Below are 144,179 nucleotides of genomic sequence, written 5' to 3'. Positions count from 1 at the left end.
TTAAAAACCTTGCAAGTGGTGTGTACGCACATGTGTCGGCCTATGTGGGTACTGTTCTTTCTACTCAGTATTTCATGGATTCCCGGTGTCGAAAATTATTTTTTTAATATACAATTATTTACATGTATCAAACCTAAAACTACTTGTAGATTTATAGCTCTTATGCATCTATATTTACAAAATAAAAATTGAACATTACAAAACCAATATAATTAAAATAAAGTTTAACAGACAAAAGATATCATGTTGCTGAAACTAAATCACTACTCATTGAGAACCAGCTACTGACTATAGAAGCCTGATTCTTTGAAGCTAGGCTCACTTGTTCTGTGGGCCAGGTGATGGCTTGTTTGTTGTCTACCACTTGTCTCCAATCAAACTACTAGCAGGCTTCATTCCTGCTGTACATCTACCCATCGTGGCTTCATTTATTTGGCTTTCTCTTGAGCATACCCATTATGTGTTGTTTCTCATAGGCTAAAATAATTAAAGTTCTGGTACTTGGTTCCAGTATGATTTTAAGTACTATGTAAATGTTTTGTGCAAAGGGCAAGATAGTAAATATTTTAGGTTTTGAGGGTCATACTGTCTCTGTCGCAACTATTCCACACTGCAGTTCTAGCATGAAAGCAGCCATCAACAACAGTAAACATTTAGGCATGGCTGAGTCTCAAAAAGTGTTATTTACAAAACAGGTGGTGGACTGGATTGGGCCTGAGTGCTGTGTAGTTTGCAGAATGCTCATAAATATGAGTGCAGAAATGCTGAAATCCTCTGGCAGTCCTGAAATATGAGCTGGTCATTCAGGTTTTTTGCTTTTCTGTTTGTTTTTTAAAAGCTTAGGAATATGAACGTACATATAAACTTCTTGTAGACACTTGAGAATATAACAACAAACCCTCAGGGGGCCACAGATCCTGGATTTGGGAAACACTGTTTTAGGGATTTTCCAAATAGGCCATCTTCAAAAATAAAAATGCCTCATCCAAACGGGGAATTAGAGTTTGCTAGTGTCAGCAGGCACAACAGGACTCAGAGATGGAAAGATGCCCATGGGAGGAAATGCTTTTCTTCAGGGGTTAGATTATTTGTGTGCAAGGCAGAACAGAGTTATAAATGTACCAGAGAATCCAGCACTCAGGGGAGAGTAGAGACTAGCCAGGCAGAACTTGGGTTCTTCTCCTGCTGGATTTGCTACTGACTTATTGGGAGTGTTGGATGAGTCTCCCACCTCTTTGAGTTTTTCAGTTTTTCCATCACTAAAATGAAGGTCCTACCATACATCCCGCTTACTACTGAGGATGGAGGTAAGCATTGGATGAGATGCTGTGAAATGCTGCAGAAATGGTCAAGTGCCCAAGGATGAGCATTATTGTTACTAAGAGGTGAAAGGAGCTGGGTATGAAGGCTGATGGATTTTTCAGGGAGTGTCGCTGGCAGTCTGCAAGGCAATTGGAAATCCAGTGCTCCTCAAACACAAGTTTCAAACCAGCACTTTTGGGGAATGATGAAGCAGCTCTCTAGCTCCTAGCAGTGCAAGGGCTTTTTGGACAGTATTTATGCGGGTAGCCTTGCCTGTCTTCCTCCCAGAGACCAGCTTGACATTGCCTGAACCTCGCAGGAAGTTAAAGCCTCCAGTGTTGGGCAAGAAGTTGCTGGTGTGACAAAGCTCATCCTGCAATAAGAGAAGAACAAGTGGGCTGCTCAACAGGGGTCTCAACAGTGTCATCACAATCAGAACTGGCACTCAGTTCCAAAAGTTCAGAAAGTCAGGCATATTGTTTACTCAGAGTTCAATCTATTCTAAGGGATTCATCCACATGAGCCAAGCCCAGGGACCTGATTTATAAAATGCATCTCCAGGAACTGGAACTCTTGTATCTAATTTCAGGAGGACTTCCTCGCACAGCATAAACAATTTCAGCAAGAAAAAAATTATTACTCAGAAGGTTGCTTGGTAAATTGGCGTACTAAGAATCAATTGTTCTGTGTAGTATCTGAAATTCAAAATTTCCTGTGCATTCTACATTTTTGCTTCATCTGGCAACTCTAGTTCCTTCTCTTAAAGAACATGTGGTCTGTACAGATATTAATCACAAAAATAAGTATATGATTACAACTTATAAGTGGCATGAAGGAAAAAAAGCCAACATAATGAACAAGAATACCAAGGAAGACCTAATTTAGATTAGTGGGGTCAGGGAAAGCCACTCTGATTCAGGTTAAGGGGACCGGAGTATTGTAGGAAGGAGGAACAGAATGGATGTAGTGTCTAAAGGAGAAACTGAAAGAAGGAAAGCATGTCTGGAATCCAGTATCCTTTGGAGATGTGCAAGACAAGGTTGGAGATGCAGGCACGGGCACCACTACACAGGCTTTTGTTGTCCAGATAGGTGTTTGGCCTTTTTTCCCCTACCCTCAATGCAACAGAAAACCACGGTAGGGCAGAGAAATGAGAATATACAGTCTCCATTTTGAAAGTTAATCTGAATGGATAATGGGTTGGAGGGGGCAAGAATGAGAAACAGAGTGACAGATAGGAAGCTATTATGGTGTTCCAGGCAGGAGATGAAGGTGGCTTGGATTAGAGTGGTGGAAGCGCAGATGAAAAGAGTGAATAGTTTTGGTATGTATTTCAAAGGTAAAAACTTTGGCCTTGAATGTAGATTGGATGTGGGGTTTGAGGCAGAGAGAAGGATGAAGAATGACTTCCAAGTTTCTGGCTTCAACACTTGGGCGGATGGTGGTGCAATTTACTGAAGCAGAGAACACTGAGAAGGATCAGTGCTTTGGATGGGAGGCATAAAGTGAAGAAAGTACTGGCAAGATTTCACTTTTGAATATTTTAAGTTTATGAGATGACATCCTATTGGAGATGACAAGAAGGCAGCTGAAAGTCAGAGATGAGAGGTCTGCACTGGAGATACATAATTTGGGAGTCATTGACATATATAGAGGCAAGAAAGATTTAAAAGGATTCACTATATGATTTTCCGACATGGTAACCTTCCAGATGTCTGTTAATTGGCTTCCTTTGTAAACATTATTCTATAAACAGCTTTCTCCAATTGTTACAAGAACCAAATATATACATATGAAAGAGTGATAGGTCTCTGATTTCATATTGTTTATTAGGTTTATTTTTTTCAGATTTAATTTTGTATATTCTTATTGTAAAGAATAAGAATGTCATTGTCTTTCCATCAGCAAAAAATTTGAAAATAGGGGCCAGGCACAGTGGCTCATGCCTGTAATCCCAGCACTTTGGGAGGCTGAGGTGGGCGGATCGCAAGGTCAGGAGTTCGAGACCAGCCTGGCCAATATGGTGAAACTCCGTCTCTACTAGAAATACAAAAATTAGCCAGCCGTGGTGGCGGGCACCTGCAATCTCAGCTACTTGGGAGGCTGAGGCAGGAGAATTGCTTGAACCTGGGAGGTGGAGGTTGTAGTGAGCTGAGATTGCACCACTGCACTCTAGCCTGAGCAAGAGTGAGACTCTGTCTGAAAAAAAAAATTTTTTTAAATAGGATGGACATTTATAAAATAAAAGTCATAATTATGACATTTGATGCCATCATCCTCTGATTCTATTCAAAGATCAGTCACTTTTTTTTTGTTGCCTTTCTTTTAGCAACACAGTCTGTTACCTTCCTCCTACCTCTAAAATGCCCAACAAGGTACTTTCAAATGTTTAGTAAGATTACATAAATATCCTCTTGAGTAATATGGACAAACGCCCAATGATACATGTCATAGGGAAACATAATATATTTTTTCCTTTTTAATCTTTGGGGCTTTGTTTTAATATTTCATGAAGACATTAACCTTTCCGGTAGGCTTAAGAATCCTTTTGATTTAATACAATTTTGTTTGTGTCCTGAAAACCAAGGACATTGAAGTATTTATTCCCCGCTGAATAGGGCATTGTGTACACGTAGCTTTGTTTTCCCTGAAAATACCTCTTAGCCTTCATTTGCCTTCTCAGGGCTCTGGAATGTGGACTTGCTCTACATTGCTTCCTCTGTAAGAGAACATGTATTATGCTCCCAACATGTGTGCTGTTGGAACATCTCAGTTTTCTTAACTCCGTTTCCACTCACACCACCATTTCCATGATTCTCTTTTGGCTGCGTCTATGCAGAAAATAAGAAGTATTAATTATTGTAATAGGAAACAGGACCTGAAAAGGCAAAGTTTTCACCTGAGAAATTATAAAGTAAATTCGTGGCAGGCCTGGAGCTCTAGCCCATATCTACTGGTCATGGTAGAAAGTTAAAGCAGTGGCTCTCAACTGGGAAGATTTTGTCTCCTCTCTCCAGGGGACATTTGAAAATATATGGAGACATTTTTTGTTGTCACAAATGGTAGGGGATGGGGTTGGCTACTGGTTTCTAGATGCTAGGGGCCAGAGATGCTACTAAACTTCCTACAATGCACAGGACAGCTGCTGAAACAAAGAATTAATCAGCCCAAAATGTGTATGGTGCAAGTGTTGAGAAACCTTGCTGTCAGATAATGGAAATTAGACTTCAGCCCTGCTCTGCATCTTACTTTGTGACCTTGAGAAAGTGTCTTCATTTCTGAGTCTGCCTTTTCATTTGCAAGAACAAAACAACCACCATCATAAGGCAAACAAAGACAAAACAAAAACAAAAACAAAAGCCACCTTTCAGAGTGGTTTTGAGAGATCAACTCAAAAGCACAGAACAGAGTTCTGAGCATATCATGGACCCAACAAACAATGAATCAGGCCCATCCCACGGAGTTCAGTGATAAGATGGAAGCAGTCAGTGCCAGAAAGAAAATGTCACTGAAATGAAAAAGAAGGCTCTTCAGATTCTTATTAGCTTTTACTGAGAAAAGAGCAAGAGATGCGAAGAAGTTTAAGAGAATTAAATAGCATCATGGATGTACTAGAAGGGGAGGGGAGGAGATGATGAGACTGGAAATAGAACCTAATGAGAGTTGTAGGAGTGACAGAGATTTCAGCAGTGACCTGGAGATGGATTTGAGATGCATTTAGGAGGAATCTGAAGAACTTTGTGGGCAATTAAAAAAGGGTCATGAGAGAGGAGTCTAGGATGAATATGAAATTTCTGACGGGCGCTTGGGTGTTGGTGATGCCATTCAATAAGAATGAAATTGAAGGGCAAGGAAAAGAATAAATTCAGTTGTAGATGTATCAAGTTCAGAATTCTTGTGGGACATTTAGATGATCATCATGAGGCACGGAACTATGTAGATTTAGGGAGAGTCAGGAAGGTGAAAGCAGAAGTCGAATCCATGGGGATGAGATTTTCTAGGGAGAGCATAAAGAGTAAGAAAAGAGCAAAGGACAGAATTCTTAAGAGGTGGACAACAAAAACGAAGATGAAAGAATCAGGAGGAGTGAAACAAGAAGAGAGGGTAGAGTGGTATAGAACTTAAGTCTGAAGAAGTTTCAGGAATGCAAGCACAGGCAACAGTGTCAAATGTCACAGGAAAATTACATAAAATCCAAGTGTCCAGAAGATTTGGCAGTTGCATGACAGTGCTAAATTTAGCATAAACGTTAAGTACAATGATGAGCAGAAAAACTAGACTCAATGAGTTGAGGAGTAAATAACAGTTGAGGAAGTAGAAATGAGGAATAAAGGAAGAAAGACTGTCAGCAAGATAAGCTATGAAGATTCTCCCTCTCCCCCACTAAAAATGGACAACACTTAAGCATATTTGTATACTGAGAGAAAGGAGACAGGGGAGATTGAAGACCACAGAATACAAAACACGGAAAACTGATAGATCAAGAATGGGATGTTGAGTGTGAATGATTATTTTGGGGCAAGAAGAGGGAGACTCTCCTTCCAAACTGGATAAAGAAGGTAAATTGGGTATGAATATGTCAGTCTGGAGGGTGAGGGGAGCAGAGTTTAAGGAAGTTTGTATTGGAGAGCTTCACTTTTCATTATCAAATTGGTGGCAAGCTGAGCTGCTGATATGGGATATGGGAACCAAGAAGAAGTAGGGGCAGGTAATAAACCTTAAGGATTGGGAGGGTCATTAACGAATTTGAGAAAGTGAGCAGAGACTATAGCGTCAACAATCTGGCATGTGAAGGACATCTCAAGATACCAGGATCACCTTGATATTCATATCTAATTCTCTTCATATCAGTAACATGACCCATCCATCTTTAGAGGGAAGCAATAAACTGGAAAGATTTTGCCAAACACAGAATTGTTTGAAAATGGGGTAGTGGGCGGCAGGGTAGATGACCAACCAAATCTCAAATTAAAGTGGACATGGGATTAATTATGTCCATGGACCAGTTGTATCATCTCCTTATATGTAAGACAGCATATCCTTCGGGATTCTTAGAGAGCCCTAAACCACCAGAGTTGTTATAATGCAGAAATTGTAATTTATCTTACATAATCCCTCAAATAGTAGAAATGATCTGCAGAATATAAATAAATGAATCCAGATGAAATTGTCTTATTTTGCAGAGTCTTGCCTTCTTTTGAGCCTAAGTCCTGAGTTGGATATTCCTCAGAGATCTCCTGAGTGGAGTAAATAAATACTCCACTGGGATTAGATGGATTTGGCTGGCTGTCGTGTTTGTCTTCTGTTTGCTGGTCTACATGGTGGCAGCAGAGCACGTGTGGAAAGATGAGCAGAAAGAGTTTGAGTGCAACAGTAGACAGCCCGGTTGTGAAAATGTGTGTTTTGATGACTTCTTCCCCATTTCCCAAGTCAGATTTTGGGCCTTACAACTGATCATGGTCTCCACACCTTTGCTTCTGGTGGTTTTACATGTAGCCTATCGTGAGGGTAGAGAGAAAAGGCACAGAAAGAAACTCTATGTCAGCTCAGGTACAACGGATGGGGGCCTATGGTATACTTATCAGCCTCATTGTTAAAACTGGTTTTGAAATTGGCTTCCTTACTTTATTTTATGAGCTATATGATGGCTTTAGTGTTCCCTACCTTATAAAGTGTGATTTGAAAAGTGTGATTAAAGCCTTGTCCCAACACTGTGGACTGCTTCGTCTCCAAACCCACTGAGAAGACAATCTTCATCCTCTTCTTGGTCATCACCTCATGCTTGTGTATTGTGTTGAATTTCATTGAACTGAGTTTTTTGGTTCTCAAGTGCTTTATTAAGTGCTTTCTCCAAAAATATTAAAAAAAACTTCAAGTCCTCAGTGTGTGAGTGCCACAGCCTCAGATATGTTGAATGCGGTAGGAGAGGGACCCCTCCCCTACTCCAGAATCATCATTCACACTTGGCCATAAACACACTCCTGCTACCTGAAGCAAAGCTATTTTGTGACACACAAGAGGGTTAAACAAAGAAAACCTGCATCCCTCCTCAGCAAGGCCTAAGCTGAGTTGGAAGACAAAGCATGTCAGCCTTAGTATCATTTGGGAGGAATTTTTTTACATTGTCAATATGCTTTCAGTTATGAGCTCTAGACAGAGGTCTCATTGTTTTGTTGTAGGGTTCTCCAGTATGTGGATAACATTAGTTGTTTTAGAATAGGTAATTGCAAATTAGTCTGAAGAAATCTAACAGGATTCTTTTAAGAGCTTAGATTTTTCAGGAAAAAAAAAAAGAAACCCTGTGTCAGTTTTCTGTTTTTTCGATCTCATTACAATTGGTGCACAATGAACTGGAAAATATAAAAAGTGACACTTTAGGCAAATGTGATGGCCTCCGAGCTGAAATGAAGGAACTGGCAATCTTTCCAAAGTCGCAGCCAAGGCCCCACTCCCTGTCCTACTCAATCTCTGCAGGGAAAAACTGTGGGATAGGATAGCAGCCAGCTGGGGACACACAGAGGGACATTCAACAGGAAGATCCCGCCTAGGGAAAAGGCCACAGAGCCCAGGCCTCTTGCCGATTCAGGGATCCTTGGATATAAGTGGAATAGTCAGGAGAGGGAGGAAAGCTATCATTTCAGTGGTCTCCAAATTAAGTACAAATATTACTGGGAGGTATCCCACTTAAGCCTGAACCAGCAGACATCCGAAAGGGTCACTCTAGAGTCAGAAAGGAAGGCAGGTCCCCCAGAAGGCAACACATTGATAGGAAGTGGAGGCCACAGAAAAAGAATGTACCCACTTGATAATTACTTAAGACTTCTATTTAACCAAAAGAACATTGAAATACTTTGTAAATATTCATATTGTTGAACCTTTCATAATCAGGAATTCACTATGTACTATACTGTAAGTCATAGTTTGCCTATAATTTACTAGTATATCTCCCTCTAGGACAGATAGTAAAATGTGTACTATGTTGTTACAGTGGTGCAAAAATGTTTTAAAAGTTTATTACTTGTTTTGAAGACTAGAACTTTCTTTACTTAAATTTTTCTAGAAATTCACAGATATGTTTTCTTTGGATTTAATACTCTAACACATGTACATTTCTTCAGAATAAAAATAAGGGTATTTCACATTGCTCTTTGGCTGTCATTGGTATCTTTGCTAGACTGCAGTGGGTATGATTACTATGTGAAATAAAACATGTTCTGACAACTTTAGAACAGGATTTGCAACACTGCTTGGTAAAGATAGCTAAGAAATTATTATTCTCCCTCGAGAATTTAACAGAAAGTCAGGGCATAAAAATGTAATTTTAACTAAAAACCAATTATGTCTTCCATGCCTTGCCCTCTTTAGAATATAATCTCATTACAAGTCATGCGCAATGAAGGTTATTTGGGTCATTATGTGGTCTACAGACTCTGTCAGCAGCAGTGGTCATTATCTCTATCTTAAAGACTGTGTTCTAGACAACAGAGAGAAAGGTGAAATTTGTGGTTTACCCCTTTCTTCAATTTATACCACAGATCACTGCTGGACTTGAGCTTACAAACATGTATTTTATCATTGAACACGAAAACATCTAGCCTGCATGAATGCAGGTAATCATGAATTTCGTGTGTGTATGTGCGAAAATAATAGGTGGTTAAAAGAAATTTAAGGTTTTTGAGACCCTGATCACGGCACAGAATCTAGAAAACAGGGTTTCAGAATGCAGGACTGGAATGGAAACAAGGGACTTTGTCAGTCTGAGGATGAGTTTGATGCCAAAAATGTTTTGGGAGAGCTCATCCTCTTCACATCAGTTATGGCAAATTCTGCCTAACCAAAAAGTCCAACTGCTTGGCTATATATTCTTTGCATTTCCACTTTGTATAGAAAAGAAACTGAAAGGTAATGTGAGCAAGGGCAATGGCATTGAAGATGTTTAAATAGGAAGGTGAGTGATTTTCGTTCCTTGAGTCTTGCTGGTAGTACCTTAATTTACAAAGTGAGTTTCCTATGAGAACATTCTGATGGCTTTCTTGGGGTCAGTGAGGACCCAAAGTACTTGACTGAGAGAAATTGGCAGTTTATTTGTACAATATTGTTTCTCTTGTTGGTAAATTAATATTTATTGAGTACCTGGGAGCAAGACACTGTGCTATGTACATCCCAAGATTTAATGCATAATTCCTGCTCAAGAAAATGTCCATTTCTGTTAAGGCTCACGGAGGGTGAAGTATCTTACACCTGTGTCCTGGTCTCACTGGCCCACCTCAACTGTTCTACTCCGAAATCTTCTGGTGTCCATAGAGCAGACAGTAACCTTGGAGATGAGGAAAAAGCAGTCACTTTTCTTCAGGGACATGCAACTAGTACAGGCAGACTGAAAAATCAACCATAGGTCTTCCCAGATCACTAAACAGAGGTCTCCCTAATTTCATTTAAGCCACTCCCAGCTTGCAGTGATTATTCGGACTGCTCTGCACTTGTCCCATACTCTTTCTAGTTACAGACCTTGTTCCTGGCAACAGGAGTTCTCATTACAGCTGGGAGGAAATGTTTTCAAGCACTTGTACAAAAGAATGCCCAGAGCTCTAAGTGGCTGTGGTTCCAGTCTTCCCAATGGAATGAAGCCAATCTAGAAAAAAGACCGTGAAGATGAGAGAGGAGGGAGAAAACGGCAAAGACTTGAGGATGTTTGAACTCCTCAATCCCATTGTCCCCGAGCCTGGCTCTACCCCTAATCTTTCTGTGGTTAGTTACATGAAAGATAAATTCCTTTTTGCTTAAGCTGGTTCAGGTTGGATTTCTGTGTCTTGTAACTGAGAGTCCCAATAAAGCCACCTTCTTCATAACTTTCTTTCCTGTATAATACAAAATTTTAATAATTTAAAAGCCTATAGTGCCCTGCCTCTCCTTATTCTAGCTCATATCCCATCACATACATGTAACACTTTTCTTAAATACTGATGTCAATTTATTCCTAGTTTATTTTGTTTTTATATTTAACACTGCACAGAGCACAGAAGTGAGGAACACTTCATAGCTCTTTAAAAGACTGATTAGAGGGCAAGTGCAGTGGCTTATGCCTGTATTTCCAGAACTTTGGGAGGCCAAGGCAGGAGGATCCCTTGAGCTTAGGAATCCAAACTTGAGGTGGGCTATGACTGCGCCACTGCATCCAGCCTGGGTGACAGAGCAAGACCCCATCTTTTTTTTTTTTTGAAACATAGTCTTGCTCTGTCCCCCAGAGTGAAGTGCAGTGGCATGATCTTGGCTCACTGCAACCTCCATCTCTCAGGTTCAAGCAATTCTCCTGCCTCAGCCTCCCGAGTAGCTAGGATTATAGGTGCCCACCAACATACCCGGCTAACTTTTGTATTTTTAGGTTTGCCATGTTGGCCAGGCTGGTCTCGAACTCCTGACCTCAGGTGATCCACCCACCTCAGCTTCCCAAAGTGCTGGCATTACAGGCCTGAGCCACCATGCCTGGACAAGACCCTGTATTAAACGAAACAAAAAAACTAATGAGGAAAGAAAGAAGCAGTGGTGGAGCACGTAGAGGCAAAACATGTCAGAATTCAACTGAATTTTTATGACAAAAGTCCAAGGAAGGTATTCTAGGAAAGACCTGCCAGAAGCACTTTCTCTAATATAAATTGGACCTTTTTTCACAAAGCAAATCTTCCTTTGGCTGTAAAAGATATTGGTGACTGTGACGAGCTCTGTGAATTTTCTGCAGACCCATCTTGTTTCCACAGTGTTAGACAGTCTAATAAACAACTTTCTGAGATGCTTATCTTTTAAAAATACTATACTGTTCCCAAATATTGTTTGAAAGCAAAGTAAAATGAGTTCTGGATGTTACTGACATAGGTCAATATTCCCATTTAAAGGTGAAGTATCAAATCCTGCTCCAGCTACAAAGAATTTTTAATTTTTTTCTATTAAAAAGGAAAAATGTTCAGAGGAAATATGTAATTTCTGTTAATACTTTATCTTAAAAAACCTTCATATATTAATGCCTCCTATCAGAGTAGAGAGAGAGAATGGTTGTGGTGTAGAATTGGGGATGAATCAATCATAGGACATTGAAAAAGTGGACTTGATTCCTCTTCTTTTGTAAAAGGTCACTATTAAACTCTGTGCTGTGGATTGGGGCCAGAGCAGACAAATATTAAGCAATACAACTACCACATTCTTGGTATAAAAATGTTAACTAAATAGATGATCAGTAATCCCCTGTGATTGAAAGAGGTATTAATCACTAGGTTAGCCAAGAGTTTTCATTCATATTTATCTCAAAGAAAAGTGCAGTAACTTGAGATTTGACTTTCTGTGGAAGATAAACAAACCCGATAAGCCAATCCTCTTAGAGAAGATTGTTCCTAATTACATTAATTTGATATTAAAAATTAATGACGGTGATTATGGTCAAGGACTTTGTCTTATTCATCTCTTTATATCCCTATATCCCCACAGGTTAGGTCCCTGCACTTAGGAGCTCAACGTTTCTTGGAAGAAAAAGTTGTGTTCCTCTTCCCTCTCCACTTAATCCAGATTTTGTTGGGGATGTCAACATGCCCAGCTAAAAAGGTATATTTTAAAGTCTCTGCATGTAGAGGTAGCTGTGTGACTATCTTCTTGTCAAAGCAACAAGGTGCTTTGGGGAAAGTTGCTTAAAAATTGTACTGACCTAGTTTGCATGCATCTTTCTCCCACCCCCACCCCCACCCCTTCTTGCCTGAAACATCATAGGTTCATGTTGCCGGGAACATCTTTCTGCCATGAGGTGACTCTGAAAATGGATGTGAGACCTTCTGAAGAAGATAGGCAGGCTTCTGGGACACTGATGCCATTACGAAATTGCCTTATCAGCCTCGAACTGCCTATTCTCCTACTGTCTGTTTGTTGTTGTTATGTGAGAGACAACTTAACTCCTACCTGATATAAATCACTGACTCGTTAATTTCTTTTACTTACTGCTCCAAACAGTTCCAGAGTACATTCACATTAGTGACTAGGAGGAAGAAACAGAAGGCATGCCTATATCAACTGAAGACAAAAGAAATGCCTAGTATTTGAAACATTTAAAAATTGAAACATTTAAAAAATTGAATTGAAACATTTAAAATTGAAACGTAAAAAATCTCAGCAGGGGATAATTTTGTTCAGAATTTAAGTCAGGTGAAATGGAACAAGCAATCATTCTGCACCAAGACTTAAGATTTTAGTATGAGACCAAGATGATATTAGTTCACGACATAAATTCCTTGGAATTTTAGCTGTCCACCACCTTAACATGAGCAAAGTGTAGTATGAGACTTTTTTGAGTTCATTTATAGCTGTATTAACAAAGGTTTGTGTCCAGACTATAGTGAATTATTTTCCCAATGCTTCAAAGACAACTCATTTTGTGTTTCAAGGTTGCAGAACCAGGACCAATGGCTGAAAATAAAAGTTTTTTTTTTTTTTTTACCTAATAATTGGAAAGTTTTATTAATTTGAACTGCCTCAATGAAATGGTTGCCCAATAAAGTGGTGAGATTCCCTAACATTGAATAAGATGTTCAATAATATTTCTGGATTATATAGAAGGTATAGCTAGATGACCTCCAAATTTCTTTTTTTTTGAGATGGAGTCTCGCTCTGTTGCCCAGGCTGGAGTGCAGTGGCGCAATCTCGGCTCATTGCAAGCTCCGCCTCCCGGGTTCACGCCATTCTCCTGCCTCAGCCTCTCCAAGTAGCTGGGACTACAGGTGCCCGTCACCACGCCCGGCTAATTTTTTTGTATTTTTAGTAGAGACGGGGTTTCACCGTGGTCTCCATCTCCTGACCTCGTGATCCGCCCGCCTCGGCCTCCCAAAGTGCTGGGATTCCAAATTTCTTTTAAACTCTTCAAGATCCTATGGTTCTAGTAACTAAATATTGGACAATGGCAAAATAAGACTTTGTATTGGCTGTATCTAAACCTGAGTCCACAGAAAGATCTCTGATGAACAGAATCATCTTTAAAAAACAAATTCACATATGACAGGACAGCTCATTACAATAGACAATTTAGGTAGTCCCAAAGAACTGGTTATAATATGATTTATCTTCTTTAAAATCATGGCATTATAGTTAGTACCTGTGAGGTACTTAATATTTTGTGTGATTTAATTCTTTTCTCCACCTTGAGAAACTGTAAGGCTTGGAACAAATATTTCTGTCAGAGAGCAAAATGTAAAGTAAAATGGGGATAAGTGATAATACGTAACTCACAGGGCCACTGCACAGATTATATGACTCATGCAAAGTACGGCATGTAGAGATTATTTGAAAATGTTAGGTATTATAATTAACAATACATGGCTTTATCATATCACTTATCTCTATGTTATTTGCTTACACATTTGTATCCCCCTCTAAATGGTGAGCATTTTGAATGCAGGCAAGAACTATGTCCTTCATTTTACCTTCAGGCGTTAACCCACAGTAATTGCTCAAAAACAATGAACAAATTTCTGAATTTTTCACCATAACTGTGTTGTATGAAGTAAAAAAATCACAATATTCTGGAATTGGAAGAAATCTTTAAAATACTTACAAATCAGACTATAACCTAGAATGATACAGTGACTTGCCCAGTTACCTGAAGTGACTGAGCAAGAATTCAGTTTTTTTAAAACTCCAAATTCAGTCTTCCAGAAATTTCCTGTAAAACATTTTTTCAAAGATCTTTGGAATACTGGCATATCCAAGTAATGACCAACTGTTACTTTTCTTTAAAGCTTATTAGATAATTAAATATGTATAATCAAAGCATGATGGCTTTAGCATTTTTCCATTATGAAGGCTGGTCTATTAATCCTAAAATGGACCAATAGCTAATGTGTCATAGTCATCTCCCAATAAAAAAAAAACTGTACTTTAATAACTGTTTAACTTGTAAGTACCCCAAAATATAAATGACTACCATATATTAGCCCATGTCCCCTTTAAAGTATAAATAAAAAATAATGGGAAGGTAATTTCTGGTTCAATTTTCAGACCTTAACTGTACATACTCCTTTCCAGTGTTAGTTTTCCGTCTTGTGGCCTCTTAATCCTGTGCAATTCAGTAACTGAGCAACACATACATTAAGTTAGCCTATGAAACTGATGAGCTTTATGGACTCATCACACACCTCCACTTTTAAACTTACTTCATATGCAGCCATGTAAGTTACTGTACTTCCAATTTCACTCCAGACCAACTCCAGCTACAAGTGAAGCAAATCACCTAATTAAAATATATTCTGAGAAAAGTGCTCAAAGAACATCTGAATATTTATTATGCATACACGTTTACTGAAAAGGAGTGTATGTAACTTTTTTGATGAAGCCAATATGAACATGGCCTCTGATAAAGAAGAGAAAGCAAGGTAGTAACAGGATTTGAATGTAAATTTTGCCAAATGGTGACATGGTCTTTCTCACTACCCTGACAGGATTATAAAATCTACCACAATGTTTGCTTTGTTGAAGGTGTGTGTATATAGTGTGTACATACACATACACACTATTGACTACTATATAAATTTTCCTTCAGGCAGTATCTAGGATTGTTAACCTGACTCAGCAAGAACACACTGGTCCCTTGGAATAGTCAGGTGGTGATAACACAAATAAGACTGAGTTACCTTGAGTGGTAGCTAATTCCTTTCTTAGTTATGAGAAATGAATTGCCATACAAAGCTCAGAACAGTTGCTGACACGATTGTTTATTAAATATTACCTATTGTTCTATCTAGAGCCAGTCCTCAGCCTTGGGCTTCCCAAGCTTCTCTTCCAGGATCTTTGAGCTCGTCACTTTGTAACTGAGGGCCCAATTCTGTGTATGAGACTTGAAAACTCTAAGAGAGCATGTCTGCCCTTTGCTTCAATGTTGTATTTCTGAGGGAAGCTGCCTAGAGGTTATAGCTTGGTCAGTAAAAAGAAAAAAAAAAATGTAGCTAGGCCACAGGAATGCTGGGTTCCGGATTACAGTTTTAAAATCAAAATTCAGTTTTTCTCTCATTGTCAGGGATATCAGCTTAGAGAAAGGCAGTCCGAACAACATACACCTAAAGCTCAAGGATTACACAGAACCAACCAGCCTCTATTTTGTGCAGCTAAGGGCACATCATTATCACACAGAACATTCTAGGTTTCTGGTCTTTTCACTTCTAGCAGAGCAGATGTAGCCTTTCATACGGGTCTCAAGATTTTGTTGAAATACACTAGAATTACTTCAGTTTCTCATTTTATAGTGATAGACTTTTTAAACTGAAGACATCAATATATGACATAACTTCTAATTTTGCCTTATTTACTGAAATGGGAAGTGTATTGCACTACTTCCTATATTTACAATGAAAACCTAAAAACTTTCCCTATATATTTCTGACAATCTCAAGCTTCATTCTTCTGCCTTGAAATAAATGGCAATACAGTCATCAACCAGGACAATGTAGAACATTCTGAACTAGGGGCCAGAGACCTATTTTATAGGTTTGCTGTTAAGTCTTCAAATTTTCCCATGTCACTGTCTTTATAAAATGGGGTTGCTAATTTTCCTCTTCTTATGGGGCAGGGGTGGTTGTGAGGATCAAATTTTAAACTGCATAAATGAACACCCAACTGCCATCCTTGATTAGAAATTCTCCTTTGAGAGTATACATGCTTGAGAGAAAATTTTGTAATGCTGCAGCTGAGGTTTTAAAATCTTCAAATAAGTAAATCTAATGAGCTGATCAGTTTTAATAGGGTTGGAAGTAGCAAACAAGGATTGCCAAGAATGACTTAAGTATTTGGATAATGTAAAAGTGTACTGAAAAAAACATAAACAAGATTCTCTGTATATCCTTCTAAGTGTCAAGGAGTTGGTTAACATCTTAAAGCCGGCCGGGTGCAGTGGCTCATGCCTGTAATCCCAACACTTCGGGAGGCCGAGGTGGGCAGATCACGAGGTCAGATCGAGACCATCCTGGCTAACACAGTGAAACCCCGTCTCTACTAAAAATACAAAAAATTAGCCAGGCGTGGTGGCGGGCACCTGTAGTCCCAGCTACTCAGGAGGCTGAGGCAGAATGGTGTGAACCCAGGAGGTGGAGTTTGCAATGAGCCGAGATAGCGCCACTGCACTCCAGCCTGGGTGACAGAGCGAGACTCCATCTCAAAACAAAAAAAACAAAAAAAAGAAAACATCTTAAAGCCTCCATATAAAAGAAGCAAATCTGACTTGGCAAGAAGGGGGCCTTTCTCTTGAGAGAATAACTCACAGACATCTGTTTCCAGTGAAGAATCGCCTGGTGTGATCTGCTCCTGAATAGTTTGAAACACACTTGTGTCCTCAAAAGCTCAGTGGCTTCCTGAACACCTCATTGCTACAGAGGGACCTAGGGACATGAGGGCCATTATCATCATGTCCACTTCTTTTCTCCAACTTACCCAGGGGAACAGGAGGATCCAGAAGACCTATGGGTGGTAGCACTAAAGACAGTAAGTGCAGCTTGCACAGTGAACATTCTTTTGCCGTGTTCATAGCTATTTTGGGGAACAAAAAGAACCTGGTAGCAAACAAAACCTCTGACTACAAGTTTCTATTATAACTCTCCCAATACACACTGACTAGAGAATTCTACTCCACAATTGCTTCTCATTTCCATTTCTCTCTTGGCTTCTCTGGTTTAAGAGTACACACTGCAGTGCAGATCTCTGGTAGACAGCCCCTTTGTTCTGTGCTCCCTACCTTCATCAACATAGCCGCCACCTTCATGGCTCCAGAAGTGTATTCTTTTTTTTCCTTTGGAACCAATATTAATTAAACCATAAGCAAAGGTGAATAGGTATACATATATATATATACATGCACACATATACATTAGTAAATACATTGTTATTAAGGATGGTTTTGAAATTTTCAAATAAGGAAATTTTTCTCTATTATATATTATATATCTCATATATAATATATATACAGTACCTATGAACATATATATAATATATATGATATAATATATATGTTATATGTCATATATATTATATACAATATATATTATATATCACATATTATGATATAATATACATGATATATATTATGATATATCATATGATATATCATATATATGATATACAATATATTATATCATATATATTATATATATACACACTGTGGGTCTTAAAAAATGAAAATCACTTATTAATCAGCTCCTAACACTGCTTCGTAATCACCTAGAGAAAATTCTTTTCTGATACTAAGATAATTTTTATGGAACCTTCCAGCTAAAAATACTAAGCAAACTATTATCTCATTTGGCTAAGCTCTGGACTGTTTGCCTGGTTTCAACTCTCAGCTCTGCCACATACTATCTGTGTAGTCCTTAGGTAAGACCTGTAGCCTTTCCTCATATTACTCAATTTCCTCATCTTAAAATAGGGATAACAGCACTTAACTCTTAGTTAGTGTAAGAATAAGCAGAAATACAAGAAAAGTTCTTAGTGCAGTGCCTAGCAAATAGCAGCAGTCAACAAATGTTAACTATCACTAGCAGATCCGATGCACAGGGCCTAGGCAAGCCAGACAGACCAGATTCCTTGGACTTGAAGAATTATAAAGTTTATCTTTTCTTTTGGCCACTAAAACCCAAAATCTTCCTATTACCTATCCTCCCATTCCTACTATTCCAATTCTTCTTCTCTGACTTCTTCCAAATATGCCTGCCAATATTGTTAATTATGTTCCCTAGGGTTCCCTCTATTCTCTCCAGAACTCGTTCTTTACTGCTTCAGACTTATATACGGCAATTTCATCTTAACTGAACCTGGATCTCCCAAGACAATACTCTCAAGAAGCTGCTTTCCCAAACTCCTTACGTGTACCACACAGCCTGTAGGTACACGCCTTATCAATTATTTTTTATTTATTTTTGAGACCGGGTCTCATTCTGCCACCTACCCTGGGAGTGCAGTGGTGTGATCATAATCCACTGCAGCCTTGAACCCCTGGGCTCAAGCGATTCTCCCACCTCAGCCTCCCAAGTCATTGTAATTACAGGGATGATCCATCAGGCCTGGCCCTGCTGAAGCAAATTTAGGTCTTCAGCACTTCTCACACTGGTTTCTACTAAGGGCATCTTCTGTGTACAGTCCATCCAATAAAATGGACCAAAGTTAATCTACATCGAATTCAGGAATCTAATTGTATGGCCATTTCCAGACACTGTGAGCTGTATTACTCCTAAAATCATAAATTTCAATGTCCCAGTCTTCCATACCTAATTTTTAGCCTTATTCCCACTATACCCTCTTTGTCACCATTAAGACCTCCAGTTCCCTGACCACTCCCTTTTCATGTGTCCTCTTGGCTGTTTCCTTCCCTATCCAGACTCAACTCATCAACATATTACTTCTACCAGGACTACGCAACCACCTCCTTCTTCCATCCAACTGAGGAACACTATCGGGTATACCATGTAATCATGCAGAGGGTGCTCCTAAAATATTATGGTTTCCTAAATCAGCTGGGCGTTGAATGTGAGAAACAGCATATATTAGCTGACTGGTAATCCTTTCATATCCCCTACTCAGCTCTTCCTCCTATCTTTTGTTTCAAATTTTCACCATTTAAAACTTCATTTTCTACTTTCCTAAGGCTTGCTGTTGAGTGGTAATGTTGTTTCTTTCCTTCCTGACAAGGAGCTCAACATTTCTACTTAACAGACTTAGTCTAAGAGGTATCCTTCCTACTCTGTAATGCTAATACTCCCAACCTGTGTTCTTGAGACCAGGTTCCATCCACGACTTACCTACCTACCTAAGTAACAACTACCTGCTTTTGCTTCCTTAGCTCAATTAAACTAGAAAATAAACAGTATTTGGCATTCTTTAAAACTTCTCTAATGATCAATGACCACCAACAGTTAATTCTAGTAGAGTCTTTATCTTACTCTTAATTGATCTCTCAATGGCATTTGGCATGACCATTGACACTTCATCATTCTCCCTCTTCTGGCTTCCATAATGCTCTGTACACTCACTCCCTGTCCTAGTTCTCACCTGACTCTTCCTTCCTAAGTTATCTTTGCTGGTCTCTTCTGCCTACTAAATGTTGGTGTTCCTCAAGATTTTTGCCTTGGATATCTTTTTCCATGGGCTTTCTGGGCATGCTGTCCTTTCTTTCCTCAAACTAAGGTTAAAAATGGCTAACTCTCAGACTTGTACATTAGATCTAAAGACTGATTTTGCTTCTTCCTTCAGTTCCAATAAAATGTAATAAATGCTAACTATACCCCAGATCCTGAGCTAAATGCTTTGGAGATAAGACAGACCACTTGCTCTCAATAAATTTAAAATCCAGAACTGTAGTTTCAGAGTCTCACATAGAGTACTGATCACTAATTAGGTTTAGCCCTGGGATGCAAGGTCGGTTCAACATATGAAAACCAAAAATGTGACTGATCACATAAACACGACTAAAGACAAAAGGCACATGATTATCTCAACAGATGCAGAAAATGCTTTTGATAAAATTCAACACTGCTTTCACGTTAAAAACTCTCAATAAACTAGGCACTGGAGGAACATACCTCAAAATAATAAGAGCCATCTATGATAAACCCAAAGCCAACATCATACTCAATGGTCAAAAGCTGGAAGCATTCCACTTGAAAACTGGCACAAGAGAAGGATCTCCTCTTTCACCACTCCTGTTCAACACCGTATTAGAAGTCCTAGCCAGAGCAATCAGGCAAGAGAAAGAAATAAAGGACATCCAAACAGGAAGAGAGGAAGACAAACTATTCCTGTTTGCAGACATGATCCTGTATCTAGAAAACTCCATAGTCCGGGCCCAAAAGCTCCTTAAGCTGATAAACAACTTCGGCAAACTCTCAGTATACAAAACAACGTAGAAGAGTCACTAGCATTACTATACATCAACAACAGTCATGCCGAAAGCCAAATCAGGACACAATCCCATTCACAGCTGCCACAAAAATACAGTACCTATGAATACAGCTAACCAGGGAGGTGAAAGATTGCTACAAAGAGAACTACAAAACACTGCCCAAATAAATGATTGCCCAAAGAGATGACTGGGCTGGGCGTGGTGGCTCACACCTGTAATCCCAGCACTTTGGGAGGCCAAGGTGGGCAGATCACCTGAGGTTGGGAGTTCGAGACCAGTCTGACCAACATGGAGAAACCCCATCTCTACTAAAAATACAAAATTAGCCAGGCGTGGTGGTGCATGCCTGTAATCCCAGGTACTCGGGAGCCTGAGGCAGAAGAATCCCTTGAACCTGGGAGGCGGAGGTTGCTGTGAGCTGAGATTGTGCCATTGCACTCCAGCCTGGGCAACAAGAGTGAAACTCCGCCTCAAAAAAAATAAATAAATAAATAAAAGAAAAAAAAGAAAGAAATCAGAGATGACACAAATGGAAAAATAGTCCATGCTCATGGATAAGAAGAATCAACATCGTTGAAAGGGCCATACTGCCCAAAGCAATTTATAGATTGAATATCATCCCTATTAAACTACCAATGACTTTCTTTGCAGTACTTGAAAAAACTATTTTAAAATTCATATGGAAACAAAAAAGAGCCCAAATAGCCATGGCAATCCTAAGCAAAAAGAACAAAGTTGGAGGCATCATGCTACCCAACTTCAAACTAGACAATAGGGATACAGTAACAAAAACAGCATTGTACTGGCGCAAAAACAGGCACATAGACCAATGGAATAGAATAGAGAGCCCAGAAATAAGGGCACACACCTAAAACTGTCTGATCTTTGACAAAGCTGACAAAAACAAGCAATGGGGGAAGGACACCATTCAATAAATGGCGCTGGGATAAGTGGATGGTCACATGCAGAAGGTTAAAATGGGACCCCTTCCTTAACTCGAGATGGATTAAAGACTGAAATGTCAAACCCAAAACTATAAAAACTCTGGGAAGGCATCTTAGTATCATTCAGGACATAGGCATGGGCAAAGATTTCATAACAAAGACTCCAAAAGCAATTGCAACAAAAGCAAAAATTGACAAATGGGATCTAATTAAACTAAAGAGCTTCTGCACTGCAAAAGAAACTATCAACAGGGTAAACAGACAACCTACAAAAGGGGAGAAAATCTTTGCAAACTTCGCATCTGACAAAGGTCTAATGTCCAGCATCTATAAGGAACTTAAGCAAATTTACAAGAAAAAAAAAACCCTCAAAAAAAGTGAGCAAAGGATACCAACAGTTTTCAAGACATACATGCAGCCAACAAACATATGAAAAAAATTCAGTATCACTGACCACTAGAGAAATGAAAATCAAAACCACAATGCAATACCATCTCACACCAGTCAGAATGGCTATAAAAAGTCAAAAAAATTTATGTTCACTGCAGCACTATTCATAATAGCGAAGACATGGAATCAACCTAAATGCCCATCAATGGCAGACTGGATAAAGAATATGTGGTACATATACACCATGGAATATTATGCAGCCATAAAAAGAATGAGATCATATCCTTTGCAGGAACACAGATGGAGATGGAGGCCATTAGCCTTAGCAAATTAATACAGGAACAGAAAACCAAACATGCATGTTCTCACTTATAAGCAGGAGCTAAGTTATGAAAACACATAGACACGGAGGGGGAACAACAGACACTGTGGCCTATTGAAGGGGAAGGTAGGAGGAGAGAGGAGATCAATAATAATAACTAATGGGTACTAGGTTTAATATTTGGGTGATTATTAAATAATCTGTACAACAAACCCCCATGACACAAGTTTACCTATGTAACGAACCTGCACACGTACCTCTGAACTTCAATTTAAAAAACAACTGATCACTATACATCTCTGCATGGATGACCTACAGGAATCTCACACTCAACATTATCCTTTGCTCCAATCCAATTCCTTCTATGTTATCTTGGTAAACAGCATCAACATTCACAAATACTAAAGACAGAAACTTATGAATTTTATAAGAAATGCTATTTCTCACATCGTAACCTCTACCAAATCCTTTCACTGGCACTTCAATATATTCTATTTTGTCCATCATTTTAAGAACTTTGATTAAATTCCATGACATTTTTCAGCCACCAGTCCATCTTTCCCTCCCCTTCACAAACTTTCCAAAAATAGGCATTTAAACTTGCTTTCTATAATCCTCAACCTTCTTCTGGCTTCCACTAAAACTAAGTAATTGCAAAGGCCACTGATCATTTTCTTACCACTAAATCCAAAGGACACTTTAAATTCTTATGTTGGCAGAATGTAACAGAGCTGTACATGCCTCCTTTAAATACTTCCATCCTACTGTTGCCATGATTCTCCTATTTTGCTGAGTTCTTCTGGATTCAGCCCTTTTCTGTATTCTCTTTCCCTAAGCAACCATCCATTCATAAAACTGCTCCTCTTCATGTTACCTACATGAAGAAATGGTGTGTCTTCAACCATTTATTTAAACCAAAAACCTCATTATTTCTTTCCTCTCCCTCCTTTCCCATAATCCTTAATGGTCAAGTCTTGTCCAATATTTTAGATCTCTCAAGTCCATCAACTTTTCTCCCTCTCTGCCAGCACCAACCTACTCCAAGCTGGTATCTTCTTTCCTGGATGACTTGGACAGGCTTCCTAACCAGTCTTCTTGAATTCCCCATTGGAATGCTTCCCCTCCAGAGTAAACTTTTAAAACTCCAAGTGTAAGAAATCTCATTCCTCTGCTTAAAAACCAAATGTGAACTCATTACTTAGGATAAAGTCGAATACAATTAGGTCCTCCTAAGACACTAAGTGATCTGGCTCTTGCTTACCGTCCTTCACTTTAAATTTATCCTTAGCAACTTTCTATCATTTCCCCAAAAGCTATTCTTATCAGAGCTTTTTACACATGCTTTTCCCTTAGCCTGAGTTTCCACTGCCTTCCCTCCCCTAATTTTTACTTTTTTTTTTTTGAGATGAAGTCTCACTCTGTTGCCCAGGCTGGAGTGCAGTGGCGTGATCTCAGCTCACTGCAACCTCTGTCTCCTGAATTCAAGCAATTCTCCTACCTCAGCCTCCCAAGTAGCTGGGATTACAGGTGCCTGCCACCACGTCCAGCTAATTTTTGCATTTTTAGTAGAGACGGGGTTTCACCACATCGGCCAGACTGGTCTTGAACTCCTGACCTCAGGCGATCTGCCTGCCTTGGCCTTCCAAAGTGCTGAGATTACAGGCATGAGCCACCGTGCCCGGCTAATTTTTACTTTTATAGGTAAGTCTTTATTGTTTTCCCTCACCAGAGTATAGAGTATCATATTCTCACCCTATTATATATCCTGAGAATACCCTGTATTATTCCTTTATAGAACTTAGTAAAAAATAAACATTTTATTCAAAGTGCAGTGGGAAAATCATGAGTTTTCCTCCCTTTGAAATTACTTGAAAAAAAAAAAAATACCAATCTGCTTGGTGGGGAATATTCTGGAAGCAAGCCAGTAGAGAGGCTGTTTTAATTTAGGCAAAGTATGATGGTGATTTGGATTAGAGTTATGATGACAAAAAAGGTTCCTTCCTACTTACAAGGTAGAAATGACGGCTGGGTGCGGTGGCTCATGCCTGTAATCCCAGCATTTTGGGAGGCCAAGGCGGGCGGATCACGAGGTCAGGAGATCAAGACCATCCTGACCAAAATAGTGAAACCCCACCTCCACTAAAAAGTACAAAAATTAGCTGGGTGTGGTGGTGTGCGCCTGTAGTCCCAGCTACACAGGAGGCTGAGACAGGAGAATCGCTTGAACCCGGGAGGCGGAGATTGCAGTGGGTCAAGATCACACCACTGCACTCCAGCCTGGTGACCGTGCAAGACTCCGTCTCAAAAAAAAAAAAAAAAAAAAATCAGAACGTAAAAATGACAATTGTGACTAAACAAAGGGAAAAAACGAATTGGTATGATATCTAAAAAGCCTAGCTTCAGAAAACCAGGTAGTGACTTCACTTATCAAGATAAGAGATTTCGGGAGAGGAGCAGATCGAAAGTAGGGCAAAGGACATAAAGGTTTGGACATGATATACTTAACTATGAAGTAGGCAGCTGAATATACAAGCAGAGAACTATGAAAACTCTGGTCTTCAGAGGTATAAATACGGGTAGGATAGATACATTGATCAGATACTAAACTCCACAGAATCATGCAAATAGAGTGTAGAGAGAAATAGTGACCCAGAGGTCAGGTACTCAAAACGGAGCTAGGGATGGAATCAGAAATGGAGCAGCCAGAATAGGTAAGGAGAAAACCAAGAGAGTATTTCAAGGAGACATCAACCTTTCTGCATGCTCCTGAGGCAGTGAGTGGGGGCAGAAAAATAAACAATACATAACGGCAGCATGGAAGACAGTGGTGATCCTAACAAGAAAAACTTTTAGGAGTTGTGGGAACACAGAAAGTGGCAGTTGAGTGAGAAGTGAGGAAATGGAGCATATATGAGCAGAGAAGTCACACTGGCTGTAACTGGGACCAAACAAATAGGGTTATAGTTGGATGAAATAGTGTCTCACCCCTATTTTTTCTACTAGAGTCTATTCATAAACTGTTGGAAAGGATCAAGTAAAAGAAATATTGATGAAACAAGAGAGCAACAGCAAGTTCTTAAGGAGATGGGGGGGGGAGGGATGGAATCCAGGAGATGAATTGGTTTTTACTAAGTAGAATAGAGTGCAAATACAAGCTGGTTTATTGATTTGGTGGTGAAAAGTTGAAAAGGTTCATGTCGTTTTTCTTTTTCCTCAGCAAAATGTGGTTAAAAGATCATGAAATGAGGGATGTATGTCATTTAAGCTTGTGGAAGCAAGTTACCAGAAAACTATAGAAAAACTGCCAGGTAGTGTTGAGTCTACTTAAGTTTTGGGATTACCAACCTATCTCCTGGAATAATTTTCTTCCATTCCACTGCTCAAGAGTAGACAGACGGTTTGAGGATTTTTCCGGATTGTGACAGAGGGAGAGGTGTCTGGTCTGATGATATTTGCAAAGGAGTGCGTGTAGCAATGGGATCTAGTTTCTAAGCTGAACAAGCTGAGGACAGGAGTAAGCTGATGAAGAGTCAGCAAGTGGTAGTAATAAGGTAGAAGTATTTTTTTAGCAGAGATATCTTGAGCAGGTGAGCTACAAGTTTGTGGCTAGAAAAACAAATTGAATTCAAGATTTGGAAGTGATATGGGGTTTGATTGTGGCAAAGTCACTGAAGAACACAGGTATTATTTTCTTCATTGACTGGTAGTGTTGGAAGATACAGATTAAAATAAATATTTTTTAAAAAACTGTTGTAAAGAATGGACATGTGAAACTTTATGATCTGGGTGTCTTTCCGATGAGGTGACATTTAAGCTGTGAACTGACGGATATGGAGTCAGCCATAGAAATAAGAGAAATAAGCATTCCAGATAGGCTTTGAAGTGGGGAAGGAAGGTTATTATGCATTCAATGAAATGAGAAGAGTGGGAAATGGGAAGTAGGATAAGAATGTTTAAAAGCAGGGGCTTCTGGCAAGTATGACTGGATTTTAATCAATGCTTAATCACAATTACTTGAAATTCAATGAGTATTATTTGAATACCGGGTAATATTCAAAACATTAACCACCAATACAGCAAAGGAATCAACCCATTGGGATATATAAATTGATCAGAATCATCACCATTTGCAAACAGCTGATACAACTGAATTGGTGTACACATATTGATTATCAGTCCTGGTTGAATAAATGCCATTTGAGATCAGCATTTCCCAAAGTGTGTTCTTTAGAATGCTAGTTCAGTGGGATATAAAACTAAATATTAACATTAAAGGAAGACACATGTTCTCAGGGTCAATTAAGCCTGGAGAATTCCCTTTCAACTTTTTACATATTTACAGTAGAACTTTTGTCTTTAATATGCAAACATGCATTAAATTCTTTGAGAGGCTGGGTGTGGTGGCTCATGCTTGTAACAGCCGCACTTTGGGAGGTGGAGGCGGGTGGATCACCTGAGGTCAGGAGTTCAAGACCAGCTTGGCCAACATGGTGAAACCGTCTCTACTAAAAATATAAAATCAGCCAGGTGTGGTGGTGTGCACCTACTTGGGTGGCTGAGGTAGGAGAATCACTTGAACCTGGGAGGTGGAAGTTGCACTGAGCTGAGACTGTGCCAAAACTACAAAATTGGCTGGGTGTGGTGGCATGCATCTGTAGTCCCAGCTACTGGGGAGGCTGAGGCAGGAGAATCACCTGAACTTGGGAGGCAGAAGTTGCACTGAGCCGAGGTCACGCCACACTGCACTCCAGCCTGGGCAACAGAGCGAGACTGTCTCCAAAAAAAGAGAGAAAAAGAGAGAGAGAGAACTACAGCACACAATTTAGAAAACTTATTTCATCACAGCAATCACCTTCCACCTGCCTAGTATCTCACTACAATAAACATGCTGAAACAGGCTGCCTTAGACATTACTTTTTAGTATCTCTCTTATCCATTAGTCTCTTTCCCAACTTCATTAGCCTTTCTTCTGGCTCCCATCATTTTTTGCCTGGACTATTTTAGGTCACCCTAACTAATCTCCAACTTACTCAATTTATCCACTGTACCATGACAATTATCTTTCTAAAACTGATACTGATTAAATTGTTCAATGTACATGCATCCAGTAACAATTTTCAAAAACCAAAATAAAGACTTAATACAGCATACAAGAACATTCCTGATCCCACCACCCATCTGCTTCCTCAGCTTCACCTTCTTCAACTTCCTATCTTTCCAAGTGGCCCACTGGCAATCCTGCAATTACGCTCTACCTCCAAGCCTGGAATTCCCATGTCCCCCTGAACCAGTGAGCATCCATCTTTCAAAACTTGTATTTTCTACAAAGACTTTCAGAACTACCTACCTCCTTTTCCAGAAAAATAGGGCATTCTTTCTGATGTCCCTAGGTATAGTATTATTGTACTTTCATCTTATTATCTATAGCAACTGTGACTGCTCACTTGATAAAAATTTGCCTTAAAAATCTGTCTAGCCCTTTAAAATAATAATGTACCTATGTTAAATTTAAAACTGTTGAAAATTTCAAAACTGTTACATTTCACTTAAGATGATGTATTTTGAATAACACAGTTCTGATCTGTAATATGCAAACTTTGCGGGTTCGGAAGAGGGAAAACTCCTACTTTTTAAATGAAACTTTAGCAAATTTAGGCTGTAGAAGATATCTCAAGACAATAGGCTGGGGAAAAGTATACCATGAAAAAAATATATTTTATGATTCTTTAATACTTAGACATTACATTCCATATCAAAATTTACCAACATGCTGTTCTATAAATTCATATCTTTTTACCATAGTTTGATTTTTTTTTGTTTCATGCTAAAAAGCCCACTCTCTCATAATTACCTTTAGCATACATTACCTGGAATATAAAAATTTCATTAAATGTTGGCAAACTCTTCCCCATGACATGTAGAACAATTAGAAATGTCTAGTTATAAATTTTCTTAAGCTAATGAGCAAAAGAAAAGCCCCAATACATTGGCATTTTCACTTAACAGTGGCTCACAGTTACAATGATCAGAAATAAACCTACTTGCTACTGTGCTATATAGGGCAGTTTTGCCAAATGCCCACCTTTAAGAGCTAGGTCAATTTCTAAGAAAACTGTATGGAAACATTCAGTTGTTAACAAAAATTTAATATTAAAACTACTCAGTTATTTAAATTATGGTTAATTTAGGAAAAAGAAAACCCATGTATTAATCACCCATAAAATAACTTTTATTTTAATAAATAACAGTGGGCTCACCAAAAGGCAGGGATTTTAACGTGTCAGGTTTTATGCTTATTGGTAGTAAGTCTTAAAGAGGTGAAATGAACTATTCAATAAAACCCAAAAGGCCCTAAAAATAAAATGATACTTTAATAATGAAAATTAAAAAGAAATTTCCAAAAGAAAATAGTTCACTCCTTGACCATGCTTATTTATTCAGAGTACCAGCGATTTCAGTAAGTGCTTCATTTTTCCTGCAAATCTGATGTTGCACAGGGAATGTACACATTTTCATACCATCACAATATCATCAATATCTCAGGCCAATAATATTGTGAATGCAACTGTTTTATAACAAACACAAAATAAAAAAACCAATGTTACTATTTATGGCAAACAGAAACAAAAGTAAATATTGCAAGGATGTTTTCTTATGTTTCTACTACTGATTTTAGTTGGACTTTAAATGAAGGTCATCAACTCTCCTGGAATAACCTCTACCTCTGGCTGTGAATCCACAGTATAAATATGGTGAATAAAGCTAAACTGTAAGAGCTAACTATATACTGAATAACCAAAATAATTATAACTAATACTGTTCTTGAAGACCAATCTAATGAAAAAAGTATCATTAGATATGGTGAGAAATACAGACAAATCTGTACAATCTAACATCTATAAACAGTAAAATCAAAACATCCAACTTCCTTATAGAAAGTGTTTTATCTATGTAATTATAAATGTTAAGGACTCTTGTATTTTATAAACACAAGATGGGCTCACTTTGATGATATCAATTTTAAGATTTATAAAAATGTTTAAAAAAATCTTTCCACAAAACTTTATACAGTTTAAAGCTATACACCAATCTATAAATCTCAGAAAATGGAAAACAAAACAAAACAAAAAATCTTTATAAGATCACATGTATAAAACAAGAAATGAAATGTGATTTTATTTAAGGCAATACTGGGCTACTTCACAAATCACCACCTCAAATATTTACACTGCTCCACACTACTAGTTTTCTATCACATTCACAAAGGATTTTTTTTAATACCAAATGTTTAAAATCTTCAATGTAGTAAATTCTTTATTCACATTTCCATTGTATTTCATGGACTCATAGTAACTATATCCAATTAGAAGCAATAAAAAAAAAACAAAACTGTAACTATAGGAAACTGCTAGAGAGTCTGCTTTAATTTCACATGAATACCACCTCAAAATCCTGGATGGCAAATTTACAAAGCAGAGCAAAGTGTTGATATAATGTGCCTATTTTGTGAAAAGTAATCTTGATATCACCTTGTAAATAAATGTTTCATGTAAAAATCAATGAACTATGGCAGAGTTTCTGGTTTTAGTTCAAAAAGTTCTTAATTTAAAACAATAAAAGAACAATTTAAAAAACTTGATCGCTTAGTTAAAAATTAAAATTCCAAATATAAATGTGTCATTTAATAGTTTAGACTTACAGACTGCTGGTGGCAGCACATGATTTACAATAATAAATATATACAAAAAAGGTATCTACAAATAAAGAGTACTGTTATACATGAGCAGTGACCTGGTGAAACATACCAATCACACAGATAATTGTTTAGTTCATGAAAAGGGCAACTGGGTGATAGAAATGTGAGGTTTAGCTCACTATTTACAATAACTGAAGTACTGATTCTGTTCCTCAAGTCCCATAGGGATAAAAAAAAGTTTTACATGACAAATGTCATGTTTTTTTTTTCTTTTTTGTTTTTGGCCAGGTTAATTCATGTCAACAACAAAAAAATATAATGAAAGTTGCACAATTCTAGCATGCTTGATGGCTTCCTATTTAAAATAAAATGGTAAATGATGTATTTATACTACATTAATTATCAGTACTGACCTCTGCCTGTGGCTTTACCTATACTGATATCTTTCATAACAGACATATCTGGATCATTTGAATGTACTTCAAGTTTTTTCAGACTGACGGTAGGTTTCATTTCCTGAAGTTGCTTTAAGACAAGCTCAGTGCAATCTTTAAGATTCTTGTCTAAAACAATTTTTACATTATCACTGCACTGAAGCTGTGATGGATTGGCAAACTGTACAAACGTTTCACTTTCTTTACAAGGACATACATGATTTCCACTAGTCACAGCAGTCTTATCAATATTTTTTCTTGAATTTGAATGGGATCCTTTTTTGTTTCCAGTATTTAGATGGTCTTTGTCAGTATTTTTCTTCTGCTTCACGGCAGACTCCTCAAGAAACTTCAGAAATGATACTTCAAATCCCATTGGCTTAAAAGAGCTCCAGTCAAAAGATGCAGGATGCTCCTCAGTGGTCTGAATGCCAACAGCAGTTTCTTCTTCTTTACGCACGCTACTTAACTCAGCTGCTGATGCTGGTTCAGCTTTTTCAACTTTCCTTTTTTTATTTTGTGAGACATTTTTTTCTTTATTAACTCTCTTCAAATTACTTGCTTTTTGTCTTTCTGACTGGCAGAGGTTATCTTCCTGAAAATCATTACTTACATTTGAAGAAGTATTAGCTTGGGTCTCTACACTTGTGCTATCTTCATTTATTAATTTTGTAATAAACAATTCTGTTAGTTCATCCATTTCATCTTTTTCATTTTTTTCAACTTCCTTTTGTGAAACTGTAGCTGTTGTTCTTGAATTATCATTGCTCTCTGATACACACGTGTCAGAATCTTTCACATCATTCTTAGCACCTTCTTGCTCAGATGTTTCCTTTACTTGTGAGTTGCAACACCGTTTGAATACAATAAGAAGATTTCGATGTTGTGATGTAAATGCCTTAGATAATTTATGGCACTTATAATGTCTAATTATATTGCTTTCACTTGTAACAACCGAAGTACATCCCTTTATCATACATGGATACTGGGTTACAAATCTGCTTGTACACTCAGACAGGGCATCATTTCTAGCCTTTATAGAATATACATGCTTCCCACGTTTCAGAGAATAAGGCTTATTTTCTTCAATCTGCACAATCTTTGCATTCTTGTTTTCTAAATTATTTTTTTTCTTTCGTTTGGTCTTGGGCATTTTTATTCCTTCCTTTCCACATCTGCTGTGTTTCGTCCCCCGATGTTTAGACTTTGATTTTTCTTGGTTTGCCTTGCTTGACATATTTTCCTGGCCTGGTGTTAATCTTCTTGGACGAATCAAATGAGCCTTATGTTTGTCATTATGCTTATTGAAAATGTGTCGGAGGAGATTCGACCGGGTTGCATATATACGGTCACAGCCTTCACAATCACATTTGTATACACCATCTTCTTCTGTTTTACTTGCCCTTAGTCCAATTCCATGGTCTGCCTCTAGATGAACAACATAGTTCAAATATGTAGTAAATGAAGATTTACACTCTAACTGGTCACATGGAAATTTCCCAACATCCACTGAAGCAGTCATACTTTCAATTTCTTCAGGAGTCATTTCATGAAGTTTCATGTAGTGTTGTATTAGGCCAGTAATTGCTTGGAAAATTCGAGAACAGTCACTTACCTGACATCGAAATTCTTTCAAAGTTTGTTTAGTTTCAGTTTCTTCAGTTTCTTTACCAGCTTCACTTTCCTCTTCGACCTCTGCTGAAAATGCAGGTAGATCTGATTTGTGTACAGCCTGGTAATGGAGAATCAAGTTTTGCTGTATCGTAAAGGCAGCAAAGCATCCCTGGTGAACACATCGATAAGGTCTGTAAGGACTGTATCTTGTTGGAAACTCAAGGGATTGGGAAACTGGCTTCTTTCGTTTTTTCTCCTCCTTTTCTTTTTTATGCCTCCTAATTTTCCGTCCTTTGGTTTGTGTGTTTGTGACTGCATTTGTGTTACACTGTTCTGAAGTAACTGTAATCAATTGTAAAGAACTTTCTGTTTTGTCAGGACTTTTTTTTTCTACAAGTTGTTGTTCTGGGATCACTGCTACATTACTGTGGGTATTTTGGGTCTCTGCTCTCAATTCTAAAGCAAGCTGAGATTCCTTTTTATTTTCCTCTGTCATAGCTAGCTGTTTTTTCACTTGTGTACTTCGTGAGGCCGGCACATTTTCATTCTGAGATTTTCTTCCATAAGGCCTTTTAATTTTTAACTTTACCATTTCTTCAGTTGTAAAATGATGCACCAACTGACAGTGTGCCCGGAGGTTAGAATTTCTTGTAAACGTTTTTGTACATGTAGGTACTACACATTTAAAGGGAGCAAATTTCAATTGATTCTTCTTAATTTCAAGAATCATTTCTGGAGTGTATTGATGAATTTTACCATAGTGCTTAAACAGTGCATCCTTTGTCATAGCACTGTAGTTACAGCCTTGGTTTTGACACACAAAGGGTTTATTAACTTTGTCATTAAATTGAATGTTTATCATTTCAGAAACTGGCTGAACAACTGTGATATCTGCAGTTGATTTAACAGGCGTGGGAGTCAGTGTCACTGATGTATTTATCAGTACACACTGGGATGCTGGAGTGGATAGGTCATTTTCTAATTTTAATTTCTGTAAGCCTTCTAAAATTTCCTGTATTTGATCCTCCTTATGTGATATTTCAGACTGAGGAATGTTACTTTTTGTTGGCATGACACTTATAAAGGAGGAAAACTGAGAAGAATCGGGTAATTTGTTATTTTGCACAGTGTTTACTGAAGGAAGCTGAATGTTATAATTTATTTGAGCATTTTGTGATGTTTCACCAGCACCCTGAGATCCACTTTTTACCTCAAGTATTTGAGAATTCATAGCAGTTTTAATAATTTCAAGAGTCTTTTCAAAGTTTTGTATAACATTGTCTTCAGAAATCTGCAAATCAGAATTTATTGAAGTTGTGCATGAATTCAAAGCCATCATTTGGGAATCACCATTTTCAGTTTTTAATGTTAAAGGGGCTAACACTGCATGGGACTCAAGACTGGTTTTGAAATTCTCTTTTACATCAGTCATAAATAACTGATTGTTAACATTATTTAATTTCTGTGTTAGATTTTCCACCAAACTCTGAGGTTCACAACTTGGAATTACATTTGAATGAAGGTTAGTAGTTGGGATTTCAACACTCTTTGCTATGAGTCCCATTGTTAAGTCACTTGTTACCAAGTTTTGGGAAGCGTTAGGTGCAATTAGTGGAGGAGAAACTTTCTTTCTTCTCTTAGAAGCACTGTTTCCCTTTTTATTTAAATGACTGGATCTTGTGTTCTGAGGACCACTTATAACAGAAACACGAGAACTGTTACTGGTAAAATTTTGTGATGGCCCACCAGAATTAGGAAATGAACTAGAGCACAAACCATTTTCAACAGTCTTCAGTAGTAAGTCATTCGTTGGAAAAACAGGCAAGCTGCTACATTCCTCAATGGAGGAAGTTTTGGAGTTTGATGTCCTATTCTGGTTGGTCAGCAAGGTGTTTGGATGGCATACAGTCTGCAACAGGGGTGGCACAGTTGGATTTGGCATCACTGTTGCATTTACTTGTGATGCATCGGAGACACAACCTGTTGAAACATGAGAAAGCATTTCGGCACCCTCAAATGTACTGGGAATGCCAGCAGTTTCCAAAGCCTGTTTAATAATTTCACTACCTTCTTGACTGACACTGGTATTAAAGTTAGTCACACCAGGCCGAGGAAATGTATTTGGTAAAAATGTTGGCGAGCGATTTTCAGCAGCAAGAAGCTGTAGAAATGATGGATCTTTAAAACATGCTTCTGGATTGAAGGTAGATTGTTGTGGCTGTTGCAAATTTACTGCATTTGTGGAGAGAATCATGCTGGCAAGAAGAGAAGGCTGTCCATTACTCTGTAGAAGTTCTTGAGCAATTTCGGCTCCATCCAGTGGTTTACAGTAAGATCGCTTGGATAAGTGCCCACCCAGTGATCTGGGATTAGTAAAAGCCCTGTAACACCTGCTACAGATAAACTTCCCATCTCTGATAATTGCAGGCCATTTAGCCCTTTTGTTGTGCTTAGGTTTTCTTTCCTTCCCATTTGGGCCCCGCCCACGGTCTTTTTTAACTTTTTCAGGTGCAGACTGTTGGGCACTGGTGCTACTGAAGTTATCTGCAACATTAACTTGTGAAGGAAAAACTGCATTTTCACCATTACCCCCCTTTAGAAAGGAGGAATTAGTGTTTCCTTCAATGTGTGAGGAATAATGATTTGTATTATTTTCCAGTTGGGAAAAAACAGAATTAGTCCCACTATCTGCTGGTGAAGGGAAGAGAGACATTGAACTACTTTCTGCAGGTAAAGGAAGGAAAGGATCTGAGCCACTGTCAATATTCAAAGGCAGAACTGTTTTGGTTAGATCTTCCATTTGTGCTGGCAAGGCAGTACTAGGTAAATTTTCCATTTGGGAACATAACATACCACCTTGTTCATTTTTATCCTGAGAAGTTATATTTGGATTTATGACACTTTCCATTGAGGACAACAATGGAGTTGGTACAGTTGCTAAATGAGCTGGAAAAATGGGAGGTGAGACATGCTGCAACTGGGCCGAACAAGCAGGATTCCCACTGGCTTTGGTCTGTGATGTAAAAAATGGATTTGAGCTGTTCACCGGTGATGGCAAAAAATAAACAAACTTTCCATTATTTGGTGTATTTAAGTTGTTAGCTTTCTGACCTTTTTTACTTTTGCGCTGCATTTTAAATGCAGCATATTGGTCAGGGTGTGCTGTCTTCATGTGTTTCCCAATACTCTGTGAAGAATTATAGGTTCGAGTACATCCCTCGACCTGGCAGCTGAATTTCTGAACTGGAGCTTTTGGAGGCACTGATGGAGTTCCTAATGAATTACTTAGGTCGGACTGCGGCGGAACAAATGCAATACTTTCTAATGTCTTAAGAGGTAAATTATAAAGACTGGATGATGTTTTAACATTATCTCCACATTCAAATTTGGAAGTTGGTAAATTGTTTTGAAATCCTGCCTGATTTTGCACAGAAAAGGTCATCAAGTTGTTCACTTGTCTTTCTAAGTTTTGTGGGGTAAGGTCACCTATTTTGAGAGTTTCTGAATTTACTAAAGAATTCTGAGTAACATGGGCATCATTAAAGCAATCTTGTTCTTTTCTCTCCCGGAAACCTGGATGACACAAATCATTACAAGTATCTTCAACTGGCGTATGTAAGTCTGTGACCAGTGCTTCACCACTGCCTTCCACAGTTGAGTTTTCTTGCTTTCCAAAGGTATCCTCAATCCCCTGATTGAGAGACACCTTAAGGGACACAGCTACTTCACTGGATTGAAGCAGAGGAGTAGTAGCAGGGTTTTCCAAACCATTTGACAATGGTCCATTAGCTTGCCTGAGCTCAGAGGCAGACGTCTGGTCTTGTTTGGTCACAGCTGATTCTGATTTGCTTTTATCCCAAGCATCACTTCTATCTGCTAGTAAGCTGTTTTCAATGTTATTTTCTGAAGGAAGCATAGATTTTTCTTTTTCAATATTCTCTGCTGTGTTCTGATTCACTTCAGAAGGCTGAATGGAATCTCCAGATGAATTAAGTTGGGCTTCAGGAGGCAGCACTTTTTCAGGAGTACTGTGATCATCCAGATGCTTTTCCAGCTCACCCTGAGAACGATAAACTTTACCACAACCTGTGAACTTGCAAGTGTATGTATTATAATGTTGTGCTTCATGATCATATAGTAAATAAGCTTCCGAAAAAATTCTTCCACATTTAGGAAACATACATTTTGCTCTAAAGACTTGATGCTCCTTTCGGTGGGTTAAAAGCTCGGCGTAACTATTAAAACCAGCTTTACATTTCATCTGTATACAGATATATGGTTTACTGCCACAGTGCATCTGTAAGTGATCATTGAGATGAGTAACACTCACAAAATGCCGCCTACAGTACTGGCAAATAACTTTTTTGCTCTGCATTTCAAGAAAGCGCTTGGCATCTTCATTATCTTTATGCCCCTTCACATGAGCAATTAAATTTTTAAAGTACTTAAAGCCCTTTTTACAAAAAGTTACAGGGCAATTAAATTCATTAACAGGTACTGGTTTCTGGACTGGAATCACTTCTGGTTCATAGGATTTATCTTTGTCATCATTCTCATCATCTGAACCATCATTGTCATTAAACACTATAAAATCTGTTGAATAGAGACTATTCTTTTTTATAGGTCGCTGCTCCTGTTTAGCCACAGTATTAGTCTTCTGATTTTCATTGGTAGTTGTGATCTTTGGAGGCCTTCCCAATCTTCTTAATGGTTTCATAGCTGCTAGTCTCTCTTTACTAGACTGTTTAACATGCAGTGTGACATGAGGGACAAACGTTTCTTTAGAATTAAAGTTCTTTGCACATATGGGGCAACTATAAATTCCATCTTTGTAATGTTTCTGAGCATGTCGTACTATTCTGTGACCAAGGAACTCTTTATCACACAACACACAATACTGCATGTAGGCTTGCCAATTCCTAAACCTAGCAGATATAAATCCCCTCTCTCTTAACTGTTTTATCTCTCTCTTCTTCTGCTTTTCATCACCAATGTCTTTAAGAAGGCCAGAATTAGCACCAACTCCACCAGAAAGCCCATTCATAGAAGTTTCTTTACTCTCTTCTTGGTAGTCTACCACTTTTTCATATACTTCACTGTCATTTAGTTCATCTATTGAAGACACAATGGATGCTTCTTCTCCCATTAATGCAAGACATTGTCGTTTCAAGGTTTTCCAATCCCAGAATTCTGGATCAAAGGGCCATTGAGTTTTCAATACAAGTAACAGCTCACAGCGTAAAGAATTTGGTATTGGAAGATTCTCTTCATCATATTTCTGGTCTGGCTGATTATACAACATTTCCACAGCATAATACGCATCTACTGTAGGCTCAATAAGAAATTCACTCAGTTGACAAGCACGTTTAACTTCCAGATCATCAGGCAATAAACATGAAATGGTCTTGCAAATAGATATTTTCACTTCAGTATTTTCAGTAGACTCCAAGCGAAGAGCTTTTACACACAGTTCTATACAGGTAGCAAGTCCAGCCCCTTCAGTCTGTGAAAAAGCAAATAGGAAAAGTTAATTTAATCTACACTAATCAACACTAATTTATTTCAGAATTTAGTTAAGATTGAGATTTGTTTTTCTCAAATCTTGTAATAGCAACTTATGAAAGGATTCCCCTTCTAAAGCACTGCAGCTTAGTCTGGTATGTGTGTATGTAAAATGAACTGCATAGAATGGCAGAAAATGCATAAGTATTAGAAGCTAAGACCTTGGTATGAAATTATTTAATGGCTAGGCAAACTTGGAAGTTATTTAACTTTTTTAACCTTTCATATCCCACTTATAAAATAGAGGCCAAAATAGCACTTAAACTTCATTAAATTGCTGTATTAAAGGAGATTAAGTATGTGTTATAGTTTAGTATAATGTCTGGCACATAGTAAATGATCAATAAATGTCATCCTTATTTTAACTCTTACTTCCTGTTTCCATAAGCAATCTAACTGAAACAAAAACAACTGAGAACATCCCCATATTTCCAAACTTATCCGTACTGAAAGAAATAATTTGCTTCTATAAAATAAGGTACTTATCCCTAATAGTGGAGATTCTAGTGCTATCATAAAACCAAATGTCAAATTACCTACCTCATGGCTGGACCAGCTTAAGAATTAGGAGTACGGGTAGACATAGCTCAACAAACTTTTTCTTTTGAATTAGCATCTTGAACTATTATTATTAGATAGCAATAACAAAGGTAAGAGTCATTGGAAAGACACATGGAGTAAAGAGAGAAAAATGGGTTTTAAAGACCAGAAGGGAACAATGATAAATGAGAAATAAGATAGCCACAGGATGTGGCCACATTCATTGGAATAAAATATGTACGATACAGGATCAAAAGGCAACAAAGAAAATAAGTAGAGAGAACTGATAGGGCCTCTATTTTCATTAAGTTAAGAAGAAAATATTTTACTAAAACAAGCTTAAACTTGTAGGGCAAAAATATTTTAGTATTTTTACTAAAAAGGAAAAGGAGCCTGGGATACTGAATTGGTCTTGATTTTAGAAACAGCAAGAGCACAATGACCAAAAAGAAAACGAATAGAAAGAGTAGCATGAAGAGACCTATTTTTAAAATGATAGGTTAGGCTGGGTGCGGTGGCTCATGCTTATAATCCAAGCACTTTGGAAGGCCGAGGCAGGATGATCGTTTGATCTCAGGAGTTCGAGACCAGCCTGGGCAACATAGGGAAACCCCTATCTCTACAAAAAGTACAAAAATTAGCCAGGTGTGGTGGTATGCAGCTGTAGTCCCAGCTACCTGTGGGGCTGAGGAAGGAGGATCGCTTGAACCTGGAAGGCTGAGGCTGCAGTGAGCAGAGAGTGCACCACTGCAATCCAGTCTGGATGACAAAGTGAGACCCTGTCTCCAAAAAAAAAAAAAAAAAAAAAAAAAAAAGGCTGGGCATGGTGGCTCATGGTTTATGCGTGTAATCCCAGTGCTTCGGGAAGGCAAGGTGGGAGGGACTGATTGAGGCCAAGAGTTTGACACCAGCCTAGGCAATACAGAAAGACCTCATCTCTATCAAAAAAAAAAAAAAAAATCAGCTGGGCATGGTGGCATGTGCCTGTAATCCTAGCTACAAAGAAAGCTGAGGCAGGAGGATTGCTTGAAATTGGGAATTCGAGGCTGTAGTAAGCTAGGATTGCACACTGCACTCCAGCCTGGGCAACAGAGCAAGACCCTGTCTCTTAAAAAGAATAATAAAAAAAATAAAAAATGACAGGGAAGATGAAAACTGGGAAGGAAGTGGGACCATATGGGTGTCTCTGGATTTCATATAAACTTGTATATGTTATACTATTCTTAGATAGATCTGTGCCTTAAAACTTGTACAGTAAAACATCTGCATCTCTGTTACATGCCTTAAGGGGCTGCTAATGGTGAACAATTAGGCCACTCCTCTATTACGATATGCAAGAAAGAAAAAAATCACCTGTGGTCTGTGAAGCTGCATACTACACAAAGAAAGACACAAAGAAGTCTGGGAGGAATTAACGGTCAAGTAAACCATAAAGATGATTAAAAGTAATACTGAAGGCACATATAATAATGTCAGAAGAACTGGTATAAGTTCTTACTGGTGAAAGTTCTGAGAAGGGGTGTGATTATTCAGAAATTCAGGAAATGATGGAGAAATAAATGAATTTAAAAAAGGATTCAGAAAGGCCCAGCGTGGTGGCTCACGCCTGTTAATCCCTGAACTTTGGGAGGCTGAGGCAGGTGGATCATCTGAGGTCAGAAGTTTGATACCAGCCTGGCCAACATGATGAAACCCAGTCTCTACTAAAAATACAAAAAATTAGCCAGGCGTGGTGGCAGGTGCCTGTAGTCCCAGCTACTGAGGAGGCTAAGGCAGGAGAATCACTTGAACATAGGAGGCGGAGGTTGCAGTGAGCCGAGACTGCACCACTGCACTCCAGCCTGGGCAACAAGAGCAAAACTATGTCTCAAAACAAACAAAAAGGATTCAGAGAATGAAGGATTTCTAGATGAAGGGTATCTGTCTTGCAGAACATAACTATTTTATATCATATGAATGTTGAGCCTTTTCTCCAGGAATGGCAAAAGCTGATTAAAGAATTCTACTTATTGCTCACAAGACACATCTAAAATTATTTAAAAGGGGAATTCCACTGACATTCTATTCTAATTCAGTCTGCAACTAAATTCAAAGGTTCATTTTGATTCATTAAGGGTGAGGAGCCTCAATAAATTTGCTTTAAAAACATTTTCATGTTATAATTAAACCTGAAACCTTTACATTAATGCCAACGAAACAAAAAAAACTATATTTACAATTTTTTTCTTCTGATCTTTCATGTGTGCACTTGAAAATAAGTGAACAGGCAATATTCAAATCCTAAACTGGCTATACAGCAGGTAAGTTTTAAAAGTTGAATTTGAATTCACAACAATTTTCTATGAAGACAATGTAATTAAGTGATTTGCCCATAAAAATCTATTTAATTCATAACAGTTAATCATAAATACTAATAGCACCAGCTTAAATTGATGAGTCACAGGAACAGAAAGCTAAGTGACATTAATTCAGAGGAGGAAAAGAAACTCAATCCCTTTCCAGGAAAAGAACAGCACCAAGCAAGTTGTGGGAAACAGAAAGGTTTGTCTTTTATACCCTCTTCCATTGCCTTTTCTGTTCTTTTCCTCTGGCTGCCTAGTGTTCTTGACCTAAAGCCACCCAAGGCTTGCATGTTGCTTTTAGTTTCCTATGTAACATCCCATTCAGTCCTTCCCTACCCACTCATAACATCATGCTTTACCCTGTTTTAAAACTCTTTAAATAATTACCATGTATTTCAGAATAAAATATAAACCTTAGTGTGGAATACAAAAAGGACTTCACAGTCTGACCACTGCCTCATCTGTTCTAGTTTCCTCTTTTATCTTTCCCTTTACTCAAACTGAGCTACCTGTAGTTCCCCAAATATTCCATTCTCTCATTTGTCTTGATACTACTTTATGTGTTTTTTTTCTGTGACTAGGAACACTCTCTCCTCCCTCCTTAGCTATTACTAATTGAGTAACGAAAATAGACAAGTGGGTTATTATGGCCCACTTCTTTTATTCATTCAGCACCTACTTTATACCAGGCACTGCACTAAGCAATGTACCCTCACCGGATATTCAAGATTCCACTCTAGTAGAAAGACCCATATAATATTGCTACTGGTTTTAAGTTTCCATCAACAGACTACAAAATCCTTAAAGGCAGGGATGTATTTTTCAACTCTTAAACCTCAAGGAGTCTAGGGAAGAGTATACTATATAAATAAAAAGATCCCAAGCTATCTGCTCCAATTCCTTTGCAGATCTCAATTAGGATTTAAGACATTAATTACAGTTGTCCTTCAGAATCTGGGGGCACTGGTCCCAGGATTCCTGTGGATACCAAAATCCACAATGCTCAAGTCCCTTATATAAAATGGCATAGTATTTGCATACAAACTATGGACATCCTCTCACATAATTTAAATCATCTCTGTATTACTTATAATACCTAATACAATGGCTACATATTACTTCATTTGCATAGATTCAATATAGTACGCTGGTGGCAAATTCAAGTTTTGCTTTTTGGAACTCTATAGAATTTTTTTTCCTTTTCTTTTTTGAGACAGGGTCTCTTTGTCACCCAGGCTGAAGTGCAGTGGAGTGAACCTGGCTCAGTGGCATGATCTTGGCTCACTGCAATTTCTGCCTCCCAGGCTCAAGTGATCCTCCCATCTCAGCCTCCTGAGTAGCTAGGATTACAGGCACACACCACTATGTTTGGCTATTTTTTTTTTTTTTTTTTTTGGTAGAGATCAGGTTTCACTGTTTTACTCAGGCTGGCCTCAAACTCCCAGGTTTAAGCCTTCCAAAGTGCTGGGATTACAGGTGAGCCATCACACCTGGCCTCTGAACATTTTCAATCAGTAGGGGTTGAATCCACTGATGTGGAACCTATGAATATGGAGGGCTAACTGTATTTTAAATTAACATATGAGTAGCTGGTTGATAGTCTTCAATTCCTGGAGTTTTTTTTTTTTTTTTTTTTTTTTTTTTTTTTTTTTTTTTTTTTTAAGGGTTACCAGTTGGCTGGGTGCAGTGGCTGACGCCTATAATCCTAGCACTTTGGGAATCTGAGGCGGGCAGATCACCTGAGGTCAGGAGTTCGAGATCAGCCTGGCAAACATGGTAAAACCCTGTCTCTACTAAAAATACAAAAATTAGCTGGGCATGGTGGCGTCCGCCTGTAATCCTGGCTACTCAAGAGGCTGAGGCACGAGAATCATACCTCCTTGTACCTAGGAGATGGAGGTTGTAGTGGGCCGAGATTGCACCATTGCACTGCAGCCTGGGCAACAGAAGGAGACTCCATATCAAAAAGAAAAAAAAAGGTTACCAGTTAATTCAAATCACTACATCGAGGTTAACCTCTATATGGAAAATGAAAAGAGTTATTACACCAGAATCTAATCACTATAGCTTAACTTTAAGGTCTCTTCAGCCCTAAAATAATAATAATCTATGAATCTAGTTTTAAGATAAAACCTCTGCTTGATCAGATTTCAGAAAGTAGAAAAAAAAGGGAAAAAAATTTCATGCAATAAGGTTTTTGGACAAAGAGCAATTACCATGGTGCATACTATTCCTGTCAAGAAGGCTGCTGCAAAGGTCATGTGTGGTAGCTCATACCTGAATCCCACCATTTTGGAAGGCCAAGGCACGGAGAATTGCTTGAGCCCAGGAGTTGGAGATAAATCTGGGCAATATAGTGAGACCCCACCTCTACAAAAAATAAAAAAATTAGCCAAGTGTGATGGTACACACCTGTAGTCCCAGCTACTTAGGGGGCTGAGGTAAGAGCACTGCTCAAGCCTGGGAAGTTGAGGCTGCAGCGAGCTGTGACAGCAGCACTGCACTCCAGTCTGGATGACAGAGGAAGACTCTCTCAAAAACCAACGAACCAACAAAAGCAACAACAACATAAAAGAAGGCTGCTGCCATTGCCAACTTCCAAAGCTATTCATACTTTTAACTGCTTTTTTATATACTCTAATTCTGAACCCAAACTCTCTAAAATACTGTTACCCAACAGAACTATTAGTGATAACGGGAATGTTCTATATCTGTGCTGTCCAATAGGATTGCCACTAGCAACATGGAGCTACTCAGCAACTACAATGTGACTACCATAATGGACAATGCAGCTCTTGTCTAATATTTTTGCACCCCATCCTCTGGCCCACCATGGTCTCCTTATGAGTAGTGAGTAAAACTGAAGAAGGATGGTCACTTTTACCTAACCTCCTCAATTCATCTGATTTAGTCATGAAACCTACAGTGATTAAGGTCAATTGCAAGTCAAGATTTATACCCAGTTTGGCTTCTAGTTCCAAGTTCTTTCTACTCTACTCTATCATGCTGCTCTTTAAGTTAGTGGCACAACCTATGATTTAAAACTGCATAGTAGTTTCATAGGAAACTTATTATTGGCCCCTTTCAGGTTTTTGTTTGTTTTGTTTTGGAGACAGGGTCTTGCTGTGTTGCCCAGGCTGGTCTCCAAATCTGGGGCTCAAGTGATCCTCCAGCCTCAGCTTCCCAATTAGCTGGGTCTCAGGCATGCACTCCCACGCCCAGCTACTTTGTTTAACTGCAGCACCACAATATATAAATGAAAAATCAGGACAAGTTAACAAGGTTGACAGAGGAAAAACTGGAAAGCAGGATTCATTCATATTCTTTCCTCCTGAAAATGAAGAGAAATTATTTTTAGGAGAGAAAAACGAAGATACATCTAAGACTTACTGACCAATGACAGATTTTAAAAGGTACTTATAAAGAGGGATAGGGAAGTATCTTTTGGTCTTTCCTTTCAAAAACAATTTAAAAATACCAATAAAAAACAAATAAAAAATTCATTTAAAAGTACTTCTTGTTATCATGCTGCATCTCAGTTTTTAGATTCTACACAATGGTAGCACCTTTGGAAGGTGTTTTCTATGTACATTTAAATGGAAACCAACTGCATTTCTACAAAGGTTACTATAAGAAAATCAGTAACTTTATGAAACTTGAGTTGATTAATACTTAATAGTAAAAAACAAATGGAAGCACATATGCAACCTCTGTTCATCAACTCCCTCTTCAGTTGTATCTAATCTGTATAATCCATCTGCTAAAATTTTCATTTCGATAACTATGTATGTTTATTTCCAAACATTCTTTTGACTCTTTTTACGATCTGCTTGGTCATTTTGACACTGTCTTTCTCATATTTTAATTCCTTATTTTAAGTGTTTAAATACATATACTTCCTAGATTTTTCCATAATTATATTATTTAAAGTATTAGGCAAGTAATCCTATTATTCCTTTGCTGAAAGTCACTCAGGTCAGATAGTTTTGTATGTTTATAAATCTTAATGGTGAACGTAGGCTAAGCAGGGCTTTATGAGATGCCTGTGTTGACAATATGTCCCTCCTAAAGCAGTTCTGCATTTCCTTCTGCAGGAATCTTAGGTATTCATCCTCACCTTCTTAAACATTTACTTACTTAGCATAGGGATTTCTGAACTACACAGCTAGGGTAAATGTGGCTCCCAAATCTGTATGAGGGTAGACTTGTAGTTATAACTTCCTGAAGATTTTCCTCCTCTGACCCAGAGTCCAGTGGGACATACCTAAAATTCCCTACCATCTGTGTTAGAATTATTTTTCTAGTCTACCTTTTCAATAAAATTACAGTACTTCACAGGTTCCAGCTTCGTGTAGTGCTTGTGCATGCATGCACGTGCGTGCGCATGTCTGTGTGTGTGTGTTGCGGGTGGTGGGAGGTGGTGGTGAGGGGGTGGTTGTTTCAGATCTACCTACCCAAGTAGACAAGTAGAGCTGGCCCAAGATCTTTTCTTTTTTTTAAGACCAAGTCTCGCTCTGTCTCCCAGGATGGAGTGCAGTGGTATAATCTTGGCTCACTGTAACCTCCACCTCCCAGGCTCAAGCAATTCCTGTGTCAGCTTCCGGAGTAGCTGGGACTACAGGCACCTGCCACCATGCTCAGCTAATTTTCTTTATTTTTAGTAGAGCATGGTTTTGCCATGTTGGCCAGGCTGGTCTTGAACTTCTGGGCTTATGTGATCCACCCTCCTTGGCCTCCCAAAATGCTGGGATTACAGGCATGAGCCACCATGTCCGGCCTGCTTTTTGTTTTTGAGACAGGATCTTGCTTGTCACCCAGGCTGGAGTGCAGTGGTGCCATCTTGGCTCACTGTAATCGCTACCTCTCAGGTTCAAGCCATCCTCCCACCTCAGCAGGGACTACAGGCAGGCGCCACCAATTCTGGCTAATCTTTATACTTACTTTAGTAGAGATAGGGTTTCATCATGTTGGCCAGGCTGATCTCAAACTTCTGACCTCAAGTGATCCGCCCACCTTGGCCTCCCAAAGTACTGGGACTATGGATGTGAGCAGCCTGGCCCGGCCCAGGATCTTATATCCGTATAGCTATCTCCTGTCCCTGTGTAGATATCAAACTTCCAACTACTTAGTTACTGCAAGTAGCAGCATATCCCAATCTCCAGGTTAGATGAGGCTCAGCATCAGTTCAAGCTTTCTGTTCCTGTTTTTAGGTTTTACCTTTGAAGCCCAAATATTCCTGCAATCTCAGCTGCTATACACTAAAAAAGATGTTTGTTTTATTTTATCACGTATTTGTGGCTGTTTGTAAAATTTTAGATACTGTAATCTTCCCTTCTGCTAGCAGAGGAACCTAGCACTATATATTCTTCTTTATACTTTTTAAATTTCTTTTTTCGTTTGTTTGTTTGTTTGCTTGAGATGGAGTCTCACTCTGTTGCCCAGGCTCGAGTGCAGTGGCGCAATCTCAGCTCACTGCAACCTCCACCTCCTGGCGCAATCTCAGCTCACTGCAACCTCCGCCTCCCGGGTTCAAGCAATTCTATTGCCTCAGCCTCCCGAGTAGCTGGGATTACAGGCGCATGCCACACCTGGCTAATTTTTGTATTTTTAGTAGAGACAGGGTTTCACTATACTGGCCAGGATGGTCTCGATCTCCTGACCTCGTGATCCGCCCGCCTCGGCCTCCCAGAGTGCTGGGATTACAGGCATGAGCCACCGCGCCCAGCCTACTTTTTAAATTTCTATAGCCAAATTATCAAAGTAGTATAACCCCTAGAACCAAAATAGAATAATAATATAAATTAAGTATTACATATATTACTTTTCTTCTGGCTAAGTAAGAACAAGCCCCTGGATCTCAACTGCATGTTTAAGTTTTTCTGTATCAAATATCTTAAAGGACTAACAAGAAAATGTTCAAAGGACTAACTGAAAAAATTTAAAAATCACTGAAAAGGGTGCCAAAATCATAAAAGTTATAGTCTTTTATTAATGATAATGTATACATTTTAACCTTAAAAATATTCTGATTATTCTTACCTCTGAATTAATAACTTTAATCAGGAAGAAAATGTGATATACTGTTTTCGTTAACAAAGAAAGTTGACGACACCTCTCAAGGTACACTTGTATAGATGGTTCTACTCTTTGTTGTAATTTACTCCAAAAGAGAGTAAGTTCCCTTAAAAAAAAAAAAGTTATAATAAGAAAAGTTGGAGCAGTAAGGTAATAATCATGGACCACATCAGTCCACTCATTACATTTGAAATTAAAACTGGTTTTATATTCCAATCCTATATGCATGCTTAAGTTTAAATGCAAGAAAACAGATCCCAATTTTCTAAATACCAAATAAAATCAGAATATGATTTATCATTTTATTAATTAATATTTTTCAGTCCCAGAGAAGCACTACCTTTTACTAGGAAAGCATCTAACATTTTTTTTTTTCTGAGACAGTCTCACTGTTACCCAGGCTGAAGTGCAGTGACACAATCTCGGCTCACTGCAACCTCTGCCTCCCGGGTTCAAGCGATTCTTGTGCCTCAGCGTTCTGAGTAGCTGGGATTACAGGCGCGCACTGCCATGCCTGGCTAATTTTTGTATTTTTAGTAGAGATGGGGTTTCACCATGTTGGCCAGGCTGGTCTCAAACTCCTGACCTCAGGTGATCCGCCCACCTTGGCCTCCCACAGTACTGGGATTACAGGCATGAGCCACTGTGCCTGGCCAGCATTTAACATTTAAACAAGTTTTACAGATGGTAACTTTGAGCAACATGTGAACTTTATGTAATAAGAAAGCTCAAGATATGTGTGTGTACATATATATGTGTGTATATATATATGATATATATATAAAAAATCAATGACATGATTTTTAAACAGCATTTATCTTTTATCTTCTAACAAATTTAAAATTGACAATAAGGTTATTATTATTAGATGAATATAAGAACCAATGATGACAACAAACCCAGAAGAAACCAATCTGTGCCACAGTAATTTCCCAGTTGATTCACTGGCTTTCCAGTTGATTTTCTGCCTGAACTCTGTACTACTACTTATTTGCCCAGCTCTGCCCTCACTACTGAGTCGTCAATAAACTCACAACTGCTTATCTTAAACAGTGTTTCTTAAACATAAACTTCTATGTTGCCCTTCAAGAGCTTATAATGGACTGCTTTTGCTTAGCATATGAAACTCAGCTTTTGATGCCTTTGTAAAAACCAACATAACACATTAATTTCTTAGTCATCACTGATTTTCATGCTAGTATAACTAGAAAACCTATTACACTTGTCCTGGATAAATACTTATTTATTCTCCCTTCAGAATTTTTCTGCCTTTCACACCAAGCCTCTCTGTATTGCATATACTATTTTTCCTTCATAACGAGGCTCAATGCTAAGAAATCCTTTATGAGCTTCAATCTTTATTGATTACACAACCATTGATTTACCTTGCCTGTTCTATTATTCATTTGTATGCTGTCATTTGGTAAATATTCTTAAATGTTGGAATTTTATAAACCAAATTTTCTTATGTGTTCCCATACTTTCAACACAACACTGAAGACTAACAGTGCTGTTGACTGACCAGATAAATTGTCAGTGTTAGCTAAAGCTAATTTAAGGCAGCTGATCTTCAGTTTTTACATTAACTGAAACCAACATCTCTGTTTCCTGTAGCCTCCCAAAGGATTACATATAACAAGCTATGCCCAGTTGAAAATGTACCATAAGAAGAAATGTATTGCTTACATATCTAAAAAAATGTTATGGTGGCATTAGACGAAACAAGTCTTTCTTTCACTTTCTAACACTTAAAAATTTCCTGACCAAAGATAATTACTGGTATGCATGCTAAGGAATTGTCTGGCCTTTAATACACAAAGTTTTGAGTTGTAACAATTACTTGTTAATAAGTTTGCACAGCACGTAGTATCTAAATATAAGCCTTTTGTCTTAAAAAGATTTTAAATTATGTTCCTAAGTTACATGAATTCTCACAGCCTATTTTGCATTCTTATTTAACAAATATTTCTTAAAAAAAAAAATCAACTCACCAAGCGCAGTACATATCTCCTTGTTGGAGCTGACGTGACAAAAATGCAGTACATAAGACAAGAGCGCTTTTTTCATCACCCTCAGATTCTAAGTTACAGATCATTTCCAGTGCATCTTTGCAATCAACTTCTGAAATCTAAAGAAAAAGCCAATAGAAATATGCCACAAAATGGTTTTATATTAGGATATAGAGCAATATACCTTTAGTTTTTCATTATTTAGATAGTTTTTATGAATAAAATACCATTAATTCATACACTATCAAGTCAGTCATAATTTGCCATTACTGGGACAAAGATTGGCTGCAGTTAAAAAAAAAAAAAAACACCTTTCTTTATAGCCAGTAGAAATTTATATAGTAATTCTGAGAATATCAAGAAACACCGGAGAACCAACTATTTAAGAATTTACAAGCATTTATATGTAACTAACTGATGGTAACTATAAGCACTCTCTACCCATTAAATCAGATCTGATCATGAAAAAAAAATGCGGTACTTTTATTTTTTCCCCTTTTATCCACTGATTTAAACAAGCATTAGAATCAACAGAGACACATAGAGAGGTACACTGGGTATAGACTAAACTACATATCTATTCATGAGGGAAAAATACAGTATGAAGCATTTTATGTAACTATACCACTTTTAAAATAAGCTCACCTCAATTTGCTACAAATCTCCACTATTTTTCTTTTCATATAAATTTACTCCATCTCAAAGCTTGCCAACAGTCATGCATGTGTACGTATAACCTAGACGAAGGCAACTTGCTTCATTTAATGATGCACTTACAACTATAATTTCTTTTTTAAAAAATTAAAATTTATTACCTCATTGCAATGATGTACTATATAAAACGAACAGACTTTACCTGTGATTGCTACAAGCATCTGCTATAAGACAAGGGATCTGACAAACAGCATACAATCACAAATTACCAGTGTTCCACAGAATAGAAAGATTAATTCCAATATGATACAACTGACAGATGGCAAAAAGAACTGAAGACAAAACAGACCATTAGCACTCACGTACCACAGAGGAGACTATGCCTCTCCTAGTTGATTTTCTCTCTTTCATAAAATATTGAGTAAGCAAAAGTGTGCATGTGTAAAATGTAATGTGTTTAGGATTCAACAAGTATGTAAATGGGGAATGCGGGTAATCCTGAGGTCAATCTTTGATAATGAGGATAAACGCTGTGGGGCAATAGATTCACAAGTTCTATTTTACACATTAAATTGGGCCTTCTTAGAAAACACTAAGACAAGAAAAAAAAATCGTGTGTTCAACATAAATGATTACCTAAAGGAATTATGAAGTTAGTGGAAGAGTTAAGACTGAAATCTAGTCTTGTACTACCTGGTACAGTGTTGTTTCCCCTACTCCTCTGTCTGCCTCTTTTTCAACAAATCTTTATAAGCAACTTGATTTAAGCAAATAAAAAAAAGACTGAAGGATATATAAAGATTTAAAAATATCTACAATATGCTAAACACACTGTCAGACATTTTAAGTATATTATTAATCATAACTTTCCCACTAGGTAGGTATTATCACTAACATTTTATATACAGATGGTCAGTGATTTATGATGGGGCTACATCCCAATATGCCCATCCTAAGTTGAAAATAATGTTGTTGAAAGTGCATTTTTGACTTAAAATATTTTCAATTCAAAGTAAGTTTATCTAGATGTAACCCCATCATATGTCCAGAAACTTACTGAATGTGTATCACTTTCGCACCATTGTAGAGCTGAAAAATAGTAAGCTGAACCATCATAAATTGGGGGACCATCTGTATGATGAATGTGCTAGTTAAGTGGTTAAGCCACAAATCCAATCATGTCTGGCTGACACAAAGATCCAAGCTCTGGCGGGACATGGTGGCTCACACCTGTAACCCAAACACTTTGGAAGGCCAAGGTGGGTGGATCACCTGATGTCAGGAGTTCGAGACCAGCCTGGCCAACGTGGTGAAATCCTATCTCTACTAAAACATACAAAAACTAGCTGGACATGGTGATGCATGCATGTAGTCCCAGCTACTCGGAAGGCTGAGGTGGGAAAATTGCTTAAATCTGGGAGGTGGCAGCAGTGACACAAAATCGCACCACTGCACTGCAGCCTGGGTGACAGAGCAGGACTTGGCCTCAAAAAAAAAAAAAACAAAAACAAAAAAAAAAAAAACAAAAAAAAAAAAAACAAAAAAAATCCAAGCTCTTTCCACTTACTTCATCACAATATATTTTATTCAAAGTTACGTTAAACAATTACCCTGTCACACTCATGCAGATAAATTGCATTGCTTGCAGACAAACAGTTTGCCTGGTAGATGCTACTACTTTATTTCATTTATTTATTTATTTATTTATTTATTTATTTATTTATTTATGAGACGGAGTCTTGCTCTGTTGCTCAGGCTGGGGTGCAGTGGTGCAATCTCAGCTCACTGCAACCTCCGCCTCCCAGGTTCAAGCGACTCTCCTGAGCCTCAGCCTCCTGAGTAGCTGAGACTACAGGTGTGTGCCACCACGCCCGGCTAATGTTTTGTGTTTTTAGTAGAGATGGGGTTTCACCGTGTTAACCAGGATGGTCTCGATCTCCTGACCTCGTGATCCACCCACCTCAGCCTCCCAAAGTGCTGGGATTACAGGCATGAGCCACTGTGCTCAGCCAATGCTAATACTTCTTTTAAAGAAAGAAGGCCTAAGAGTTAAGTTGCTTGCTCAAAGTTACGCACTTAGTGGCAAAGTCAAGATGTCAACCTAAGTTTAGCTTCATAGCCTGTGCTCTTTCCAGAATTCCACGTGCACAGGCATGCTAAGGCCATATATTCGTATGATGCTAAATACGGATTTTCACTTGTTCAGGTTTAATAAAAATCCGTATTTCTTGAAAGTCTCATTTATTTTTAATCTTATCATTTTTGTTGTTCTTCTAAAACCTAAGCCACTCTTAGACTGGGCCCGGTGGCTCACGCCTGAAATTCCAGCACTTTGGGAGGCCAAGGGGGTGGATCACTTGAGGTCAGGAGTTCGAGACCAGCCCGACCAACGCAGTGAAACCCTGTCTCTACTAAAAATACAAAATTAGCCAGACATGGTAGCAGGTGCCTGTAATCCCAGCTACTTGGAAGGCTGAGGCAGGAGAATTGCTTGAACCCAGGAGGTGGAGGTTGCAGGGAGCTGAGATGGTGCCACTGCACTTCAGGCTGGGCAACAAGAGCAAACCTCTGTCTCAAGAAAAAACAAAAAATTAAAAAAAAAAAATCAAATAAAAAAATAAAACCTAAGCCACTCTTGCTGAGTGCCCATATGGTACCAAATTTATCTATTATGTACAAGGCAAGAAATTTACTTCCCCAGTGTTATTACTATCATTAGCTTACTCTTTTTCTTTTTTTTTTTTTTTTTTTTTTTGAGATGGAGACTCGCTCAATCACCCAGGCTGGAGTGCAATGGTGCGATCTCGACTCACCGCAACCTCCACCTCCCAGGTTGAACTGATTCTCATGCCTCAGCCTCCCGAGTAGCTGGGATTACAGGCTAGTGCCACCACGACTGGCTAATTTTTGTATTTTAGTAGAGACAGGGTTTCACCATGTTGCCCAGGCTGGTCTCAAACTCCTGACCTCAGGTGATACACCCACTTCAGCATCCCAAAGTGCTGGGATTAAGGTGTGAACCACTGCACCCGCCCAGCTTACTCTTAATATTTAAAAATATAAATGTGTGATTGCCTATGTGTATTTTTTCCATATACATGCAACATACCAACTGAAACATCTGCTATATTCAGTAACACAGCAAACTTCATTTTTCATAGGCATACTAATGAAACAACTTTTATGGTGTACTTGGGATCCTTCATTTCTCTTATTTGCCACTAGATGGCTGTCTTGAAAAAATATGACATTAAATAGAATGTAGGAATAAAGAAGTCATATACAAAGTAGTAAATTACTAATTAAAATTATGAAAAGTGAAACATAGCCACCAATGAACAAGAATTATTTAAAAATCCAAAGAAGCAAAATTCAGAGATTACCAGTACATTACCTATACAGGGACTATTCTCTATTGCTCTGACAAATGGGCAAAAATTTAACTACCAGAAAATTTAGAACTCTTAATAAAATATTTAAAACCAATTAGAATGATCTGTTTGCTAAAGACATATTATGCTGAATAAAGTCCCTTTGTACAGCATAACAATTATTTCAAAGATGTAAATAATAATTTGTATGTTTTAAAATGGCTCTTGATGCCAACTATTCAAAAAATATAGAACACTATCAATATTTTATATGAATTTATGAAGTATACTTTTAAAAAGTATTGGCTGTAATCACATTTCAAAAACAGTTTCAGTTGGGTGCGGTGGCTCACGTGTGTAATCCTAGCACTTTGGGAGGCCAAGGCGGGAGGACTGCCTGAGCTCAGGAGTTTGAGACCAGCCTGAGCAACACAGTGAAACCCTGTCTCTACTAAAATACAAAAAATTAGCCAGGCATGGCGGCGTGAGCCTGTAGTCCCAGCTACTTGGGAGGTTGAGGCAAAACTAATCGAACCCAGGAGGCAGAGGTTGCCATGAGCTGAGATCACACTGCTGCACTCCAGCCTGGGCAACAGAGCAAGCTTACTCTGTCTCCAAAAAACAAACAAACAAACAAACAGTTTAAAAAATAATTGATTTGCTTATCAACATAACATTGTTTTCCATATAGAAAATAAATGTTAAACCTGTCATAACTAGGAAAATAAAAAATCAAGAGTTAATCAAAATTAACTCTTGAGCTAGCAAATATTTAATAATCTCTAAGAAGATATTTCACATATTGTTTTTGGAAACATAAATTGCCATAATCTTTTCTGGAGGACAGTTTGAACCTATCAATTTAAAATGTGTTGATTCTTTGATCCAGCAATTTCACTTCCAGAAATTTACCCTACCAGTATACTCCCCACAAGGATACACGGATGTATGTAAAAGGCAACAATCTAAATGTCTACCAATCTGGTTAAAGATATTACAAATCCATACTATGGAATTATGTAGCCATGACAAAGAATAAGGTTGGTCTATATGAAATGATATGGAAACATGTCCACAATAATAGGGGGAAAAGGGACCGGCAACCAGGGAGTGTGTATGCAATCTTAAGTATTAAAAATGCATGCATGTGCAGAGAAGAATGTCAGAAAGATTATATATCAAATTTTAATCTTAATAATAATTACCTAGTGGAGTGTTAAATGGGGAAATGAGACAGCTACAGAGATACAAAATAGAAAGTTTTAGTTTTTAAACTTCTATATTTATTTTAATGATCAAACAAATAGAAATATTGGATCTAAACTAGACACTGCTAACTTTATTTTTTACTACTATACCAAGAATCCAGACCAAAGTTCATTCCTTCCAGAAAGGCCAGATAAACACTCATCTCTCCCAGCCCCATTCCTCTGCCATCTACCAAGGCTAGCTGCTATTTCTTTTCTTTTTTTAAAAAAAACAACCTATGGGGTATCAACTAGCTGCTGTTTCTTATCACACTGAAAGGGTACTGGGAAACAGTCAATCCCTTGCCTCACTTGGACAAAGATTTCCTCAGAAAGATCACCACCAATCCAGGCCATTGCTGACTCCTTCTAACAAAGTCTATTCCTACTATCCTTTAAGAAACACGTAAACAAAACCAAACCTCAAATACTTGTAAGAACCAGGCAAGTAATGTACATTAATGAAGTGGACAAAGAGTAGGGTGGGCAAGAGAGAGCACAGGGTGCACACCTCTTCTAAAGGGGGCAATGTCTCTGTGTTGGGGACAATAACTCTTAACTCACCTCATATGGAACAATGAATGTTTCTAATGTGTTTATAAGAGAAACATTAAAGAGCAATCAATCTCTAAGCAAAAAAGGACTTTTAACAAAGTAATGTTACTACATATGTGTAGTGCTATGTATGTGCAGACTTAACATCTATCTGTCCTATTCTGCACTATACGATCTAGTTTTTTTCCTGGGATGGAGTATATAGACCTTAGTGAACCCTGCTTATGAACATGAAAAGTCTTAATTCTACCTGCTTAACATGAGAAGTGGGGGGAGGGAAATAGTTCCATATGACATTAAAAGTACCCAGGGTCTTCACAGAGAATTTTCCTGATCATCTCCCAGAGCAGGCTGGACTGCTGTTACTCAACTCTGGATAATTAAACCAAGAAGGAACTTAGGCTCAGTATTGCAAGACTGGATTATTCAGAGAGCTAGAAATACAGATTTTTTTTTTTACTGGATTTTTACTTGAGACACAAATTCATAGTCTTCAACTTCAAAGCTAACCCAACAACTCTATGCTTAGATAGTCAGTTTCCTAATAGGAGATATGCTTCTTTAGTGAAGGGCCTATGCCTTATTCACCTTTAAATCCCACCTCCCCCTAATCCCCACCAATGCTTATAAAGAAAAAATCATTCACTTAATACAAATCTGTGGAAGGGGAAGGGAGGACAGATGGACCTTAAGGGCAGGGACTGAACTGATAATAAAAGCTTTCGTGGCACTGAAAAATATCTGAGATGCAGCAGCACAATAACTAATGATTTTTTTTAAAATGTTACAACACATGTCAAAGGTGATTTCAGTAAATTGTATACATCTGCAAATTAACTTATCTAGTTATTTTGAACTAATAAGAAAATGTCAGTCTTCCATTTTGCTCTCATATATAATAGCAATTAAAAGGCCAATTACCTGTAATAAAATAAACAATAAAGAAAAAAATGTATAGACTAGTTGAAGTCCAAACTAATAGTGATATAATATCCTAGGCTACAGACCATGGTTCTACTCCATCTAGCCTACAAACTGTCTGACATTACTCTTCCCAGTATCCTCTACATCCTCACATAAGAAACCCAAAAGGTTTATTTCTAATCTTGGTCCAAGCCTACCACTTGCCTTCATACTTGTCTATTCATTCTCAAGGAAAAAAAAATCACACAATCATCATTACAAACCTCACGTGGCATTGAGCTTTCTGTATGAGGCTATTCTGTTTTGAGACTGATGACAATACCTCTCTGTCTAAGAGGATCATGCATGCTCTATCAGTTTACTTCTCTGTCTTATATCTCAATTTTTCCCTTAACATATCCTTATGTTTTACCTACAATCCCTTTGTTTTCCTCTCTATTGCTCTGGAGTCAAAGGATATGTATATTAGAGATATAATGATACCTGTACACATTCAGTGCCCACTGAACACTGATCAACCTACTATAGGTTTTCTTTTAAATTTTTTTTTTTTTTTTTTTTTTTTTTTTTTACGATAGTCTTGCACTGTCACCCAGGCTGGAGTGCAGTGGCATGATCTCGGCTCACTGCAACCCCCACCTCCCAGGTTCAAGTGATTCTCCTGCCTCAGCCTACCAAGTAGCTGGGATTACAGGTACCCGCCACCATGCCCAGCTAATTTTTTGTATTTTTAGTAGAGATGGGAGTTTCACTATGTTGGCCAGGCTGGTCTCAAACTCCTGACCTTGTGATCCGCCCACCTCGGCCTCCCAAAGTGCTGGGATTACAGGCATGAGCCACAGCACCCGGTCACTCTACTACAGGTTTATCTAAATTCTTTAAATATACACACCCTGTTTCTTGATCAACAACTTCTAATTCTCCTACCCTGTTTCCAACTTCCTTTTGAAATTGTGAGTCCCTCAAAATGCAAAATTGCAACATTCCCATTTGGATCATGATTCCATTCTCAGAATTTTGTAGTCATAAACTATACAAATATGTGAATACTATGCTTTATACCAAACTAGAAGTGAAAACACAATGTCTCAGAGAGAAAATAAGGTTTTACATTAAATAGGCAAATAAACACGTACTCAAAATTATATATAGCATAGATGTGCATATATATATATCCTATATAGAATTTATATGACTTATCTCAAAGTATTTCCAGAGATAAGTCACAAAAATTCTATAAAGTTACTTAAATTAAGCAGTTTAAAAGATGTGCAAGTATCTTAAAGTCAGACAAGATTGAAGTTAAGGCCCAAAGCTGACAAATATAGATATTTTACTAAACTGTTAAGCCACCACTATCTTTCCCACAATTTAGCCAAAGCATTTAAAAGATGTATATTATTTAAAACAGAAACTAGGTGCAATCAGTTTACATGTAATTCTAAAAGCTACTTAGAATCAAGTTGCCACCACTCAATAACATACCAAAAATGTAAGATTGACAATGATCTCTTCACTATCTAAGAGAAAAGGAAATCAAAGACATTCTAACTAAAAATTAATTTCTCAACTTAAAAAATAATTACTAATGAAAGAAAACATACTCACCTCTTCGATTAACTTTTCATTTGGTGATGATGTACAAAGACAGACAAGGTAAGTTTGCTTAAAACTACCTTTTGTGCCAATCTCTGGATGGTCAGAACACAGCTTTGCTAGAGCAGTTGCTTGACTTAACTGATTTGTTTTGATTAGATGTTTAATTCTCATATCCAACAAGATGGGACCCTCAAAAGCTAAAAATTCATTCACTTTAAAAACAAGACAGAATGGATTATTAACATTTGGTAATAATTCATTTGCAATACAAACGCTTATAAGAAATATTTTTTAAACACAGGAACTAAAATGCCTTTTTGCATTTTCTGTTATTGCTAGTAAGGCTATCACAAAAGACTTGACCTTATAAGCAAGAAGAGATTATATTGCTAACTTTTAAAAGTTAAGAACTTTTGGCCCTTACATAAGGGACCATTTAGAATGAGCTGAATAAACTTGTTGATGATGAAAATAATTCTGTGTTAAATGCTAACAGTCATTGTTATTAAAATTACACTAAATTTTTTTCCTACAGTAGTTATTCTTCAACACCAGCAGTTAGCATCCCTAAAATCTGTAATGCTAGGGCATTACAACCTTACATGATGAGTAACCACAAAAAGCTACTGGGACATTCCAGAAGAAGAGATTCAACTAATATTTTGTTCAATATTGATGGTATATTTTTCATTTTACAAAGCTGAAATCTAACTTTTAAAAATAGATGTTTTATTAATGAATCAAAATATCTACAGAAAAATAAATAAGATGGGAGAAAAGTTTGCCAAACAATAAAACTTCTGTGGGTTTTATGTCATTATTTTTAAAACATCAATGAATCAACTCAGAACAGTCACTTATGCATAAAACATTTCTACTTTGTTCAAACCTCTGACTATCCCCTAGTGCTTGTTTGGTCATCTACAAATAAGAAGTAATATTTTTATTTTTTGTATTTATGAAGGAGAATTTAAGTTTTAACAAGTGCAAGTTTAAATTTTTCCCTAAGTGTTCTTTACCAGAATAAAAATCATGTTTAAAAATTTGACAATGGCTTTGGGAAGGCTTTTAGTAATAACATTTAAAATGCTCTATGAATAAAACACACTATCTTCTCTGCTTGTTAACAGACTGAAAGATATGTCTGGTAAGTAATTTGCAGGTTAGAAGACAGAAAACGAGAGATGTTCTTTACTTCTTGTAATATCCTTTGTTTCCCTCCAGTACTTTCATTTTTAGATCTAACTGTACTCCACTATAGAAAAGATTTGTCTATAAAATGCTATGATCACGGCTCGTCAGTATTAAAACCATAAACACACAAGCAATAGAACACAAGATCTCAAATCTAATCCTTTTCTTGAAGTCTAGACCTTTTCACCTGCTACCCTCTACTCTTTACATTACACTAAATCAAAAGGCATAAAGGGTAAGCACAGATAAATAAAGCATGTGTTTCTGGTGCCTCTGACTATACGTCTTTATGAGATAAAGGGCATTACTTTTCTTTTTTAATATTGTATTATCCTATTAGGACAATTATATTGCAGTTACAGTTTAGTTCACTGCCAAAGCAAAAGATTTGAAATACAAGATTAAAAAACAAAGTTATAATAAAGTTATTCTGGCTACAAAGAGCTTTAGTTTCCTAATTCAACAATTTTCTCCAAAGGAAACTCTAGAGATACAAAGTCTGGGAATTATTGCAAATATTCTCACAAAAAAGTCATAATCAACAGACTCTAAAAGATCATGGTGAAGAAATAACGTAAAGGTGGGAAGTATTTCACAAAACTGATGGTCCCAATCTCAAATAGGCCCTACATGCTCAAATAGCAGCATTTAAGTTAGAATGACAAATTGTGTAATTTCTGCATTAAATCAATGTAGAAAAATATTAATATTGCAAATTTCAAAACCATAGGCTTTTGTTTGTCTCTTAATGATGGGAAACCACTGCCACACTTAGGGCAAAATGGATTTCAAAAATACACAGAATATTTGAGTAGAAGGAAATTTATAGATCATTTTGTCTGTTCCATCATTTGGCAGATGAGTAAACTGAGGCTCAGAGAAGACAAGTGACTTCCTAGGGACATAAAGCCAATTAATGACATAGCTAGGAGTAGAATGAGTCTTCTGACTTCTAGCTTTATAGAGTGTGAGATAAGAAAAAGAATTTTTTTTTTTTTCTATTTGACTACTGGGTCTACTTCTCATTAGAATGGCACCTTACAGCAGCAAAAACCTGTGAAGCAGCATGAGCCTTTAAAGGAAGATAATTATATATTCTGAAGATCATGATTCAAATGGATCAAAAGTGGATTACACTCAATTCAGTCCTATTGAAAGCTCACTTCTCTCCCTCTATTTCTTCACTGCAACAAAGACTGTTTTCACGCTTCTCAGACTTATCTGAGTAGTTTAGACATATCAAATTTCACTCCCTAGCCTGCTTTTCCCACTAGCATCCCACAAAAGTATAAAATATTTATAATTTTACTCATGTGTCCCCTTTTTATGTTTTCTCTACATTCACAGACTTCAACAGAAAAGCGGGCTTTACTATCTTTGGGCCTATCAAGAGAGCTATGTGACATAAATCACGCTACCACGCTACTTTACATGGCAATATAAATAAATGATATTTAGCCAATTTCATTAAAAATGTAAAAGAGCCTTCTTCCTATGTCACTTTTTTTTTTTTTTTTTTTTTTTTTTTGAGACGGAGTCTCTCTCTGTCACCCAAGTTGGAGTGTAGTGGTGCAATCTCGGCTCACTGCAAGCTCTGCCTCCTGGGTTCATGCTATTCTCCTGCCTCAGCCTCCCGAGTAGCTGGGACTACAGGCGCCTGCCACCACGCCCGGCTAATTTTTTTGTACTTTACTTAGTAGAGACGGGGTTTCACCGTGTTCGCCAGGATGGTCTTGATCTCCTGACCTTGTGATCCGCCCGCCTCAGCCTCCCAAAGTGCTGGGATTACAGGCGTGAGCCCCCACGCCTGGCCATGTCACTTTCATAATATTAAAAGTAAACTACTAATTCCTACATTAAAGATAATTAAATACAAAATATGAGTTGATTTTCTGTGATAATTACACAAGAATTAATTGTGTACTATGTACCACAGGTTACACTAGGTCCTAGATTTCCCCTAAAGTGGGGTCAACTCATTTACTGGGTTCCTATTCTGATACCCAGATTTGCACATGATTTCCTTTGCAGCATCTTTGACTAGCTGTTTCAAAAGCATCTCAAACTCAGCATACAAAATCTCTACACCACATTATGCGTCATCACCACATTTCCATCTATTCAGCTGTGCTCAAGGCAGAAACCTAAGAGTCTGCCTTAAAAATGCTCTCTCCTACCTCCTTTTCACCCAGACATCAATCTATCACCTAGTTGTGTCACTTCCAATGCCTAGATACTCAATTCCATTAACTCTTCTTCATCTCCACTTCCACATTGTTCCCCCAATCCAACCCAACCCAGCCCAAATCACTAATCAGACTATTTCCTAGCAATCTGCTAGTCTTCTCCATCTACCCTTACCACCTCCATCACTTCACTAGAATCCAGGGTGCTTCTGATATTACTTTAAAGCACACACTTGATTGTCTTCCCTGTTTAAAACCTTCTAGTGGCTTTCCCTTGCTTTCGAAGCAAGGATCACTTATCCTTTTTAAAAATACTTAATTTGTATTCTCTCTTAGAAATAATTCAGCAATTACGCCGAATGCGGTGGCTCACGCCTGTAATCTCAGCACTTTGGGAGGCCAAGGCGGGTGGATCACCTGAGGTTGAGAGTTCAAGACCAGCCTGACCAACATGGAGAAACCGTGTCTCTACTAAAAATACAAAATTACCCGGGCATGGAGGCGCATGCCTGTAATCCCAGCTACTCGGGAGGGTGAGGCAGAAGAATTGCTTGAACCTGGGGGATGGAGGTTGCAGTGAGCTGAGATAGGAGAGAAAGAAAGAAAGAAAGAAAGAAAGAAAGAAAGAAAGAAAGAAAGAAAGAAGGAAGGAAGGAAGGAAGGAAGGAAGGAAGGAAGGAAGGAAGGAAGGAAAGAAAGAATTCAGCAATTAGGCAAGAAAAATAAAAGACATCGGGATTGAAAAGAAGTAAAATCATCTGTTAGCAGATGACATGATCTTGTATGTAGAAAGCCCTAAAGATGCCACTTAAAAACTACTGCAACTAATAAACAAATTTGGTAAAGTTGCAAGATATAAAAATCCACACATAAATATCAGTTGCATCTATACACTAACAATGAACAGTTCAAAAAGGAAATTAAGAAAATAATTCCATTTACAATTGCAACAAAAACAATAAAATAAGAATAAAACTAACCAAGGAGGAGGCGAAAGGCGAAAGACCTGTAGACTAAAGATTATAAAACATTGTTAAAAGAAATGAAATAGAAATGAAATGCATAAATAAATTGAAAGGTATCTTGTGTCCATGGATGATAAGACTTAATATTATCAAGATATCCATACTAGGCAAAGCAATCTATAGACTTAACACAATCTCTATGAAAATCTCAATGGCATTTTTTTTTTTTTTTTGCAGAAATAGAAAAATGCATCCTAAAATTCATATAGAATCTTTAAGCCAAAATAACTGACAAAGAACAACAAAGTTGAATCACTTCCTGATTCAAGATGTATTACAGAGCTCAAGTAATCAAACACTGATGATACTGGCATAAAGACAGACATGTGAACCAATGAAATAGAAAAGAGTCCAGAAATAAACCCTATCATATATGGTCAAATGATCTTTGACAAGGGTGCCAAGGTGGCTCAATGGGGAAAGAACAGTCTCTTCAACAAATGGTGCTGGAAAAATTAGATACCTAGATGCAAAAGAATGTAGCTGGACCCTATTCCTGCACCATATACAAACATTAACTCAAAACGTATTAAAGACTTAGATGAAAAATCCAAAATTACAGAACTCCTAGAAGAAATCATAGAGAAAAGCTTTATGACAATGGACTGGCAATGATTTCTTGGCTATGACACCAAACGTGTCACAGGCAACAAAAGCAAAAATAAAACTACATCACAACTTAAAAACTTTTGTGCAAAGGACACAATCAACAGAGTAAAAAGGCAACCTTTTCACCAGAGTGAAAAGGAATGAGAGAAAATATTTGCAAATCACATCTCTGATAAGGGATTAATATCAAGAATATATAAAGAGCTCCTTTAATTCAACAACAACAAAAAAACCCAATTAAAATATGGATTAACAACTTGAATAGATATTTCTCAAAAGATAACATACGAATGGCCAACAAACATATGAAACATCAAAAATCATCAGAGAACTGCAAATGAAAACCACAATGAGATACCACCTCACACCCAGTAGGATGACTACTACGAAAAAAACAGAAAACAAGTGTTGGTGAGGATGTGGATTAACTGGAACCTTCGTACAATACTGTTAGGACTGTAAAATGATATACCCTCTATGGAAAACAGTACAGAAGTTCCTCAAAAAATTTAAAATACAGCTACCATATGATCCAGCTATCCCACTTCTGCTTATACCCAGAAGAACTGAAAGCAGGGTCTTGAAAAAGTGTTTGTATGCCCATGTTTATAGTAGCACTACTCACAATAACCAAGAGGTGGAAGCAATCCAAATGTCCAACTACGACAGATAAATGAATAAACAAAATGTGGTATAAACATACAATGGAATATTATTCGGCATTAAAAAGGAAGGAAATCCTTTCACATGCTACCACATGGATGAATCTTGAGGACATTATGCTAAGTGAAATAAGTCAGTCATAAAGAGAAAAATATGGTATGATACTGTTTATATAAGGTATCCAAAGTACTCAAAATTATAGAAACAAAAAGTAGAGTAGTGGTTACTAGGGACTGAGGGGTAAGGGAAAAGGGGAGCTGTGGTTTAATGGGTACAGTTTTCACCTTGGGGTTCAAGATGAAAAAGTTCTGAAATATGTTTACAACAATGTAAATGTATTTGACATTACCAAACTTAAAAATAGTTAAGACGGTACATTTTATCTTGTGTGTGTGTGTGTGTGTGTGTTTTTTACCACAATTAAAAATATACTAAAAAAACACAATTCAGCATCGTTGGTCAAAAAAAAAATCCAAATTAAGATATTTAATAAAACACAATACTTCAAGCTCTAGAATACAGGTTGCCCAGAGAGTCCAATTTAATTGGTATGAGGTAGGGCCCTGGCACTGGTCTGTCCAAAACCTCTCCAGGTAATTCTAATTACAGCCAGGATTGAGACTACTGCTCATGGTAACTTCCAAATGACCAATTAGAGATAATCAACCTTGACCCCACCTCTTATCCTTTCCTGAAGAAAGATGTTACATTTTCAGGAAATGGAATTAACTTTCAAAGATTAGAAAGTATTTCATATCATAGATGAACTTCGTATGCTACAATTTTTGCATAAAATAAGATTTAATTATGAGTATTAGATTTAACTAAATTCTGACATAGTTTTCCATGTAACATTATAAAATATACCCATTAAGGCCAGGCATGGTGGCACACGTTTGTAATCCCAGCACTCTGGGAGGCCAAGGCAGGTGGATCACCTGAGGTCAGGAGTTCGAGACCAGCCTGGCCAACATAGTGAAACCCTGTCTCCACTAAAAATATAAAAAATTAGCTGGGCATGGTGGCGCATGCCTGTAGTCCCTGCTACTCGGGAGGCTAAGGGAGAAGAATCGCTTGAACCTAGGAGGCAGAAGTTGCAGTGAAGCAAGATCACACACTGCACTCCAGCTTGGGCGACAGAGGGAGACTCCGTCTCAAAAAAAAAAAAAAAAAAAAAAAAAAAATATATATATATATATATATATACACACACACATACATACACACACACACACACACATCTACACACACTAAAAAATAATGTACTTGTCTAGGAGGTTTAAGAAACCAAAGAGTGCGTTTAAAAATCCTTTTTAGTAAAACTGAAAACTTTGGGTCATATAATTAAATACTTATATTTAATTGAAATATTTGGGTATAATCCGCACGTAATCAGATCTGACCTCACTCTATTTACCTGGGCAACATTAGTTATCGCTAGCTCTCTCCTCCCATCCCCTCTCCTGCTAAATATTATTGCATCTTAGGTATGCTAATATCTAGCAAACTAAGAGCAATTTTTCCATTTTCACTTTAAAATGCAAAGTTTATTACTAAAATAAGGGCTTATTTCCCACAAAACCATGAATGATTTATAAGTATCATGGAAAATCTTAAGCTTTAGAAATTTCCTTTGAATACAAAAGAGTTCTGGGGGGAAAAAAGAGAACTGCAGTGCTCAAGATGCAAGAAAGGACTGCCAAGCTGACAAAAATGCAATTTATGCAACTGCAAATTAACCCAATATAGAAGTAGAGGGAAAGTGCCTAAAAAATTCAGTGTGACTATAATAGGGAGTTGTCTTAGAGCTGAGAGTTTAAAATAATACATACAAAAGAAGGAAAAACAGGTTTAAGACCAAGGATGCACCACCATGAGTGTCAGACACCTGGTGCTAACAACCTATGCAAAATGTTAATAAAAGTAAAACCCAAGATGACACCTAACTCACCAAAAATGCTGAGAACAATAAAACTGAGCATGGTGAGACCTTCTTGGGAAAGTCTGCTACTTGGGTTTGATTATGTACTATTTATGATAGCAGAGAAAAGTATATTTCTTCTACTCTTACTACTCTATTTCTTTGATAAGCTTAAGATTTAAGAGTAGAACAAACCATAGAATAAGTGAAAACAGATGGCAAAATGTAATTTTCAAAACAGGGCTGATGGTACTCCTTGCTAAACTGTAGAAACGGCAACAGATGTAATCCTGAATAAGAGTTTAAAAATTAATTATATTAAAAAAGATGGGTTGTGATTGTTCAGAAAAAGAAGTGAGACTAGTAAGAGCCAAGATGAATTCACTAAACATAAATTAAGTTACACTTTTCACAGAAATTAATCTCAAAATGGATCCTATACCCGTATGTAAAATGCGAAACTATAAAATTTCTAGAAAAGATCATAGAAAAATCTATATGGCCTTGGATTTGGCGATGAGATTTTAGATAAAATACCAAAAGCACGATCCATGGAAGAAAAAACTGGGAAGTTGGACTTTATGAAAATGTAAAACTTCTGCTCTGTAAGTTGCTCTTAAGAGAAAGGACAAGCCACAAGAGGATTCTTTCACAAGAGAGAAAGAAAAGATTTGCAAAACACGTATCTGAAAAAGAACTTGTACCCAAAATATACAAAGAACTGTTAAAACTCAACAATAAGAAAACAAACAACCCAATTAAGAAAAAGGCAAGAGATCTGAACAGATGCCTCACCCAAGATATACAGATGGCAAATATGCATATGAAAAGATGTTCAGAATCATTTGTCATTACAGAAATGCAAATTAAAATAACAATGTGATATCACTACATGCCTATTAGAATGGCTAAAATTCCAAAAACAGACAATACCAATTGCTGATAAGGGTATGGGGCAAAAGGAATTATTCATTGCTGATGAGAATACAAAATGGTACAGGCACTTTAGAAGACAGTTTTTTTTTCAAAGCTAAACACATTCTTACCATATGACACAGCCATCATACTCCTACGTATTTTCACCCAACTGATCTGAAAACTGACATCCACACAAAAACCTGCATGCAAATGTTTATAACGGCTTTATTCAAATCACCAAAAACTGGCAGCACATACATCAAAAACTAGCATCCATTACATGGCTGTACCACAGTTCGTTTAGCCATTCACCTTTAACAGGTGAATGGATACTGTCGTACAGCCATATAATGGAATATTATTTAGTGATAAAAAGGAATGAGCTAATAGCTCATTGGTTTAACAGACACGTAAAGCCCTGGATGAATGTTAAATATACAATGCTATGTGAAAGAAGCTTGAATGAAAAGCTTTAATTACATGACATCCCGAAAAAGGCAAAACTATAGAGATGGCAAATAGATCAGTAGTTGTCAGGTGTTTGGGATAAGGCTGGATAGGTGAAACACAGTTGATTTTTTTTTTTTTTAGGGAGTGAAACTACTATGTACACTACTGTAATGGTGGACACATGACATTATTTTCATTTGTCAAAATCTGTAAACTATACAACACACAGAGGGAATCTTAAGGTATGCAAATTGAAAAAAAGTTATTTAAGAGGTTCAGGAAGCCCAAGGTGGAATAAAGAATACAACAAAATAACTGTATTACAAATGTACGAAAAGAACCTCACTGAAAGGAATGGAGAAATAAGATGCTCACCTAAGTAACTTTGGAAATGAGTGGAGAATGTAAGAATAAAGTAAAAAAGAACTGTACAAAAGCACTGTACTGTAATTAATAAAGTTTTTTCCCATAGGGGTATACTAGGATTAAGTAAATGGATGGCCAATGGTGGAAGAATCTAGTCTGAAAGGCTACATACTATATGATTCCAATTATATGACATTTTGTTGAAGTGGGAGGTCACAGATAAGCAAGGGAAGGAGGCTACAATGATCTTTGTGTTAATGAATTAGACTTGGAGACATCAGTAAGAATTCATACTTAGTTTAACATAGATCTTCGTTTCTAATACCATTCTCCAATAAAAGGAACAAGTCCTCCCTAGAGAAACAGTTGATTCCAGGACTCAGGCAGGAAATACGCCAGATGAGCCTGGAGCATATTACAGTGCCAGAAAGCAAGGAAGTAATCACACAAAAAACAAAACCCACTGACTAGGGACACAAGAGTCAAAGAGCTCCCATGCCAAAGCTGGAAGAAACTGAGCAACAAAATAAAGTAGTATCAGATTATGACCAAAGTATAAAATAAATATATATAAGGCCATACTAATATAAATGACTGATTGAAAAAATAAATAGGGAGGAGACAAATCTCCTGTGTAAAATTCCAGATAACATGTAAATACTGCCTCCTCAAGGAGGTGGAGCATAACTTCCCACTTCAAGTATGGGCTGCACATAGTATTTTCATTCTAAAGAATATAGCATGGAAAGGGAGAAAAGAGTAACTTCACAGTGGAGAAACCTGACACACGCTGCCACAGCTAGGTGGTCTAGGTTCACATCAACAGTGGTAAGTCAGCTGGGTGTAGTGGCTCATGCCTGTAATCCCAGCATTTTGGGAGGCCGAGGCAGGTGGATCACTTGGGGTCAGGGACTCGAGACCAGCTTGGCCAACAAGGTGAAACCCCAACTCTACCAAAAAATACAAAGAAGTTTAGCCAGGCATGGTGGCACACACCTGCGGTCCCAGCTACTCGGGAGGCTGAGTTGGGAGAATCGCTTGAACCCAGGAGTTGGAGGTTGCAGTGAGCTGGGATTGTGCCACTGCACTCCAGCCTGAGAGATTATTATTTTCTCAAGTAAGACCTTTTCTCAAAAAACAACACACAAAAAACCCAAAAAACCTCAAAACAGTGATAAGTCATGTTGACAATAGATACCCTTTATATAATGTGATGGCAATGGTACTTTACCTTTCTGGTCTTCCTCCTCAAAACCCATAACCCCAGTCTAATCACGAAAACAATATCAGACAAATCTCAATTGAGGGACACTCTACAAAATACCTGACCAGTACTCCTCAAAACTGTCAAGGTCATCAAAAACAAGGAAAGTCTGAAAAACTGTCACAGCCAAGAGGAGCCTAAGGAGACATGACGACTAAATGTAATGTGGTATCCTGGATGGGATCCTGGAATAGAAAAAGGACATTAGGTAAAAACTAAGGAAATGTGAATAAAGTATGGACTAATTAATAACAAAGTATAAATATTAGCTTATTAATTGTGACAAATGTACCAAACTAATGTAAGATATTAGAGTGAAAACTGGGTGTAAGGTATATGGAAACTCTTTACAATTTTTCTATAAATTTAAAACTATTCTAAAATAAAAAATTTTATGTAAAAAATAAATTGGGTCAGACTAACCTCAGTACTGAATAATCTTACGTAAGAGAACTTTAGCCAAACATTTGTCAAAAATAAGGAAAGTCTGAAAAACTGTCACAGCCAGTTTTTCACAGCCACAAACACTTGTTATGGTCTTTCACCAAATCCTTTAGACAGAAAAGGAGAACCATGGGCCAGCATTATGGGAAAATAGGTGTATTTGATAAAACAATAATCATCAACGGATATGGATGTAAGAACTAAAGGCAAGCAGAAAGATTTTTTTAAGTATCCCAGAAACTTGATTTCTGGACATGATCTTTTTATGGTTATGATGAAGAACCTGGATGCCAATATGGTATATGAAAATGAAGTCTGCAAAATGAGAGGAAATTGGGAAGGACAAAATCCTTGAATAACAAAATCAAGATTAAAAAGAATCTTGACAAGTCGGGGAGACAGAATGGATCTAATACGGTAAAATTACACAGGAAGAAAAAGGTAATACACTTGTATACCAAAAGAAAAAGAACACGAACGTAGATTGAGAAGACATAATTAAAAGCATTTATTTTTAAAAAATTTTAAATGATTTTAGTAACCTCATTGAGTTGTGAGAATTACATGGCTGCCCAAAAATGTAATGTCATCTTACATCACACTAACTTAAGTATAAATGGTTAGCATGAAGAGAAAGAGGATACTCTGACCTCAAAACTGGCCAGATCATATTTAGAGTACAGATGAAGTGCTGAGATTTACACATTTAAGAGAACTACAAAAACATAAAATGCACTCAAAAAAGAAGAATCACGATTGTAGATTTATAATCATGCCACATTAAGGTTTTTAGTCTACAAAAGAAGACTCCCATAAATATATACACCTGCTATACATCCACAAAATTTAAAAATTAAAGAAAAGAAGACTAAGTGTAGACATGATGGCAATCTTTAAAAATCTCAATTGCTACCAAGTGAAAGAGAGATTTATACTTTACTATGGCCTTAGAGGCAGCACCAGATCCAAAAGATGGAAACTCCAAAAATTAGTTTTCACAATTTTCACAATGAAGATTTTCTAATCACATGCTAAGAACAGACTGAACTACATAAGTACCATACTGTAGAAGTGTTTGAGCAAAAGCTAATTTATCAGTGATGTTTTAGAGGGGAATTAAAATTGAGTAACAAATAATTGAGCATTAAGTACCTTTCTAATCCCAAGATTATGACTAAAGAGAGGCATAAGTAATATTTAAGTATGCCTAAAGTTCCTTTGATATTCAAAACCATCTACTTGACTTGTATTGGTTTAGTTATTAGAGCTACCTCACTCTAGGATACTCAAATGTTGACGTGAAACCAGTATCTTTGAGTCCTGTCCACCCTCACTCTCCCAAATCAAAGAGTATTTCTTGGTTGAGCTGGGCTTTAGTAGGTCCAAAATCAGTCAGTTGAAAAAAATAAACTAAAATAACTCAGAATTAATCAGACTATTCACTGTTCAAATACTACATCAAAACTTCAAAGGCTTCACTATAAACAAATGAATGAGTATAACCTATAGAGGTATACTCTTTTTCTGGGCTCTTATTCTTCTCTTCAAACTTACGGCAGGCTAGATTATGGCTGCAAATCTCTCAATCATGTAACATCTCTCTGGTTTTTTCATGAGTTGTATTGTATTAGTTTGGCTACCTACAATCCATCTAATTTGCAGAAAACTCCTCCTGGCTGCATAGTCCTAATTATTCCAGTGGCTATGACAGATAAAGGTCAAGAAATAAAGCAGCACAGAGATGGGCAGAGACATTGGTTAACAGATAACAATATTAGGCACGTTCAAACAAGTAAAGAAATCAAGCACATTATATGTTCAAATAAAGCTGAAATCTCTGCTAGGATAAAGGTTCCTTTTTCCTGCTTTAGCATAATATGTGAATTTGGCAAAATGCTGTTCAGAAATTGACAATGGGACAAGGAGTTACTCCTTTATTTAGAGTAGGTACAATTCTATTTTATTAGGCTAGATGCAACAGGGCATAATAGGGAGAGGCTGAGGTCTGATTTTAATTCCTGGCTCTGCCTCTCATCACTGGTAATGTGGTAAGAAAAAAATACTCATCTACTCTGAGCCTCTATTTTCTCATCTGAAAAATAGGGACAACAAAGATCCTATCTTTATCACAGCATTCACTATGATGGTTAAATAAAACCATGCATATAAAAGCACTTTCCAAACTGTGAGGAACTCGTAATTTGATATTATTACTAATATATCACATCTAATATTTCTAAAAGCTGAGAAGATCAGAAAGTATAATTTGGTGCTAGAAGTAAAGCATACTGGTATTAATCTATTGGGAATAAAGTTAATATGGCAAGGCAAAAAAAGAAATCTAAGATTCTCAACTTTTAAATTTATTGTTAGGCTGGGTGTGGTCAGTGACGCCTGTAATCCTAACACTTTGAAAGGCTGAGGTGGGAGGATGGCTTGAGCCCAGGAGTTCGAGACCAGCCTGGGTAACACAGGGAGACCCTGTCTCTACAAAAAATAAAAATACAAAAATTAGCTGAGTGTGGTGGCATGTGTCTGCAGTCCCAGCTACTCAGGAGGCTGAGAGGATCACTTGAATCTGGAAGTGAGGCTGCGGTGAGCCATGACTGCACCACTGCACTCTAGCCTGGGCCACAGAGCAAGACCCTGTCTCAATAAATAAGTAAATAAATAAATAAATTACTACCATTATTTTAAGTAATGAAAGGATCTCCTTCCAAGGTCTCGAGAACACTGTAGCTAATTTTTGGATATCCATGAAGGTAGGGGATACTAAAAATAAACCTCTTGTGAAAACTAAGAAACAAGTACACTGCTAGAACGATCAAGAAAGCATGGAGAAAATGGTGAAGACAGAAATCAAGTAGGAATAACCAACCTAAAGAGAAGTTTGAAGATTGGCTGGGAAGGCTTTGGGTAAATATCAAAGTACCAGAAGAGCTCACAAGCAATAGACTTAACACTCCCTTCTCATGGCCTTCATAACTTGCTATCATATAGCAAAATTTCCTAGAATTTGCCACTGATCATCAAGAAAAGCAGCAATAAATGACGGAAGAAGCTTACAGTGGTAAATATATGCTTTTCCATTAGATAAATTACAATTTCTTTAAAAAATTTACTTCTTCAGTTAAATACCTTGGGAAAGCTTAGGGTGATATTTGGGCACATTTTCCTAAATAATCTCAAGAAAAGTATCTAGAAGACAACTGCACTTTTCTTCAGGGTCTATAAAATTTTAAACTCTAAAAAACATTAAGTGTTATACATATAAGTAATTTAGCCATCTACTTTCAATAGGATACCAGGCTGAGCTCATATAAGAAAAACGCAGGGGATACAATAAGACTGAGCAATAAACTGAGAAAGCATATTAATCTTAGAGACAAAAGACTTAGAGAGTTCTAGCACTGATTTCTTATCTTATTTTGAGGAAGAGCATTTCAGCACCCTATTTCTGTTTCTCCCAACTATCAAATAAATTATCAAATATAAACTGGATTGCCACCTGTCAGAAGTTACAGAAGGAATTCCTCTATTAAAAAGATGTTGGGAAAAAATTCTAGTTTATCTGTTAATCTATGATTCTATAATCATATAAATACATCTTCCCCAAAATAAAATAAAGGTGCAGGGCCTCAAGCACACCTCAGAGGATATTTAATTAAATGGTCCTTCTTTGGAATATCTTGAGATAAATTGTATCAAAACAACTTTAACACTTATTTTTTCTAGTCTAATTATTCTTTTTTTCTCTCTCTCTCGAAAATTTACCTTTATCCTTATCCAATGGTTCCTGGGAAAGAATAGTGCACAGTACCGGGTTTTTCCACACCCCAGTCTCTTGAGCTAGAGTAGCTAAAAAATGCAATTCACAGCTGCCATTCTCCATCAGCTTTTCATGAGCTACCTATAAATATTAAATAAACATCCAAAGAATTACAACAGATTTTTAAAAGCAAGCTTATCAGGCTTTAAATATAACACTAAACTTCTGAAAAGACTTTCATCTTAAAAATTTCACATCACATTACAAAGTACTCAATTCCTTTACTTCTAATATTTAAAGATGAATTTCAAGGATAAGAAATAAATCATTTACAAATCTTAAATAAATATAATGTATTTACAGAAGTAAGTCTGTATTTTTTCTTCCCCAAAATCTAAGCCAGGAGTAAAGTTATTCCTCAAGAAAGCAATCAGAATATCCATACGCATAAAAGACCTTACACATTTTATATCCTCTGTGTTTAAAAAAGTTTTCCCCCAAATCTACCATTAATAAAAAGATTTGCATAACGAACTAAGTGACAACTTATGCATATTCCAATAAAAGGGAATTACGAAAAGAAAATAACCAAATGTATGATTTTTTCATTTACTCATTGTATAGTTCTGGCAATTTCACATTAAAGCTGATGATGAACGTTGCCTGCTAGTTGTTTCCAAGTGTTCATGAAATGGGCATAGTCTTCAGTCCACAAAAGACCAATAGTTTTTATTCAGTTCAGAAACTGTTTATTGAGAATTTCTATGAACAAAGTTCTAGAGAAGAGCAACTAGTCCCTGGCTTTATGGGGCTTATCCTCTAGTGGGGTAAAGAAATGTTTAAATAGTTAAAACACAGGGGAAATAAATGCTGTTAAACAGGCATAAACTAACCTTGAGGAAGCTCAGAAATGGGAGCAAAGTGTTGTAGAAACTCTTACAAGCTGCATGCTATGTTCAAACAAAAAGTCTAATCCTCAAAGCCATCCAAATATTCCCATTCCAACAAAGTTCAGGTGCTTTACTAAGTTTTCTTTAAGTAACTGAATGTAGAGGGATGTAAAGAGTTATTTCCTTCATAATCCATCTAAAAAGGTATTAACTAGTCCTTTTGTTTCAAAAAGGAAAGTGTAAAATTTTGTCTTACGTTGGCAATCAAAATCAGTAGCATTTGGAATTCTGGTTATGCATATTAATTCTGTGGTAGGGTGTATCTGAATGGCAAGCAATAGGAAGTTTCAAAGTAATTTACCTAAAAATACTTTCTGGAAAAAAACCCTAAGATACAAGTTACGGATATCTGAAGTAGAATATGCATGATCAAAAAGTTAGTTGCAATGTGACAAACAGGACAAGACACTTTCATTTCAACAAACAGTTATTAAGCATCTGTTACGTGTAAGACATTATGCAGAATCCTATGATGTTAAATAAGATATGAATTCCACCTTCAAGGGCCTGTTGCACTTGATGTAGATTTTAATGTTTAATATTAAAATAGGAAAGTTTATTTCTCTGCCTAACTATAGCTTATTTTACATGCTTCTAAAATTTAAGGCTATACCTCCTTAATATATTTCTTACAGAAAATCTTAAGGCCTAAAGATATTTTAAGAACTCTGGATAGAGAAATGGAGAGAAAGAGAACTACAGCTTTGAAACTAGCTGGCAGGAGCATTCTTTTTAACTAACCAATTAATCAAAATTTAGTTGAAGCCATAATACATCCAGCTCTAGTGCTTGAAACAAAATTTAACATTCTTGAAAAAACTTCAAGACAACTAACTGCTAAATTGTGTAGTACCTCATATAAGCAGAATAACACTAAATAAAATAGACAAGGCATGTGTTTTCAGACAAAAGAAAAGGCACGGGCTTTGGAATAAAGAACTTTAGTTCGAATTAACTACTATGTGATATTAGCTAGTCAAGTTTGGGCATATAATTATTTTGGAGCGTGAGCCTCAGTTTCCTCACCTTTAAAATGGGGAAAATATACCTACCCACACAAAGTTTCATGAGGATTAAATGATATATGTGAAATTCTTATAAAGCACATTGAAGACTTTCAGAAACCAGTTTAACTGTTTCTAAATACAAATGAGGGCACTTTCTTTTGTGTTCCCTTGCTGCTCTTACAAAGCCCTAATTATCTGATCATAAAGATTATTCAATCTATCTAAATGTATATACACATTTAGCAAACATTTGTTGAGATCTACTATATGTAAGACACTAGTGTCAATAAGATCAGTAATTAATGTATGTCATTACTGAGATGTCTTAAAGCTTAACTGAATAATTTTTTTAAGAGTAAGGAAAACTGACATAAGATATACTTGTATTAAATCTAAAGATAAAGATTCTCACCTGCACCAGTGTCTGAAATTGTTCCCATTGTTTATCTGATAACTCAACAGGCAGACACAGTAAAAGTTCAACACAGCTTCTAAAAAACAAAAAGTTGGTAAGGAGAGGAATAATTATTAAAATTCAAAGGAAATTATAAAACCAGTAATTCTAGTATCATAAGTAGACTCCCCATAACTAATCTATTTAAAATTAAACTATAAGACTTCAGATTTAATGTTTTGTGTGTGTGTGTGTGTGTGTGTGTGTGTGTGTGTATTTTTAAAGCTAAATCTAGTTTATTTACTCAAAGGTCTACTCACAATGCCAAGCGTTCCAGAACCAAGGCTACATTTTCACATTCAGAGGTAAGATAAGGTCGGGCTTTAACATAACTTTGGATAGCCACTGTGTATACCTCCAATAAAGGTAAGGGATCTTCTGAAGTTTTCCATTTCTCTGCATATTCTAGGAGTGTCTGTTTTGGAAGGAATAATAAAAAGTATTCAAAATGTAAATCAAAATATACATTGACTCATCAGCTGTGTTTTTTCCTGAAAAATTTTGAAAAATACAAATTTTTATTTATAAAAACAAAGCAGTTTATATTGATTAAAATATTACATGAAATAAAGTCATAGTCATATTTTTGGCAGCTCTCTGTAGGAGAAAAGATTAGTATTAATTCATCCAGCAACAGCATCATTTCATCAAGCCTAGTTTTAAATAGTGCAAGAGTCATCTCCTCTATTCCCTGGTAAGTTTTAAAAGTTATTTTAAAAAGACACCTGGGCAAGTAATACTTGACCAGGCATGCAGTGAAGAATTTGAAATAATATCTGTTTTCTATTTCTCGTAGAAGCAGCAGAAAATTCAGTATTGAACAACAAAATGAATCATGTATGGTCAGCAAAGACATGTCCTTTTTCACTCCATAAAAAAAAACAAAACAGTACATACAAATAAATAATTTTTTGACAAGCACTAGCAATTAAAAAGTCATCCAAAGACTTTCAACATATAAAATCAACATTAAAGATATTAAATAATTATTATAAGGTTAAGTAATTTTTGTAACAGTGTTTTTTTAATTAAAAATATTTTTCATCTTTCAATTAAGTAAATATTTTAAATTTACCTCATCAGAATTACTTTAAAAGACGCTATTTATCTTACTAAATAAGAGATGGGAGATAATGGAAAGAGAAGTTATACAGAAACACACATGTTAAGACTCTTATCTAAAAGGTTCTATAGTTACGCTAAATGAAGAGAGATTCTAATTAAATGTTTTTATAACACAGAAGACTGCCACAATTGCTCCTCTCCACACTTCAGGGTTTAAGACTCATTTACTCAAACATATGGAAATTCAGGTGTCTTTTCCTAGAAAATAGGGTATTGAAGGAAAAAAAAATTTCCTGAGGGCCTGTATCCTCTGGCATACAGAAGCACTTTTAAAAACTGGAGGGAGGGAAGGAGGTGGGGGGGATTGTATTCTGCTACCAAGGCACTTACTACCTTGTCCTCTCTACTGACTTCCAACTAACAGAATTAGTAAGTGATTAGACGAAAGCAACAGAAAAAGTAAGCTGGTAAACTAAAGGGCAACAAAATAACTACTCACCTACTGAGTAGCCATATATTCACAGACCTTGGCTCTCAACTAATCCTTTCCTTTCCTTTCCTTTCCCCCTAAGAAGTGAGGGCAAATACTGATTGCTAGAGACAGAAGGACAGAAAACCTGCAGCCACAGTGCAGGATGTAGGATGGGGTGTCGGGGGATACTCAACTAGGTCCAAAACCAACTCCACAGCAAAATTTCTCAGTAAAGTTGAAGTGGAAAAACTTGTTTCTCAGCTATCCAGGAAAAAACACCCCAATCTTTCCCAGATGAACCCTGAAACAAATTTGCTCTCATCCACACTTTCACCTCACCTCACAATCCCATTATATCCCAAACCTTCATGGTACAAAATAGATTCTATGTGAGGATAAAACAACCAGAGATAAGTTCCCCAGCTCAATCCACATGAAACCCAAAGGTAAAGCTATTCCTATCTTTTAAGTTCCAAGCAGGGATAGAGATGCTGGGGAAGAGGGGAATCCATGTTTCTGTACCCTCTTGGCATTGTTAAATATAATGATGAACAAATGACATTGTAGCTGGTCAACATGGAACATGAGATGAAGCTGCCTACATTATACCTAAGATGATTCAGCTTCCATGTAAACACAGAAATTAAAGCCTTTTATTCGCCTAATCATGTAACTATTATACATATAATCCCAATCCAGAGATTCACTTTTGCAGGTGTTGGGGCTCAGAAACTGATACCCCAAACTGTGGCACTTTGACATGCTGAAGAAGAAGCCTCAGAGTCTCTCTGACCTTCCCCTGTTTCTTCCCATCTCTTGATCCTCTTTCTCCCAAAACACAGTATGAAGTTGTTCTGTGAAGTTTCCTTATCTGTCTAAAGTCCAGGCCCACCAAAGAAGAAGAAAATTACCTTTGATTCTGTTAAATATAGTGAACCCCAAGTTTCTCTTCAAAGAATCAGTATGTCAGTATGTTCAGCTCTCTTATTCTTTGATTCTCCATTTTAAAGTTTAACTTCCTGGTTCTCTTCACCCCCTTGCTTCTAAGCTTCAGTAAACAACTTTCCCGCCAGTCCTAATCAGTAGTTCACATCTGTTCCCTGGTCACCTGGTCCATCCTGACTCATCCCGGTCACCTGCTTTACCTGAGTCACCTCTGGTCACCTGCTCTGACCTAAGTCACCTTTAGTTACCTGTTTCTAACCATCCTTCCCGCCAAACTACTCACCCTACCACTCTGGCTCAATCCCCCTGCTCTTTTTAAAATAGCCAGTTGGAATTAGCTTAGACTGTGCGGGCCAACTCTAGCCAATACGGGAACGACACAGCAGTAGGGGCTACCTGCGTCAGGAACAAGAACTCCTTCCCCTCCCCTGTCCAGGTGTGGTCTCACCATTGTTCCATCTGCAAGGAGCACCCTTTCTGCAGAAAGTAAAAATTGCCTTTCTGTGAAAATTAAATTTATGTTTGAGTGCAATTTCTTTGTGGCACCGGGAATAAGCATTTCTAACAGTCTCCTCCCTGAGTTTTCATTAACTGAACTTATAGGGCAGGAAGACAGAAGTCTGTCAACACATCTAGCCAGACTTTTGTCACAAACCACTGAATGCTTAGCAGGCTCAATAGACTTTGTAGCAGGCCACTGTATGGACTTGAAAAGTCCATTGAATTCCCCGAAAAATAATTTACAATCCTCCTCTAAAATCATCCACATTTCCCTACCTCCCTTTCATTAATAAATTTGTATGCCATTTCTCCTATTAATCTGCTGTTTGTCAGTTGATTTTCAATGAACGTTCAGAGGATGAAGGGGAAGTTTTCTTTTGGCCCCTACACAGGAGAATTCTTAACTTTCTTCTAAATAGCTCTCAAATAAAGAAGAACTTATATTTCTTATGGATCTGAAATGGTTATACTCTCCAATCTTTTGACCAGCTAGATCATTCAGAGGACAATGACAGAGAACTATGGACTGCTAGAAATGAAAACATTCTCTTGCATGGTGATTTTGATTAGAGCAATTAAAACCTGGGATTATTTCCTGGTTGAACCAACATGAACTAGGAAAGACTATACAAGAAAATTTGGAATTCAATGATGCAACAATTCAATCAAAAGGGATGTTAAGATTCATGATCAGTCTTTGAATTCAGTTTGTGCCATTGGCAGGCATACAAGTATGGTATAATAAAAATAACTGGTCTTTGTCCTAGGTTCCTAGCACAGAGCTCCTAAAACCCATGAAATCTACGTAAGTGTCTTTTTCATGTTAATGAGGTAACATTAGGCTGAGGAGCTTCTAGATAGCTTTAAGATAGGGACTGGTCACTAGAAAGACCATGCCATGATTAGAGAGATGGAACTTGCAGCCCCACCCCCTAGTCTTGCAGGAGGTAAAGGGGCACAGAGATTGAACCCAATCGCCAATGGCCAAGGGTTTGATCAATCATGCCTATGTACTCCACAAGACCTCCTAAACAACAGTACTCTAAGAGCTTCTGAGTTGGAAAACACATCCATGTGCTGGGAAGGTGGCACATCCCAACTCCACAGAGACAGGCTCTGGTGCTTGGAACCCTTTCAGATCTCACCCTAGGTACTTCTTCATCTGGCTGTTCATTTGTATCCTTTATAATACCTTGTAATAGTAAGTATAGCATTTCCCTGAGTTCTATGAGTTATTCTGGCAAATTACTGACCCTGAGGAGGGGTTGTGAGAACCCCTAACGTAGCCAAGTTGGACAGACTTGGGGACCTGGTACTTGCGACTGGCATCTGACCAAAATCCTACACTTTTTTCCCCATTAAACCAATGGTTTTTGTTCCCACACCCCTTCAAGAATGAATGAATTTGTCTATACACATATTTATACACATATGAACAGACAAAGATAAAAGTCACTGTAATCTGGTTTGAAGATGAGTTGGGGGGAGATGGCACAGAGGCGAAAAGACAAGGAACAAAACCTAAACGTCTTCCTGCAATGCACCATATTGCTTCCATTAATGAGTAACCTGTAAGAAAAATATGGTAAGAAAATTTAAAACTGTTTTTTGATGAATGACTGATGGAACTAGGGATGCTTAATCTGGATATTAAATAATATTTACTGAATATTTACCATGTGCTAGGCGTTGTTCTAACAGCTTTACATGTACTACCTATTCAGTAATTAGGTAAATTATAGTAATATGCTTATATTAAAAATTAACAAACCAAAAGTAGTGAAATAACAAGCCGTAAGATCACGGAGCTAGGAAAAGGCAGAGAAGGGATTCAAATCCTCAGTCTGACTTCAGAGTGTTCATTCTTAACTACTATGTGATACATTTCTGGAGAAATAAAAATTGACTTGTAAATCCAATTTTTAAAATTTGGATTAAATTTTAGATTAAATTAGCCAAATTCACAAATCTAGAGGCTTGTCACGTAAGAGAGGAGTTAATTTTATTCTGTGTGTCTCACAGGTCATACCAGGACCACTAGGTTGAAGTTTAAAAGAGACACTTTGCTGTTTCCTATAAGACAGAACTACCAAACCATTAGAGTAAACCAAAAACAGAACAAGTTGGCCTCCTGAGACAGATGGTAGCCCACCAACTGAAGTTATTCAAAGAGGAGCAAGATGATTCAGAGTTGAAGATGCTGAAAGGAGTCATATATTAAAGACACACTCCACCATACCAGAAGGGACTACACTAGTGAGTATGTGTGTGTGTTCATAAACTAGTGGCTCATGGATGTTTTGATGTGCACATTGTTTAAAAAATATTTGAATTAGTTTCTAATATTTAGAAGTCATATATTTTACATAAAAACTTGGGTTTCTGGCTTTTCTTTTAAAACAAAAAAAACTGGCAACTTTGGGTCCACATCCCAGCATGGCAACTAGCTAGGGCTGAGTGATGACCCAAGATCTCCCACTGAGATCAGACACAGGCTCTGTGGTTGCTACATACCTCACCTGATTCTTTGTTTGTTTGTTTGTTTTTGAGACAGAGTCTTGCTCTGCTCCCCAGGCTGGAATGCAGTGGCATGATCTCGGCTCACAGCAAGCTCCGCCTCCCAGGTTCACGCCATTTTCCTGCCTCAGCCTCCTGTGTAGTTGGGACTACAGGCACCCGCCACCAGCCTGGCCAATTTTTGTATTTTTAGTAGAGGCGGGGTTTCACCTTGTCAGCCAGGAAGGTCTCAATCTCTTGACCTCGTGATCCGCCTGCCTCAGTCTGCCTCACCTCATTCTTTAAGGGAGCTACTAGATTATTTGTGGCTACTGCATCTGCTCTATAGTGTGTGTTCTGGGGCAAGCCTAGGATAGAAGAAATAGGTAAAAGGTTAAAGGATCTCTAACACAGTGTTTCTCGCGGTGTTTTTCATTATTGTCCCCTCTTAAGGAGACTTTTGACTTTTTTTCCTAATTGTTCGTCATCCTCAATGAAATTTTGATACCACAAATTAAACTATGTATCTGTTTACATGTAACAAACAATTAAAAAAAAACTTTTTTCTTTAAGAGCCAATTTTTACCCCCTTGAGAACAAAAATGCACACTTTAACAATTTGGCTCTTAAGTTTATTTCTCATTATTTAAATCAGCAGAGTCGAGAACATACATGCTTTAGGGAGAAAGAGTATAGATTAACTTCTGATAGCCTCCTTTAGTTGCCCTAAGGATTACTAGGAGGGAAAATAAAAGAGAAATAAAACCACAGGGGTGTTATATTTAATAAACATGGGGATTAAATTACATTATTGTCCTATGTAAAGGTAAGACTAGTGGAGTGTTGGTTATGTTTATACTATTACATTCATGTTCCACTTTCAATTTACATCTAGGGTTCTCTAGAACAGAAGTTCTCAAACATTTTGATCTCATGACTGTTTACTCTCTTAAAAATTACTGACGATCCCAAAGAGTTGTTTATGTGAGTTACAACTACTGACATTCACCATATTCAAAATGAAAACTGAGACTTTTACTTACTTATAAACAAGTTTAAAATAACAATAAACCCATCACATTACTATAAATATTTTTAATAAAATGCATTTTCTGAAAAAAGTGAAAAGACAGGCATTGTTTTACATTTTTCAAATCTCTTCAATGCCTGACAAGAGAAAAGAGCAGGTTTCTCATATCGGTTTATACACTTAATTTGCTGCAATACGACACATCATGTAAACTTTGGAAAACTCCACTGTACACGATTTAAAGGTGGCAAATAATGTCTTACAGTTTTGACCTTTTAAACCCCGAGGAGCCTTTGATGAATGTGAAATACTCTTTAAAATTTCTAAGTTATTAAAATGTATTTTAAGGTTTTGTATAGAAATGGTAGACTGGACACATTCATTTTGCATCTTACTCTCCTCTCCTCAAACCTCACTGAAACTACAGTAATATTTTTAAGTGGCATAAATCCATAAGAATAGGAACATGGGAATGGAACAAAAAGAAATAAAATCTTAAAAGCTGGAAAGCACATGTAAGACTGACACTCCAAGAAAAGTGACTCCTAAATAGGCTTTAGGTAAAAACAACAACAAAAACAAACAAACAAACAAAACCCACTAACTCTGCATAATCACCAAAGGGCTCAGGAACACGGAGCACCAGATGCCTCTGAAAATGGGGGGTGAAAGTGGGGCTAGAAATGAGATAACTGGTTGAAAAGTCTATTTTAGGAGTTAAGCCTCCCTGATTTCCTTCTCACTCTCCACAGCTAGAAAACCCAAGCGAGGTACTGCCACTCTTCCTCAGTAAAGAAGTTTAAAAAGAGGTGTTTGGACACAGTCAACGAGAAGTATCTTACTTTTCAGGGCACTAAGTCAACTTTACATACTCCTTATAGACAGCAAGCCCCTTTTTTCCAACTCACTGCCTGAACATTCAGGTCCCTAGCTGAGTCTTTTTCCGGGAAATCAAAAAGAAAAGACCCAATATTCTGACACCAAGCCTTCATCAGGGAATGAAACAAACTAGACCCCCTTATTTGTGAAAATCACAACAAATGTTATACATGAACTTGGAGCTCTCAATCACCTTTTTAGCAGTATGCCCCTAAATATGGTATTTAAAGACCAGGAGACATTTTTAAAAAGCTTCTAAAGTTGAGAGAAATCAAAACAAGGGGGAAAAAAAAAGCAACTTTGAATAAAGAGAAACCATGCAGGGAGAAAGTAAAATTTCAATAAACTATCAGTGATATTCTTCGACATGTGAGAAAACATATTACATCTATGAACAAAAACACCATGTTATAAGAAATAGTTATAGAAAAAAAGACTAATAAAAATCATGGATAGGAGAAAAAAGATTTTAAAATTTAAAGAGTAATGCTAGAGGTCCCATAATTAATAACAGGAGTTCCAGGAAGTCAGAATAGAGAAATTGAGGGGAATAAAGAAAATTTTTAATTCAAATTAACTTTCTAGAACCTAAGAACATGAATTTTAGGAATGAAAAGACCCACTGAATGTCCAGCACAATTACTGAAAATAGAACTGTACCAAAGTACTTTCTCATAAAATTTCAGAGCTCAAAAACAAAGAGAGGATCAAAATAAGACTGGTGGGGGAGGAGGCAGCAGACTTCTCAACAGCAACACTGGAGCAAAAAGAAAATGAAGCACTGCATTAAAAGCTATGGGGAAACTATTTATATCCAATGATTATAACTATTAAAATAGAAAAGTCATTTTCTGACATACGTGGTCTAAAATTTTTTTACCTTCTAGGCACATTTTTTCAGGATGTTATTGAAGAAAGAATTTCACCAAAATGAAAAATAAAACAGTAAAGGAGTCAGAATGATATACAGAAAAAGGGGAGCTCTAACATGAGAGAGATGAACGAAGTAAGATTCCAAGAAGATAGCTGTGCAATAGGCCTGGAAAATAATTACAGCACATTAGATGGATTTTGGATAAATTTTTTCAAGATGAAATTGATAGATAACCTAATGTGCTTGAATAAGCTTAGAGGAGATTTAAACAATTGAGGGAGAATTTGGATTGAATTGGCGATAAACACACAGAAAATTGAGCTAAGAAAAAAATACGATAATTTACGTCTGGAGAAACTAGACTCACCAACTAGAAAATGCACATTCTTCACAAACACAAGTAAAACAGTTACAAAAACTGAACACAAACTAGGCCACATAGACAGTCACATGAAATAAAGAATATGTTTCACATTTTTTAATTTTTTTCACAGTTTTCCACATTTTTTGAATAAAACGCAATAAAGTTAAATACTTAACAAAAGAATACCCTAACAAAACTACAAACTTGAAATTTTAAACTGTACTTCTCAGTCAGGGGTAAAAGAAACCATAATAGAAATCAGAGAATACTTAGACTTGAATTACAGCAAAAACACAACCTATCAAAATTCATAGGATGCAGCTAAAGCAATCTTAAGAGGGACAGTTTTAGATGCAAATGTTTATACTGTCACTTCTGTTACAGCTTAAAAAAAATACATATATACACATTTGTTCTGATACAACATTAGCAAAACAAGAATTTCTCATTTGCTTATGTACTACTTCTTGGTGCGAAACGTTAGGTGAAAGCAGACAACTGTACCCAGATGAACTGAGCTGCTAGAATATGCAAAATGCACATGTGCACGCAAATCAAACATGTACCAGCTACCTCAGTTCACCATGAGTGTTATTAGCGATACCCATTCACACGTCGTGTTACAACTTTCCATCCAATTTCAGAGAACTCTCCTCCTGCTAATTTCACATTAACTCACAAACTACATCCCTTTCGATACCCACTTTCCTTCTGGTGCCCACTTCTGCAAAGAAACTTCAGATCTTTTTCAAGGTAAACTACCTATGTATTTCTTAACTACTTAATAGGTATAAAACTGCGCTACTGTTTCAATAAGCTTCTGTGTGTGATGACGTTTTTGCATGCTGTGTGTCTTAAGTACACTTTTTCGATAAGCCCTGTGATCTTTAATGTGCAATTCTGCATGACAAAGTGATTGTTAGGAATTCATATATTGTAATAAAACAAAACTGGCTGCATTTAAAAAAGAGAAAATAAAGAATAGCCAAAGAGAATATTATTGGGACAAATAGAGAAATTTAAATATATATTGCAATTAGATAATAGTGATGTGTCAATATTACATTTCCTGAGTGTGATGACTATATTGTGAGTATACAGAAAAATGTATTTGGCCTTAGGAGATAAACGCTTAAAGTATATGGGGGGGGGGCAATGTCATAATACTGGCTAACTCTTAAAGGATTCAGAAAAGAAAATAAAGTGTGAGATAAAGCAAATATGGCAAAATGTGAATGAAGGGGGAATCTCGGTGAAAGCTATGTGGGTATTCATGGTACTATTCTTTTAACTTTTCTGTTATGAAGAGTTTGGAAAAGCAAACTACTGAGGGTGGGAATTGTGGTAGATTGAATTCTTCACCTCTCCTTGTTTCCCTGTCCTTTGTCACATGACTTTGGAATACTTATCATAATAGTAGAAAATATTTTCCCAACCCATGTGACTTGTTCTGACCAAGAGAATGTGGCAGAAGTGACAGTAGGACAGCTGTAAGTTTAAGCATCTTGTTTTCTCTTATGGTTCTGCCCTCACAATGAGAAGATACGTCTAGATTAGCTTGCTGTTCCCAGCAGGGTAATGAGGGGTAGATGTCATCCTGTTGCTCCAGTTGAGTCCAACCCGTATCAGGTAACAGCCAATCTGAAACATATCTCTCAGTCCAGCCAAGATCAACAGATACTTGGCCAGACCTCAGATGAGTGAGCGATAATGCTTACATTAAATGCTACTAAGGTTTTTGTGGTTTATTATGCAAAATTTGGTGAAAATACCTAAGTAGCCAACTTAAATTGGACAAAGAACAGGATAAACTCAGAATATAAAAACGTAAAAGTAATAAAACTAAGATGAGAAATAAATGACATAGAAAATAAAGACACAGATTGTGGTGAAGATGTTTAAAAAAAGAAAAAAATAAGAAAACACACAGAGAGGGTCAACAAAACTAAACCTAGTCATCTGGTAAAGCTGGTCAAGAAAAAAAGAGAAGGCACAAATCAACAGTATTGGAAATGAGAAAGGAACCATAACTACAAGAGCAATAAAGATGTCTTAAAATCAAAATATATTGAAAAATTTTATCTGAAATAAGATTATTGAGTAAGAATCATCTTATCTGAAAATAACTTAAAAATCTGAATAAAATGGGAATGGTTAGAACATTACTAAAATGGTCTCACAAAGAAATAGAAAAAAAATAGTCCTTTACCTATTAAGAAACTGAATCCAGGTTAAGGAAAAAAAAAAAAATTACCATACAATTTTTATAGAAAAGTCCAGCAAGCAGACTGGGCATGGTGGCTCATGTCTGTAATACCAGCACTTGGGGAAGCCAAGGTGGGAGGATAATTTGAGGCCAGGGATTCGAAACCAGCCACAGCAACATAGTAAGACCTTATCTCTACCAATAATTTAAAAAATTAGCCAGGTGTAGTGGCACAAGCCTGTAGTCCCAGCTACTTGGAAGGCTAAGCTGGAGGATTGCTCGAGCCCAGGAGTTCGAGGTTGCAGTGAGCTATGATCTTGCCACTGCACTACAGCCTGAAGACAGAGAGAGATATCATGTCTGGGGCCAGTGGGGAGGGGGGAAAAATCCCAACAAACAATTCTTTAGGAAACTGATAATCTCTTTATTACAGAAGCTTTTGGATGATAGGAAGAGTGGGAAAATTCACTAATTCATTGTTTGAGGCTAGTATAAACTTGAGAATAAAACTGGGTACATATGGTATGAGAAAGGAAAAATCACAGGCCAATCTCAGACATACACAGCGATTTAAAAATCCTAAATGTGGCCAGGCGCAGTGGTTCACACATGTAATCCCAGCACTTTGGGAGGCTGAGGCAGGCAGATTGCCTGAGGTCAGGTGTTCCAGACCAGCCTGGCCAACATGGTGAAACCCCGTCTCTACTAAAAATACAAAAATTAGCTGGGCATGGTGGAAAGCGCCTGTAATCCCAGCTACTCAGGAGGCTGAGGCAGGAGAATCGCTTGAACCCAGGAGGTGGAGGTTGCAGTGAGGCAAGATCATGCCATTGCACTCCAGCCTGGGCGATAAGAGCAAGACTTAGTATCAAAAAAAAAAAAAAAAAAAAATCCTAAATGTTACCAACCAAATCCTACAATAAACTTTAAATCAAAAAATATATATATTTTGAAACAATCACGAAGTTAGAGAAAAGTTGGAGATACAGTACAAAGACATTTTTTTCCTAAGCTATTTGGTAGTTAGTGGCCAACCTAATGCCTCATTACCTTCAAAGAGTATGTATTTCCTACAAACAAGTACATTCTCCCACATAACCACAGTATGACCACCAGAATCAGGCAACAAACACTGATACATTACTACTATTTAATCTGCAGACATTATTCACATATGCCAAATTATCCCAATGATGTTTTATGGGAAAAGATACAGTAGTAGTACAGTTTGCGTTTGTCATGTCCCTTCAGTCTCCTTAAATCCTAAGTAACACTTGAAAGAGTCTTTCAGGACCCTGGCACCATTGGAGATTATTATGGGCCACTTATTTTGTAGAATGTCCCTCAATTTGGCTTTAGTATTTTCTCTTGATTAGATTTATGCTATGCATTTTTAGTGAGAACAGAAGTAATGGTCATTTCTTCTCATTATATCCTATCAGGTGGTACACATTATGGATGATGTTCATTTTGATCCCTTGATTAAAGTAGTGTCTGCCCTCCTCACTCTGCTTAGGCTTTGACTCGGCATGCTGGAACTAGGCGCCTCTCTAGGTAGTTGTCCCTTCCTGTTCTGCTTAGGCTCTCACATACTATGCCAGGCTGCCCCTATGCCTGCTCACCCTGCTCTGGCTCTGACTCCCCATACCAGGTAGTTCCTTCCCCACCCATGGATGCCTAACTCATCTCACCTGGGCCCTAAATCACCACACACAGCCACCCTAGCCACCTCCCTATGGTGCCCTCCTTATCTTGAGTGGGCTCTGATGCCTTCCCCCATCATGACGCTACTACTCAATCTGTTCTTTGACATTCCACTCTGGGCCACTGCAGCACCCCACCCCCCATTGCAGATACATTCCTTGCTTCGACCCACATAATGGCTTCAGGACTGAATTATTCAGGAAGGGAAGAGAAAGGGTTGCAATATACATTTTAAATGTATTTTGGGCCTAGTAGGTATTATCCTAGAAACGTGAGGATAATTTAAAGTTAGGAAAATCGCTAAGCACAGTGGCTCACACTTGTAATCCCAGCACTTTGGTAGGCTGAGGCGGGCGGGTCACTTAAGCTCAGAAGTCCAAGATCAGCATGGGCAACATGGCAAAACCCTGTCTCTACTAAAAATACAAAAAGTTAGCCAGGTATGGTGACATGTGCTTGTAGTCCCAGCTACTCTGGGGCACTGAGGTGGGAGGATCACCTCAACCTTGGAGGTCAAGGTTGCAGTGAGCCATGATCATGCCACTGCACTCCAGCCTGGCCAACACAGCGAGCCCTGTCTCACTTTAAAAAAAAAAAAAAAGGAAAATATATTAATGTAATTCACTCTAATAACAGATTTTAAGGGGGGAAATTATATGATTACCTCAAAACCATTAAAAAGATATGCAGTAGTCCCCTATTTATTCATGGGGGATAAATTCCAAGACTCACAGTGGATGCCTGAAACCCTGGATAGTAGTGAACTCTACATATATTATTTTATCCCTATATATACATATACCTAAGATAAAGTTTAATTTGTAAATTAGGCACAGTAAGAGATTAACAAAAATAATAAAATAGAACAATTAACAATATTCTGTATTAATAAAAGTTATGTGAATGTAGTCTCTTTCTCTTCCCCCTTACTGTATGTAATACTTTTGTACCAGGGTAACTAAAACCACAGAAAACAAAACCATGGATGGGGCGGGGGAAGGGGAAACTATTGTAATCAAAATGCAACTTGAGGTAAAGAAGAATCAGTATCTCTTTACAACAAGGAACAGAAGGAAAGCTCTTTAACGTGATAGAGGGTATCCAGAAAAACCCACAGCAAACTACATTCTGGGAGTATGAAATGTTAGAAGCATTTCCCTTTAAAGTCAGAAAACAAAACAAAAATGCCTATCACGGCTTCTATTCAAAACTGTAGGGCTAATCAGCACAATCTGAAAAAGAAATAAAAGCAGTAAGAACCAGAAAGATAAGATAAAAATGCCACCACTGCAGACAACGCACACGTAAGAACTTCAAGAGAATTCAGTATAGTAGCTAGATATAAGATCCATACACAAAATCAACTGCAATTCTATTTTTTAAAAAAAGCAATTAGAAACCATAATTTTTAAAAAGATAACATTCACAATAACAAAACTTGTGAAGTACCTAGGAATGAATCTAACAAAGTATTTATAAGATCTTTTAAAAAAAAAAGAAGTATAAAACTTTATTTAAAGAATAAAAGGAAGGGTGCATAAATGGAAATACCACATACACAGATAGTGGAAGACAAGTTAAAGATGACAATATGAGCCAAATTTAAAAAGTCAAAGCAATGCCAATGAAATTCTCCACAGGATTATTTACAGAAGTTGACACATTGATTCTAAAAATCATACAAAAGGCCAAATCAATTTTGAAGAGCCAGGTTTTTGAATGTGGAAGATTATCTGCCCTAATCAGATAGCAAGACTTATCCCAAAGCTATAGAAATTAAGACAGTGTGATTTTGTTATAGGCATAGATGACAGAAATGAAAGAGCTTTAAAACAGAATTACATACATGTGAGAGCATGGTATATAAAAAAGTCCCATCAGAAACCAGTGAGGAAAGTACAGACTATTCCATAAATAACCTGAAACAACCATTTAAACGGGAAAGAAAAATTATAACTATTCCCAGCATACAACAAAACTATATCCTATATGGACAAGTAACTGAATGTGAAAAGCAATACTTTAAAACTTTAGGATAAGGCCAGGTGCGGTGGCTCATGCCTGTAACACCAGCACTTTGGGAGGCTGAGGTGGGCGGATCACTTGAGGTCGGGAGTTCAAGACCAGCCTGACCAACATGGAGAAACCTCGTCTCTACTAAAATACAAAAACTAGCTGGGTCTGGTGGTGCCTGCCTGTAATCCCAGCTACTCGGGAAGCTGAGGCAGGATAATCGCTTGAACCCGGGAGGCGGAGGCTGCGGTGAGCCGAGATCATGCCATTGCACTCCAGCCTGGGCAACAAGAGCGAAACTCCGTTACAAGGAAAAAAATAAAACAACAACAACAACAACAAGAACAACAAACTTTAGGATGAAAACATAGGATAACATCTTAAGACCTTAGGGCAAAGAAGGTTTTCTTAAGACAGAAAATACACACCATAATGGAAGATAATAATAACTGCAGATACAACAGAATTAAAAACTTCTGTTCAACAAAACCCCACAGAAAATCAAATAGAAGGCTACAAAGTGGGAAAGCATTTTGTATCTCATATTCACAAATGATACATAGTGCCATATGCATAATACAAAATTCATAATATAAATATAAGTCTACCTCGGAATCTCAGGGTTGAGCTTGTCCACCCCCATTTTTACTTCTGAGTATGTTGCCTTTATATCATCTCTCTCCCAAATTGTGAGAATTCAGGAGAATCTCTTACTTGTGATGAAATCTAATAATCTTACTTCCACATTGTTCTGGTTGAGACACTTGTTTCCCCATATCTCAGTCTACGGTCCCTGGCAAATGGCCCAGTGCAGTAGTTATTTCAGTAGTAGTTTAGCATTTTCAAAGAAAATCAATTATGAATTTAACATGATTCACATTCCCATATATACTCAATGTTAGGATGTGAAATAACCATTCACAAAACTGAGTTTCTGATAGCTTTGAATCCCTAAATAATCTCCAAAATGGATGTTATAACACAATCTCCAGACTTTCTGAGAATTCTAAAACTTCTGGCTCCAGGGCCTACTCTCTTCATAGCATTGTGATGGCACGAACCAATCATAATCCCAAAACTTCCCTATTCCCTAGCCTGACATGGTGTGGCCCATAATTTCTCTGTTCTTGTATATTCTTTGCTACAAACTAGGCTTACAGAAGCAACCACATTGATGCCTTGGCACAAAGGGTTTCAATCTTGCAAAAACACGAGCATGTTTGATGCTAACCTAATTCCTAAGAAACCTGACTTTAATGGGAGCAGAGAATTTTTTTTTAAATATCTAGTATATAACATAGGGAATGTTTTTAGGCTTCATCCACTGAATTAATTCTCATAATGCTATATAACTGTTTCTCCGTATAAAACACTCGGAAAAGGACAATTCTGACTTCAGCTTAGTCTCCACAGTACTTCTGGCTTTGAACTTACTTTCCAAAAACACTAACATAGTATGTCTGGTTGATCTGTACCTTTACATTGTGACGCCCATAGTCAAGCAGTCATAATGAAGGTAAATACATGGCTCAAATCTGAAGTGAAGACTTTAGCCCAACATATAGCTAAATATCATGGGGGAGGTCCAAAATCCTTAAGAGTAAACCCCCTTATACAGAATGTAACCCCTAGTAACTTCAGAGACCTACAAGCCCAGTAGGTACATAATTAGATTCAAAGAAGTAGAGTCTAGCTGCCATAAATAATTATAGCATAAGCCTCAATCTCAACTTGCTGGGGATAAGCCAGAAAGGGTGCCACAGTCTACTGTGTATGTCTATTATGTGCCAATTGGCACACACAATACATCCTTACTTCAGAACATGAAATACAATGGTAGGAAATCCAGCTTTAAAGGTGATTGATTCCTTTAATTTCTATATTCTCTAGTAACTACTCTGAATAGAAATAAAATTCAACAGAAATAGGTTTTCCCTTAGTCATTTATACTCATTGTATAAGTGACTTTTTGATGAAAAAGAAATTAAAAACATTTTCCTAGAAACAAATGTTAATATAGGCTGAACCAGAGGGCATGTGATCCATTCTCAGAGCAGGAAATGGTACTCAGACAACTGAATATCTACATGCATAAAAATGAAATGAGACGCTTACCTTACATCATACACAAAACCCAAAATGGAACATACTTAAATGAAGAGCTAAACCTATAAAACTTCTTGAAGAGTTCTTAGAACACCAAACATGATCTATTTTTATAAAGTTCATAAATTGGACTTCAATTCATCAAAATAAAAGATGGCTGCACTTCAAAAGACTCCATTAAAAAATGAAAAGCCAAGCCATAGGCTGAGAAAAAAATGTTTATAGATGATATATCTAACAAAGGGCTCATACCCAGAATACATAAAGAACTACTACAACTCTATAATAAAAAGACAACCTGTTTTTTTAAAATGGGCAAAAGATTTAAATGGACAGTTCACCGAAGAAGGTAAGTGGCTGAAAATGCACATGAAAAGATGTTCAATATTATTAGCCATTAGGGAAATACAAATTTAACTATGAGAAACCACATCCACTAGAACGGCTATAATTTTAAAAAGACAATACCAAGTGTTGGTGAGTATGCAGAGAAACTGGAACTCTCATGCATTGCTAGGGAGAATGTAAAATGGCACAGTCACTTTGGATAGTCAGTTTCTTAAAAAGTTAAACATAAATTTACTATTCAAGCCACCAATTCAACTTCTAGCAATCCACCCAAAACTAATATAAGCATGTTGGCCAAAAGAAAAGTATGTGACTGTTCACAGCAACACTATTTATAACAGCTTAAAACTAGGAACAAGCCAAATGTCCATCAATAGTTTGAATGGATAAGCAAAATGTAATAAACCCATATGGCTGAATATTTTTCAACAATAAAAAGGAATGAAATATTTGATAGCTGTTATCCCATTTAGTGAGAATATTCATGTATTTTGCTGTGTTTATGAAATGCAACCCAAGGACCCTTTGAAGTTATTGTGTAATACAATATATGCACCATATTCTTTTTTGAACGAAGAACATTTCTGAATTCTGATTCACATCTGGCTCAAACAGTTTCAGATAAAGATTGCAAAGTTCACAGACAGTAACTTCCCCAAGTCTAATATATTTAAGTACTTCATATCTTATAAAACCTATTCTAAGTCTCATCCATTTCCCAACTACGAAGTAGTTCTAATGTTAAGACTAACATGGAACACATAAACATGCAATAGGCCGGGCGCGGTTCCTCACGCCTGTAATCCCAGCACTTTGGGAGGCCGAGGCAGGCGGATCACAAGGTCAGGAGATCAAGACCATCCTGGCTAACACAGTGAAACCCCGTCTCTATCAAAAATACAAAAAATTAGCCAGGCGTGGTGGTGGATGCCTGTAGTCCCAGCTACTCGGGAGGCCAAGGCAGGAGAATCGTGTGAACCCAGGAGGCGGAGATTGCAGTGAGCCGAGATGGCGCCACTGCACTCCAGCCTGGGTGACAGATCGAGACTCCATCTCAAAAAACAAACAAACAAACAAACATGCAATGGTGACTTGGTTATGTCAGGATTTAAATTTTAAGCTAATTGGTGTCATTTGTTACACAGATCTCTAGCTATCTGAATTTTCTCTCCAACTTACCAAATTTACAGAATCAATTTGAAACTGATGAAAAAGAAAATACCAATCAGTATCTATTAAACATTGCTTAAAACAGCAATGATTCAAACCATATTACTTTTATCTTCAGGAAAAATTAACTATATTTCAGAGAGACCTGTTCTTAAGATACATAAATATTCTTAAAATAGAAATGATCTGAAAATCCCTTTAACTGTAGCACCCTCATAACCCAGAATCAAAGACTGAAAACACACATTGTTGAAAGCTAGAAATGAATGTACTTCTTTCAACTAAAACAGATACTTCTTAGATAAAAAATTGAAACTAACTCAGGCTTTAATGAATGCTTTCTTTTTTCTGAAACAGAGTCTCACTCTGTCACTCAGGCTGGAGCGCAGTGGCGTGACCTCCACCTCTGGGGTTCAAGCAATTCTCCTGCCTCAGCCTCCCGAGTAGCTAGGATTACAGGCATCCGCCACCAGGCTTGGCTAATTTTTTTTTTATTTTTAGTAGAGATGGGGTTTCACTGTGTTGGCCAGGCTGGTCTTGAACTCCTGACCTCAGGTAATCCACCCGCCTTGGCCTCCCAAAGTGCTGGGATTACAGGTATGAGCTACTGCGCCCAGCCTTACTTAATGCTTAAAAAAAAAAAAAAAAAAAAAAAAACCCAAATGTTAAAAATCTGATATTTTCAAATTGTACTCAGGTTTCAAAAACATTTATGGTACTATCTAACCTACTGCAATTAAATGAAATACTAAATTTTCTGCTACGGGATGGATTTCCATAAGAGCAACTGCTAGAATAAAGCAAACAGATATGCTGTTTTACTAACACATTTACTGGCCAGGTTTATTTTACTGGCCAGATTGCTTTCCCAAAAGGTTGTTTTCTCATGTCCACCAAAGTTTGAGAGTGCCTTTCTCTGTATTACCTCTAGCAAGAAGTCATATACAGCCTATTAAATTCTACAGTTTCTCTAATTTGCACTTCTTTAATAACGAATCTGACCTCTTTTCTCATTTGTTGGACATTTGGATTTGTTTTTTCTGTTGCTCTATCACGCTGATGGTCTCTTTTCTTGTCATACCGCAAGAATTTAATATATTACAGAAATTCACCTTTTGTTCATCACCAGTTTTAGAAATAATTTTCTGGATCTATTGTTTTTCCTGTTGGCTTTATTATTTTTACCATAAAAATTCATTTTTATATTATGAAATATGTCTGTCTTTTTATACTTTCTGGGAATAATATAAAGACTAGAAAGTCTTCATTAGGAAGGACTAAATACACAGTCTCTCAGATTATCAAGATTTTGTGTGTGTGTCATGAACACAAGTAGTCTTTGCTTTTGCACAGTTCTGAAATACACAGGTACCAGTCATCCCAGTATAAATAATAGTCCCCAACAACCTGGTTCAACTCTTAGTTACCACAGTGTATCAACTTTGAGTAAGTGCATAGTTTCTGGATGTTTGCTCCACAAATCACTAAGTAAATAAGAGATGTGCATCATGATCACTAAGCAATCACATAGCTTTTCTCAAAATTTGACAGCAACTGGTTATTGGGCACCTGTTTGTTACTCAGTATATGCATGAACAGCAAAGTGTGTAACTGTGCTGCCTTCCTGTCTCCCAGTGATACACTGACTTGACATTTTACAAAAGTAAACAGTCAAAAGAGGGGACTGACCAACAAAAATGAAAGTGCAGCAAGGAAACAAAAAGTGGCAATGCTGAAAGTGGAATTGGAAACTGGTTATGACCAAAAGATGAAGATATCCCAGAGGAAAAAAAACATCACATTAAAGGAAGTCTCTGAAATATTTCATGACTTTGGAAATGCAAAGTACTATATAAAATGTTGAAAATACAAATTTAGAAAAGAAAATGACAATTTGGCAAGGCACAGAAGAGATGCTTACTCCATATCTTAAGTTATATAATTAGAAGGCAAGCATCATTGAAAGTATTCTTGATAAGCTTTTTACAAATAGAACATCCTAATTCTCAATTTTTTTTCTTTTTCTTTTTTTTTTTTTTTGAGACAGAGTCTCACTCTGCTGCCCAGGCTGGAGTGCAGTGGTGCTATCTCGGCTCACTGCAACCTCCACCTCCCGGGTTCAAGCGATTCTCCTGCCTCAGCCTCCCGATTAGGAAGGATTACAGGCATGTGCCACCATGCCCGGCTAATTTTTGTATTTTTAGTAGAGACGGGGTTTCCCCATGTTGGCCAGGCTGGTCTCAAACTCCTGATCTTAGGTGATCCACCTGCCTCAGCCTCCCAAAGTGCTGAAATTACAGGCGTGAGCCACCACACCCTGCCTAGTTCTCAATTTTTCTAATGTTTCAAATTTTTAGATAATTTTAAATATTTCCTATTTTTTGTATTTTTAGTGTATTAATTCTTTTCCATTTCCCAATACATTTATGACCAGTCATGGGTATTTTTAATAGTTTAATGAAAATTTTAACAGTGACAGGAAAACTATAAAATTTCCAACTGATAAAGTATTAAAATTGCTTTGCAGTTTCAGCTCTCATCATTTCTGCAACACCTCAATGTGCACCATACAAATGAAGGAGTGCCTGTGTTTAAATCTTCATCTAAAAAACAATTTTGTATATGATGTGACGGTCCATTTTTGTCTTTGGACAGCCAGTTGATACCAAAATCCTCTTATTAAACTCTTCCCATTGAATTGAACACTATGTTGTTATATACCAACTTCCCAATTTGTACCAGCATTTTTTCACTCTCTACTTGTTCTACTAATATACTTTTCTGTTCCTTAAATGTTTACATATTGCTATAATCTAAAATGTGAAAAGGCAAATCCCCCTTTCACTATCTTTTGCACAGTTATTCTAATCTATTCTTCAATGTTTTACTTTGTCTTAAACTACTAACACTATGTTAAATAAAAATAGGACTAACAGGGATTCCTATCTGTAACCTGTTTACAATGGAGATTTTTGTGATTTTATCATTTAAAATTATGTCCTATTATTTTCTAAAACTTAGTCCCTATTACATTTAGATAATTTCCCTCTATTCCCATTTTACAGAGTTTTTATTGGGAATGGTGTTTTATCGAAGGCCATTTGTAGCATCTACTGAATACAGGTTTTTTTTTTTTTCAAATGAGCTTTTCAATTTAATATAGTATATAGACATTTTCAGGTACAGAACCAGCACTGAATTCCTGCAATACCATCTGTTTTGTTATAAGGATTTTTCGCATATATTGCTGGATTCTATTTCCTAATATTTAAACTTTTGCATATATATTTTGTCATATGTGAAACTCGCCTACAGTTTTCTTTTTAAACATTATTTGTTAGGTTTTGATATTAAAGTACTTTGTAAAATAAATTTGGAAGCTTTTATTTATGGCCTATAACAATTTTAACAATAGAACTTGTATCCATTCAGACTTTTCTTGATTCCATTTCAGTAGTTCGTATTTTAAATGGAAATCCACCATTTCTTCTTGTTTTCAAATTTGGTGCTACAGAGCAGCAAACTTAGTTCCTCCCCCTAGATCCATGGTTGTCTCCTTATTCCTGATTTTGCCTACTTCTGCTCTCTCTTTTTTCACTTGGTCAGATGTGCAACAGTTAAACTTACTTATGAATTTACTCTTTTTCAAAGAATTCATTTATTTTTAATCCTATTTATTTCTGCTTCATTAATTTGAACTTTTTTCTTTTTTCTAATTTTACATAAATATTAAATTTCATTTTTCACTCTTTAAAAGTCCTTGTAAACAACATTTTTATGTCTAAGAGTGAACTCAAATTATTCACATTTAATTTTATTCCTTCTATATTTATCATTTAATCTCCCCCTTCCTTTTCCCTATTTGTGCTACCAAATTTGTTTTTATTCTGTTTTCCACACTTATTTAGAAGTTCTAAATTCATTCTGATAGCTGTGCCTTTTCTAGACATATGACATGAAAAAGTTTCCACACTGCATTTCCCGTGCTCCAATTCTCCCCTAGTTATCCACCTAAAGGATGAGACCTTTAGGTTCTAGGGTTATAATACTTTTATTTCCTCTGTTCTTGTTTTTCCTCTTCCTCCATTAGACCTTTAAGATGTTTTATCTCCCTCCTCTATCTCTCCTCATCTTAGTTCCTAGATTTTGTTAAGATAAATTAGTACAGGCTGAGTATCCTTTATCCAAAATGCTTGGGATCAGAAGTGTTTCAGCTTTTTCAAATTCTGGAATATCTGCATACTAATGAGATATCTTTGGTATGAGACCCAAGTCTAAATATGAACTTCATTTGTTTCATGTAAACTCTAAACTTAGCCTGAAGGTAATTTTATATAATGTTTTTAAATAACTTTGTGCATGAAACAAAGGTTGTGCATACCGAGCTGTCTTATTACCCTCGGAGGGCGTGCTTGTGTGGGAATCTGAGTATGTATGTGCAGAAAAGATACATCACAGTTGAAGGGCGCAGGTTGTTTTTCCCCTTGGGGACACTGAATAAACTGTGTTGCGCCTGCATTTTTCTTTTTTTTTTTGGAGGGTCTCTCACTTTGTCACCCAGGCTGGAGTGCAGTGGTGCGATCTTGGCTCATGCCAGCCTCAACCTCTCAGGCTCAAGCAATCCTCCCATCTCAGCCTTCCGAGTAGCTGGAACTACAGGTGTGCCACTGCCTGGCAAATTTTTGAATTTTTGATAGAAATGTTTTTCGTCATATTCCCCAGGCTGGTCTCAAACTCCTGAGCTCAAGCGATCTGTCTGACTCCACCTCCCAAAGTGCTAGGATTGCAGGAATACCACCATACCGAGCTGTGTGGCCACATTTTAACTGTGACCTGTTACATAAGCTCAGGTACGTTTTCCCCTTGTGGCATGATGTCGGTGTTCAAAACTTTAAGATTTTGGAGCATTTCTAATTTAGGGTTCTTAGATTAGGGAAGCTCAACCTGTACTTAAAATTACCCTCATCCCAGATACTTGGAGGCTAGGGCAGAACTGCTTGAGCCCAAAGGTGGAGGCTGCAGTGAGCCGAGTTGCCATTGCACTCCAGCTGGGGCAACAGGAACGAAACCCTGTCTTTAGAAAATAATTTCCTCATATTTAATGTTTTTTGCTTGAAGAGTCTTCATACAACAGTAATTGAACTCATTCCTGGTCAAATCTATTCCTTATCCATTAAGATCCCTGGAAATCCAGCCCACTGAAATAAAAGTACCAGTATATGTGAACTTAAAATACAGGGACGTGCAATGCAATACTGTTCCTGACGGTCAAGATCTCACAAAAAAGTAAATGTTCATCAGTAGAGAATTAATGAATAAACTGTGATACAGTTGCTCTAAGATTCTCATGGAAACATTCACATGAGCCATTATTTATTTAATAATTAAACGCAATGAAGTATATAATTCCATTTTTGAAAAATCAGAACTGACAAAGGCATTGTCTATATGTGTGGATGTATCTGTGTGTGTGTACAGAACTACAGGAGCTTTAAAAAATTACGGAAGGCCACAAACCTAATTGAATAAGGGTTTCCTAGAGGGGTCTGGGTATGTGGAAGAGTGTCCATGATAAAAAAATGGAAAATCGTCCTTTTTGTGAATAATTACAGTGTATATTGGAATGTACAACATGTATGTGGAAGCACAATAACTGACTTATGAATGATGGAATTCTAAGAAACTTACCAAAAAAGTTATTTTCACTAGGGTTAAAAAAAAAAACCACCCTCACCCTAAAAAGTGCATCTAGATTTATATTCACTTTTTAAAATAACAGAATTGTTTCAGTAGCTCTAGAAAGACTGTTGAGATATTTTATTGGACCTTCTTACATACAGCAAAAGTTCCAATGAGAAACTGCAACTCATTCTCTGATAAATTAATCCGTAAACCATAAAAACAAAGTTCTATGTTAAAAGCATTTTCTTCCCCGGTCTGTTGTTTGCCTTTTGTGGTTCCCACCATAAAGAGGTTATAAATGTTTTTGTAGTCAAATCTATCAGTGAATCTTTAATCATTTCTAAGTTTGTGTTACCCTTAGAAAGGCTTCCCCATCACAAAGCAAAGGTTTCTGAGAAACAAATTCTCAAACCTCCCCAGTATCAGGCACATAAAGATTAAAAGTGCCAGGCATAGTGGCTCACACCTGTAATCCCAGCACTTTGGGAGGCCAAGGGGGGGTGGATCATCTGAGGTCAGGAAGTTTAGACCAGCCTGGCCAACATGGTGAAACTCCGTCTCTACTAAAATACAAAAATTGGCTGGGTGTGGTGGGCACACCTGCACCCCAGCTACTTGGGAGGCTGAGCCAGAATCACTTGAACCTGGGAAGCGGATGTTGCAGTGAGTTGAGATTGCGCCACTGCACTCCAGCCTCGGTGACAGAGCAAGACTCCATCTCAAAATAAATAAATAAAAGCAACAAGGAGACATGATTGTAATTATAAATTATAAAGCTTCAAAAACAAGTGTTGTAGAATGTTTATCACTGCACTTTTGGAGGTCAATTTGGGAATGCAAAATTTTACACAGGCATACCCTCTGAACCAAAAATTCTGGTTCCAGAAAACAATTCTAACCAAGTATTGCCACACACATGTAAAGATATTGATATTAATATAAGGGTATCTTGACATAAACTCTAACCAAAACATTGTTAACAATCTAAGTGTCACTAATAGAAGACTGTTTAATAAAAGCTTGTCCAACCCGTGGCCTAGGATGACTCTGAATGTGGCCCAACAGAAATTTGTAAACTTTCTTAAAATTATGAGTTTTTTGTGATTTTTTTTTTTAAGCTCATCAGCTATCATTAGTGTTAGTGGATTTTATGTGTGGCCCAAGACAATTCTTCTTCCAGTGTGGGCCTGGGAAGCCAAAACATTGAACACTCCTGGTTTAACACATTATGGAATGTCCACACTATGAAACATTATATTTAAGGATGTAGTAGCTTTGAATATACTGATACGGAATAATGACCAAGATTTATCATTAGGTTAAAAAAAAAAGTATGGTACAGAATATTATTATATGATCCAACTATTAAAATATAAACATATAAGTACAAATGAATTGTATTTGTGTGAATGTATAGGAAAATGTCTAGTATACTCAATTTTGTAAACAGTTACCTCTGAAGAGTGGAACAATTTAAGGAAGAAAATATTTGTATTGCTTCATTTTTAAAGAAGAATGTTACTTTTATAACTTAAGAAGAAACAGAGAAGAAAAAATGTAAAAAGACTATTAATACTATGTGCCAGAGAGGTAGCTTCAAAGATGTTTATTAACTATTTAAATGTACCTTTGGAGAAATTTTTCTCCAGTCTTCTCGAAAATACATATCCTGGGAGGCTGAGGTGGGCAAATCACCTGAAGTCAGGAGTTCCAGACCAGCCTGGCCAACATGATGAAATCTCATCTCTACTAAAAATACAAAAATTAGCTGGGCATCGTGGCACGCACCTGTAGTCCCAGCTACTCAAGAGGCTGAGGCAGGAGAATCACTTGAACCCGGGAGGCAGAGGTTGCAGTGAGCCAAGATCATGCCACTGCACTCCAGCCTGGGCAACAGAGCAAGACTCTGTCTCAAAAAATAAATAAATAAAAATATAAAATAAAAAATGAAAATACATATTCACTGGCCTAAGAACTCCATTTCCTGATAAATTTCCCTGTAAGCAAGCATAGGTAATCTTCACTGCTCTAATAACTTAAAAATCTCCTAGGATCTTTCTTAACAATGTGCACTTCTAAGACAATGTTCATTAATGCTTCTGAAAGTACTTGAATGAAGAAAGCTAGCAGTAAAGCATAAACATAATAAATTTTGTTAGTTATTATGTGGTATTATGGTTAGCAAAAGGATACCAAAATGGAAGGTGTCTGTATACGAAACTTATACCTTACAAATTTTCTTCTCAATCCAAAGACTAGAATATCCCTCCAATACACACATATGCATACATGCATACACACAGAAAGGTTAGGGAATATATCAAAGGGACATACAAGTGAAAGAGTTCCTGTGGGCAAAGTTGGAACAATTTGAGCAACAAAATAAAGTGGTGTTGGATTATCAACCAAAGTATAAAATAAATATCCATGAGTCTATACTGACATAAATAAATCACTGAATAAATATAATGTGGGAGAAGAAAAATTTCCCATGTAGAAGAATCCCAAATAGTTTATCTCGATTCTGCCCTCAAGGAGACAGAGCCTAACCTCTTAAGTGTGGGCTACAAATAGTGGCTTCCTTCCTTCCAAGTACAGTATGGAAGAGGAAGGGTGAAGAATAACTTTACAGTGTAGAATCTGACAAACAGTATTAAACCACCCAGGTAAGTTAACATCAACTGTGCTAAGTCATGTTGAGAATATACATCTTTGATGATGGCACTTTATCTCTGTGGTCTTCTTCCCCCCACCCTGTAAAAAAAAACATAATCCCAGTCTAATAATGAGAAAAATATTAGACAAATTCAAGATATTCTACATACTACATTACATGGCCATTACTCCTAAAAGAAAAGTTTGGAAAATAATCATGCTCAGAGGAGGCTAAGGAGACATTACAAATGTAATGTGTATCCTAGATGGGATTCTGGAACAGAAAAAAAAATTAAGAAAAACCTAAGGAGATCTGAATCAAGTATGGACTTAGTTAATAATAATAATAATAATATATGAATATTGGATCATTAATTGTGACACATACTATGTGAATATAAGATCTGACTAATGGAAAACTGTGGCTATATGTGAACTCACTATACTATCTTCCCCATGCTTCTACAAATTTAAAACTAATACAAAATTTATTTTGAAAAAGACTTATTTTTTATTTTATTTATTTATTTATATTTATTTGTTTTTGAGTTGGAGTTTCACTCTGTCGCCCACGCTGAAGTGCAGTGGTGCGATCTCAACTCACTGCAACCTCTGTCGCTCAGGTTCAAACGATTCTCATGTCTCAGCCTCCCCAGTAGCTGCAATTACAGGCGCCCACCACCATGCCTGGCTAATTTTTGTATTTTTAGTAGAGACAGGGTTTTGCCATGTTGTCCAGGCTGGTCCCTAATTCCTGACCTTAGGTGATCGGCCTACCTCGGCCTCCCAAAGTGCTGGGATTACAGGCAAGAGCCAAGGCGCCCGGCCTGAAAAAGACTTTAAAAGCCTTCATTATTATGTTCATTTGCAAACCTATAATAATTTATCTGCATTGTATTAAAAAAGTCTTGTTTAGATTAATATATAGCCAGCCATAATAATTTTTTTATTAAACAGTTTAATTCACTGTTGTTTTTCAAGTAAAAATAGCCAAAACAACAGTGAATTAAACTGTTTAATAAAAAAAAAAATTACTACGGCTGGCTATATAGTAATACAATGCAGAAAATTAAACAAGAAAACTGACATTCTAAAAACTAATTTTAACATAAGCATTTTGTAAGAACTTTAAATAATCATGTAATTTTCAAGTTAACATGGTTACAAGCTAGTGTTATCTGATTTGCTCTCCTCTATCCTTCCACTGAAATACTCATAAAATCACTCTTGGATATATACAATGTTTATATAGTTCTAGAAGCTTACAATACTGGTTAAAAATCTGAGATCTCAGGATAAATTAAACAAAGCATAGAGGCCTATAATAGAAATATAAGGCCAGGAAGACAGTAAGGGATTTCTACATTATCTGTCAGTTGGGTATCTTTACCTTAGCGATTTCTCTTTGCTCAAGGTATCAAAACAGCCTGAGTTGTTTCTCTACCCTAGCCATGCTGACCATTTGTACACCCGTTTCCAAATGCATTCAGAACCGTACAATTTCCAGGTACGTGAATAATGACGAAAGCACAGAGACCACGGTAGAATTAAAGAATCAAAACTCACTATCAGAGAGTTGTTTTTCATGTACCACTGGCCAACTACAGAATGCTCAAAATATCTAAGAATAAATTCCCCGGGCATGTTTTATTTGGCTCATACAGTCTTTTGGGGTCTTTTCCCCCAGATATTTTGAATTAATTGCCAATATTTCAAAATTGAGACACTATACACAAGCAACTGGACCTAGTTCTCACTGAAAAATCAAAAGACTCAGCAAACACTGGCCAGCATTCCCATATGGCAGTAATAAGCAGATAGGTAGCGGTTGGTGAATCAGGGTAAGAGCTCTCGTTTCCCACTGTCCTTTCTCTATCCAAGTCATTAATTTACATGCCTGGGGTCTACAGGCATTTAATTTTGCAACTACTCATATAGGGAAACAGCTTAGTAGTAAACACAGCTTTTAATCTAGGAGCATCAAACTATATTAGGTCAACAGCAAATATCAAACTTTTTTTTTTTTTTTTTTGAGACAGGGTCCCACTCTGTTGCCCAGGGTAGAGTGCAATGGTGCAATCTTGGCTCACTGCAACCTCTGCCACCTGGGTTCAAGTGATCCTCCCACCTCAGCCTCCTGAGTAACTGGGACTACAGGCATGTGCCACCATACCTGGCTAATTTTTGTATTTTTAGTAGAGATGGGTTTCACCATGTTGGCCAGGCTGGTCTCGAACTCCTGACCTCAGGTGATCTGCCCACCTCGGCCTCCCAATGTGCTAGGATTACAGGTGTGAGCCACTGTACCTGGCCAAATATCAAACATTTGACCACAGAGTGGGTTCATTCAACCACTCTCCGGTTTAAGATCTTACTGTAAATATGTATGTTTTCAAGCAATAAGATTTAGTAAAGTGAGTTACTGAACAAGATTTTCTTTTAAACTTTACTGATATTTATCATGATTGACCTGGACCCATAATTAATAGTACTTAATATACATTTAAATCAGAGAAGTCTGACAACTTTTTCTAGTTACTGCAGGAATTTCTTTTTTCTAAAACTTTGGATTACTATTTGTCTTAAGATTAGAAATTAAACGCAATGTCACTGAAGTGAGGAAAAAATTTACTAGCTCATATAATATTAATAACTAAAAAAGACTAGAATGATATACAACTATAGTCCTGAACTGAGAAAATCACACACCTCAAAGGCTCTAGTCTTACCCTCCTCATTTATCCCATGAACCCTTGCTGCTAATGTAATGTGAGTAGCTGGAGGAAAAATTTTTAGTTCACGCGTTCAGAGAAACTTTAAGTTCTGGAATACAGGAACAACTATAACAAAAGACTGGACACAGCAGCAACTGGGAGGCTTGCCTCTTTGGAGAGCCTTCCACTCCAAATTATCCTTCCTCCAAATCACCTGTACTTCCCTGCCTGTTTTTTGAGACCAGGTCTTGTTCTATCGCCCAGGCTGTAGTGCTGTGGCATGATCACGGCTCACTGCAGCCTCAATCTCCTAGGCTCAAGTGATCCTCTCACCTCAGTCTTCCAAAATGCTGGGATTACAGGCATAAGCCATTGCACCTGGCCATTTCCCCATACTTATTATCTACCTGAAATCTTATTTACTTAAGGCACATCCATACAGTATCATAAGTTAGTTCATATTATTTTCTTTAGCAGCTGAGCTCTCCTATATTGAAGGAATAGGTTTGAGTGAAGATGCAAAGTGTACTCACAGAAATATGAGAACATCAGCTATTTGAGAAAGAGGACTGGAGAAGGAAGAGGGAATGAAAATGAAGTGATAAGGCATTCCCAAAACAAAACTCTGAATTTGACAGTGGTCTTTCCTGCACAGTATCCTGTTCCTAGAATATAAAGTAACATTACAGTTTTACTGTGAATTTAAAAAATAGTTTTCGTAACTAGTCTGGGAATTTAACCTAGAAAAATATGCCTGAAGGCTTCCTTGTATATTAATGAGTTGACTGATGGCTGGCAGCCCATAGGTAACTTCAGGACAGGGGCTGGACATCAGAAAGGCCAAACAAAGCATGACTACAGGGTTGAGACTTTTATCCCCACCCGCCCCCCCAACCTTTGGAGAGCGGAGAGGGGCTGAAGACTAAGTTGATCACCAATGGCCAATTATGTAATCAATCATGCCTAGGTAATGAAACTTCCATAAAAATCCAAAAGGACTGGGTTAAGGAATTTCTGGATAGCCGAATATGCATGAGGTTTCTGGAGGAAGGTGTACCCAGGCAGGGCGTGGAAGGTCCCTGAGCCCCTTTCCCCCATATCTTGTCCTATACATCTCTTCCTGTCAATATTTTGTAAAATCCTTTATAATAAATTAGCAAATGTTTAAAAAAATTAAAAAAAAAAAGTAAGAAAAATACAGAGGGCTGGTTGTGGTGGCTCATGCCTGTAATGCCAGCACCTTGGGAAGCTGAAGTGGGTAGACAGCTTGAGCTCAGGTGTCCAAGACCAGCCTGGGCAACATGGTGAAACCCCGTCTCTATCAAAAATACAAGAAATTAGTTGAGTGTGATGGCACGCACCTGTAGTCCCAGCTGAGGTGGCAGGAATCACTTGAGCCCGGGAGGCGGAGGTTGCAGTGAGTCAAATTGTGCCACTGCACTCCAGCCCGGGGCACAGGGCAAGACCTCCTCTCAAAGAAAGGATGCTTCAAGTTCTAGAATATTCTAGAATACAAATGGTACACCAACAGATTTAAATTACTGTATTAATTAAATTGTGACACCGGTAACGAAAGCAGTGCTCATCATAATCCCAAAACACACAATCCTAAATGTTGAAATCCAAAACATCAAAATCTCGGAAGTCTAAAATCCTGAAAATCATAATTCTGAAAGATTAAAATCTTGAAATGTCAAAATCCTGAAAGTCGAATTCTGGGGAAAGGTTTAGCGCATTTTTGGGTTGTACACAGGATATTTGCATCATATGAGTTGCATCATGTTAGGTGGAACTATTACTTTGTTAATGTCTTTATTTGGAAACTAAGTATAGTTTAAGGAAATGTGTATGGGTATGTGGTCAAAGGGTAGACTTACAGACTTAATTTTAGGTGTCATCTTGACTGGATTAAGGAATACCTAAAAACCTGTTAAAGCACTATTTTGGGTGTGTCTGGGAGGATGTTTTCAGAGGACATTAGTGTGTGAGTCTGAGTGGACTAGGTAGGGAAGATCTGACCTCACTGTGGGCGAGCACCATCAATGGGCCAGAAGCCAAGAGAGCAAATACAGAAAATGGATTGGTCTCTGAGAGTTAGGACAAGACTTTTCTTCTGCTTCCTTGGATATGAAAACTTCAGGCTCATGGGCCTTTGTACTCCAGGACGTACACTAGCAGCCCCTCAGGGTCCTTGAAGCTTTCAAGCTTTCAACCTCCCACTAAGAGTTACACCACCAGCTTCCTTGGTTGCGGCCTCAGGAACCGGACAGAGCTTTGCTACTGCAACCCCTGAGTCTCTGGCTTGCAGATGGCCTGTTGTGGAACTCCTCAGCCACCAGAATCTCTTACGTGAATTCTCCTAATAAATCTCTTCTCATATATCTCTATATATATCCTATTGGTTCTCTCTCTGGAGAACACTAATACAGACCTAGTATTGGAGAAGCCAATCATTCCTTCTTATTGTATTCCTTACAACACAATGGAAGACATCTATGGAATTGTTCCCTCAAAAAAAAAAAAAAAAAAAAAAAAAAAGCCTATGGTAAGTTGAGCGCACTAAGCTCCTTAATGGTGAAAGACAGAAGTTTAAAAGCTAATTATTACTGGTGATGTGAAAGCAGAAAAATACTTAATTGCAATGGCCAAACAATAACCAGACTTCCAAACAGACAACATATACTTACAAAATGTGTAGAGTACACCACTCTCCAAAAGTTCACAGAAGTGAAAATGCAGGCAAAAAGTAGGAGAAATCTCCCATGCCAAATTATTCAATCATGTTTACTTCTGCCCCTTCACACATTGTGCCAATTAGCTATGCTATCTTTCATCTTCACATCATTTCCAATACTGGAGGTATAAATTGTGTAAAGATTTAGAGAGTTCTAATTCGTTATATGCATTTTAGTAAATGTGACTCTACAAAAGTGCATTATCACAACACTGACTTTGTGTGTAAGCACTGTGTGTATATGTGAAAACGTTGAAATTTCCATAAATAGAGATGTCCTTTTTTTACATCTGTATTTGTGAAAGACAAAATCCCTTGAGATCTTGGCTCTCTGGGCAACTGCATATGTAGTGGTGAGGATCATTACAGTTTTTGGCTGACCTCATCAAAAGACTTAGTTGTCCATCATGGTGTTTTAGATGACTACAGCTATAATACTGCGTGTATACAATTACCAACCATAGTGATACGTATTTACACATTTCACTTTGTGACCTATTTCTTTATGAATATGGCTTATCTGCTCATAACTGTTATACCCATGTGACTATCCTTAGTATATCCATTTATGCTTGCAAAAATATGTATGTCATTACTGCCTATTTTATGGTGTAAAGTGGTTTATGTTCTATGGTATTTTATGATTCTCAAATCCCCTTTTAAAAATGTAAATAAACATCTTTTAAAAAGTTTGTAAAAATTATTTTTTCCAGAATTAATGGAATTTCAATCCTTTGGGATTTTAGACATTAGGGATTTTGATCTTTCAGGATTTCAACATTTGGGATTATGGTGTTCAGGATTGTGTCTTTTAGAATTATGATTCAACCCCAACTGAAGGGACCATTTTTTTTTTTAAACAGTAACTTCTTAGATACAATATGCTTGAATTTCATGTTATATTTTCCTGCAGGGGCCAGCCTGTAAGAAAAAAAAAGTATGTGATAGCAATATATATTTTAAATTATTTTATTCCCTGTTACTGTCTGTTGCAAAGCATTCTATTTGCCTTTAAGATTATTAGATGCAGCTCTTTGTAATTATAAACTTCCTCTAGTACTTAACACCCTTACTGACTCTAAAGTGTCAAAGACTTGAACGAAGCATCATTCTCTTAATTGCAGGGGGAAAATGACTATTTGTAACTTTATTGCAAGCATTTTTTCTTTTTCAGCAACATTCACTGTATACACAGTCATTTATAACCTAAGTTTAAAAAAACTGACTCCTACACAGAAGTCATCACTGCTTTTAAAAATTTATGTAAAATACTATCTCCATGAGTGTTTCACTGGGAAGATCACCTACAGAGCCAGGGCCATCAGTTTTATCTTCAATAATATCTCTCTACACAAAGTTGTCACAAACAGTGAAGTTAAAGCAGTAGGACCAGGAAGCAGAAAATCTCTCAAAAAGATTCTGGTGTCCTGCTGTTTTACTGATTTATTAAAAATAATATAATTTACTTAATACAAAATGCAGGCTCATTACTTCTATACTAATGTAAAGGCTACTGGATATAGCAAATTTAACACGTTGCTATGGAATCAATAATGATTGTTAATTTGCTTTTATTCTTTCCTCCTTCAATTTCTAGAAACATATCATCATCACCTATTTTACACATATAACTTCAAAGGAAAAGTCAAATATGAAAATGAACACAATCATATTTAGATGTCTACAAATGAACCATCTATTAGTAACAAGTTAGCACTAATAAATTAGTCACAATAGCTCGTCTTCTGTCTCTCTGCCTCACCAACCCCACATCCTCTGAAAGTGTAGGAGTGCTTTTCTTTTACCCGAGACTCCTAGTTGGGGAAATTTTTAAAAGATAATTTACATGACTGTCACTTGCTAATTTACTCAAAAGGAAATAACCAGGTGGAAATTTTTTAAGCTACCAGGCATGATAATAAAGTAATAGAACTGAAAAGTTCTCATTTGATGTTTCTTGTTTAAATTAAAATATAATAGACTTTTAACTATGGAAACACACTTACACAAGTATTCCATTCTCTCAGCTCATTTTTGGGATCGATGACTTTTAAGGGCTACTCCTGCATAGTAATATCCCACTAGGGTGAATAACTGCATTTACAACCATGATATTTTTTAATAACAAAGCTAGTTACCATGGGCTAGCAGTGACCCAAATATGCCCTGTATATGAGTGGGTGAGGAGGAAGCATTGGTACTAATCTTCAGTTTTCAAGCACGAGGATAATATGTAATTTAACTCACTTTAGCCCATTGCATCTGGTAGGATCCAATCAAAAAAATGAGAACTGCCGGGCGCCTGTAATCTCAGCACTTTGGGAGGCTGAGATGGGCGGATCACCTGAGGTCAGGAGTTTGAGACCAGCCGGGCCAACATGGCGAAACCCTGTCTCTATTAAAAATAAAAAAAAAATTAGCTGGATGTGGTGGTGCGTGCCTGTAATCCCAGCCACTTGGGAGGCTGAGGCAGGAGAATTGCTTGAACCCAGGAGGCGGAGGTTGCAGTGAGTGGAGACAGTGCCACTGCACTCCAGCCTAGGCTACAGAGTGAGACTTCATCTCAAAAAAACAAAAACAAAAACAAAAACAAAGAGAACCGCACCCTAACCTGAACAGGCAAAGTTTCATATACATATGAACAGGAGACAGGAAAATACTGGGTAGAAGAGGGCGGATCCCCGGCAAATGCCCCACCCTCAAGTCTGAAGACCAGTGGCCCTAAAAGAGGACGGCCATTCCTGTTTTTGCGCCCAAAAAGTTGCCTTTGGCCCGCCACTTCCCCCATCTTGCCCCCATTTAACTCAAGACCTTAGTGGGCACACACACAAACTGCTGAATGTCAAGAGGAGTGGTGGAGAGCGGCAGATAACATCAGGGTGGCATGGCAGAGGAGGGAAGAGGCACCTGAATATTGAGAGGAGTTTGGCTGAGAACAGCTGAACTCCAGGGGAAGGTTATATCCCCCACCCCTCCACCTTCTGGCTCCCCATCCATCTCACTGAGAGCCACCTCCACCATTCAATAAAATCTTGCACTCATCCTTCGAGCCTGCGTGTGATCCGGGACGCTGGGGAACAGCTTGGGATATGGAAGGCTGTCACACTGGCCCTCTTCCTTGTAATAAGGCAGAGGGTCCATTGAGCTGATTAACACTCAAAGCCGTCTGCAGATGGCAAAGCTGAAAGAAAGAGCTTTGTACCAGTGGGGCTGCAGGCACTCACCCCTAGACACTACCATGGGGCCAAGGGCCCAAAGCTTTCGTCCTGGTCTCTGCACCTACCTGTCTGCATGCTCCCCCTAGGGGTTTGAGCTGCGGGGCGACCAAGCAGGTGAGCCACACCTCTGTCACACGTCCTGCAAGGGGAATCAGGGAACTCTCAATTACAATTATTAATTGTAATAAGAAAATAATTATCAATGTGTAATGAAAACTCTGAAGAATACTCAAGTACTCAGGGGCTGAGTGAGGGTATCCACGGAAGGAACAAACTTAAAAGAGGGTCTCCTTGCCAAAACTAGGGTTCAGGCCTTATTGGAAGTATGGCTGCAGCCCACTGGATGGCAAAGTAGTTCTCCCTGTGTGATTGCTGGGGCTTAAGGGGCTCGAGGTTGAGCACACACAGTCAGTTGGGACATTGAGAATCTGATTACCAGCAGGGCCTGCACAAGGAAAGCCCTCCTGAATGTAAGCAGACATGCAGGGGAAGTTGGAATATTGGCAGCTGGCTCTCCAGAAGGCAGGCATGAGGTCTGGGGTGTGCAGCCTCATGCTGGGAAAACTACAGAGAGGAGGTCACTAAGCTGAGGCTGGGGCTGTAAGCTAGATAAGGGTCTGACTGCTCTTGGCACATACCTGGGGCAGAGGACCCCTGGATATCCATAGCCACACTACTGGCAGCCGTGCATTCACAGTAAGAAGAAACAAAACCATACGCCCGCCCTTGTGCACTGTCCTTCCAGCACTCTCTACTCACAAAATTAACATCATACAAAGAAGAAATGCTGAAGGCAAGCTTGTTCAACATGTGGCCCAGGATGGCTTTGAATGCGGGCCAATGCAAATTCGTAAAACTTTCTTAAAACATTATGTATGAGGTTTTTGTTTCGTTCTGGGTTTTTTTTGGTTTTTTTTTTTTTTTGAGATTCAGCTCATCAGCTATTGTTAGTGTATGTTATGTGTGGCCCAAGACAATTCTTTCAATGTGGCCCAGGGAAGCCAAGACATTGGACACCCCGGCCTAAAGGGTTAGGCTCCAATATTGCAGATCAAGTAATGAAGACGTAATTTAGAGCTGGGAGAGAATCTGATAACTGGCACACTCAATACTTGGGGATCTTCATAAAGAATAAAACATGGCAGAAGCAATAAACTAGAAATACACAGTAAATTAAATTTGACTAAAAGATAGTATGAAAAAAATCTGAATGGGCTGTTGCTGTGATGTCTCAGTATATGGAGGAAATAGGGCAAATAAATCAGGCAGTTATTTAATAAAGTATTCTTAGAAAACTTCATTACTCATAGCACTATAAACTAGTGGTTTCCAAACAGAGGATGTACACTGAAGTACAGTAGGAAAAAAATTCTATTAAATTGTTCTAAAACATAAAATTATATCATAAACAGACTTGAAAAACTATATAAGCCGAGATAGTATATATATTTATACGTATGATTTATAATTAGATATACTTATATTGAGGTTTCCTATTCAAATGTTTGCTGGTAAGGTACCCAATTAAAAAATTTAAAGACCACTGCTGTAGAAAATACCCCTACTTCTCTCCACAGATTTTACATACTCCTTTATACTATATAGAGTCCACGCTGGCCAGGCACAGGGCTGATTCCTGTAATCCCAGCACTTTGGGAGGCTGATGCGGGTGGATCACCTGAGGTTGGCAGTTTGAGACCCTCCTGGCTAACATGGTGAAACCCTGTCTCCACTAAAAATATAAAAATTAGCTGGGCATGATGGCGCACACCTGTAATCCCAGCTACTCGGGAAGCTGAGGCAGGAAAATCTCTTGAACCTGGGAGGTGGAGGTTGCAGTGAGCAGAGATCACGCCAGTGCACTCCAGCCCGGGCAAAGGAGTGAGACTCCATCTCCCCAAAAAAAAAGAAGCCACATATATCACAAACACAGACTTGTTTTTGTTTAATCCAATAAAACAAACAATCTTATATTAATATTTAAAGATTGGGAAACAATGTCTTCAACAAATTGCTATCACTATAGTTCATAAATATGTATTGTTCACCTTTAAAGGACCTATACATCACTCAAATTCAAAACTAATGAAATTCCCACTACTATAGAACAAAGAACCCTAATTAGCACATTCTTAAATAAGGGTATTACTCAGACTCCACAAGGGTAAAATGCTTACATTCTGCTTTCCTGAAACTTAGTTTCAAAAGATTAAAGTTTTCTTTTACAAATTCCTTTAGTACCCTAAAGCAAATTTCAACAATCACACCTACACACTGTCCCTAAAAAAAGAAATAAAATGTTTTACTTAAGTTTGGGTTCTGCTTTTCTTGTGTTGTTAAAAATTCCTAGTTACTTGACTAGGTCGTTATTTTATGTCTCTGTGCCTTAGTGGTCTCATAAATAAACAGGGATAGTAACCACCTATTTCAGAGAGGTGCTGAGGACTAAATAAATTATTTCCCTCTCTCTTATACACACAGGCAGACATACACAACACACAAACGTCTAACAGTTCCTGGCACATAACTTTAATAAATGTAAGCTAATAAGAGTACTACTAATTATACACTCACATTTGCTTTATAAGAACTGTTTGATCAAACTGAATCCTTGCCCTGAATACAGATACCCAATTCAGAAATGAGATGAAATAAGAATAGTCAAAAGTAACATAATTTCAGTAAAGAACAGCTTCTTAAAGGCACAAAATTCACCTTTCTTCCAAAAACTGAAACCACCTATTCAAGGAGAAAACCATTCAACAAGATTTAATTACCTACAATTCAGCAAACCAGGCATGGTCCCGTTTTTTAAGAACACCAACTTGGGAGGTAGAAGAAAGAAACACAATCACAATACAAAGAAACTATGAAAAACATACACAGTTCAATAAAAAGAATGAGGAATACGTAATTAAATCCCTTTAGTAGCATAGGAAGGCCTAATGAAAAATGTAGAATTTGAATAGCCTTACCATAGACTAAAGCAAAGAGATGTGGTGAAACCCAGTCAACAAAAAAAAAGAAAACACTAAAGGAGAAAGCTAAGGCAAATGCACAGAAGTGAGGGAGGATACATAAGCTGTAGTGTAAGAACAGACTACAAAGCCCTAAGACTACAAAAAAATAAGAGATATGGTGCCAATCAGTCAGGATGGGACACTGGAAGCATGAAAGATTCCTGAATGTAAGGTTAATGAGCTTGAATTTTAGTTTTCATGGAACAATAGCATTTTACATGGTGCTTGTTAATGTGATGTGCACTGTACTGATGCCTCATTTAATCCTTACAAACCTATGAAGTAGATATGACTACTATCCTCATTAAAGAAATTAAGAAAATGAGCCCACAACTAGTAGATGGTGAAGTTGGGATTTTAACTCACGGTGTCCAATCCAGAGGTTGAATTCTTCAATATCACATAGTCTTTTAAAGTCTTTAAGGAACAACTATGGTATCTGTGCTTTGGAAGGATAACTAATAATCTTAGTGACAGTATAGAAGACAGATTTAAAAAGAAGTGAATGGAGGACAGAAAAGTACCTTCATGAAAAACAAAGGTATTTGTTAAATTTTCCTATGGCAAGAAAACTATGTAGCTAGTAATGACATACCAAATTTAAGCAGCAAAGGATACAGGAAATAGTACAGGAATAAAATTGACAAAACTTGGTAACTGGCCTGTGGAAATGAGAGGAGCTAAAAATGACTGAAGGATTCAAAACATTTTTTTTTTTGAGATGGAGTTTCGCTCGTCACCCAGGCTGGAGTACAGTGGTGTGATCTCGGCTCACTGAAAACTCCGCCTCCCAGGTTCAAGCAATTCTCCCGCCTCAGCATCCTGAGTAGCTGGGATTACAGGCATGTGCCACCACCCCCAGCTAATTCTGTGTTTTTAGTAAAGATGGGGTTTCACCATGTTGGCCAGGCTGGTTTTGAACTCCTGACCTCAGGTGATCTGCCCGCCTTGGCCTCCCAAAGTGCTGGGATTACAGGCGTGAGCCACGGTGCCTGGCCAAGGCTTAAAACCTTAAGTGGGGAGCGGGGGGAGGCGGTGCATTAGAATAGCAACAGGCTTTCTTATTGGTGGGAGGATGGAGGGAAAAGTGGGTGAGTTCCATTTTAGACATTTAATTAGAAGTACTTACTGAACATCCACGAGCTAGAGTTCCACAGGTGACTGAAAATGGAAGCCAAGGGCTAAAAGTCTATAAAAATAATGGACACCTGGAAATCCTATCCAGAGTGAGTGATGGGAGATACTGTCAGAGTGGATGACTGCTGAAGATGAGTATGTAAAGCATGGATTATCAACCAGGCCATCAGGAACCACTTTCTGAGGAGAAAGTCCTGCCTCAGACATAATGATGAGTTGGGAAAAATGCTTGAGTGTTGCTAGTGAAGAGTGAAAGGAAAACATTGAGGGTGATAGGGTTCGGTAAACGCTACCCCAAAATATGGTACCTTGGCATTTGAGAAAGTAGCAGAACCAGGAAGGTTTCTGACCTCCTCCCACCCTTCTCCCCTGAAACAGGCCATAAAACAATTTTCTGACCTTCCTCTAAAGTAGGTCATAAGACCCTCATTCCAGATGTGCCCTCGCTATTCCCTGAGGAAAGGAAATGTCCTTATCTCTGAAAACACAGGGACATTAAGAATCTGCACAAACAGGCCTTGCTAAGTTCCCCCCCAGTTTATTACCATTAGATCCTACCTGCTTTGTCCAATCATATTTCCCCACCACTGTCTATTCCTCATCAAACCTAAGCACTGAAATACACAGGTTTCCCTGTATCTTTGGGTCTTCATTTCTGAAAACTTCCATGTCATGTAAAACTTTTATTAAATAAATTTGTGTTATTTTCTCTTGTTAATCTGTATTCTGTTAAAGGTGACTCAGCCACGAACCTAGTGACAGGTGGGAAAAAGATAATACTTTTTCTTCCCTGCGAGGGAAAGCCCCCCCACCACACATATACTACAAACTTTTGGATCTAGTCCTCTTTAATATATTAATAATAGCTACCATTTACCTTCCAGAAGGTGAAAGGAAGAGTAAAGACAATAAACAGTCACAAACGTAGAACCAGGAGCCTAGTGTAAATCAATTGAAGGTAAGTCTAGGTGGGGTCGCAAACATTTTAAACAGCCTAGAGGGGTTGGCCAGGAAGCCATTTCAGTCCAGAGCCAGGCATTATTAGTTCAATATTGCCAGATCTTCTGATTTTCCAAAAGCCCCAAACTCTCATTTCAATATGAAAGTTTATGATTTTTTAAATGCTGACAAATTTTCTTTAAAACAATGTATAGGCACATGAAATAGTCTTTGAACTACTGGGTTGCTATGCAGGTCTACAAGTACTACAGATATGCCAAGCCAAGTGACCATTAAAAGAACATTTTCTTGGTCAAGGGTAGTGGTTCACATCTGTACTCCTAGCACTCTGGGAAGCCAAGGCAGGAGGATCGCCTGAGGCCAGGAGTTCAAGACCAGCCTGGGCAACATAGTGAGACACTGTCTCTACAAAAAATTATTAAAAATTAGCCAGGCATGGTGGTGTGGGCCTGTAGTCCTAGCTACTCAGGTGGCTGAGGCAGGAGAATCACTTGAGCCCAAGAGTTCAAGGCTGCAGGTAGCCATGACTGCACCACTGCACTCCTGGGCAAGAGTGAGACCCCAACCCCAAAAAAGAGAACATTTTCTTTTGAATGGTGAGGAGTTGAATCCAAACTGCAATGAAAAAGTAATGAAGGCAATAAAAACAATATCTTTCCAAGAAGTCTGGCAATAACAACGAGGGGAAAAAAAAGAATTAAGGAAAATCTTTTTTAGGAAGGAGAAGTTTCACATAAGGAGAGAAGAAGTCAGAGGAAGGGGCAAAATCTGAAGAGAGATGACCAGTGAAGCAAAAAGATGAAAAAGACATGTACACATCTATAGGCTAAAAGACAGAAGTGATGAAAAGTGATGAAGACTCAAAAAAGTGGGATGGTTCTCTGAAGTGGTGGGGATCAAGTACACATACGGAAAGATGCACTTTGGAAAGGGAACAGCCACTTCTTCCTTAGGTTTCCCAGGAAGGAAATGAAAAGTCCAGAGAAAATTTGAGAAGATGACTTGAGGAAATGTGTAAGATAACCTCGGTTTTCTCAATAAATTTTTAGAAACATTAGCACTCAGTATTATCTGTATAAATTTCACTGTTTGATATTATTGTTCCTCCGATAAAGTATAATTCCCCTATTCATACTATATACACATCAGTGCCATGATTCCAGAGAAATATATTTAAAATCTTATGTACCAAAAAAAATGAGTTTAATGTACCTTAGTACGTAAGACAAGAATAAGCAGCATTTAAGTCTTTAAAAATTAAATCAAAGGTATGAAACTCTTCAGGAATGGCTTTATTATGCCTCTAGGACAAGAACATTCACTATCTTAGTACAGAGAAGCAAGCAGTAGAAAGAGGAAATAGGAGGAAAAAACAACAGTTTAGGAAGAAAATACTGTCAGAAGAGAACTACACTTTAACTCCCTTCACGACCCCTACCAACAGTGCTGTTATATTCTAGAGCACTACTTGTCAAACTGTTCTGCAGCAGTAACTTCTTTATTTTATAAATCAAGGTATCAGGTAAGACTGGGGAGAAAAGGGAGTTTCCCTGTTCTATTTTTTTAACTGTAAAACCACTATCTAGATGACAAGAAACTGAACAGTATTTTATTAACACTAAGATTAATGTTCTTGGACAAGCCACATGGCTGCAGGTTGTTCAGAGGTGCTGCCGCAGGCTGAACATGTCCTTCCTTTCCTAGAGCTGCCGACCTATCCTGCTGCTTGGGTGCTGGTGAATTCCTGCCTGGTGGCCCAGCCAAAAGCACATCACTCTGCTACCTTAACAGGAAATACACTGGCATTGCAGAGAAGCTCAATGTGAAGCTCCGGCACTATTCTGAGAGCCTTTTAGGTGTCCCCATTGCATATAACATGAAAGTTGTGGTGAACTGGGAGATATTTATGATTATCAAGAACGCATTAATCTTAACATTGAAGCAGATTTTGTTATTTTCTGCCCTGAACCAGGGTAAAAGGTTATAGTACAGTTAACAGTGTCTTCTAGTCAGACTGGCTATTTTGTACAAAAATATTTTAATACGTCCATCCCTAAATCTGAGATGTCAGCCGAGCAGTGGCAGGCTGTGGAGATAAATGTGGGTGATGAACCAGAATATGAAGTGTTTCATCTAGATTAAGATGCTGCTGAAATATTCTGCATTTAGGGAAAACAATCACTAGTTTACAATCCAAGAGCTCTGAAGTTTCTGATCAACCAGCACTGAAGAAGCTTTTGAAAAACTTCCAAAGAAGAAAAAGAGAAATCAGAAAGACCCAGAGATGAATGAAGTGGATGATGGTACCACAAGCTAGCAAATTTTGCAGATGTCACCCCAAAGGAAGAGTTAGACTTACAGATTATTACTAATGTGAATAGCCTCTGGGAAGATGAACCAAAGGAGGAGAAACAGAAAAAGCATCAGGACCAGGACCTTGTTTTCCAATGCAGTGACTCCAGCGGTTATCAAAGTGACCATAAAACGAAGGAAAAAAAAAAAAGAAAGAAACACAGTGAAGAAGCTAAATTTACCCCACTTTTGGAATGCTCGCCTAAACAGAAAATAAAAAAGTAATCTTCTTTAGGGAGTTTTAAATATGATTCAGTTTTTAAAATATTGACTTATACACAATGGATGAATAAATGTTTTGAATGATATGGAATGCTAGTGTACATCAGCAGTTTACAAAACAGGGAACACTTGATAAGGAGTTGGATTTTTTTTGTGCAAAAATTACAAAACTGACAATAAATTAATCTGGAGAATTCCAGTATTATTAAAGTGCCATTTTACTGTATATAGAATAAAAAAGAGCTGCTGTCACTCTCAACTCTTCCATCTTTCCAGGTTTTATACTACATAAAGTTATTCCTATAATCTTAAGACTATCAAAAAAAAAAAAAAAAAAAAAAGACTATCAAAATGACATTATAATACAATATTATATCATTAAAACATAAGTATAGATTTTTAATTTTATTTGAAACAGATTTCACCTTTCATCATTACATGCCATTTCATTTTTTAATTAAAAAAAATTTTTTTTTTTTGAGACAGTCTCATTCTGTCACCCAGATTGCAGTGGTGCAACCTTGGATCACTGCAATCTCAACTTCCCAGGCTCAGGTGATCCTCTCATCTCAGCCTCCTGAGTAGCTGGGACTACAGGTGTGCACCACCACGCCCAGCTAATATTTTGTATTTTTTATAGAGATGAGGTTTTGCCATGTTGCCCAGGCTGGTCTCAAACACCTGGGCTCAAGTAAGCCACCTGCCTTGGCCTCCCAAAGTGCTGGGATTACAGGTATGAGCCACCATGCCTGGTCCTATTTTATTTTGCATTTTGAAAAACTCCGGGCATTTCTTGGTATTAGGTTTTCCTTTATCATGACTACTATAGTACTTCTATTGTTTAACTTAGAATGGTTAAACATTCTAAAGAATGCTTAATTAGTCTCCAGGGTGCTAATGAACCATGCCACTCACTGACTCCTGGGGAACAATACTCACTATTCTTTCCCACCAGGTGCATATGTATTGTTTTCTTTTTTCTTTAAGTCTAAGAGGTTGATGAAAAGAGCTGTTCTCTTGTTACTTGTCCATTTGTGCCTCTACCATTCTGATTCTGGTGTGTCTTCGAGGAGGAGTCAGATGAAGGTAAGATAAATGTGATTCTGACTACTGGGAAATTTCCTGATTACTTTTTAATGATTGGGGTAGGCTATCATAAATTGTTCTAAAGAGAAAAACAGCTGTTCACTGCTTTCACTGAGAAAATGTAGCAAACAAGGTGGATGCAGTTCCTTCCCTCATACGGTATCATAGGGGAAACAGTACACAGTAAAAGAGACTACAGAAAATTAGTAATTGTGCTAAGTGCTATGAAGAAAAAGAGACTGCCCATTCACAGTTACCTTTGTTAGTATTTGCAAACAGATAAATGGTTGAATTGAACTCTCCATATCAGGCAATTTTGTTGCCATTTAACTAGTACTAGACATAGTGCTAATCTCATAGTTTAATGTTCAATAATAAGTACGTTTCGCTGGTGGTATATCTTGATTTAAATCTAGGTGATAGGATACAGAGGTTGCAGAGTGGCAGACATTCACACTGGTTTACAAGTAGATGTGCCAGACAATGAAAGGGTGCAAACCAGTATATTTCATTACAATTGAGATTCATGTGAGTATACAGCCCTTGAAATGTTAACTAGTCCAAGCTGACATATGCCATCAGTATAAAATACATACCAGACTTTGAAGATGTACTAAAAAAGACTGTAAACTATGTCAACTTTTATGTTGGTGAAATTACAACATTTTTGGTATAGTGGGTTAAATAATTTTTTAAAACTAATGTTATTTTATGAGGGAACATTTTGGATCTACTCCTCTTAAATGTATTAATAACTAACAATTACTCTGTAATTCTAGCACCATAATAAGCAAAGTACTCAGCAAACATTATGCCTTAATCACAACAGCTTTAAGCAGATATTATTACCTCTAGTCTATATGTAAGAACAGGGATTAAAACAAAACAAAACAAAAATCACAACCCTGAAGTCCTTCAGGAAGTGCCAGAGTTGGAATTCAAATCATAGTTCAAAATCTGTTCTTTTAGTTACTATATAATCCCAGCTTCTCTCTCATCCCCAGCCTCTCAAATTCTAGTTTAAAATTTTGGACAAAGGAAAGGTTTCAACTATAAAGCCACTAATCTTCTCCTGGTACATTCACTCCCATCAACTAACTCCAAACCCTCCACCACACACATGCAAAAGGATCTTTTATAAATTATTATAAAGTCTAATCCTACTTTCTTTAAAATGTAGGCTTCAAACAAATTAATAAATCAGTAATTTAATGTTATTTTTAAAAGTGATAATCATGGGCAATTTGAAAACAGTGGAATTATTAATGTTTTAAAATTATGCTAGGTCATATCATACATAAAACATCCAAAGTGTTTCCAAAGTAGTCTAAGTGTAAATGAAAGTGTTACTTTATATTACAACAATCATTTAAAATAATTATGGCTTTCATCAATTCTAATAACAACCACAAAAGGTCCCCAGTTCAAGGAATGAAACAAAGAAAAGAAACAAAGAAACAAAGAAAACTACAAAGGAACAAAGAAACAAGGAAAAGCTACAAGTGGCATGCCAAGGTCACAATAAACAATATGTGAAAAAACCAACATCCTTAGAATCCCAAGATTTTAATTCACAGTATCTAATGGGCTGTCAAGCAAACTATATATGAAAGACAAAATCTAGGATGTAGTTACTTTTGGTCAAATAAAACAAGACCTATAAAGAATGGTTTTCATGGAATAAAAAACCCACACCACAAATATTTTCATTCAATTATAGGTAAATCCTCAAAGGTCTTTTGGAGTTGAAAATAATTTCTCCTTAGGCAGAATTTGCAGTATCAGGTAATCTTTTCAAAAATATTTCATAAGCAAGTCACAATACTGGATATACTGATCAATTTATTGCCAACATACTCAACTTCACTTACTAGGGTTAATTCTTAATTACTAAAAAAGCAGTTTTATGACACATGCATTCAGAAATGCTTTCTACAAAATATCTGCATGCTGATGAACTTCATGGTCAGTTTGAGGATATAAATTTTATTGACAATGTCATTTTATGCAATGTGCACTACCCTATTTTAGGGAGGCAATTAAAAAAAATCCCAAGCCAAGGTTTAAAATAAGATTATACAAATATGAATAGGTTAAGTCATGGAATAAATCACCAGATTCAAACTACTTAAGTATCAGGCTTTTATGTTTTAGTCTCCTAAAATAATATAATAATCTTGTAGAAGTTTTGTTTTTTTTAAAAATAAAAATTTGCATTATTTCAGAATATAAATTGACAATGCTTGAGTTAACGTATAATGTTTGAAGTTTTATATATAGTGAAATCTATCACATTTGCAAAAAGTAGAGAAAGCTCAGCAATACATGCATATGTTCATATAGAAAAATGCAAAATGTAAACTATTTTGAGTATATACAAATTCTAGGCTGGGCACAGTGGCTCACGCCTGTAATCCCAGCACTGTGGGAGTCTGAGATGGGCGAATTGCTTGAGCCCAGGAGATCAAGACCAGTCTGGGCAACATGGCAAAACCCTGTCTCCACTAAAATTACCAAAAATTAGCTGGGCATGGTAGCGCACATCTGTAGTCCCAGCTATCCAAGAGGCTGAGGTGGGAAGATCGCTTGAGCCCGGGAGATGGACGCTGAAGTGAGCTCTGATGGCGTCACTGCATTCCAGCCTGGGTGACAGTAAGACCCTGTCTCAAAACAAAACAAAACAAAAAAAACCAACTAAATGCTAATGGCTCATCTTTTAAAAGTAGCATAATCATTCCTATTTACTGGAAATAATTTTCTCAATATCACAAATAACTACTTCAATTAACTTTGGTAAATCAAAATTAGTGCTAGACTTAGATTATTTGTATCAAATAGTTGATATAATAGCTTTCTGATTATCTGTATAACACTGTCTGCAATGAGGAACCAAGCCAATTGTTAATTACGGGGGTCCCTCAGTATCCATGGGTTCCGTACCCATAGATTCAACAAACTTCGATGGAAAATACATTTTAAAAAAAAAGCAGGCTGGGCGCAGTGGCTCACACCTGTAATCCCAGCACTTTCGGAGGCTGAGGTGAGCAGATCACTTCAGGTCAGGAGTTCGAGACTAGCCTGGCCAACGTGGTGAAACCCCGTCTTTACTAAAAATACAAAAATTAGCTGGGCATCATGGCGCACCTGTAATTGCAGTTGCTCGGCAGGCTGAGTCACGAGAATCGCTTGAACCCGGGAGGCGGAGGCTGCAGTGAGTCGAGATAGTGCCACTGCACTGCAGCCTGGGCAACAGAGCAAGACTCTGTCTCAAAAAAACAAAAATTAAAAAGAAAAGCAATAAAAAGTAACAATACAACAATAAAAATACAAATAAAAAACCAAAACCGTATAACAACTGTTTACATAGCATCTACAGAGAAAGTATTTGGGAGGATGTGCCAGGTTATATGCAAATACTATGCCACTTCATTTAAGGGACTTGAGCATCTGGGGATTTTGGAATCTAAGGGGAGTCCTGGAGCCAATTCTCTATGAATACCGAGGGATGATCATACTATTTTTAAATTTAATTACCTCTTTCTAAATATAAAACCTGTTACTGGCCAGGAGCGGTGGCTCACACCTGTAATCCCAGCAATTTGGGAGGCTGAGGTGGGCGGATCACCTGAGGTCAGGAGTTCGGGACCAGCCTGGCGAACATGGTGAAACCCTGTCTCCACTAAAAATAGATAAATTAGCCAGACATGGTGGTGCACGCCTGTAATCCCAGTTACTCGGGAGACTGAGGCAGGAGAATCACTTGAACCCGGGAGGCAGAGGTTGCAGTGAGCTAAGATAACGTCACTGCACTCCAGCCTGACAAGAGTGAAACTCGACCTCAAAAAAAACTATTACGAAGCTAATATATAACATCACCTCCTATATCAGGCATCAATAAGGATGCCAAATGTTCCACATGAAGACATTGTCCAGGTATTTGAAATTTTATTTTTTAAAGCACTGCTTAGTTTTAGCCATTTAACCATATGCCTCAGTCTTCCTAAACAATCACTTAATAAAATTTAACATTTCTTGATGACACTGGGTCATACTGAGCAAGTATTACATAGTAGTAATGATGAGTTCCTAGGAGGCAATTTGAATTAACTTGGACACTAAAACAAACTAAATGGTTCTTGAATCCTATGATCTCCTAGGTCTTCAGATTAAAGAATTCATCATTAGTAAAGCATCTAACAGTGCCTGTTCTGAATACTGATTCCCTTTCTCTTCAATCTGGTTGGTCTTGCCTCTAACTCCAAGGTTTCAGCCATTTGCAGATTATGGAAATTAGGTAACTGAATTTCCTAACTTGTAAGTAAAACAACGTTACTGATTTTGGACAATGACAGTCTGAGTGAGGATGGGTGCCTTCAGCCAAAGACAATGCAGAAGCTTCACTAAGAGTCCTTTTGGTTCTGCCTTTATAGGTAAAGGACTACACTCTGGATAATCACATTTAATTCTGAATGCCAGTTAGGTGGCATTTTCTGAATCAGCCAAGAATTCCTACACAATCTTAGTTCAAATTACTTTCTCAACCACTTAAAGAGCAGCAAAATATATCTGACAAACATAGCTCTCCTCAATCTCATAATTTCAAAAGTATTACAGGAAAACTAAATGTACAAACAGCAAGGTTGTCATTAAAACAGAAGTTTTTTGTTTTTTGTTTTTAAGACAGCATTTCGTTTCACTCCTGTTGACCAGGCAGGAATGCAATGGCACGATCTTGGCTCACCGCAACCTCCGCTTCCCTAGTTCAAGCGATTCTCCTGGCTCAGCCTCCCAAGTAGCTGGGATTACAGGCATGTGCCACCAAGCCCAGCTAATTTTTGTATTTTTAGTAGAGACGGGGTTTCACTGTGTTGGTCAGGCGGGTCTCAAACTCCTGACCTCAGGTGATCCACCTATCTCATCCTCCCAAAGTGCTGAGATTACAGGCATGAGCCACTGCGCCCGGCCTAAAACAGAAGATTCAAGAGTCAGCTTTACTTTAACTGAAAACAAAATGTACTGAGGGAAAAAAGATTTCAGGATTGCCTTCAGAAGTTTAGCTTTTGCAAGTTTTTCGCTGAAGTGACAGCAAATTTTTCCTATACCAATAGTACAGTGTCTGCCACAAATCAAGCACCAAGTAACTGCTAATGGAATAAATAAATGATTTTTCCTGCAGTTCATTTCCTAGTTTAAGGAAATAAATGGTAGTATTTTTACTATTAAAATAGTTTTCCAACACTACTACAATAAAACAGTATAACCTATTTCAGGAAAAGAGTCAAGTAACTCTTTAACAATAGAACACGGGAGACACAGGCAGCAAAATATACTCAATTTGAACCTGGATTCTAACCATATCCTAACTCTGGGACCTTGGGCAAATCAAAACTCAAAAGTGTTAATATTTGAGGACAAGTAAAGCTCTGAGAAAAAATCTCAAAGAAATACTTACAGAGAACTTACTACATCAAAGCATTGTACGTACAATGAAGGAATCCAAAATCTGAGGACATAAAGCATGCAATATAGAAACAAAGGCAACAAATGCATACATATTTATGAGTCATGTATCTTTCCTAACCAAAATTGACAAAGCTTGAAAAAATTTTCAAACACTGAAAATAAAGTTAAATCATACTGAAAAATCCATGCTGTACAAGCAACATAACATAGTCAATGACAGAAGTCAGAAGTAACTCTCAGAGCAAGTGCAGACCAGAGAAGGGTATACTTGGAAAATACGTGATCACGCTGGGCTTTAAGGTACAAGTAGAGTTGAGAATGACTCAAAAACTACTTGTTTATGATGTCTTCCTTGTGCCAGACACTGTGCTGGGAGCCTTCACCAGTGTCTCTTACTACCCTCTATGGGTGGGTATTTATCATCCCTTACCTCAGCCTGATTTTTTCAAAGAAAGCATGACTTACAGAGCTAAATATTTCTCCCAGATTGTGGGAGAGCTCATAGTTGAACTCAAAGCCATTTGGCTTTCCACTATTGTAACATCGCAAAGTTATCTAAGCAGTCACAAAGGCAGTAAAATGAACAGATATGGTTGTGAGGAATTAATAAATTTAAATGGAGCAGAAAGTTCCTGTAGAATAATAAAAATGCTGAAAAAAGTAAACAATGAAGGAGGGAGAGCACTGGGTTCATGCTTAAGAGAAGATTTTTTCCTATGCATCAGTATTTCTCAAATCGGGTTCTGTGAACATAATATGTTGGGTTTCTAGCATTCACTTTAAGAAATGTAAAACTGTCCAGGTGACAGGGCTCCCGACTGTAATCCCAACAGTTTGGGAGGCCAAGGCAGGCAGATCACCTGAGGTCAGGAGTTTGAGATCAGCCTGGTCAACATGGTGAAACCCAGTCTCTACTAAAAATACAAAAACTAGCCGGGCTTGGTGGTGCCTGCCTGTAGTCCCAGCTACTCGGGAAGCTGAGGCGGGAGAATCGCTTAAACGTGGAGGCAGAGGTTACAGTGAGCTGAGATCACGCCATTGCACTCCAGCCTGGGAGACAAGAGCGAAACTCTATGTCAAAAAAAAAAAAGAAATGTAAAACTGTATTTTAATTTTGATGCTTCTCCTAAATAAAAGAATGTTCTGGGCCAACTAGACTAAAAGACTAGCTTAAACATAGGAACTGCCTACTTTTTTACTTACTACTGAATTGAATCCCAGTGACCCTCTAAAATAGTATTTTTCAAACTGTGGGTTATGACCTATTGGTGGATTATAAAATCAAGAGCAACATTTTAAAATAAGTGAAAAACAGAATGTATCTCACGTAGTAAAGATAAGTATTGTTTTGTGGTCATTTTGTTTCGGTGTGACAACTAAATGGTGAAGTAAAATAAAGTTATATCTTACACCAGGTTGAGTATCCCTTATCTGAAAAGGCTTGGGACCAGAAGTGTTTACCATTTCAGATTTGGAATGGTTAACCTGGATAAGCTGAGGTTAATAACTTGTAACTCTAACTGAGATCTACAGACTTACTCTCTTTGATTTCTGCAAACTGAAATTTGAGAAACACTGTTACAAGAGGTAGACTGCCACTGAGAAAGACAAAAGCAGGACTTTGGGGAATTTCACAAACTGAAAGTAATGTTAAAAGCAAGTTCATTGGGACGAGAACTAGGATGTCATTATTAGACTATACAAGGTAGAGATAATGTAACACAACAAATTCAGACCAGGTTTAATATCAAGGTAAAGAACCATGGTAAATAAAGAGGTCATTCTGGCCAGGTGAGGTGGCTTACTCCTGTAATCTCAGCACTTTGGGAGGCCGAGGCGGGCAGATCAAGAGGTCAGGAGTTGGAGACCAGCCTGGCCAACATGGTGAAACCCCGTCTCTAATAATACAAAAAAAAAAAAAAAAAATTAGATGGGCGTGGTGGCGCATGCCTGTAGTCCCACCTACTTGGGAGGTGGAGGCAGAAGAATCGATTGAACTGGGAGGCAGAGGTTGCAGTAAGTCGAGATCACCCCACTGCACTCCAGCCTGGGAGACAGAGTGAGACTCCATATCAAAAAAAAAAAGAGGTCATTCCACAAATCTTCTAAAGTCTCAGTGATGGAGTGGGGATGCCTCTCTTCTATTTAGAGATTGAGATCAGAAAGCAGGAATGGGAGCCACTTTTGCAAATCGAAGGGACAGTCAGATGTGGTTAGAGAAGATGAGTGACAAAAAAGAAAGCAGAGGCAGTGCTACTGAAAGGAAAAAAATTAAATGTGTCTTATAAAAGTGCCTCACACTACAGTAGGAAATAAAGGGAAAAGGGACACGCGGCAGAGTGTTATAGAAACGGTCGCTAAAGAATCACATCTCCCTGTACCCATAGCATGTGTGGTCCCCTTCCCACAAGGCGGCTGAGCTTGACACCACTTAATTGGCAGTAGCTAACGGGACATCATTATAAATATGACACCAGGAGGGGCATACAAAGTAAAGCATGTGTGGAAAAGAACTTACTCTCTTGATGCTACGTAAAGAAATCCAGGCTACCTTACTAGAGAAGGCTAAGAATAGAGAAATGAGCCAGCCCAAGTGAAGCCTTTAGACCAGCCTGTCTGACAACCACCAGACATATGAATGAAACCATCTGGGACTATTTAGCCCCAGAAAACCTGAGAGCTGACTGCAGAACCACTCAGCAGACCCACTGACTTGTGAACAGTAATAAAAATGGCTGTTCTTTTAAAGGTACTAAGTTTTTGGATAGTTTGTAACATGACAATAATGGATATAGGATACCTGGGGGGTCAGGGTGGGGGAAACAAGGGTTGTAACATTCTGAATTTAACTTTTATTTCAATGCCTCAAACTCAGAAAGATGAGTCTTTAGGCCATGTAACCATAAATCTACGCTTGTAAGATTAATCAAAACTTCTTGGCTTGGCATCCTGAAGTCTTAGTCTGGTTTTAATCTATCCTTTCAATCCTATCACTTGACATTTTTTCCAAAAATGCCAGTTTGAATAGTTGGTCCATTTATCTGAGCTTTTATTCTCATCCCTCCCCCTTCTCTTTGGTTATCCAAAATCCTTCAAGATCCAATGTAAATAGTGTTTTCCTTTCCTGTTCAATTTTCGGCTAAAATAATTTCAAGATGCTCTACTTCTCTTAATCCATACTTACTACACCGCTAGATGCCTTGCTAATACTGTCGCTTAACAATTGATACATGCTATAGATTTTGTAAGCTCTTTACGGGTAGAGGTCCACTCCATAATTCTCCATAGCTACCTTAGTGTTCCCACATAAGAGCAATTTAAACATCTGATTAGAATAAATCAAAAGATATATGTAACTAAAATGTATGTGGGTTTTTTGGGGTTTTTTATTTTTTTTTTATTTTTTTGGTTTTTTTTTGAGGCGGAGTCTCGATCTGTCACCCAGGCTGGAGTGCAGTGGCGCCATCTTGGCTCACTGCAAGCTCCGCCTCCTGGGTTCACACCATTCTCCGGCCTCAGCCTCCCAAGTAGCTGGGACAACAGGCGCCCGCCACCACACCCAGCTAGTTTTTTGTATTTTTAGTAGAGACGGGGTTTCACCATGTTAGCCAGGATGGTCTCGATCTCCTGACTTCATGATCCGCCTGCCTTGGCCTCCCAAAGTGCTAGGATTACAGGCTTGAGCCACTGTGCCCAGCCCTATGTATGTAACTGAATTTTAACAAATCTTCTTAGCTGAACATACATACTTAGAGACCTTTAGTCTTTTTAATGTAAGTCAAGGGGGAAAAGGTAACATTTTTATTTTGAGATACATTGTGCAACTGCCAATGCCAAAAGAAAAACAATGAATCAGGAGGCTTTCCTGGAAAATAATACATTGTTAAAAGTTGCAGTGTATGTATGCTGGGAAACATATTAATGAAAGCAAACTTTCCATTTTACAACTATATGAGGATACTCACATTGATTGGTTAATTTTATAAACTGAATTTATCTGTAGGAGTTGGGAAAAATAATGTAACCTCTCATCTTTGACAGAATCTCAAGAAAGTAAGTAGAGCAGCAGTTTTATAGTCAAAAACCTATGAAAATCCTGTTTGGCAGGTTAGTAAATGTTATGAAGTACAACTGCAGAATAAATCTTCTCTTCCCTCATTTTAATTTAGGACCAAAAAGGATAAGAAGGGGGCAAGCAAAGCTTAGTTTTGCTAAAACTGATATAAGCATACTCTGCAAAGTAGAATTTATTATCTCTAACATGCAATCATACTAATTATGAACATTTAAAAAATTATTTCCCATGAGCACTATCTAAACTTCTCAAAGTTTAAATGACTTATTGCTCCCTCAATACCTAAAGTAATTATCACTAATTAACAAGCAAGCTATCTTTTCTTCTGATTTGAAGTGTCCTACAAATTAAGATAGCCTCTAATAGTCAAAAAGAAAGTCTAATTTTTAAGGAAAATGCTTAGTTTCAAATATCTTGCAGTTATAATGTAACATGTATATAAACAAAAGAATCAACGTGTATCAAACTGATGAGACATAAAATACACAAAGAAATGTCCTAAATATGTAATCGAAATATTCTGTAGCTCTAACAGTTTTAATTTGGTTTTTATTTCTTATACCAATCAGGCACCAATAATGGCTAATAAAGGTAATCAAGACTAGCTCAAATAGTACCTCCTCAGTAAAGCCTTCCCTGATACCCCAGCCTGAAGTGCTTACTACCTACTTTGAACTCTTTAAGTTGCTATACATAAAATTAACTTACTCTCCTAAATATCCACTGATAACGAACTGATTAATTAGACCCAGCCATAAACTAGAATTACTACATACTATAAAACGGAAAGCCATAAACTTACATGAGCAGCTATGGAATGAGCTAGAAGATGCTTTTGGGGGGAGGGAAAGCAAGATGCAGTGTAGTTATCTTTATTTTCTTAAAAAGAGCAAACTAGTTCTGGAAACCATTAGGGGATTTGTCTTTGTGGAAATGAGAACGGAACTCTAGAATGGGAAAAAGATCAAGTTTTCATTGTATGCCCTTTCTCAGGGTGAATTTTAAAAAAACCATTTCAACTAGTACATTTTCAATTTAAAACAAAACAAAACAAAACAAACAACAAAAAAGCAAAACCAGGCTAGGTGCAGTGGCTCACGTCTATAGTCCCAGCACTTTGGGAAACCAAGATGAGAGGACTGCTTGAGCACAGGAGTTTGAGACCAACCTGGGCAATGTAGGGAGATCCTGTCTCCACAAAAAATTTTAAAGTTAGTCAGGCATGTTGATGTGTACCTGTGGTCCCAGCTACTCAGTAGGCTGACGCAGGAGGATCGCTTAAGCCCAGTTGGTCAAGGATGCAGTGAGCCGTGACTGTGTCACTGCACTCCCGCCTGGGTGACAGGGTGGAGACCCTGTCTCAAAAAATAAATAAATAAATAAAAATAAAGCAAAACAAATTTGTTAATACACTGCCTTTTGACATCTTTTCAGCTGTCATTCTGAAGTGATATTTAAATATTATCTTACTAATTTATATCCCACTAGCTGCCCGTATCTTTTATCTCCTATAACATCTAAACCTAGGTCCTTGCATATAAATGCCTTCTTAAAAGTACAGAATTCTCTCTCTCTTCTCCTCTCTCTTCTCTTCTCTCTTCTCTTCTCCTCTCTCTCTTCTCTTCTCTCTCTCTTCCTTCTCCGCTCGATACCTCCAATAAAAATCTCTTGACCGTGGAAAAAAAAAAAAAAAGTACAGAATTTATTATATCGAAATGTGAAATCTTTTCTTTAATCAGGATAATTATGCTGAATTTGCTACCCTCTTTAACCTAGTAAAAGCTGTTTTACTAACTGTTTAAGTAATTGCTTGTAATTTCTGCTAAGTAAAGTTTCTTGATCTCTCATGGTCAGTATAAAGTATACTTAAATATTGTTGAATATCATTTACCTGGAACTGTTCCAAATAAAGTATATTTCTGAAGCTTAACTATCTCAATATGAAAAGAGCATAAGGACTAAAAAAAAAAACTTCTAAATACACTATTTTTCTTTCTGTTCAATGTTTCTGAAAAGGGTACTTAGAGCAATTATGTTTTCATTTGTTGGGACGGTCCTGATCACTTCAGAAAATTTAGCATTCAAGGTCACGGGCACTAAATGCCAGTACCACATCCCTAGTCATAGCAACATCCAAAAACCTGATCCCACATATTTCTAAGTGCCTTTGAAGAGAGAACTGGAGGTAGGGAAAGTACTATGCCCAGTTGAGAAGCACTGCTTATATGAGTTAAGAAAATTATATACACACACACACACACACACACACACACACACACACACATCAATTATATATGTATATATATACACACACACCGTATATAAGTATACACACACACTGTATATAAGTATACACACACACATCATATATATGTATATATACACACAAACACATATTTTTTTTATTAGAGTCTCCTGTATCTTATATCCTTTGTAACATCTAAACCTAGGTCCTTGCATATATATATATATATGTGTGTGTGCATATATATATACACACACACATATGTATGTATACACATACACACACGACTGTAATTCAACCCTTTAAAACAACTGTCAGCCACCAGATCACTACTGATCAATGGTCAGTAACAGTTACAATCAACCAGTCAGCCAGTCCAGTATATAGTGCTGTCAGCAAATATCATACTCCAACAAATCAACTATTACAATGGCCAATTTTTCCAATGAACTATTATTTTAAAATCCCTTTAGAACAACTTCTCTGTTGGAATGCTTCTTTTAAAACTCCCAAATAACCTCCCTCTTTACTGTACTCATCTCAGTGATAAAATATATAAATCATAGTTTACTACAATTACCTGTCTACCTTCCTCCAGAGACTATAAACTCTTTGAAGCCAGGGACCATGATCATCCTTGCCTAGCCTGTATACAGTAGATGTTCCACAGAAATGTTGAATGAGTGACTACTGGCCCAGTCTAATACAATTAACTAGTCTAAAAGGTTCCAATTATAACCAATTTTTGTACAATAAATACAGTAATAATCCTGAAACAAGTAAATGCAAGAAATTACTTCTGGTTATTCTATATACTTATTCTAAGTCAATTTTAAGAAAATGAGTTGGTTATATTGCCCATATTAAAGCTAACTTTGAAAAGATACAAGGAAATTTAAGAGCTGGGCATGGTGATGTATGCCTGAGGTCTCAGCTACTTAGAAGGCTGAGACAGGGCCGGGCGTGGTGGCTCACACCTGTAATCCTAGCACTTTGGGAGGCCGAGGCGGGCGGAACCAGCCTGACCAACAAGGAGAAACCCTGTCTCTAGTAAAAACACAAAATTAGACGGGCATGGTGGCACATGCCTGTAATCCCAGCTACTCGGGAGGCTGAGGCAGGAGAATTGCCTGAACCCGAGAGGTGCAGGTTGCAGTGAGCCCAGATTGCGCCATTGCACACCAGCCTGGGTGACAGAGTTAAACTCCATCTCAAAAAAAGAAAGAAAGCTGAGACAGAAGGATCACTTGAGCCTAAGAGTTTGAGGTTGTAGCGTGCTATGATCATACCTGGGCAATATAGCAAGACCCCATCCCTCAAAAATAAAATAAAATATATAAAAAATTTAAAATTTATGACATGCGCTCTACTATGCCCATCCTCTACTTACTCTTCCCTCCTCCCACTTAAGCTGTAAGCAAATTCTCATTTAAATAAGCAAAGGGGGGGGTGGCTTATTTCCAGAACTGTTAATAAGAAAAACATTTAATGCCTTTCGTTTCTATTTGGCTACTCAGAATTCAAAAAATCTATTAATCTCCTACCTCACTCAAAAATAAAAATCTATAAACTAGGGATCATAAGCAACTACTATGTCTGTGGGTTTCACCACATTCTCCAGAAACTGAACTTTTGCTCATAAAAATTACATAGCATGTAAACTAAGTCATTTTTTAAAGTAAGTGCAAAACTAAGGGTTACACAAGCACTGAGCATCAACACTGACAGAATATTAATTCTGAAGCCCATTAACTTTGACAAACGTTTATTCATCTTTGCCTTCTTGAAGCGTGTGCCTATCCCAGTTTTACAGGAAAAGCTTAAATAGAAAAAGTTAAATAATAATCTCAAGGTTAGAAACTAAGACATAATTTCTAGCTCCTAGTATCCCTGGTACTATATTTAGATTGCACCAATAAATTCTATAATTGTTAACCATTGCTTCACTCAACTTGGTATCAAAATGCTAGGTAATAATTGCTAAGATACAATTTTATTTTTATTTTTTTGAGACAGAATCTTGCTCTGTCACCCGGGCTGGAGTGTGCACAGTGCACCATCTCTGCTCGCTGCAACCTCTGCCTCCCGGGTTCAAATGATCCTCCCACCTCAGCCTCCTGAGTAGCTGGGACTACAGGCACTCGCCACAGAGCCTGGCTAATTTTTTTGTTTTGTTTTTTTTTTTGTATTTTTTGTAGAGAAGGGGCCATGCCATGTTGCCCAGGCTCAAGCGATGGCCCAACTCGGCCTCCCAAACTGCTGGTATTACAGGTGTGAGCCACCTCCACCCCTGTAAATAAACATAAATAAACAATTGTTTCAAGTTACCTCCCCTTGACAAGATCACTAACATAAATAGGTTACCTGAAAAACAAAACAAAAAACCTCACCTCAGAAAATGTTCCAGAGGAAATCAGACACATTCTGTATCGTTTCAAATGGAGACTCCTTTTAAGCATATTTAAATTATTCTGAGATTACAGTGTATGAGATATTTTATAATTTTTGAAATCCACAAATCCAGCATTCGTTTCATTAGTGTTTGATGTTTTTGTCAGTAGCATCAATAACAATTTATGTGGTAAGACTAATCACTTAATGAAACTAATATAGGAAATTACTTTCATTCTGATTTTTAAAATGCTGTTTCACTCATTAAAAAACTCAAGTCTGGCGGGGCGCAGTGGCTCACACCTGTAATCCCAGCACTTTGGGAAACAGGCAGGTGGATCACCTGAGGTCAGCAGTTCGAGACCAGCAGTTCGAGACCAGCCTGGCCAACATACAGTGAAACCCCAAACCTCATCTCTACTAAAAACACAAAAATTAGCTGGGCTTGGTGGCACACGCCTGTAGTCCCAGCTACTTGGGAAGCTGAGGCAGGAAAATCGCTTGAACCCAGGAGATGGAGGTTGCAGTGAGCTGAGATCGCACCACTGCACTCCAGCCCGGGTGACAGATCAAGATTCCTCTCTCAAATAAATCAATAAATAATCTTTAAGTGATAACTTTACAATGTCACACACTCACAAAAAGGGTGGGGGGAGTCCAGCTTGCATGAGATTCTATTTTCCCAGAATTATTAATCCTGCTTATAAATACTTCTGACAAAAAAGAATTTACAGTAATTAGCCTTAAAACTATCAGTAGACACTATTAGGGGAAAATGTCTTTCAGCAAAGCTAGACTTTAATAGTTTTCACTGATTATTATATAAAAACTGATTCGACTTACAAATGAAATACTTCCTATTATGGGTGCCTTAGAGAAATTTTTTTATCTCTAAAATAAATCTTTAAAGACCAATTAAGAATGAGTGGGTACTGCAAGGTAGAGAAACTGAGAAATTTCAACAATTTTTTAATATTAGAATTCAAAGGAATGAGACTTTAATTTTGCCACAGGTACTCACCAGACCTATTTACCTAAGTAGGGAGCTTTCACATTGCACATCCTCCTAGACGTCACCACTTGATCTCACAGTTTTTGTTTTTAAGATTATGAACAGCCATCAAATAATTTGTGACAATAAAGTGCATATAGCAACGGAAATTCTTTTGTATGTGATCACGTATCCCCGACATAATAAAGGAAATATTTCAATATTTGGAAGCTAAAAAATAAGTGAAAATGTAATCTACTCAGCTAAAATGGTCAACCATTGTTCTACGTTTAGACCAATATTTTTCCAAAACGAATTCTCTGTAACGATACACTCACGAGTTAAATCTAAATATGACCTGTGTAAATTGTGTCTTCTTTTTCCTCCTCAAGACAATCAAATCGAAGTCTTCACCAGAGCCAGCAACACTACCTTGAAATTTCAATCCTAAGTGTAAGGCTCGTAATGAAGTCCAAATGTAGTCCCAAACTCTCCGATTTCATCATGGATGAAATGATTTTCATCATTAGCAAACAGTGTTATTAACATTCCAAATTCTGGTTAGAATGTAGTCACTGGTGAGCAGTGTCCCTGGGCAAGCAAAGAAAAGATTTGAAACTACCTAAAGCAGAGATCCACATGAACCTCAGTCTTCTCCCACTTCATCAGGAAGCCAAATAGGAAGGACTCCAAGAAACAGGGGTGAGGGGGTGATCGGGAGAGAAAGGATAGCGGAAATCATACTCCTCGAAGGGTGAAAGCAAATGAGAAACGGACTCTGGAAAAGCCGCCCCAAAAGGACATTCAACCTGAGACAGATGTATAGGGACAGCTCCTCTACACTAAGGAGATAAGTGGTGCACCAAGCAAGCAAGTATGGGCAGGAGGGGACAACCTCCGCCAAGCACCCCCTCCCGAACGTCTAGCTCAACTAGAAGGGGTCGGCGGGGACTGCTCCTCCGAACATCAACAAAGGCCCCTTCAGTCCTAAGGCGAAACTCGAACAACAAAGGCCCGGAGACAGCCAGGACAGGGCCAGGGCTGGGGGCGGGACGGATGAAAGCAGGGGAAGGCAAAGGAATCAAACCAGTGGGGGCGGAGGCCCGTCGGAGTGGGAAGCAGAGGCGCAGAGGCGGGAGGCGCGGTAATCCCCAGTGCACAATAAGAGGAGGACGAGGAAGAGAACCTGGCCTCCATTCTCCTCCTACTCTCTCCAATCCGCACCGTCTACATTTCCTCAGCCGCGGGGACCGCGCAGTCCCGAGTTCAGGGAAGGAAAGGGGAGGGGGGATTTTCCGCCTTGACCACAACTCCCTTCCCCCAGCCAGGAGCTGCAGACGACAACAACCGCCACAACTGCAGCCACACAAAGGCGCCTTCCTTCTACTCCCGCTCCCACCCGGGCGGAGGCGCCGATGATGCCAAGGAAGCTGCGACCACCTCTCGGCCGCCTGGCGCTCGCTCGCCCTCTTCCCCCTCTAGCTGGGGAAAGGGGGAGGGGACCACCGGGCGCCCTCACCTGGCACAGCTGCTGACAGTAGTCGGTGGCCGCTTCCACGGCCGGTACCCGGCTCTCCCGCAGCTGTCGCTCCAACTCCTGGAGCCGCTCGCCCAGGCGCTGCAGCTCCGCGACGCAGCCGCCTTCGCCGCGACTCAACCTCTCCTGCTCGGCCTCTTCGTCCGCCATCTTCACACCCCGCTCCGTCGCGTACGCACCTGGGTCACGTGATAACACAATGCCACGTTCGGCGGGGTCACGTGCCGGGCGCGCTTGCACGGCGCCGAGCACGTACAAAGGACCCGATGGGGAAGATATGGGGGTGGGGAGAGTGGCGCGAGAGAGCCCGAGGGAGGTGAAGGCAAGGGGAAAGGAGAAGGGCGGGGTTGGGGCGGTGCGGAAAACCGCGGTTTACTTACTCCGAGCGGGAAGTAGGCAGCAGCGGCCGAAAGGGGCGGGCTGGTGAAGGCCTGCTCTCGGTCACGTGGGCGCTGCGACGGGAAAAAGCCTGGGGAGGGGCGACCCTCTCCGGCGTCCCGATCCCGGCGTGGCTTTCCCCAGTCCACGAAGTCTTCTACGGACATATCCTCCTGTTCCCCAAGAGGATGGCACAGGGAGAGTTCTGAGTGGTCTCGGGCAATGGCTGCATTTGCTGTTGGCCTGTAAGCAGGCCAGAAGCAGAGGAAGAGAGAGAAGGTAAAACCCGCCCATGGACCGCAAGCGTGAGAGCCAAGGCAGGACTATGAACTGTCAAAATTGTCTCTGACTTCTCACCAGGCCAGAGAGGAGGGATCTAGTGCGTGAGGTACCAGATCTCGTCTCACTTGACTCTCCTCCTCTTCAGCACCAAGAACGCCTGTCCCCTGGAAACACATTCTCTAGGGGGTGGAGGCAACAAAGGAAAAGAACAATTGGGTCAGAGCAGAATGAGGTTCAATCCTCAGTCTGGAGAACGGAGCAAATTCATGAAAAGCGTAGTTTAAAAGAAGTCACAATATGAACAGACCAGATGACTTTTAAACCATGAGAACATTTCTAGAGTAAGTGATAACTAACTACTCTGTTTCACCGTGATTTAGACTCTGCTACACTACAGAAATCACCAACAATGAAAACAGGCTATATGTGAAAGCTATTGAAAAGAAAGTAGGTCAAGGAAAAAAAAAACAGCAATAAGGACTCCATTAAAAATCATAACGGAGGAGAGGAAATTGATGCTAAAATAAAACAATGTCGAGAATTATTATAAATATCTACAGCATTTTTTTCCCTAATGCTACAAATAGAGGTGGCATTCTGAACCACATTTTACTTACAAGCTGAAAGGAATTAATACTTGGCACTTGAACAAAAGAGTAGAAGAGGTGCTACAAAAATCGAAGAGCTTAACCTTAAAGTTCTTAATAAAACTAATTTTTTTTACCGTTAGAGCATTAGACAAAAGACCTATCTGTCTTGCAACTGAATAGTCTACAGAAATTTAGAAACAATGATATTGATAAGGCACCCAGTCTTTTCATTTACTCTGGGTGAAGTATATTTTTCTAGTACAAGCATCTAAAAAATAATTCCCATCGTGGGCAGTGTCCTCTTCAAGAGATTTCTCGTAATTAATGGAAAGTGTTCTACATACTATGTTGTCCAGAATAAATGTTTTATAACGCATCAGTGATGGTGATGTTTTTAAAGCGCATTATATAAGGTGACCAGGCACAGTTAAACCCCTTATGAGAAACAGTATCAGTTAATATTACATATTAACAAGGTAGAATCTTCAAATGTTTAATCTTCAAATGTTTACTCATGGAAGAGACTGGGAAGTACACTGAAAGGCTGAGAAGAGAGGATATAATAGTATCACTGAGTTGAAAAAGCAACAATTAAGGCAGCTAATTATTTTTAATATTTGCAGTTCACTTTCCCAAGTTAAGTATTTTAGATACCCAAACCAGGTTTCACCAGTTTGTTATCTTAGGATTCCAGTGAAAAAATGCAAAAAGGGAAATATGAGATTAGCCAAATGTACCCGTAAATCCAAGGACTGGTAAGGTATCACAGGTTAGCAACCTCATTTCCACTTCAAGTATAATGGTTTACACCACACCTAATCTATAGAAAGGAAGAAAAAATGGGGGTTGAGGGGTGGGAGACATATATATCCAGATATTGATTTTTTAAGAGAATTGCCTGATAATGTAGGTCATTCCTACCTCTTGCACATAACAACCCTAAAACTATGGAGACTTGATTAGCAAATTGATTCTGAGCACCATTACTATCTGGTAAATGTCCATCAGCATGGATGGCCATGTCTTTTACTTTTATTTGGTATCTGTGAACCCTATCTCCACATTCCTCCATTTCTTCTCCTTTGCACACACATAGAAATATTTAGAGCCTACAGGAAATGTAAGGATTGGGGGTGAGTGGTGTAATTAACACTCATTTATTGTGTACTTGATATTTGCAGGCACTACTTGGTTTGGGACAAGCCAGAGGCGAATAAAAGCTCTTCCTGCCTTGAAGAAGCTTACAGTTTTGTGGGAAAATGATCTGCAATGGGAATACATACGATATGGCAAATGTTCTATTATGAAAATGCATGCCTGTATTCAACTTAGAACATCAAAGAATTAGAACATCAAAGTAATCTAAGATACTAACAAGAATGTCCAACGAATCTCTACAGAAGTGCAGGCTTTTTTTTTTTTTTAATTAAATGAGAAGGATTGAAAATATATCCCGTGACAGGTCAACCTTGTCTTGGAAATCTCAGAAATCTCAATCTTATCCATAGAAAAGGCATGACTTCTGTCCTTATGTCCATTTGTTCTTTAAATACCAAACTGTCAGCTCATAGGAACCATTTACACACACACACACTGACACACACACAAACACGCACACCCCTACTTACTGAGATGTTCCTGGGGAAATTCGAAGACCTGTTCCATTGAGAAAACAAGAATAAGCCCCTGGGGCAAAACACTCCGCGTCTCTGGGGAACTCAGTATCCGCGCCGCGAGCACCCATGCCCATTTTGAACACAACGCGACTGCTATGGACGTGGTATAATCATATGGACCTTCACTCCCAAGAGACTCGATTTCAGAGAAAATCTGGGAGACAAATTTAGATCCCTACCCCCACCCACGCGATCAATAAAGCTGGGGAGACCTTTGGGGGAGGGGACAGATGTGCTTGCATCCGGGCCGTGCGTGCCTGCTTCACGGGTTTTCCGGGCAGCACCGGCCCGCACACGCCGGTGCACTCTTTTTCTGGAATTCTTGAAATAGCCAGGCCTGAGGACAGTAAGGGAGCTGGGTTGTGTCTGCTACAGACAAGCGGCGCAAAGCCTGGGGGCCAAGCCAGGGATGCAGGGAGCACGGCGTTAGCGGATGACGGACAGCTCAGGGCTAAGGCCTGGCAGGTCCTTCCTACCCCCTACCCAGTGCACCTCGCAGCCCCGCCCTCGCCCCAGCACGCGAGGTGAAAGCTTGAGGCCCGGGGATGGCGGAGTGCGCGCGCCACTATCGGGGCGCTGTCTCTTCCCCCGCTCTCGCTCTGGGCCGCATAACAGAGAAGGTCCGCAGGCCTGGGGCCACGGAGGGCACCAGATCGGTCCGCTCTGCTCCGCTAACCCAGCCTGCGCCCCTCCACCCCGCCAAGGCCCTGCTGGGCGCTGCGCGGGTTGCTCGCGTCCTCTGTTGTCGCGGAGCCGCCGCCGCCGCCGCCCGCGAGCCAGCAACGCCGACAACCAGCAGCTGCAGGCCCGGCGTTTGCCGCCGCGGTTTTTCCACCCAGCACTGAGGATCAAGCCAGCTGTAGCCTGGCTGCGACTCCCTGCTTGGGAGCAGAGGCCGCCAGGGGCCCCCAGGCCGAGAGATTCTGGAGCCTTTCCAGGATGCGGCGGGGCGCGGGGCCTCCGGAAACCCACCCCGGGGCTGCTGGAGTCTGTCGTGCAGAGGCCGTGGCGCAGGCACTGCTGCCTGATTTCGAAGAGGCTCCATCAACCTACTCTCTTCCAAAGGGCTGGGCAGCCCAGCCACAGACAGGCAGCCTCTGGATCTCAGAAGTGAGGGACGGAGTCTATCCTGGGTTTGGTCCAGTAGAAACCCCCCACCCCCACCCCCAGAGTCTGGGAACCAGTGCTGTGCCCACAGATGCAAAGAGAAAGAGCATGGGTTAAAGCGCTATTGGGATCGGTTAGACATCACACTTTTCCAAGGAAGACATTTTCTTCGAGAGGAACAGCAAAAGGAGTCAATATGATGTTAAAAATATTAAGGCAGGTGCTGTGCCACATGTTGAAGTGATTCCAAAAGCAGAGAAAACATGGGACTCACATTTAAGAGGATTAATTGTAGCTCTTGAGTTATTCCCAGAAAAAAAAAAAAGGCTAGCATATATATTTTCATATATTTACATGAACAGGTAATTAAATAAGGAGGGATTTTAAAAAATTGTCTATTTGGATATCGTTTTCCTTTCCATTTGAGGAAAAGCCAAATGCAAATAAGGAGAATAACATAATCCCAAGCAGCTGGGATTATAGGCACCCACCACCACACCAGGCAAACTTTTGTATTTTTAGCAGAGATAGGGTTTCACCATGTTGACCCGGCTGGTTTCGAACTCCTGACCTCAAATGACCAGCCCGCCCCGCCTCGGCCTCACAAAGTGCTGGGATTACAGGCGTGAGCCACCACAACCAGCCTGTTTCTATAGAGAATCCTGGAGTTGGTTCACAGCATTTCTCCGAAGAATCAAAGAGAAATATTTTAAAGTGCCTTTCTTTTCCTATATTTCTAAATTTTAATCACTGTGCCTCATTTGCCTCATCAGAAATTCAAGGTGATTAAAAAAAATTAGAGAATACAACTTTTGTGGCATTTGGCTTTTTAAAGAAATAGTACCGTGCAGATGTGACAAACTTGGAAATTCCCAGGTCTCTTCCCATTTTAGGACATCAACTTCTTAGTTTTGCTGGTTTCTGTAATTCTTATAGGTATGTTCTTCAATATAACAACAATAATAATAATGTAAATAATATCATTTTGAGTAGTATTCTACTCATGTATCAGGCCAGAATTGTTGTTCCCACCAAGTGCTTACCCTCTATCACATTACCACATCTTTACAAAAATATTCTCTCTCTTTTTTTATTTTTATTTTTTTGAGATGGAATCTCGCTGTGTCTCCCAGGCTGGAGTGCAGTGGCTCCATCTCGGCTCACTGCAGCCTCCGCCTCCTGGGTTCAAGCGATTCTCTTGCCTCAGCCTCCCGAGTAGCTGGGGCTACAGGTGCTCGCCACCACACTGGGCTAATTTTTGAATTTTTAGTAGAGATAGGGTTTCACCATGTTGACCAGGCTGGCCTCAAACTCCTGAACTCAGGTGATCCACCCGACTTGGCCTCCCAAAGGGCTGGGATTATAGGCTTGAGCCGCCACGTAAGGCCTTACAAAAATATTATCTTACTCGTTGCCCCTCTCCTCAAATCCTCATCCTCATGAATTTCTCTGTAACCAGGCTCCTCTGTGAAGCCTTCTCTGTTCTGCTTGGTGTGCTCTGGTGGAGTAAAATCTGGGTGCAACATCTGTAAACAGAGTAGATTTGACTTATTTGTTCTGCTTTTCCTTAGGTTACCTGCCTCACAAATAGTCACTCTCCAAAGCTCCTATTTTGATTTACTACTTACTGCATTTTTATTTGAAATCTGTCATTTTGCCTTTTATTAAAGTTAGTCTGTAGATGAGTCTTGTTCACCATCCTGTAAGCCCTTTGAGGGTAGAACTGTATCTTATAACCAGCTTACCTCCTCTAATACCCTTTGGCAAATTGCAGTATAATAAGTAATCGATAAATGCACATTGAACTAGATTCAATTCTGTTTATACTTGGCAGTCATATATTGATTTATACTTATCGTCATTATTATCTAAAATATTCTAGACTCTACAGAGAGATCAGATGCCTTCTAAACTTTAGGACCTTATTTATAATAGTCTTTCAAATATTTTAGGAGACTGATTTATCAACAAAATTATCTGTAATCAAAGTTATAACACAAGTAAAATCAAAAGACAAGATGTATGCTCAGTTATTACAGTATAACAGATGAACTGCAAATACATGGTCTCTAGCTTTCTCTTACACAAACTTAAGGGAAAAACTCATGATGAAGCTGTTGAGAAAATAATCATGTTAAGGAAACAATTGGATTGGAAATTTAGAATCTCTTGAGATGAATTTAAAAATCTGTATTGTGAGAAAATGTAAGAGAGACGGCAAAATTTTAAAAAGCACAGATTGAGTTTTTTCCCTAACATCTACCTCACTCCCTAATATGGGCCCTAAGACCTTCCTAGAAATCTAAGGAGAAAATAAACATAAGGAGAGTATCTCCAGGTAGGACTTATTCTTCAGAGTGGAAATAACCTTAGAGCAGAGTTTCTCAAACTTAGTCTTATAAAGGGCACTTAGACAATTTGACTTAAATGCAGATTCTCAGGTCACAGCTCTAGAAAGTCTTATTCAGTAGATTGAGGTTGGGCACTGGAAACCTGCATTTCTAACTAACACTCCAGGGCCTTTCAGATTATACAGTTCTAGACCTGTGGTTGTCTAATTCTGTCTTCTCCTTCTTTTCTTCAACTTATGTCCCTTTCACCAATTTTACAAAAAATGCCTGAATACCTTCCTTCTGGCTCCATCCAGCAATGGGCATAAACAACTTTAAAACAATTAGAGCCAACTTGTCATAATTTCTTCAGATCATCCTGATTATCCTAAGCGTTTGTTTTGTGAATCATTTGGACCCTAAGCCCTAGTTCAATGCCTGGCACAAAGTGGGTATGTTTTCAATAAATATGCATTTTCCAGTCCCTTCCTTGTGCATCCTCTAGCAAGGTTACTTGCTGAGGATAATAACTTTATTACTTATTAACAGCTGTATCAGAAGAGGTATGCAGGGATAGAAGGAAGACAGTTCAAAACTTTTCCTGTATTTATCTGCTATGACAAAAGGCATTTTTCATTTTATACATGTAAGGGTAAATGGAGAGGGAAGAGAGCCAGTTAAAATTTTCATCTGTGAGTTTCAAATGTCCATTGTTTCAATAGTCCCTATAATTGAGAATTAGGTGCTATTAATTTTTAAATTATAAACATAATCTCTATTTGTGGTAAAAATTTCAAGCAGCAAAGGAAGACATAAAATAAAAAGTAAAGATTTTCTTCCTCCATTTCTGACCTCCAGTTCTATCCCATTCACTACACTCAGGAATATTAACAGTTTCTTGCTTGTCCTTTAAGAATTTTTTTCTTCATATATAAACATTTATGGTTACATCAGCTTCTCGCTTTCTGAAACAAATCAGCTCATACCTCCTATTTGGGCAGTTCTTCGCCTTTCCTTTTTCCCTTAATAGTTCATTTAGAAATCTTTTCATGTCAGTATTCTTTCTAATACTGTGTGGTATTTGACAGTATAACACAAGATAATTTAATTATTTCATTGATGAGCAATTAGGTTAATTCCATTTTTTTAACTATTAAAAAGGATGAGATGCAGTGACCTTCCTTGTGCACATATGTGATTGTATCCATGGAATAAATTCCCTAAAGAGGAGTTGTTAGATCAAAAGCAGTGTGTAATTTTTTTTTTTTTTTTTTTTTTTTTTTGAGACAAGGTCCTGCTCTGTCACCCAGGCTGGAGTGCAGTGTCATGATCATAGCTCACTACAGCCTGGATCTGCCAGGCTCAAGCAATCCTTCACCTCAGCCTCCTGAGTAGCTAGGACTACGGGTGTGTGTCGCCATGACTGGCTAATTTTGTTTACGTTTTTGTAGATGCAGGACCTCACTATGTTGCACAGACTGGTCTGAACTCCTGTGCTCGAGTGATCTTCCCTCCTTGGCCTCCCGATGTGCTGGGTTTATAGGTGTGAGCCACCTCTCCCAGTTGCAAGGTGTGATTTTAATTGTTAGATGGCCAAATTGCCCTTCCAAAATGTTGCACCAACCTATATTAAGAGAGCTGATTTTCCAGAAATCCTTAATAAAACTGTGATTTATCCACTTTAAAAATAATTTCATAGTTTTAAAAAAATATCTCAGTTTGATGAATGTTTCTCAAATTTTGGACCAAATTGAGCATCTTTTGACTTGTTCGCTGCTACTACTAATTTTTGAAAGGTATACACAATTAAAATCAGACACCATTTTAAGCAACTGTTAACATTAATATAAAATTACACGAATATACTGTGCTTGAAATTGTTTATTAACTTTGATATTAAAATGTATCTTTAAAAGCATAACTACTTCTTCTTCTCCTCCTCCTCCTCCTCCTTCTTCTTCTTTTTTGAAAGCCAGTTTCACTCTGTTGCCCAGGCTGGAGTGCAGTGGCACGATCTCAGCTCACTGCAACCTCCACCTTCTGGGTCCAAGTGATTCTTGTGCCTCAGCTTCCTGAGTAGCTGGGATTACAGACATGTACCACCATGCCTGGCTGATTTCTGTATTTTTTTTTTTTTTTAAGTAGAGACAGGGTTTCGCCATGTTGGCCAGGCTGGTCTCAAATTCCTGACCTCAGGTGATCCTCCCGCCTTAGCCTCCCAAAGTGCTGGGATTACAGGCGTGAGACACCATGCCCAGCCTAGATAACTTATTTACTTAAGTCAATAGAGGAATATGAAGATAGGGCTAATGTTTCTTTCCTTTTAAAATATTTCTGCCAATAAAATAGCCTTTGGGTATATTTTACTCCATATAAATTAGTGACAAAAGGTAAAATGGGGTACTTATTTTATACAGAAAATACACAGTGAAGCAAGGAGGCAATTTCTTTTACTTTTGCTTTAGCATGCCCATATCTTGCTGTCATTTTCATTCTACTGTAAGATTTCTTTCTTTGGTGCTCTGCACTATTTCAAGTGTAGAAAGGAACAGAACACTTGTAAGCACTCAACTGTCTGGAGCATTGGTATGTCATTTAGAAAGCAAGAATCATTTCTCGCCAAGCACTGACTGGCACCACACAGCAGGGGAATAAAGCTGAACTGAGAAGCCATGAGAAATTGATGTTTCCCTTTTCTGTGAAATGCATGAAACTAGGACTTCAAAATGAACCAAATGTGCTTCAAATGAATTTTCAAGATTAAAATCAAAAGTTTTTCTAACTTCCGAAGATCAGTATATGTTGTTCCTCACAGAATTATTAGAAACTGCTCTGAACATATTTATTTGAAGTTGTAAGGCTATAACTATGAAAACTAGCTTTATGACAAACTCAGCCTTTTGCAGAATTTTGCATCTTTCATATAATTAAGCTATTTATATGGGAAGCAAAAGGCTATTTTTTAAAGGGTAACTGACCACCATTACTTCCGTGTATAAGTTTTTTGCACTGAGAACTTTCACAATTACTCCAAATACGCTCCCTGCAAAACATAATAAAAACAAAGCACATCATTCTGTTAAAGAGGTCTATATGTTAATACATTTGGCTTTGCAATATGCCATGCAGGATGCCTAGAAAGTTTGCAGTGAGCGCCTTCATGAATCGAAGCCCAAGCTCATCACTTCTACCTCTGATTTCATAAGACCATTTTCTGTACAATTACTTTGGAAAATAACTTCGTGGTGAAACATTTACTACTGTGTTGTACAACTGTTAAGTTTCTATTTTGGGGGTACATCTTCAAAGACCCTTAAGACCTGAATTTGTGTCTTGGTTGCTCAAGATATTGAGTGATTAATTTTTTCCTTCTTTTTGCCTATAGTAATATAATATGGTTCTTTTTTTTACTATACTTTAAGTTCTAGGGTGCACGTGCACAACGTGCAGATTTGTT

At 38.0% G+C, this 144,179-nt stretch overlaps 2 protein-coding genes and 1 pseudogene across 2 annotated transcripts; 2 read left to right on the top strand and 1 right to left on the bottom strand.

Annotated features, from left to right (window-relative positions):
* Window positions 1-5,976: 5,976 nt before the first annotated feature.
* Window positions 5,977-7,192, top strand: GJB7 (gap junction protein beta 7). The gene is given in 4 exon segments (XM_012505878.1): window positions 5,977-6,010; window positions 6,511-6,877; window positions 6,879-6,993; window positions 6,995-7,192. Coding segments are annotated over 4 exon segments (714 nt in total).
* A 20,877-nt stretch (window positions 7,193-28,069) lies between these two features.
* ZNF292 (zinc finger protein 292) lies at window positions 28,070-135,343 on the bottom strand. Its single transcript, XM_030809453.1, has 9 exons — window positions 134,740-135,343; window positions 134,342-134,538; window positions 73,965-74,119; window positions 73,663-73,741; window positions 71,299-71,434; window positions 56,494-56,696; window positions 48,117-48,253; window positions 46,090-46,231; window positions 28,070-37,109 (listed from the first exon to the last, which is right to left on the bottom strand). The coding sequence occupies exons 2-9, from the start codon at window positions 134,507-134,509 to the stop codon at window positions 29,961-29,963; spliced, it is 8,169 nt and encodes a 2,722-aa protein (XP_030665313.1). The 5' UTR covers window positions 134,510-134,538; window positions 134,740-135,343; the 3' UTR covers window positions 28,070-29,960.
* LOC115834438 lies at window positions 114,552-116,877 on the top strand (annotated as a pseudogene).
* Window positions 135,344-144,179: the final 8,836 nt, after the last annotated feature.

This window comes from Nomascus leucogenys, chromosome 3, assembly GCF_006542625.1.
Source record: "Nomascus leucogenys isolate Asia chromosome 3, Asia_NLE_v1, whole genome shotgun sequence".
Classification (NCBI taxonomy): Eukaryota; Metazoa; Chordata; class Mammalia; order Primates; family Hylobatidae; genus Nomascus; species Nomascus leucogenys.
This window is presented reverse-complemented; position numbering and strand designations above follow the sequence as displayed.

Coding starts and splice junctions, on each gene's coding strand:
- ZNF292 (XM_030809453.1), bottom strand. CDS start 134,509: ATGGCGGACGAAGAGGCCGAGCAGGAGAGGTTGAGTCGCGGCGAAGGC. Junction 74,120..134,341: donor ACTGTCAGCAGCTGTGCCAG/GTGAGGGCGCCC, acceptor CTTCCAAAACAG/ACACTCCTAGAATATGCAGA. Junction 73,742..73,964: donor GTTCTGGAACGCTTGGCATT/GTGAGTAGACCT, acceptor TTTGTTTTTTAG/AAGCTGTGTTGAACTTTTAC.